Source organism: Anguilla anguilla, chromosome 4 (assembly GCF_013347855.1).
Source record: "Anguilla anguilla isolate fAngAng1 chromosome 4, fAngAng1.pri, whole genome shotgun sequence".
In the NCBI taxonomy this organism is placed as follows: Eukaryota; Metazoa; Chordata; class Actinopteri; order Anguilliformes; family Anguillidae; genus Anguilla; species Anguilla anguilla.
Window position 1 is genome coordinate 4,085,885 of NC_049204.1, and position 142,348 is coordinate 4,228,232.

Genomic DNA, 142,348 nt, shown 5'->3' on the forward strand with positions numbered 1-142,348 from the left:
ACCTTCCAGATAACGCGATCTATAGGCGTCCTCCGGGAATATGCCTCGGAGGTAGGTGATGCAGGACACCGCCAGAACCATCATCCGCTTGACGAACACCACCGACTGCTGTTCCGTCTCCAGTTCGTTCTGAAACAAGCTCACCCACTGAAATTAACAGAGGAACAATGAGTAGTAAAGTCAAGGGCACCTTTAATTCTACCTCCCGCTATTATCACCATTTATTTTATATCAGTTAACTTAGCTACCTCGGCTGTGTCCTGCGCCGACTTGTGTCGTAACTGTCCTGCTCTTGCCATTTTCGGTAGACCTAGTCTAAAGCGTCAGCTGATGATTTTATTGAAGGGAAAATCGTATGTTATCTCAACCAGAGATCGGGTGGTTACGTTTGTCACCGACTTGTATTTATGGGCGATACTCAACGATCCCGCTCATTAAGTCGAGACTGTGAAGTTTTGTGGAGGCTATTCTGAGGTAAAGCCACCAACATCATCCGCTGCACGCGCACGGTTACCGATCAGGCAGTGAGAGCTCGACCTGATGTAACGGTCATTTTTAACGTTAGACTAGATGTGTCTTACACGAAAGACTTGTTATTTTGCTGATCTAAATGCAGTCTCCCCAAATTTCTTCTGTTCCCGACTTTTCTGACTAGAAAAACTGTTTCAAATGTCAGTTTTTAAAAGTGGAGTTGGGAATGGCAATGTAATTTTTTAAATTTACATTTTACAACGTGTTAGCTACATTTTATTCTGCCCAGTTATAGTAACTATGACTTCCCCAAGGAGTCCTGACTCGGTAGCTTTAGCTCAGATTTACTCAAGGGACTACTGAAATTGTGAAATAATGAGATCACCTACAGATTACTACTAGGATCAGGGCAACATTCTCTCCACAAAGGAGACAACCAGGCTGCTGTGTCTTATGGTAATAAAATAATACAAATATAGGCAGATCTCCATTGATGGACCTCCTTGAAAGCATCCTCCTCTGCCTTGAACGTACTGTACTCACTTGGAAAAGCAATACTGTAGCCTTAAAGCCTACATTTTACTGTGCAGATGACCAGAAGAGGAGCAGTCTGTCCACCTCCGATGTGCCAGGGCACACCCTTGTTCAATTTTGCTTTAGATTTGCTCAATTTTGATTTTAATATTTTCTCATTTCAATGAAAAGTCAGCAGACGGCGCTGTTTCCACATTTTGACCACCACCGCCTAGGACATAACTTAGTATTTCATTGGTCTAGGACACAGTTCACGAAGCACTTTCTAAGCTAATGATTAGCAATTTAATAAAAATGTAATGTTGCATAGATATTTGTTGCACATAAATGACTGTTTCTAAAGTAAAAATTTAGAAATATTTTCCCAATATTTGGCGTTTCAGTGGTGTATTATAGGGGGGTATACCACTGTTCATAAAAAGGCAAATTATGCAAAATGGTATACTGATGGCATGTTCAGTGAAGACATGGTCGTCTTACATATAGCACATGGTGTAAAAATAGGAGAGGTACAGAGAGGTATAGTGTTATGTGATTGGTGCAATGTTGTAAGTTAATAGGGTAAACATGGAGTTGAACTTTGTTACTGGCCAACATATACAAGACTTTGGTTTTTGAGCTAGCAATGCCTTACCCTGGGAAACACAGAAATATTTGATGTTGAGAATATAAGAACTGAACTGGACATTATCAGGATGTTTACCACATTGAGGCCTTTAGCAGACACTATGAATCCAGAGTGACAAACATACCCTTAACATAGCGTTCATATAGTACATTAGTAAAGCCATTTATACCTTGCTCAAAGGGTACAACAGCATAGTCCAACCTCGAAGACAAACCTTCTACCTACAAGCCCAGTCCCCTAACTTATATACATCACTGTTGTCCATTGTTGCCTCACATTAGCTACCTAGGTTGATATAATTTTACAGCATGTTGATATAAGCATGCTAAACGTGGGTAAATGCTGTAAATAGCTGTAGTCAAGGTAAACGTCTAGCCATCAAGCCACCCATTTAATCCACGAATGCGCACTCCATGAGTTTTTGTTTCAGCGTTTTATTGAAGCAAATTTCTTGTTATAAATATGTCAGATTATCAATGCAGTGAGTTTTGATTCCAGAACTTACAAACACTTACTTGGTTTCTCTTGGCGCTTCAATATTGAAGGACGCTCACATGTGTCCTTTACTACGTTTGGCCCTAATGGCTTGCCATACTCGTGTTTTAGTCACACCATACACTTGTGCCGCTCTATAGCTCCTCCCCTTCTCGGGTGTTAGTAATGTGAAAGCGGATGAGAAGGACAAAATATTAAATAGAAACAAACTGTTACTGATCGAGCTAGCCTATACAGTCGCCAGATATTCTAGTTTTGATATGAAAATACCAATATAGACACAAGCTAAGCCTCGACATCAAGGTAAGGCGAATTGATTTTGTGAAATAACTTTATTATGGCCGCACGTTGGCTAGCTTGTTTGCGGTAGCCATGTCCTTCTAGGCATCATAGCTATTCGGTGACATACAAACTTATAAGACAAGGGTCACCAATGTGTCATAAAAGTCGTGGAAATTGTTGGAGAATAAATATGTTTTTGCAAAATAAAGGCGTAGAAATAGCAGCAGACACAAACTGCAGAAGTGTTGACTAATTTAATAAATTCTCGGTAACTTGAGTCACAAATTACACATTGTTAGCTGTTTGAAAAGCTTTGGACACATGACAGGGAAAGTAGCTATTGTCGAACTGTAATTATATTATTGCTGATATAGCTCCTACGTCAGAATAGCCGAAGAGTTTGATGTGCTGTGGGAAACGGATTACCTGGCTGTTGTATGGCTAATTTAACGGTCAAACAGCGCATCAAGTGCACGTAGATTACCTGTCCATTATAAGATATTTATAATTCATAAAGGACGAAATTATTTGCAATCTGAGAAATGTACCAATGGCCATGCATATTAAACAGGAAACTCTCCTGAAGTAGAGCAAGGATATCATTTAACGCTAGCCTTATTTAGACAACATAACGTTACAAGAACTAAAAACAAACAACAGTAACCACAGTCGGGTGGTCAACCACTTGCAAGTGGAGGGTTGCTCTCGAGCGCTGAAAATGCCATTCATGTTTTGGAACCCACGTGGTCTGGCGTGGCCTTGGTGTGGAAGTGGAGACCGGTAACATTCACCGGCTGCTTTTGCTGTATAGTGATGGAATGTTAGATCTCTAATTTTACATTAAATGCACATTCCCAGCCACTGCCCTCACTGTTGTGTTCTGTCGTCAGCTTCAGCAAGTATAACCGGTCTTATGTAAATCTTTTACTTGAACCTCATTCAGTGAGTTTGCAGCAAGGAGAAACTTATGCACGTAAGGTGGAACACTGAAATAAGATCAAAGTAACACCATGTGGAACATTTTACCTGAACTACAACCTCATGATTTAAAATATAACGTTTTGAATTGTATTATACAAGATGGGCACCGGAAGCAATGGAGAAATGTTCATTTTTCAGGAAGGCACCATGGAGAACGGGGACATCTCACCGCTGAAGCGCTTTGTCTTTGCGAAAAAGAAGATCAGCGCAGTGTTTGAGCAGCTACTGGACTACGTTAAAGAGGGGTCCGAGTTTGTGGAAGGTGAGTGGAGGTTGCACAGGTCAGGCTAAAAAGCCACAGGTACTCGTGTTACATGAGAACGTGACATCGACTTGTGTTTGCATTCCTGGTCCAACTGTATCCAAATGTGGGTTTGTTTTTTTTTTTTTTTTTTTTGCTAAGCAAATACCCTTATCCAGAACACCTTACACAGCTTACTTTTTTTTGTTTGTAAGCTTTTCATTTATACATCTATGTGTAGTTTTTGATGTTTAAGTACTGTAAAATAATGTCAGCCATCTCCTGAGAGTGACTTTGTGCTGCCATTTGCCCGTTTACGAACTACTAAAAACAATCTGTGTCCGTCTGTTTTGGTACCTGTGGTATATTTTGTTAAGCCCAGGTTGAGCAACCTACGTGGCCTAAGGGTGCAATGGCAGTGGCCCACTTTGGGATTTGAACCTGCAGCCTCCAGGTTACAGGCCCGGTTCGCTCAGAAGTGCAGTACACTGATTAGGAGGGAAAACCTGGCACAGATTTACCACTGAGGATCAGCTGGTGCAGATAACTGCTGTGTGTTTTAAATCTCAGATACGTGCAGGAGTGAAGACCTGGCACAGATCGCCACGGAGGATCAGCTGCTGCAGATACAGTCCTACACGGGGAAGCTGGCCGTGATTAAGGAAGTGCTGGCCCGGAGGCACATGAAGGTGGCTTTCTTCGGCAGGTGAGGCGGCAAGGGGTCGAGCTCTCTCCTGCTTCCCTTTTCCTCTTCCCCCCAGTCTGAGACTGTATAAATGCCCGGGTTGTTAAATGTAGATGGTATAAATGCCCGAGTGGTTAAACGGAAATGGTATAAATACCCGGGTTGTTAAATGGAGACGGTATAAGTGCCCGGGTTGTTAAATGGAGATGGTATAAAAACCCGGGTTGTTAAATGGAGATGGTATAAATACCCGGGTTGTTAAATGGAGACGGTATAAGTGCCCGGGTTGTATAACGGACAGTCCGCAGTGCTGATCCGGTGGGATAAAGGCTCGACCCGTTCTATTTCCCGCTCTCCAGGACGAGCAACGGGAAGAGCACGGTGATCAACGCCATGCTGCGGGACCGGGTTCTACCCAGCGGCATCGGGCACACCACCAACTGCTTCCTGAGCGTGGAGGGCACCGACGAGGACAAGGCCTTCCTCACCACCGACGGCTCCGCGGAGGAGAAGAGCATCAAGGTACGACCGCAGACCGCGTAACAGTATGGGCAAAGCCACTGTGACATCACACCGTATGGACAAAGCCACTGTGACATCACACAATATGGCCACTGTGACATCACACAGTATGGGCAAAGCCACTGTGACATCACACAGTATGGGCAAAGCCACTGTGACATCACACAGTATGGGCAAAGCCACTGTGACATCACACAGTATGGACAAAGCCACTGTGACATCACACAGTATGGGCAAAGCCACTGTGACATCACACAGTATGGACAAAGCCACTGTGACATCACACAGTATGGACAAGGCCACTGTGACATCACACAGTATGGCCACCGTGACATCACACAGTATGGGCAAAGCCACTGTGACATCACACAGTATGGACAAAGCCACTGTGACATCACACAGTATGGACAAAGCCACTGTGATGTCACACCTTGACTCTCTGTGGGCTGGGTGAAAAGCGTTTTTTGAAGCCTGGGGAGTTTAGTGTGTGGGCACCGCCATTTTGTACAAATTGGAGCGAGAGGCTGCGCAGTAGGGAAATGAAGTCCGGTCGTCCACTAAGCGCATGAGATACAGTGATGCAAAGTGTCCCTGATTCATCCACAAAACATTGCAGTCTTGTCCAAATAACAAAGTAACTTAACAAATCGGCATATGGGGAGACATTAGACAAAGAAAAAACACCTATTGCGATTACATTTTCTTTTGGGAAAAAATCATTGACTTTGTATTTTGATTGTATTTTTACCATTGATTTGTATGTCTCTCAACAAGACCAGGAAATGAGCTTCAAAAACACAGCCCGGTTTTGGCTGGCTTGGGTAGAACACGCCCGTCACGTCAGATCACATCGAGCGTGTTTATACACCGCCTTAGCACTCTTTCACTTTCACTTATCCTTCAGTGACGGCACAAACATGTATGAACAAATGTACATTAACCCAAGCAAAAAACAAAAAAACCAACATATATATTATTAATACATATAGGGCCTGATTTTAATAAGACCTTTAGCATGTGCAACACATTTTAGCACATGTAAAACCAATAACATGACTAATGACTGGTCACGGTATTTGTTTTTCACCAATCAATGGTTGTGTTATTAGTTTTGTGTGTGCTAAAAGGTCTTGCTAAAAGCCCATGCTAAAGCTCTTAGTAAATCAGGCCCGTTGTTTTGTTTTAAACCCTACACGTGTTCGCAGGCATAAAATTCAAGTAGAGTGCAGTTTACACTGTGCTTGTCACTGTCTTCTTAACAGTTTGAAACCCCCTGCAAAAGAAAGCCAAGCAAACCTAAACCGTGTGCACTGTGATTTGCAGAGTCATGCACAGACAAATTTTGAACTTGTGAAAGCACCATAGGAGTATAAAAGTAAAGTATCCTGATGATATCCACAGGGGAAGTGCGGATAGGGGGTGCTTGGGAAGAATACATGCAGCCCACATATTCTGCTCACTACATAAACCGTGCAGTTTACAGAACAGACAGTAGCCATTACATTTAAACGGGTAGCAGGGGTCCTCCGCTCCTTTCATAGTAGGCCACAGGGAATGCCTGTTTTGTTTTTCCACCTTAAACTCAGCAACCAGTTCAGTTTTTAATCTTATAAGTGAGGTGCAGATCAAAAAGTGAGCATGCCCTGTGACTCTCCTGGGCTTGCTTAGCATTTCAAAAAATGTATTATCGGTGCAGAAGCTGGACTAAAAAAAGAGGTTAATCGTTTTTGAATCTGTACTAACCTGTATAAAATGAGTTTAAGACCCGATAGAACATGGCTTACAGAGAAAAGTGCTGATAATGCAGAAATGCCATGTCAGACGGTATTAAGAGGATCAGTTCAGGGTTGATCAAATAAAATGACATTTATTTGTGTAGCGCATTCTGCAAACATTTGTCACAATACGCTTTACGATGGACCCTGGTAAAGCTCCACGAGAGCAAGCCTAGGGTGACTGTGGCAAGGAATAACCCCCAGGGGTGGGACAGAGAGGAAGAAACTTTGGGAGGAACCAGATTCAAGGGGGGGGGGGGGGGAGCCCATCCTCCTCTGGTCAGCTCGGGTTGTGGATTTTAACAACCAGCACTGTCAGTCAGTCAGGGTCCACGGTGATAAATTAACAGCAGCCAGGTGGAGGATAACCCGATCGGAGGGTTTGAGTAAAAGTCCATTCAGCCCACACGTACTACAGATTTATTAGAGCTAACGGCATATAATAAACATAAAGTTTTAACACACGGGCTGTAGGTAGAGCTAGCAGTGGCCTGCTGTGCTTTCTTGCTCGCATTACATTATGGAGTCAATCATTAAGCCTCATATAAATTCTTCTGTCAACCGAGTGGTGTAAACAGGTTTATCTGAGTACAGACCTGTGTGCAGTCTGTGGACCCTTGTGCGTGAGTCTGTTGAGTTTATTTGTCTGATTTTGCACTGTGGCGCACTTGTGACTGAGACTGCTTTAAAAGAGAGGGGAAAATATTCTCGGGAGCTAGGAAAAAAAAAAAAAAAAAAAAAAAAACTCTTCACTAGTGGGGCAAATGTTGAACTGAGGTAGAATTCATGGGGCGACATAGCTCAGGAGGTTAGAGCGGTTGTCTGGCAGTCGTGGGGTGTGTCGAAGTATCCCTGAGCAAGACACCTAACCCTTAAATGCTCTGGTGAATGAGAGGCATCAGTTGTAAAGCGCTTTGGATAAAAGCGCTATATAAATGCAGTCCATTTACCATTCATAGTACAAGGGCTTAATATTTCTGTTAAAAAACTTTTGAATGAAAACATTACAGGATTTTTTTTTTTCAAAGTGGTGAAAAATGGGCAACTGCCAATCACCAGTTTCTCCCCTGGCAGCTCTCTTGGCCTTAGGAGGCGCCAGGGAGGCTGATGTGGGAAGGTTGATTTCTGTAATGCAGCACCCTGTCTCTCTCCCCCCGCCCCCCCAGACGGTGAACCAGCTCGCACACGCTCTGCACATGGACCAGAGTCTGGACGCCGGCTGCCTGGTGAAGGTTTTCTGGCCGAAGACCAAATGTGCGCTGCTGAGAGACGACCTGGTTCTCGTGGACAGGTAACCGTGCCTGGAACATAAACGCAAAATAGACTCAACCTAAACGCAACCTAAACACAACCTAAATTTAACCATACAGAAAGACATCCGGGCCTCCTGCTTGCATTGTGACATAATCTGTTTATTGCTTTAACCTGCTTGCCATCGATTACTCTGCACAAAACTGTATATTTCTGCATTACATGAAAATTGTTAACCTTAGAACTAGTATTACCCCATAAGATAGAAGCAGACCTGAGTCAATTAATTATCTGCAATAGTTTAAAGGATTGCTCTGTGTAAATAACAAAAAAGATGTCTTCTGGTTGGATACATGGGTCTGTGAAATAATTATGCTAAAATGCTGCCGGTTTATTTATTGCCAAGCACCTTAAACATGATGGTTCTAGTTGTATAATAATAAGCTATTTTAGGTAGGTCAGCAGTGTGTGGGTGTTTCTGAAGAGCCTGCAGTGGAATGTCTGGTCTCTGAGGTGTGATTGGCTGGTCAGTAGTAGACCCGGAGCTGATTGGATGACACTGATCTTGTGACTGCAGCCCGGGGACTGATGTCACCACACAGCTGGACAGCTGGATCGACAAATTCTGCCTGGACGCGGACGTCTTTGTGCTGGTGGCCAACTCGGAGTCGACGCTGATGAACACGGTGAGGAGCTCGGCGCTCAACGCTGTGGGACTGCGTGGACGATTAACACTGTCTGTCGTGAACTGTCTGTGACTTGATCACATATCGGGGTGTAAAACCTTAGGCTCCCCCATGATGGGATATGATTTAGATTCTTGAGGCAACGGACTTCTCTGGGTGTCACCGTCTTGTCGATTTTACAAATTTTTTGAAAGTGAAACTAAAGGTAAATCGAAACTATTGCGTGACAACGCATTGTGAACTAGAGAACGTTTTAGAAAAAGCCTTCTTGGAAGTTGATGGTCTATGTGGCGACGTAGCTCAGGAGGTAAGACCGATTGTCTGGCAGTCGGAGGGTTGCCGGTTCAAACCTCGCCCTGGGCGTGTCGAAGTGTCCTTGAGCAAGACACCTAACCCCTAACCCCTAACTGCTCTGGCGAATGAGAGGCATCAATTGTAAAGCGCTTTGGATAAAAGCGCTATATAAATGCAGTCCATTTACCATTTACCATTTACCATGTGAGGGTTTGGCTGTATAACTTTCACCTGTTTTTTGTGGATGGAGCTCTAGTTTTTTTTTGGATGAAGTGTGTGTATGACCTGCCAGGGCAGCCAGTCGATCACAGAGCCTCAGATCCAGCTCGGCTGACTAGGCCTAGCGATTGAAGTGACACATCAGTGACGGACGGGGCCTGCTTTGCGCATTAAAAGCGGCCCTCCCTGCCCCTCCCCCCTCCCCCCCCCCCCCAGCAGCCCGCCGTTCCGGCGTGTTCTTTCCGCGCGCTGGGACGGTACGGGCCCGGCCAGTTACCGCTAATCCGAGTCCCTCCCGCCGCGGCTGACCTTCAGGCGCAGCGGTGCGATCGCGTTTGAGGTCACCCTGCCGGCTGTCTGCGTACACACACTGGGGCGGGCGATCAAACGATCAAAACCCCACTCTCGTGCGAGCGTCATTGATAGGGGGGGCGGGTGGTGATGTGCACTGCCCCCTCCCTCCCCCCCCCCCCCCCATTTAATCCGTCTCCATCTGTCTGGTTTCTCCATGCAGGAGAAACACTTTTTCCACAAGGTGAACGAGCGACTCTCCAAGCCCAACATCTTCATCTTGAACAACCGCTGGGACGCCTCCGCTTCCGAGCCCGAGTACATGGAGGACGTGAGTGACCTCCGCCTGCTCCTCGCTCTCCAGACCCCCACACTACACCAGTCACCTGCCGACAGGTCGACACGTCAGAGGGTTCCATTACTCTGATGTGCTCACCTGCTAACAGATGCAAGCTGCCCTTACAGAAATAGAGTTACCTATACACAGTGCAAACAGGTGCTTGATGACTCTGTTCACCTGTACACAGGTGCGAACAGGTGCTTGATGACTCTGTTCACCTGTACACAGGTGCGAACAGGTGCTTGATGACTCTGTTCACTTGTACACAGTGCTAACAGGTGCTTAATCACTCTGTTCACCTGTACACAGTGCGAACAGGTGCATGATGACTCTGTTCACCTGTACATAGTGCGAAAAGGTGCTTGATGAATCTGTTCACCTGTCGCAGGTGCGGAAGCAGCACACGGACCGCTGCGTCAGCTTCCTGGTGGAGGAGCTGAAGGTAGTGGACCGGCAGCAGGCGCCCGATCATATTTTCTTCGTGTCGGCCAAAGAGGTGCTGAACTCCAGGATGCAGCGCGCCCAGGGGATGCCAGAGGCTGGTAGGGGCTCGGTCTGACAGGGGTCACCCGGGGGTCGGCCAGGGGTCACCTGGGAGTCACTTAGGGGTGACCCGGAGGTCAACCAAGGGTTCACCTAGAGGTCAGCCAGGGGTCGGCCAGGGGTCAGTTAGAAGTCACTTAGGGGTGACCCAGCGGTTAGCCAGGGGTCACCTAGAGGTCGGCCAGGGGTCCGCCTGGGGTCACTTAGGGGTCAGCCAGAGATCACCCAGAGGTCACCCAAGGGTTGGCCAGGGTTCACCCAAGGGTCAGCCAGAATGACTGGTCCACTGTGCGCAGAGATTCCCTCTGTGAGAGCTCAGCATTCCATCTGAGTTTAAATTAGATGGCAGCGTGACGCGTGTCTGAAATTAGAAGCCTGTCCGCTCCCCCACCTCCTGCACGGGCTTTGTCTTCTGCCAGGCTGTAAACGCACACAAGTCCTGCATGAATGTCCTGAATGTCCACAAATGCGTCAGAGTCCCTGCGTTTACCCATAACCACTGTCAGCCTGAGATGCCGTCTCTCCCTACGGTGTCTTCAAAGGACAATTAACTTGTGAAGCTGGTGTCCTGCAGTGTGATTGGATCTAGCAAATTTTGGCCCCCATCTACAAGAAATTTGTCGGAAGTAATAACTGGTTTATTGGCCCAGTATCAGATCCCAGGAGGTTGGCCAGAATTCTCTTGCATCATCAGGGTGTCAAAGTGGACAGACCCACAGTACTATAAGAGTGTGTGCCTGATAAATGAGGCTAGCTAGCCTATAGCTGACACCTGGCTTATACAGTATGTCATACTGTGTATTTTGTTGCGGTCAAAGTTTACCTTTACCTTTAAAGATGAGATGGGTTCAAGTGTGCTTCCCTAAGGTGACTGTCCTTGTTGCAGCTCTAAGGGTGTGAGGTATCATTCTGGTGCTCTGTACCTTTAAAGATTTAAAGATGGGTTCAGGTGTGCTGTCTCCTTGTTGCAGGTGGTGCTTTAGCTGAAGGATTCCAGGAGAGACTGAAGGAGTTCCAGAGTTTTGAGAGAACGTTCGAGGCAAGTGGAGGGATTTTTGATCACTCTTGCTGCTGGTTTTCCTAATCTCTCCTGCTTATATTCTCTCTGATCTTTCAAAAGGCTGAAACTAATCTAGTCACATGTTTCTATGGTAGGATATATGGTATGATATATTGTGATGATCCTATGGTATGGTGTGTTGTGGTGAGTCTGTGGTATGTGTGTATTGTGGTTCTGTGGTATGGGTGTGTTGTGACGTGTCTATGGTACGCTGTGCGGTGTTGATTCTATGGTATGTGTGTATTGTGGCTTTGTGGTATGGGTGTTGTGATGCGTCTATGATATGCTGTGCGGTGTTGATTCTGTGGTATGGTGTGCTGTGTTGATTCTATGGTATGGTGTGTTGTGGAGTTGATTCTATGGTATGCGTGTATTGTGGAGTTGATTCTATGGTATGTGTGTATTGTGGTTCTGTGGTATGGGTGTGTTGTGATGCGTCTATGATATTCTGTGCGGTGTTGATTCTGTGGTATGGGGTGCTGTGTTGATTCTATCGTATAGTGTGTTGTGGAGTTGATTCTATGTTATGCGTGTATTGTGGAGTTGATTCTATGGTATGCATGTATTGTGGTGTTGATTCTATGGTGTGTGTGCATTGTGGCTCTGTGGTATGGCATGCTGTGCGAGTTAGACCCTGCCAGTCTCTCAGACTCTCTCTGCCAGGCTAGTCCTCCCACGCTGTCCAGCTCAACGTGCACTTTTCAGCCAACCTTCGTCTTCATTGCTGAAGTCTAGATTCGCTCGGGCGAGGACATCCGGCTTTCCGTCTCCACCGTCCTTCTGTCACTCATTTCTTTTTCCTCCTGATTTGTGTTTTTCATGGTCTGTTTGGTTTTTCATTAACATCATAACAGATTAAATACAGCATGTGTGTACAGTATTTTATTTCACAGTATGTTATTATGCTATATCTTATATTTTTTTGAAAGCGTGGTTTTTGTCACAGTTGCATAATTATATGGTAAAATATGAATGATGGTACCCAAGTCTGTATTACTAAGCAAGATGCTGATAAGCATTTAAACATCCAGCATCAAGCAAGCCAGAAACATACAGTAACTCTTTTGAAGTGTAGCTTATATTATTTATCAGATTTTATTTCGCTCATCGTATGATTTTGCCGAATGAGCGCGTTACCGTGAGACGGGGGAGAGGCGGGTGGGTGTGAGACACAGACCCTCTCCGCTGCCGCAGAGCGAGCTCGGGTCCCGCCGGGCGGTTTTTTTCGGTCGTGTCGTCGTTTGACCACGCCGCACGGTCTCAGAAACACGTACCCCCCCCCCCCTCGCCGGTTTGACCGCCCCGCTCGCTCTCAGTAACGCCCGCCCGACCTCGCAGGAGTGCATCTCGCAGTCGGCAGTGAAGACGAAGTTTGAGCAGCACACCATCAGAGCGCAGCAGATCGCCGAGACCGTCAAAGGCATCATGGACGCCATCAACATCACCTCCGCTGAGAAGAGGTTGGTTTTACCGAACCTCCATTTTTCAACCGGTTCACCTTTTTAAAAGAATGTATGTATGTTTTTACCCAGTCATTTTAGTCTGTTGCAGCCAGATCTCATCCAGTTATTTGAAATAATTGACCAGACACCAGTAAAATTTCTGCACATTAAAAAGTTCTCTTCACCAATATTCAGAACAATATTCTTTTTTTCCCATTTGTTTGTGCATTTTTGATTAGCAACATGTTTCCTTAAATTCTTTTCAAATTGTTATCTGTATCTAGATTGAAGTATGTCAAAGACATATTAGACCCAGCTTTATATATTTACGTGTGAGTGTGTTTGTGTATGTGTGTGTGTGTGTGTGTGTGTGTTTAAGTAGACATAAAAGGATTTACAGGATAAAACATAATAAAACCATACGCATATTAAAGCAGTAGGTGATGCGGTGGACGGGGCCTCTAAAGGCAGCTGTTTCTCAGCGTCTCCGGGCTCGTGCTCTGTCCTGCAGGGTGCATTCCCTGGAGGAGAGGGAGTACCAGATGGACCGTTTGGAGTTTGTACGTAATCAGCTTAACCTGCTGACTGAGGACATCAAGAAGAGGATCACGTCTGTCACCAAGGAGGTGGAGGAAAAGGTAACAGCGGGGTGGGGGACAGCAGCGCTGGTTCTCACTGCAGGAGCGGGGGGGGGGGGAGGTGGGTAAGAGGTAACAGCGCTGGTTATATCTGCAGAAGCGAGGGGGGGGGGGTTTTGGGGGACGGTGGGGGGCTAAAGGTAACAGCAGAAGCGGGGAGGATGTAGCTTTCTCTTTTGATGGTGACTCTGATAAGTGCTCCTCTGTACTTCCTGTGCTCTGTATTTCCTGTCCTCTCCAGGTGTCGAACGCCATGGCGGACGAGATCTGTCGCCTGTCGGTGCTGGTCGACGAGTTCCACTCGGACTTCCACCCCTCTCCCCAAGTGCTCAATCTCTACAAATCTGTGAGTCTCCCGCCCGCCCCCCCCCCACCCCCCCCACCCCGCACATGGTTCAAAACAGCCCAAAGCCAGCGCTCGCGACTGAACTAAAGTGTGGTGGTCGTGGGCTTTGCTACTCAATTTCAGGGACATTATGCCCAACAGTCTTTTTTTTCAAATCCCACCCCATTTCCAGGAGTTCATTTTCATCAACTTCTATGGGCAGGGGGGGGGGGGGGGGGGGGGGGGGGTTTTTTAGTTTTCTGCAAAATGTCTTTCCACGGGTGCTGTTTGTGTATGTGTTTGTAAAAATGTCCACCGTGAGGCGCTGTGGGGCCGTGTGTGAATGGCGGGCACTGATTGCCGGTCGTCCACAGGAGCTGCTGAGGCACATAGAGGAGGGGATGGGGAAGAACCTGGCCTTCCGCTGCTCCAGCGCCATCAACGCGTCCGTGCAGGCCTCCCAAAAAGACATGATAGGTACGCCGAGCGGCTGAGGCTGACCCTGGAACACGGGGCGGGGCTCCCAATGAACCCCTGAACCAGCAAACACACTTCCTCTCAGCCACACTCTGTTTAGAAACGTGTGGCCGAACATATCTTACAGTTTCACGTTGTGTCTGAGAAACCGTATGCAGTAACGTGTGTATGCAGCAGTGTGTGGTGTAGCCAGTGTGTGTATGAATGAATGTTGAGGGTGAATAAATATATAGTGAGTTTTAGTTTTGTTTTCTTTCTATATTTAAAACCCACCTCAACACCTCTAATGACCCAATGGGGGTGGGGGGAGGGGGGGTGGTGGTGGATCACAACCCCCCAACCCCCAATTATGAAACAGACATAACAATCTGGGTCAGACTGTTTCATGGAGAATTTTTAAAAATTATTATTTTAAAAGCTATCAACAAAAACATTGACTATAGATATTAACTTTAATAATAATAATAGTAACTGATAATAACTTTTTGAAGTTATTCCAGTCGAGTGTGTTTGTGCTGTGTTATCAGTGTGTGTAATATTACTGTCCAGTTGTGTGCAGAACTGTCTCCTGTGTTCTCTTTGCCAGACTGCGTGCAGTCTCTGCTGCCCCCTGCTGTTCAGAGCCAGCTGCACATGCTCATTCCCTCCCGGAGGTTTGACCTCAGCTACGACCTCAACTGCGGCTCCCTGTGCTCGGACTTCCAGGAGAACATAGAATTCCAGTTCTCCCTGGGCTGGACCGCCCTGGTCAACCGCTTCCTGGGGCCGGCGAACGCAAAGCAAGCTCTGATGCTCGTCAACCACAACCTGCAGGTGAACAACCGGGTTGAGCTGCTATAGCTGCTGAATGAGCTGTGCTTTAATCAGTCAATCAATCAATCAATCAATCAATCAATCAACCTACAGGTACACAACCGGGCTGAGCAGCCCTGCTATAGCTGCTGAATGAGGTGTGCTTTAATCAGTCAATCAATCAACCTACAGGTACACAACCGGGCTGAGCTGCCCTGCTCTAGCTGCTGAGCAGCTGAGCAGCCCAGCTATAGCTGCTGAACGAGGTGTGCTGTGTTAGGACTGGAGTGAAAACCTACAGGACGGTAGATATCCAGGAACAGGGCTGGGCAGCTCTGCTCTAGATTACCCGCTAAATGCCAAAACAGAAATTTATTACCCTTTTCAAATGGGTTCCTGATCCCCTCCAAAGTCTGTCTTTTGCATGCAGTTTATTGTGTTATTGTAATACAGTGTTTTCCTAGGAAAGCAAATTAAATTTCAGCCTGGCTTGTTATTCAGAGGTTGCAGGTTCGATTCCCTGGCGAGTCACAGCCGTTTATATTGATTCCTGCTGAATACCTTAATGTAATGTAATCTCTGACAGGTTCCTCGTCCCGTGACCACCCCCCACACCCCCTCGACCCCGGCAGGGCCACGCCCCCAAGGGAGCGTGGTCTCCCAGGAGGAGCTCATGCTGACCATGGCCTCTGGGCTGGCCTCTCTCACCTCCCGGACCTCCATGAGCATGGTCATCGTCGGAGGAGTGGTGGGTGTCTTCCTAAACTAACCCGGGTAGAATCAGGTCAACGTGGGTATCTCCGAACTAGCCCGGGTCAAAACAGGTCAACGTGGGTATGTCTGAACAAACCTGGGTCAAAACAGGTCAACGTGGGTATTCCTAAACTAACCCGGGTCAAAGCAGGTGAACATGAGAGTGAATAGCTTGAGGGTTGCCAGTCCTGTTATCAGTGCTTGAGGTGGATTCCGTTTGACTTCAGTCAGTTAAGCAGAACTGAGTGAAATTCGGTCCCTGAATGCCTGAGATGTTGTTTGGGGATTCAGTGGGTGTGGGTTTACACGAGGGGGACTCAGTGAGTGAATTAAATTTAATTTCTTGAGTTGAAATGGAGGTTTGACCCTAAACCTGGCAGCCGTAGACCCTGACACAGGGAGTAAGGGAATCGGATCACGAGGGGAACACCCCCAAGCTGAGTGTCTCCCCCCCCCCCCCCGGCCGTCCCGGGACAGGTATGGCGTGGTGTCGGGTGGAGGCTCATCGCCCTGTCCATGAGCCTCTACGGCCTGGTCTACTTCTACGAGAAGCTGACCTGGACCACCAAGGCCAAGGAGCGGGCCTTCAAGCGGCAGTTCGTGGACTACGCCACCGAGAAGCTGCAGCTGATCGTCAGCTTCACCAGCGCAAACTGCAGCCACCAGGTCCAGCAGTGAGTGAAATCGAACCCGGGCCCGCCAGAACCGCCGACCCGTGCACACTGAAACCAGGACAGCCCATGTAGCGTCAGGGTTAGGGAACTGTGCCCGTAACTAGGGTTTGCTGGTTCCACTCTCAGGCGGCTCACATTTAGATGATTCCAGTTAATATCCTGCTGAATTGACAACTTGGGAAAGCGTATTTGCACAATGCGACCATTTGCTTTGTGCAAATGTGCATTCTTGGTAACAAGCCTGCTGATGTTTTAGGCAGAATATCTCCAGAGTAGTCAGATTACCGTGTACTATTTCTTCATAAATAAACCTACCCCCTTTGCTCTTACACTTTTGTGACCCTCATTCTCAGCGTAGACTGCAAGTGTATCCTTAAGATTTTACCGCGCTCAAATACAGGAGTGAACCAGCGTGGTTTATAGAGCAGTTAAGAAAAAATAAAACTAAGGTAATCGGGTTCGAACAAAAACCAGCACGCGGACCGGCTCCTCCGGGACCGGAGTTGTGCAGCCGTGCTCCGGATGGCGGTTGACGGCTGATCTTTGGGTTCGCAGGGAAATGGCCGCCAACTTCGCCCGGCTGAGCCAGCAGGTGGACCAGACCCAGCGGGAACTGGAGGGCGAGATCAGCCGCCTCACTGCCAAAATCCAGCGGCTGGAGACGGTTCATGGCCGGTCCAAAAGCCTCAGGTCAGAACCGCTCCTTTTTTTTGGGCGACTGCACACTTTTCATGGCACACCCCTATCCCATTAACTACCAAAATTGTTACTATTTTTATGACATGTTGCTGTCTATTTTCTTTCAATCTATAAATACATTACATTACTGCAGTTGAGCAGGACTGGAGTTAAACCTGCAGACACTGCGGCCCTCCAGGACTGGAGTTAAACCTGCAGACACTGCGGCCCTCCAGGACTGGAGTTAAACCTGCAGACACTGCGGCCCTCCAGGACTGGAGTTAAACCTGCAGACACTGCGGCCCTCCAGGACTGGAGTTAAACCTGCAGACACTGCGGCCCTCCAGGACTAGAGTTAAACCTGCAGCCACTGTGGCCCTCCAGGACTGGAGTTAAACCTGCAGACACTGCGGCCCTCCAGGACTGGAGTTAAACCTGCAGGCACTGCGGCCCTCCAGGACTGGAGTTAAACCTGCAGACACTGCGGCCCTCCAGGACTGGAGGAGTTAAACCTGCAGCCACTGGGGCCCTCCAGGACTGGAGTTAAACCTGCAGGCACTGCGGCCCTCCAGGACTGGAGTTAAACCTGCAGACACTGCTGCCTTCCAGGACTGGAGTTAAACCTGCAGACACTGCGGCCCTCCAGGACTGGAGTTAAACCTGCAGACACTGTGGCCCTCCAGGACTGGAGTTAAACCTGCAGGACTTGCGTTTGTAAAGGTGCATTAATAACACAGGACCTTTTTTGTTCCCCCACAGACACAAGGCTACGGGGCTGCAGACGGAGTTGGATGGTTTCACCGCTGAGTATTTGCACCCTCCGCAGTGAGACTTCAGGTGTGGGGCTTCAGGTGTGGGGCTAGGAGATCCACTGGTCTCAGCCTTAGTCCTCTGTCTCTTTCTCTTTGTGTGCCCGGAAGGGCAGGAAATGAAAGTTATCTGCTCTTTACCATATTTTTACCCTGGGATTTCTCTCGTACAGGGATCTCAAACTCCAGTCCTGGAGAGCTACAGTGTCTTTTCACCTGACGACAAGTTTTTAGGCCTTGAAAACCAGGTGCGTGGAATCTAGCCAATCAGCGACTGTAATCAGTTGAGCACTTGAACCACACTGAAAACCAGCAAGGCCCTCCAGAGTTTGCTGTTCTAAACTGTCGTGTGTAAAAACATCAGCACTTTCTCTGTAGCTTATGGGTGGAAGAAACTTAGATTTTTTTTTTTTTTTGGTAAGATTTTTTTGGATCTTCCTTGCGTGTAAAATGTCAGCTGCCCCTGTCCGTGTGGCTGGACGTTGAATGTGCTGCAAGTACAACTGTGAATACGCCATGAAACCACTTCACTAACTGAAAATATTTTTTTACAAGAGCGCATCTATATGTAATAAATGAGAATATAGAAATGCAGTTGAATTCGTTACAGCACAGTTACCTCTACTACGGAGCTGCCCAACCCTGCTCCTGTAGATTTACCGCTCTGTAGGTTTTCACTCCAACCCTAACAAAGCCTCACCTCATTCAACAGCAAGAGAGCTCATTGAGCTGCTAATTAGTGGAATTAGGTGTGCCAAATTATGGTTGAAATGAAAACCTGCAGGATGGTAGATATCCAGAAACAGGGTCAGGCAGCAGTTATGTGAACAGTTATGACCAAAACCATTTTGAATTAAAGCATCCATTTACCCGGACAAACTAGCAATTTCCTGCTCTGGATTAAGGGACAAAAAGCATTTATATTCACTCTACTGGAGTATTTTTCACAAATGGAATATGAAGTCTAAGTGGAGGACACCCCCCCCCACACCCAAACTTTGTAAAAATTGTGTCACTTGGATGGAATTTCTGATTCTGCAAGATTGTCAATATAGTTCACTTTATGATTTTCGAGAATTTAATAAAACAATTTGTCAAGTTGTCTCAGTTGTCTCTTGCTTTCCATCACCCAAGACCAGAGGTGGTGTTACACAAACTTAACACAAGGGATTTAGTGTTGATTTAATGTATGTAAATCACTCCCCCCCCCCCCCAGTCAGCTGCTGCTGCTGTTGGGTAAGGGTAAAGCTCTGTAAAATGAAACAGTAATGAGCAATAATGAGTGTTATGTCTGCACACTGGGTTACAGTGCTGCATCACAGTTACTTTAGCACGTCAGGTTTGATAGTGCGGTTATGTTATGTCTGACAGTGGCGATAGGTACTTGATTGCCTTAGTGGAATTGAGCATTAAAACGACACGAGTGAATTCTATGCTTTCCTGTAATCGAGTGATCACACAAACACAACAGTAACACCATCGTGTGATTGACACTTCAGTTAACCTTAACATTGAGGCTTCTGCTACAGTTCTGTACTGAACACATTTGAATCGGTCCTATCATGGAGCCGTGTGGCACCATTAACAAGTTGAACACCACATTCTTGGTTAAAAGCTTTTTTTTTATTGGTTACAATATCAACTCATGGCAACATATCAGTATCACTGAGCCACTGTACAAATACAAAAAAAAAAATATCTGGTGTGAAAAAAAGACTATAAAAAAGTTATTTCAATAGCAAGTGATTATGACTTCACACAACAGCACTATAAGAACTCATGGCACTAAGTCCCTGGTTTTGACTGGCTCAAAAAATAAATTAAAAAAACAAAAGAAAAAAAAAACAAAATTAAAAAATATATATAGCCGCAAGCAGCAATGAACGGGGTCCAAGCAATACACCCATCCTCAATATTATCAGTTGAATGGTAGGTGTGGGTCAGGTGACACCACTGGCCATCTATCAGGTAGTTGTCAATGAAAATGCTGCTTTGATTCCCAGGAGGGCTATGCAGTGTCTGCTGTTAAGTCATGAAGCTGAAGGCCCACGGTGCCATCCAGCGTGTTTTGGGGTCTCCTATGGTCTTACGGGACAGTGCAGCATCACCTCAAACGGGCTAGATTGAGAACGTGAGGATTAAGGACTTGCAAATAGTCGATGGGATGGCTGGCGGACCAGGAGACAACCATTGTGTCTTCTGCAGGAAAGCCCTGGTCATCAGAAACCTCTCCCACCCCATTCATTCCAGGCACCGTCGAGACCGTCGGTGCCTTACAACGACATGCAAACCTCATCACAGATTTGCATCCTAAGAATCATGAGGAAATTAATGTCTGTTAGAATATAGACTTGCTGTTGCAAATAGACAATGAAGCCAAAAGCTTTATTTTTTAAAAATTAATTCGTACCAGGTTTAAATTTTAAGCTTAAAGGGACCACAAGCAATTTTTCCATGAGGGACTGTATTATAAGGCCAGATGACAATTTATTTTTTAAGCTGCAGTATTTCTGATGTTAGAATTCTCACGTTCACCACGTTCTGTATTTTAAAAAAAAAAAAAAAGTTTCCCTATTTTTTTGTAGCAGAATTTTTTTATTTTTTCCAACTGAGAAAATGCTACATTTACATTTTTAGCAGACACTTTTAGTTCCTTGGACAGATTACAATTTACATACAATCCATTTATACAGCTGGATATTAACTGAAGCAATTCAGGTTAAGCACCTTCCTCACAAGTACAATAGGTTGTGCCCCAGCTGGGAATCAAACTCGCAATCCCGAGTTATAAGCCCAGTTCTCTAAGCATTTTACTACTCTGCCGCACAGTATCCATAAATTCAAAAAATACTTGAATCTGGAATCACCCGACTCATTGGTTCCTGATACTGTCGTTAGAGTTTAATAACGTATGCATCAAAGCAGAAGTCCAATACGGTGGCAGTTTTCAGTTGACATGACAAAAATGTTTTTGTTTTATTTTTTTATTGTGCCGAGCGGAGTTCAATCAAGGAAAACGAGGAAGATCAGAGCAGAACCATGCGACTTACTGACATGAATTTTACAGACACTTCTCTAATCTCTCCAAAATACTTGTCAAGCTTTATGTAATTTTAACAAAAGATTTTTATGGCCTTTCCACCGTCTCAAACTCAATGTCTGCTACAATTTTTTTTTTTTACATTACAAATGTCTGATGATAAGAGAACATTTGCGTTCAGCAGGGAGACATCAATGCAAACGTTTAGCGTATTCTGTCCCTTACGGCGGCCATGTTTTTTTTTTTTTCTCTCAGCGGACCGTTGCCGCGAAACAAGACGTATTCATTCTTGTATTACACGCAAATTCTTCAGAGACCGCGGCAGAACGACGGCAGTTTTAGCACAAGTCGACAGACCGCAATGCGCGTCTTCTTGCCGGGACGGTTTACACGTCACAGCCAGAGATTCTATGGCCCGCTGTGCGCGTGGCGCGCGTCTCGGAGCCCCTCAAAATTCGGACACATTTTCTCAAATTAACACAAACAGCATAGGAGTTTTAAAACGAAAACGAAAAAAAAAAAAAAATTCTACGGAAGAATAACAATCAGAACAATCACAACAGGTTACCTGGGCACCTCGTGCTTGGCCTCTCCTAATAAGACTTTGCTGTAATACGCAGTGGAGCCTATCGGCAGTGCTTTATTACTAAAATCAGTGTGGATGTTGTGGTCACTAAATGTAACACTAATTAAAGGAAGCAGAGCTGGAGCTTACTCAGAAGTTCAGTTCCCCCCCCCCCCCCCCCCCCCCCCAACCAACCAACCAACCAACCAACCACCATTCTTTACAAAATACTTTTCCTTAGTTCACTTTTAAGAAAAAAAATGTTTCAAAATAGTGTTAAAAGCAAGCGTCTGACATTCTGCTTTGAGACAGAGCCTGTCACCAAGTCATGGGTTATTAAAATATGTGCTTGACTTAAATTTTTACCAAAGTGGTTAGTTTCAAAAGGAGACAAAGCAATGGAGGGGATGCTGACAACTTGAAGACACCGATCATTTTTATGAAACCTCTTGAGACACTGTCTTGGCTCTTAATGCATGCACACTGTACTGGCATACTCAATGTGATTACATTTTTTTGTGTGTGTGTGTGTTAAAACTGAATACTGTTGCGTTTTACACTGAACACTGCAGTAATTACCTGTCCATTTGTTTTCTACAAGACTTCTTTTTGTTTATTAGAGACCGGTGGCATTCTCAATAACGGCTCACTGTCCAGAGAGCACTCAAAGTTCTGAACAAAGGTGCTCATCCGAAACGTGCTCGTTTAGCAGACGTTCTAATCGGGTGTGCCAGAAGTTACTGATCACCATACTGATCACAAATACCTCCTCCTCCAAACTGCGTTGCCAGATCAATTTTCTGATCTGTACCACATGCAAATGATCATAATGACTATTAATGAACCACCCAGTATTTACGCAGAACCAGATCATACCGCACGTCTCACTGATACAGGGCACGCAGTAGAAGGCAAAATAAGTCTCAACTCATACCTAAGGATAATAACACAGTTAAGTACCAAGCAGCATTTGACCTTTGACGGACAGTCTGCTTGGCACTGTTTGTCAAAGTCGGGAACTCGAGGACTTTCAGGTGCTGTTTGAATAAAGCTTCAGATTCTATTTCAGAATTTTTCCAGGCACTTTTTTTTTTTTTTTTTTTGAAGGTCCCGTTTTTTTTTCTTCAAATAATTCCACTCACAGTTCAGCGTCTGTGGCCAGTTTCGGCACATGTATGCTTCCCCGCAAATTACTGTAAGAATTCTTTTCAACACTGGAACTGCAATTACATCTTACATCACACCTAAAGAATATTTCTGGAAAAAAAACAAAAAAAAAAAAAAAACAAAAAAATTTTTTTTTTGTCAATATGTGTAGATTCATTTCTTCAGAGAACAAAAGAAAGAAAAAGGTAGAAGATACAGTAATGAAAAAACTCAAAACTGCTACAGATATCACTACATGATTGTAAAAGGATTTTCTTGTAATCAAATACAATTAAAAAAACAAACAACTGTACTAACTGTAGAATAGAAAGTAACCAAACTATTGAACTGGATACAATAATATACAGGAACTAAAAGACCTGCACATGCTGAAATTCAGATTCCATTACATAGCTGTTTCATATCCCACAAATCCCAGTAATGTTTCCTTACATAATGGAAGTCTCTGCACCTCTCGAAATGTTCCACTTTCCCCTTTTGGCGTTTGAATTGGCACTATGAGTAAGGCAACCTAATTTTCAGGCCATTAAAACTCTGTATGGTTGGGGAGGATGGGCTGTATTCAGTCCCAAACGGGCAGTAGGCCCCTGTCAGCGAGGGGAGGGGGGGTGGGGGGGGGGGGGGGGTGGGTGGCGACTCATCCCTTTTTAATTTTCTTTTTTCTTTTTTTAAAGCACTTCCGAGCCTACTGACAAACTCTGAAAGAGTTTCAAATAAAGTGGGAGGGTGTTCCACAGGGACCTTTCTAGGCCCAATCAATGTTACACCGGGCAGTCGGCTTGCTCGCTTGGAAGGGGAGTTAAGCTCTAGCAATGAATGGTGCATGTGAGGGTGCTGTGTACACTACAGTAAGGCAAAGTGGAGTTCAGAGAGATCTGGCCACAGTCCAGTCAAATACAAACCACTTTTTTTAAATAAAAAAAAAAGGCAAGTGCATTTACAAGTGAGCCTGCACAGGGATTCCATTTACTTTTTACATAACACATACGTGTGCATGTGCATACAACAAACACAGTACGTGTGTGTGTATTTACGCACGCACACTCACACACATTACACATACATGTATGTGCATACATAAGATGTGTAATGTGTTCTATTTTAGATGTAAGGCTAAAAATTCTGTGTGCTCGGGACTGTTCACACCATTTGTGCAGTTCTACCTAGTATCTGACTACGGTGCCACCATTTAAAAAAAAATTAAAATAAAAAAAAAAAGGCCAGTGCAGCACTCTCGTCTTGAGAAACAGAAAAAAAAAAAAAACAACCTTGTACGGTATCATTCTGATGGAGAGCTGGCACTAAGATTTTTTTTTCTGACATACAACAAACTAACTAGCAAGATTTGATGGTGCATTATCCGTTATGGAATGGCAAAAAAAAAAACGCTATCGTATGTTACCTGGTTCCATTAGGACTCCAGGTGCACTGTCTTAAGTTACATTAATTAAGGGGTTTCTCTTCCGCCGGGTGATATTTGCGTCTAAAAGTCAACTCGCGGGCGCCACGGAAACGTGGAACCGAACCCCGGACGCATTGCAGGTCCTGGACTCCGTCCGGCGCGTCGTGGTGAAAGGCAGAAAACACGAAAAAACCCATGCAGCGAATAACACGAGTATCGATCGTCACGACGACGCTGCCGCCCCCGTCGTGCAAACGAACACGAGTATCGATCGTCACGACGACGCTGCCGCCCGTCGTGCAAACGAACACGAGTATCGATCGTCACGACGACGCTGCCGCCCCCGTCGTGCAAACGAACACGAGTATCAATCGTCACGACGACGCTGCCGCCCCCGTCGTGCAAACGAACACGAGTATCGATCGTCACGACGACGCTGCCGCCCGTCGTGCAAGCGAACAGGAGTATCGAACACGACGACGCTGCCGCCCGTCGTGCAAACGAACACGAGTATCGATCACGACAACGTTGCCAGCCGCCGCCGTGGGCGGCTTCCTAAGTCGACTCGACTCTTCATTCTACTTCGCCACAAGTTGCTGTACGAGCAGTTTCCTACTCTTCCCAAAGACTGAGCTTCCCACCCATGACGCATCTCCTCGTCTCCGTCTTAATGTGGAAGTGGTAACACCACAAACTCGACTGCATGCCCCGCAGCCTCCATCACACCGCAGCACAGCATTGTGGGACAGCTTGCACGCGAACAAACCAGCTGAGGGAAGTTAATTCATTAACGGCGTTAACACTAACGGTGATCTGTGGGAGGGGCACCAGGTGGAGAGGTCTTTAATTGCAGCGATGTTGGGGTTTTTTTTTTTTTTTTGGGCCCAGAAATCACGGACAACAAACAGATCACCCAGCCTTGTTTCCTAGCAACTTGTACAAAAACACAGATTGTAACATAAATGGTGTCAAGGTCTGAACAACCTTTTTTTTTTTCTGCAGTTCCTCCCGACGAATGAATTTCTGAAGCACAGTGCGACGTTCCAAGTGAACTCAAAGTTTTTTTTTTTTTTTTTTTTTTTTTAAGTGGAGACATGCCAACGAAAACGTAATTAGTTCTTGCAGATAATTAATATCGTACGGACCGAGGGGAGAACACTCTGCGTGCGTTTATGCCTGTGTACAGGAAGAACCCTGTACATGCATAGTCACACAAACACATATTCATATTCATACTCATATGAAAAGATGCACGTATTCGGACTGGCACTGACGCAACGTTGTATATGCGGTCTACATAAAAAAATGCAAATGATGAAAAAAAATCAAAAAACGGAAAATAAAAATTGGAGGGTGGCCAATAAAACAACTACAAAATGAAATACATACAAATACAATATATATGCATATATATGATACATATATATATTCATATATACACACATATTATACAATGACTGGCTCTTAGCTTTTCCATAACCATGGTAACACACTGATCCCTGTCTGTCAAAGGTCGAGTGGGGGGGGGGGGGGGGTGGGGGGGGTTGCGGGGTGTCTGTCACCAAGGTTAGTCTCAAATCTCTTCATTTTTGATTGGACGATGTACTGAAAGCTTTTTGGAGTAAGTCGATAGAAAGAAAAACAAAACCAAAAAAAAAAAAAAAGAAAAAGGGGGAAAACAATAACACTTGGAAAAGTATAAAGAACGTTACTCTCCCACAGCTGTGAACTGGCAGCAGTGATTTCCCCGCCCCTCCCAGCCCACCCCCCCCCTCACCCCCTCCTCCCTGGGCGGGGCGGGGCGTCACGCGGTGTTGCCGCCCCCTTGGCTCCGCCCCCTCCGTCGCATTAATTCCAGATTCTGAGGAAACTGTCCCAGGAGCCCGTGGCCACCGCCATGCCGTCATCCGTCACTCCTAAACAGCTCACCCGGTTATCGTGGCCCGCCAGCACACCTGTGGGAGAAGACACAGGCGTCACTCTCACCCTTTCACATCCGCACAGACGTCACCCTCACCCTGTCACACCCGCACAGGCGTCACCCTCACCCTGTCACACCCGCACAGGCATCACCCTCACCCTCTCACCCGCACAGGCATCACCCTCACCCTGTCACACCCGCACAGGCGTCACCCTCACCCTGTCACACCCGCACAGGCGTCACCCTCACCCTGTCACACCCGCACAGGCGTCACCCTCACCCTGTCACACCCACACAGGCGTCACCCTCACCCTGTCACACCCGCACAGGCGTCACCCTCACCCTGTCACAGCCGCACCGGCGTCACCCTCACCCTGTCACACCCGCACAGGCATCACCCTCACCCTGTCACACCCGCATAGGCGTCACCCTCACCCTGTCACACCCACACAGGCGTCACCCTCACCCTGTCACACCCACACAGGCGCCACCCTCACCCTGTCACACCCGCACAGGCGTCACCCTTTCACCCGAGTGACATCACACAGCCATAAGCCAAAGCTGCATTGTGTTAAAATAAGTTCAGCCACTCAGTTACAGTAGTAACTAACACATTTTCAACAACATTAATAGATCAGAGAGACCAGAGAGCCCCCAGGACCAGGGGTCGAGAAACACAGGTCTGAAGCATTTCTGCCCCCCCCCCCCTCCCCATTTCCAAAAAAAGGGGCACTACTCCCGCCACCCACCTGCCCGCTCCCCCTTGAGCGTGTCCCAGACGTTGCAGTTGAAGTCGTCGTAGCCGGCGAGCAGGAGGCGGCCGCTCTTGGAGAAGGCCACCGAGGTGATGCCGCAGATGATGTTGTCGTGGGAGTACATCATCAGCTCCTGGTCCGCCCGCAGGTCGAACAGCCTGCAGGTGGCGTCGTCCGAGCCCGTGGTGAAGGCGTTCCCGTTGGGGAAGAACTGGGGGGGGAGGAAGAGCACGGGGGGGGGGGGATTATGTGCGAAGGCTACCAACATCAGCGAGCAAAGGGCTTAAGTTAAGGCACGCAACTTCTGCAACATCTCCTTCTCACGCTCTCATGAACACTCGCAAGACGAGGACAGAAGAACGATGACTAATTAAAAACTATGGAAGATCTCAACCTGAACGCACAACACCACGATAACTGATCTGAGTATAACACATCTCAATATAATAAGCACAACTACACTTTGGAGACCTGGAATCTCCTCCATTTCAATACTGTAAATTGAGGAAATTAACTGAAATTCAAGCAACTCAAAAATCCCCACATCAAGCATTTAATCCCTTGCAGAGCATGTTTTTTTTTTTTTTGGGAATGTTTTCTCAACATTCTAAGTCAGAGTTCTAGAACTCCACTCCACTCCCAGTTAACAGTAGCCATTGTGACATCAGCATTAGAATGTTCGGTTAAGAACATTCTAATCACACATTTGCGATCGCAAATTTGCGATCGGGATTTTTGGGGCCGAGGGCACTTACGCAAACGGCGTTGATGTCGGACACGTGGCCGGTGAAGGACTGCCGGCACATTCCGTCTCGGATGTCCCAGAGCTTGGAGGAGGCGTCGCAGGCGCCCGACACGAAGGTCTTGAAGTCGGGGCTCAGCGAGAGGCTCATGACATCACCGGTGTGGCCCGTGAAGGTGGTGGCCTGCTGCCCTGTCTCGATGTCCCACAATGCACTGCAGCGGAGCAGGAGAAAAAAAACATCTCAGGGACAGAGCAAGGAAATCCGACGCAACCACCCACCACCCCCCCACAAAATATAAACAAGGAAGCCCCCCCCCCAGCCCCCAAACACACTGTCTGAGTGGGACCTTCTCTGCTAGCTCACAGGAAACCCATTTTAAAAAAGAGGAAAAGCTCCAGACCATCACTGTCACTGAACCAGACCTGGGTCAAAAAATGATCCCTAAAAATACTATAACCCTTCAGGGACTTGAGCAGATAAATGGCATCTTTTAAATGAAACCATTTTCTTTCTTTTTTTTTAACAATCAGTTTGGTTAAACATTCTTTTTTCTTGAAAGCTCTTTCCAGGCATCTGAAGTTAAGAAATTCAAATATGCACCTCAACCATGTTTGCACCAAGCCATAAAGAGTGATGACAGGGACTTTCCCATTTAACTGCACTTCTAATACGCTTGGAAAAAAATTAAAAAAAAAAAAAAAGGAATTGAGCAGAAACATTCTCATTGGGCGAGCCAGCCAAGTTGCCATGACAGCCCCGAGAGACTGACATCGTGATTGGCCTCTCTCGGCTCGGAACCCTCGCAGTCTGCCACTCACCAGGTGGTGTCCCCGGAACTGGTGACGATCTGGATGTCGTCTAGGAAACGACAGCATGACAAATACCCTGCGAGAGCACGGAAAAGAGAGCGACGCGTTAAAGGATGACCGACGCGCGGGGGCATCCTCGGCCTTCGAAAACGAGGAGCCCGGCGTCCGAAGCTGTGATTAATATCAAACGGCCTCAAACGGTGATTCATTGACCTGATGTTGTTTTATGACAGCCTTGGGCCGCACGTGTTTTACAGTGCAGGGTGGGAGACGCAGGATGTGCAGGCTTTTGCTTTCGCAATCGACAACCAATTCAGCCCCAAGAAACCACGTGAGGTGAACTGTGTAATAAAGCACTTTAATAGTGAAACCTGAACGTCAGCAGGACCTGGGCTGAAGATCCTCAATGCAAGAGGCACGGATCTCAAACTCCAGTCCTGGACGGCTGCAGTGTCTGCTGATTGTTGGGGCCTTTTTAAGCACTTAAATGTTTAATCCAAGTCACTGATTAGCAAAAAGTGTCCACACATATTTCCGAATCTTAAATTGGCCTTGGATTGAAAGGTAAGGACAAGCTCCAGCAGACACTGTGCCCCACCAGGACTGGAGTTAAACCTGCAGCCACTGCGGCCCTCCAGGACTGGAGTTAAACCTGCAGACACTGCGGCCCTCCAGGACTGGAGTTAAACCTGCAGACACTGCGGCCCTCCAGGACTGGAGTTAAACCAGCAGACACTGCGGCCCTCCAGGACTGGAGTTAAACCTGCAGACACTGTGCCCCACCAGGACTGGAGTTAAACCTGCAGCCACTGCGGCCCTCCAGGACTGGAGTTAAACCTGCAGACGCTGCGGCCCTCCAGGACTGGAGTTAAACCTGCAGACACTGCGGCTCTCCAGGACTGGAGTTAAACCTGCAGACACTACGGCCCTCCAGGACTGGAGTTAAACCTGCAGACACTACGGCCCTCCAGGACTGGAATTAAACCAGCAGGTGAAGTAGACCAACTACAGGTGAATTCTCTCTTTACCTATGTGGTTAGGTAACTCTGGTCACTCAGACATTGCCTGGCCAGGTCTTTATGGTTACAGGTGTACGGTACAGGTGAGTCAGCTCTTTTAGGTCACAGGTGTATGGTACAGGAGAGTCAGCTCTTTAAGGTTACAGGTGTATGGTACAGGTGAGTCGGTACTTTTAGGTTACAGGTGTATGGTACAGGTGAGTCAGTTCTTTTAGGTTACAGGTGTATGGTACAGGTGAGTCGGTACTTTTAGGTTACAGGTGTATGGTACAGGTGAGTCAGCCCCTCACCTGTGTGGCCAGGTAACTCTCGGGTCACCCTGACGTTCCCCTCCCGGGTCTTCAGGCTGTATATGGAGCAGATGTTGTCCAGGCCGCCGCAGGCCACGTAGTTTCCGGAGGGGGCGTAGGCGCAGGTCATCACCCAGGACGACCGCAGCGGGATGGCGTGCATCTGAGGGCGAGCACAGCACAGCCTTCTTAAAAGAACTACAAATGGCACAGTCCTCTCAATACAAATACAAACAGCACAGCCTTATCAATAAAACTACAAACACCACAGCCTTCTTAAAAGAACTACAAACGGCACAGTCCTCTCAATACAAATACAAACAGCACAGCCTTATCAATAGAACTACAAACAGCATAGCCTTCTTAAAAGAACTACAAACAACGCAGCCTTATCAATAAAACTACAAACAGCACAGCCTTATTAATAAAACTACAAACAGCACAGCCTTCTTAAAAGAACTATAAACAGTACAGCCTTCATAAAAGAACTACAAAAAGCGCAGCCTTATCAATAAAACTACAAACACACATCCTTCTCAATAGAACTACAAACAGCACAGCCTTCTCAATACAACTACAAACTGGCACAGCCTTCTCAATAAAACTACACACTGCACAGCCTTCTCAATAAAACTACAAAGAGCACAGCCTTCTCAGTACAACTACAAACTGCACAACGTTTTCAATACAACTTACAAACAGCACCGCCTTCCCAATAAAACTACAAATTGGCTATTCAATGGAACTACAAACGTGATATATGCTCTGACTCACAGAAAGGCAGCCAACTCGCTAGAAGTTCTGACTGAAAAATTAAAAGCCAAGTTTACCCACAAATCCTACTCTAAAATTTAATATTTTTATCTATCAACCACCCACACAATGTGCTTGCTTGCAAAGAAAATACTTCTTACAACATTTCAGATATTTCTGATGGTAAGACCGCAAGGTACATATTTGCATTCTGGCAAGGAGGAGAGAAGGAAATGCATTATGGGAGTTGTAGTTTTTGCATTACATTTATATTTTATTGTCTCAGTACAGTGAGCAGCAAATAGCTGACAAAATGTCTTTTGTATCTGCAAAAAAATAAATGTCCATTCATGTTCATACAACAATTAGGACGAAGGACACTACACTATAAAGTTCAATATAGATTAAAAAAAACAATTTTACAAAACAATTTTACATGCATATACAGGAGGTTCACAAGTTTCAGAACTCAGGGGTCAGTTGTCCATTGAGCACTGCCACACCACATCACTACACCATATTCTGAGTTGGCACAGGTAAACCGGTAGATCAGCCTACATTTCCAAGAGACCTACTCCATACAACACACGCGGCTTCTCACCTTGTTTGTTGTGTAGCTGTCCCATATGATTAACTTGCCATCTTGAGAGGCACTGACCAGTAACCTGTAAGTTTCACGGGGACAAAAAAAAAAAAGTCAAACTGTGTCTGGATGTAACGCAACGCAGAGTCAAGCATAAGCAAATGTACCAGTGCGATAGAGCAAACACACTGTAACAGTTTTACATTTATATTTTATAATTTGGGCATGTTGAAAGTGCTCTCATCCGGGGCGACTTGCACAGCTTACTTTATTCACGCATACAATTTGTTTATCCCACCGGTCGTCTACTGAAACAATGCAAGCGCCGTACAGGAACATTGAATTTACACATTTAACGGACTCCCCTCTGCAGAGCAAACTAAGGCTCACGGAGCAGCTGAGAGGCACAGCTGCAGTGCCCCGCCCGAGATTCGAACCCGCAACCTCCCCGAGTTACGAGCCCGGTCCCCAGACTGTGACGCTGCGGCGCCTCGTCGGGCGGAGTGTCTCCCCATCCCCCCCCCCCCCCCCCCGCCCCCCCCCCCCCCCGGCGTGGGGGAGAGCAGCTAGGGGCCGCGCCCACCTGCGCCAGAGCCTTGTCATATAATATTCATAAAGCACAAAGCGCAGGCCGCCCGAAAAAAAAAGCCCCGTCCGCACCCATACCCCCTCCCCCCCAAAACGGTCCAAGTCACGCGCAGCTTCCCCGTAGCAGACAGGAAGAAGGAAGGAAGGAAGTGTAAGCTAGCCAGCTAGCGCAGGGTAAAGGAAGGAAGTGAAGGCTAGCCAGCTAGCGCAGGGTGAAGGAAGGAAGCGTAGGCTAGCCAGATAGCGATGGGTGAAGGAAGGAAGCGTAGGCTAGCCAGCTAGCGCAGGGTAAAGGAAGGAAGTGTAAGCTAGCCAGCTAGCGCAGGGTAAAGGAAGGAAGTGAAGGCTAGCCAGCTAGTGCAGGGTGAAGGAAGGAAGCGTAGGCTAGCCAGCTAGTGCAGGGTGAAGGAAGGAAGTGTAGGCTAGCCAGATAGCGATGGGTGAAGGAAGGAAGTGTAGGCTAGCCAGATAGCGATGGGTGAAGGAAGGAAGTGAAGGCTAGCCAGCTAGTGCAGGGTGAAGGAAGGAAGTGAAGGCTAGCCAGCTAATGCAGGGTGAAGGAAGTGTAGGCTAGCCAGCTAGCGCAGGGTAAAGGAAGGAAGTGAAGGCTTGCCAGCTAGCGCAGGGTAAAGGAAAGAAGTGTAGGTTAGCCAGCTAGCGCAGGGTGAAGCCAGGACCCTGCGCCTCCCAAATGTCAACCTCTGTATATAAAACAAACACAGTCTGTTTGTCCTCCTCCTTGGGAGAGTATGCTGCAGCAATATCAGGAAACCGTTTAGAAACTCCATTCATTTTAACCACACCCCTGCACAGGCAACCATTCCAAATGCTACTCTAAAACTTCCAACGGAACTTGCTCTATGTCGGGATTCCTGGCAAATAAATCATTTATGAAACCGATGAAAGAAAAACACTTTAATCTTGAACTGTGGCCAGTTCAAATAGAAACTTGCAGTCAAAAAGGGACACAGCTGATTGATGACACGGGCTGATAACTGACACGGCAATCACTGACACGGCCGATCACGGGCACCCACCTGGAGTCGGTGCCCCAGTGCATGGCGTAGATTTTGGCTAGATGGCCTCTGAGGGTGCGTCTCGTCCTCATCTGGATCCTTCCCACCGAATCCAGACCCGCCGTCATCTGCGCAGAAAGCAGAGATGACATCATTGCAGCCGCAGCCCTGCAGCAGCAGTCCTCAATCCTGCATTACTAATGCACACTTAAACGGCCAGTTAAAGCAGCTGATCACAGTTACTGCCCCCTCACCCGGTTTCCTGGGTATGAACACGCTGCACAAACACAGAAACCCAAAAACCTAGCGACCCCTTCAGGGCCTCTGATGAGAATCAGTGGCTACAGCAAACATGCAACACACAAGAGATTTTAAACTGAATCGCACGCACACACACGCGCACACACACGCACACACACACGCGCGCACACACAGAGGAAAAACTGGGCTGCTTTTTGTAATGCAGTCGGGAGACAGTGTTAAATATTTCAGAGCTTTTAAGTGCACTCTCCAGAAAGTGGGTCTCAGCTGTAATGAGCTTCACATCCGGACACTTAACAGCCACACCCTAAACCCCAACCGCACTGCTGCCCACCCCCCCCCCCACCCCCCCCCCCCCCACCCCCCCCCAAACCAGGTCCTTACCTGAGACAGAGTGGAATCGCTACATGCTTTCCTGGCATCCTGTAAGGAGAGAAACTCCCATCACCGCACAGGCAGAGCCAGAGAAACACACATACAGTACAAGGAAGAGAGGGAGGAGCAGGCTAGGCTAGCGACAGTGGCTAGTCTCCCCCATCTTGGGAGCAGGACCACCAGACCATTTACATCTGAGTGAAGGTGGGATCACCTGACATCCTCCAATACAGAACAAAAACATTTCCGAAGACGGTTCATTTTTGGTTTGCAACTTTTTTTTTTTTCATTGAAAATTTTCAGGTGTCTGTGGAAAAGTCTTAAGACTTACAGTATTTTCCAGAATGTTATTTTCTCCAGGTCTGGTGTTGAAGAAAACTGTTTGTGTGTGTATGTGTGTGTGTGTGTGTGTGTGTGTGTGTGTGTGTATCCTCTTGTGCGAGTGCGTGTGTATGCGTGCATGCGTGTGCGCTTGTGAGTGTGGCCATAACGGTGTGTATGTGTGCGTGTGCGTGTGCATGTGGGCGTGACCGTGCGTGTGTGTGTGTGTAAGCTCCGCTCTCTTACTCGGATCTGATTCCGCAGCTGTTCTGCTTCCTGTCGTAACTGCTCCAGTTCGCTCATTGTCCCCGTCTGATGATGCGTTCAGTCCACTATCCGCTCCACACAACCAGCTGACACCTGCGGGGAAAACGCACGAGGATGACCTCACGTCAGGGGAGAGGAGTGTGGGGGGGAGGAGGGCAACGGGGCGGGGCAGAGGGCAACGGGGCGGGGGAGAGGGGGGCGGGGGAGAGTGGAGGGGTGCAGGGGGGAGGGGATGGGTGCGGGGGGGAGGAGACGAGCACAGGTGCGTTTCACAGACAAACAACCTTTTCCTGCACGCGTTCTATCTTTAGCTCCGTGTGCAATAATAGCTTCTCGATTCGTCTGACCTGTGCTATTAATACAACAGGCACCAGACTCCACTGGAGAATCACGCATCCCAGCTCCCCAAGGGGGAGGGGTTGTCCTGGTAACAACAGCATGCAGAGCTTCAGAGGGCCCGGACACACACACACATGCGCACACACACATACACATACAGACACACACACACACACAGGCACGTACACATACAGACACACACACACACGCACACAGGCACGTACACATACAGACACACACACGCACGTACACACACACATGCACACACACATACACATACAGACACACACACACACACACACACAGGCACGTACACATACAGACACACACACACACAGGCACGTACGTACACACACACACACACACACAGGCACGTACACACACACACACACACACAGGCACGTACGTACACACACACACACACACACAGGCACGCACACACACACACACACAGGCGTGTACACACAGACACACGCACACGCACACACACACCAACACATGCGTGCACAATCTTCAGGACGTCCTGCGTTGCTCAACACGGGCCATACCCAGTAAAATGGGTTTAATATCCACCTGTCAGTCAAGTTCTCCGTTTTATGTCACTAGCAACAAGTCTATTAGTTCACTTCTTTTGCAGTGAAAATGCTGGAATTGTGACCATGTTAGGTGAACATGTTAACATATTAATACCCTTTCATCCACCCATGCATGGCTGTAAATATAGATAACCTCTATAATCCCTCGCCACCCCAACCCCCCCCCCACCCCCCCCCCCCCCCCCCCCCCCCCCCCCCTTATGTGCCGCTTAGTCAAAAGCTCAGGTCAAAATGGCAAAGTAAAATGGCATACGAACAAATAGAGCATCTTAAAATTAGGTTTGTCACGTGGTCCACCAGAGTGGGTATCTGTACTGTGGTATCAGAGTTGTGGTCCAGCCACCCTGAATCAACAGGGCCACAGGTCATCAACAACAAGCCCCGCCCACCAACCCAGAACATAAGCAGAGCACATGTGCAAATATCATCATCAAGCTGTATCCCCACTTCGGCTAATTATTTTAGACACAACTGCTCTGACCCTACAGGGCTCTGCGCTAACGTTTTTCTTTCCCCCCCAAGGAGCACACGTGCTCCAAAGTTGAAATGCACCCCAATTAGTTGATGCGCTCCTAAATTATCTTTCCACTTAGCACACCATCAATTTTCAGGTCAAATGCTTCAAAACTGGGGCACTGTAGAGCCCTGGGCAACTGTGACTTCCTGCTCTTCTTGCGTCGTTGCAAAGAGCAAAGAATCCCCAGGGGCCGGAAAAGCACTACTGCCACCAGGCAGCCGCATTGAAGAGGGCTTTGGAAAGGAGAAGAACACACATGTCGGACGTGACTTTTCCTGATTCGTCAGCTGACTTCCAGACACCAAAATAGGGGGGGGGGGGCGTGTCCTAAGGGTACACGCATCAAAGGGCTGTTTCACTCTGACAGACGACTGGCGGAGAGAATTCCAGCAACACAGCCCAATACTAGTGGGCTGCAGGGACCTTCAGGGGCTCAATCAAACCCTATAAGCTGTGACATCACAAATAAGGGATTAGAATGTTCTTATCTGAACATTCTAATGCTGATGTCACAATCACTGCTGGTAACTGAAAGCAGTGCAGTGAGTTCTAGAACACTGATGATTTGAAAACACATACCAAAAAACCTACTCTTCATAGGAACAATATTAACTGATTAATGAGGGAAGATAAGAAGATAAAAAAAGGCCGTCTCCACAGCGCCACCTAGCTGCCAGCATGTTCACACAGCAGCAGAGTAAAACACGAGCCCTGCTCGTCCCGAGCAGCTCAAAGGAAGCGTCGTTTCGTCGGGGGCCAGCTGCCCCGAGAGATATGGGCCTGTACCAGCCCCCGTCCCACAGGGAGACAGGGGCAGCCTTAATTCCGGGGGGGGGGGGGGGGGGGGGGGGGGGGACAGGGAGAGAGAATAGAGAGAAAGAGAAAAGGAGAGAAGAGAGAAAGGGAGAATAGAGAGAACGAGACAGAGGAAGACCGAGTCAGAGACAGAGAGAGAGAGACGCACAGAGAGTGAGAGAATCCCAGAGAGAGCGAGGGGAGCGAGGGAGAAAGACGGAGGGAGGGAGGGGTGGGGGAGAGACACAGCTGGGGTGTTTGGCAGGGCCTGCCACCAATGATGTGGCCCCTCCTACTGACGCAAGCCTCTCCCACAGAGCCGCCAATGATGTCATCGCACCGCTGCAGTCAGACGACGCTCTGAAACTTCACCGCATGCTTTCAATGCAGTAATAAATCATCACTATTATTCATATTGATATTAAATATCCCATTAATGTGCTCCTATACACTCTATAATGCAGCTTCCATACAGCTCAAAACGGCTAAGTGCTTCACAGAGGCAGAGAGCAAACAGCCCGAACGCATTAAGGGTAAACCTCATATCTGCCCAATAGGAAGCTTTGCTCAGGTTTGCGAATGACACAGGAAGGTGCTCTGTGCGTTCCTGGGAGGGACAGCTCCCCTGGATTTAGGGACACAGTGACGGCGCCTCTGTACCCCTCTCTCTCTAAGCCCAGAGGGAGCGTTGCTCCCCCACAGGCCACAGAAGGAGAATCTCTCCATTTTATTTCCCCACATAAACGTGCGTCTGCTGCCAACGTTTCCTGCTGGGGCAAAAACACAAGGCTTCAACTTCCACACCTGGATAAAAAATAAAAACGGTCAGCCTTAATGTTTTCACCACTTGTCACCAATAATTTTCTTTTTATTTGAATTAAAGGTCCCAAGTTGACCTCAGAGAACCCCCCCACCCCCCGTTTTATGGCAAATTAACGTCCATGAAACCTCCTTCTCTTTGCTTTCCCAGCAATCCCTGAATCAGGCCGTTTAAAATAAGTGAACACTTAAATCAGCTGCAGCCCTGGCCCAGTTCATGAGGTTTTTTTATTGATCGTATGGATTGTTTGAGACCAGCTGAAGAAAGAAACGTTTGACGGAGAGAGAGAGAGAGAGAGAGAGCCTCTCCCGGCACAGACAGTGAGGAGGAGGAGGAGGAGGAGGGCCAGTGGAGGTGCCAGGAGGTCAGTGACAAAGAGTTGGTTTGTGCTCACTGTCTTTTGTTCAGAGAGAGAGTGTGTGTGTGTTTGTGTGTGAGAATGCGTCTGAGTGTCCGTGTAACGTGTGTGTGTGTGCTTGCTTAGGTATGTGTGTGTGTGTGTGCGTGCGTGCGTAGATGTGTGTGTGTGTGTGTGCGTGCTTGGGTATATGTGTGTGTGTGTGTGTGTGTGTGTGTGTGTGTGCGTGCTTGGGTATATGTGTGTGTGTGTGTATGTGTGTATGTGTATGTGTGTGTGTGTGTGTGTGTGTATGTGTGTGTGTGTGTGTGTGTGTGTGTGTGTGTGTGTGTGTATGTGTGTACTTGGCAGTGCCAGGTCTGCCTGCCTGCTACTTTCCAATGCTGGAGACCATGGCAACGACAAGCCCCGCTACGCCCCTAATGCAGTCGCAGTCACGGGCCCAGAGTCACAGTCACCGCTTCCTGCCGGGGTGAGATGAGGACAAGGCAGTCGCAGGAAATGCACTTCCACAAGGCAGTCGCAAGAAAATGCACTTCCACAAGGCAGTTGCAAGAAAATGCGCTTCCACAAGGCAGTTGCAAGAAAATGCGCTTCCACAAGGCAGTTGCAAGAAAATGCGCTTCCACAAGGCAGTCAGCATATGGCATGTACCTGGGAAGGTGTTTTGCAACAGTAGGCCTCAGTGACACGTCGCTTTGGATAAAAGTGTCTGCCAAATGAATGTAATGTAATGTAATGTAATGACACCTACCGACACATCATCCCAATGAGGTCATACCGTGGGAAATTTCCCCCCAGAAAAAAAAACACAGGAATGTCTGACAGCCATCTGACACAAATCACCCCTCATACAGAAAGACGACGCCTTTTCGAAGCATTTTGCGTCACTGCTTCTCACTGCGCTCTGTGGACAACCCAGACTCGGCTGAACTTCACGATCATGTAACGGTCCCACACTGTCCCTACTGCGCAGTCTCTGGCTCCCAATTTATACAACATGGCGGCATGAAAACTGCTTTTCACAAGCCCATGGAAAGTCAATGGGAGACGTCACAGTCACTTGGGTTCATATTCTTCCACAGTCTGTGTTTGACACCCCACAGGATGACCAGGTTCACTGTGATACTCAAGCTCTTCACCGATCAATTAAAGCAGCTGATAACACAGTTAACTCGCTTCGCTTCCTTTCTTGGGTCTGAACCGACTTCAGATTTTAAAGAATAGCGTACAAAGACCAGTGGACCCCATGGTCACCTGAGGGACATGTAGAGCGGTCGAGCGATACTGGGACCAATCCAAGAACCTCGATAGTTAGCTAGATCTTTCAAGATCTCAAAACACTGTCGCCTCACCACCTGGGTCTGATTCTCAGCACAAATATAAGAATGAACAGGTCTAAAAAAAAAAAACAGCTTTTACAAATTCCCGTAGTGGGAAAATTCCAATATTAGAAAACTAGATCAGCCACAGCGGATAATGAGTGTGTGTGAATGTATGTGTGCGCGTACGCGTGCGTGCGCGCACGTGTGTGTATAAAGTGCCCGGGTTTGAACCAAATAATGCGGTTTAATGAAATTACATAACAAGAGCGGCATTTATTTTTAAACACGTCTGCTTTAAGTATCCACAACAGGCTGACACAAAGACACTTTTATTGGATTTCGAGCTGCTGATTGGTCATGAGGGACAGAGGAGATATCTGAGGAGACGTTCTGGTCACATGCACTACACACCTCAACTGCCATTTCTGGCTTTACTGGATGCATTCAGAAATAATATGCAGGTCACAGTATGTGCTAATGCCCTTCAGAATATGGCTAATCTGACCTATGGGCAGGCCATATTATGCTTAAAACAACATTGCTATTAACAACTCCGCTTACATACAATTTTAAGTTGATTTCTGGTAGACAAGAGGGTAAATGTGACCTTTTTAGAAGATAAGAGGATGCTCTTAATATTTCATTAAAGGCCATACAGTGGTCCATGGGTCCATTTCATCAACATTTGCAAGATTAGAAAAGAAAGATTTGGATTTAATCACAAACAGAGAGGTACTGAAATCACGACTACGATGTTCAAAACCTTCATTCAGTCAATCAACCCAAATTAATTGACAGCACATTTTACAAGGAATTGTACCAAAGGAATTTGTTGCAGTGTGCCCTGACTTAAGCCCTACAAAGCAAGCCGGAGTCGACCGTTACTGGGAAGGAAACGCTCCCGGAAAAGGGTGCAGGTAGAACCCTGGGGAGGAACCAGACTCAAAAGGGGGCACCCCTCCCCCTCCAGCCAGCTCAGGGTGAAGGTTCACAGGGACAAACACGGTCAAGTCAATTATCGGTCCGTCTATTCCAGGGGTTTTCAACCTTTTCTGATCCAGGGACCCCCTACCCAGACTCAAAGGCATCCAGGCGACCGCCCAGGACAAGTTAAAAAGGGTTGAGTTTTCAAAAAAAAAAAAAAAGGCTTTCTATTTTGAAATATTTTTCAAATATAGTCATTGCACATCAAGACTAGCCAGGGAACCCCCCACAGAACCTTCAAGGACCCCCCAGCTGAAAACACAGGGGGCTCATCCCTATCGCTTATTTTTACCTCCTTGCATCCTTCCCTCACTCTCCAGCTCCACCCATTAGAGAACGCAAGGAAAGGACACAAGGCCGAGGGAATTGAGGAGGCATTTGTTAGGCAAAGGGACCGTTCCTTGTTTTCAGACAAGCTTCAGTCTGTGAAGCCACATCAGTTACTGGACGGAGTGTAGCACAGTGGGTAAGGAACTGGGCTTGTAACCGAAAGGTCGCAGGTTCGATTCCCGGGTAAGGACACTGCCGTTGTACCCTTGAGCAAGGTACTTAACCGAAATTGCTTCAGTATATATCCAGCTGTATAAATGGATACAATGTAAAAAAATGCTATGTAAAAAAGTTGTGTAAGTCGCTCTGGATAAGAGCGTCTGCTAAATGCCTGTAATGTAATGTAATGTTACTGATGTAGCAGACCGTTAGAAGTGGATCCATTGTTTATACCTACGTCACGCATTCCCGAAAAAAATACTTCTGCAAAGGATGAACTCATGTCTCCTTGCTTAAGCATCCTTGGCGTGCCTCCTAGCCCCTTGCTCCTTCATGGACCATTTAACGGGTTGGAATGTCCTTAATGATGGCGGACGTCAATGGATTTTCGGGGTCAGGCGATGACCGATGGGGACAAGGACGGGTAAAATGAACGCTCGGATTGAGTCCAGGGGTCTAATCCAGGTTTTCCCAACCCTGTTCCCAGGACATCTAGTGTCCTGCAGGTTTTCACTCCAACCCTAACAAAGCCACACCTCATTCAACAGCCAGAGATCTCACTGAGCTGCTAATTAGAAGAATCGGGTGTGTCAAATTAGGGTTGAAATGAAAACCTGCAGGACGACAGATCTCCTGGAACAGAGTAGGGCAGCCCCGCTCTAGTCAAGGTGTATGTAAACGTCTGGAAGTGACAAGTCAGCATTGGCTCTATCCATCAAAGACACAGAATCACGGTAATATATAGGCCTATATTGCATAACCAATGTGTGTGAGTGTCGGCTGTTGGATAGCAGCAGTTCTGCCCCACCCCCTCTGCTCCCCCCCTTTTTTTTTTGTTCTGCCCTCCCCAGAAAAGGAAGCAGGAAGTGACCCTTCTCCAGCAAGATCACGGCACTTTTGTTCTAGAGCTCTTCACTTCTCTCAGCGGCTGCAGAAGCCTGAGGTGTTTCGTTTTAATGTTTTTGGTTTTAAAGTCTTGCTCTAAACACTGGATAGAAGCTTCGGTAGTTTAGCCAGAGGAGCCAAAAAAAAACCCAGTACTGAAGGCTCCAGACCCAACAGGCCTCTCGCACGCAAACCTTCCGGCAAAAACACGGATGCTTCCAGAAACAAAATGGCCATTTACTCAGGCCCTTGGAAGGAGAGGGAAGTCAGATTTTTGAAACCCAGCCATTTCTGACCCAATACCCAGGCCCAGTTGAGGCAAATGTAACCACCTAACGTAAGTGATCAAAGTCAGGGGTCTAATCCTATCCGAAGAGAGCCAGTGTGGGTACTGGATTCTGTTTTAGCCCCACCTCACCACACTGCAGTTCACAGGTCACGCTTGCACAGACACCAGCCAGAGGAAGACGCTTCAGGTTCTGCTCAACAGGTGCAACTGCAGTATTCTGTTCAACCAGCAAGGGTCACTGGTTCATGATGGGATGCTGTCATCCTGGTTGACTGAAACCCTCCTATCTGAGCAACGCTAGCTTGCTGGGTGCCGTTAGCCACAGTCGCATAAATGCACATGTATGGATGCACTGCATAAATGGAGTTATTTTTTAAATTTATTTAAATGAAATATAATCATAAAACAAGGACAACATCACAAATGCAAAGCAACATGAGTGCTAATAGCCCCCCCTTGTGGAGAATCCTCAGGTTAATAAACGTGAGTGAGTGACTGCGTGAGCGAGTTACAAGTAAAGTCCACGAGGTGCTTCGCATCTAGAAATTAGGGCTAGGACGATAACTAAATTTGACGAATGGACAAATCAGGGAGAAATTTGCGATATCTAGGCTATATTATATAATTATTTTAACTGAAAACAGTATAGCCTATGTATTCAACTGTTCAACCGAGATAAGCCGAGGTTAGCAGAGATGGAAGCCATGTTGTGTGAGCATTTTTAATTATATCGCCAAGTAAAACTGTGCTTGAACAAATGAATGGATATAACTTGTCACTGACTGGAGGAGAAGCCAAACAGCTTCGTATTTGCTGGAGGAGTTTCATGCCTATCAGAAAAACAAATTAAACTTCTAAATTATGTTTACAGCCAAACATAAACTCAGTGGACACGACAACAGCTGTCTGACGTAATCACTTTTCTAAAAATGAACAAACAAACAAACAAACAGAAAAAAACGTCACTTTCATATCCATGTCTAGCATCTTTTGGTTTTTGTTCAGAAGGAGAACAGCGTCCCACATTCTTCGGTTTCAGACAGGATCTGGATTTGTTTACAATCTGGCCTGCCGGACAGCCCCACCCTTCCAGAAGGGACAGACAGCCTGTGCTTCTTCACACGGCCACATCCACGCATCTGTGGTGACCGTTACAGAACCAAATTGTGTCAGAAAGTGTTTGGATAAGTGACAGGCGGGTAGAATGTTTATTTACGCATTATTTGTCGATTTCACGGCGTTATCGATAATTACCAGTAAACTGATAGGTGGTCCCAGTCCCACTAACAATTAATTGGTCTTAAATCAGTCTGGATAGGTGTGTATGTTCAATGGCTACATGTAGGCCTAATGTAAGTAAAAAGGCTGTTACTACGTTAAGAAAATGCCAAAAAGATAAGCATCTAGAGAACTTTTTTCTGGCCATATTCTATAATGATTTTATAAAAAGGGGATGTGCAGAGAAATTTTAGTTCTGCTCAAAACAAAGTCTTTGCTGAAATGTACGGTACTGCAAGTTTTCAACTAAATCAGACATTTCCTCAGTTAAAGTAATCTAAATAGGAAAAAAAATCTTACATCGAAAATCAATGAAATCTGAGCATGGTAACTCTTCACGGACAGAATTGTTCCAGCCTTTGGTTACAAACCCTCCAAAAATGTAGGATGTTTGTTGAATCAAATTAGAGACATTCCTACCCAATCAAGGATAAAAATCTTCACTCTTGAAGCGAGTATGGGACCCATTAAGCATGATACTGAAGCAAGGTGTTGTGCCTTTTTTCCCTTAACATTCAAACGAACAAAGAGGCCAAATGTACAATTTCTTCAGAATACATCATCTTATTGCTCTTCAAGCACATATCTGGCAAGCTTTCAAGGAATCCATTTTATGACATCATCAATGAACAATGCTTTCTATATTGATGACATCAGGAAGGGAGAGTCTGTTGGGGGGGGGGGGGGGGAGCCCAACACCCACCACAGTTCTTATTGAAGCAGTCAAATCATGCACCTGAAGGACTGAGAATATGATTTGATAAAACAAATGCAATTAAAATGGGTGAACATTAGGCAAAGCTAGTCTGACCTGCTGCAAACCTAGTCTGAATATTTCAAATATCTGGAAGTCAATGCAAAAACGTGTGACTGAAAAATAAACCAACCAGATTTTAACCAATCTGCTGGGTAACAGCACACTACCAAAACACTCCAGGCCAGTTTTGTCCGGTTAACTGGATGCTAGCTGTCAGCTGGATGTTTGCAGTGTTTAATATCAGTTGGATGTTTGCCATTAGGCTACGTAATAACGATATTGAAATAGGAATTCAGGACGGCACGCGCTGTAGCCCTTATTGGAAGTTCATTTTCTTTCCAGTTGCAATGGCTGCCAAATTTTGAATTCCTGAAATAGGCCATGCCACAGGTGATTTTCCAGAATAAATAGTAGATTGCGAGATAAAAACCATGGCATGTACGTTGCTCTTTATTTATTTATTTATTTTTATTTTTTTTGTGGTGTGTCAGCATTAAATAATTACCATAGGCCACCCTGAACTCCAAAAAGCATTAACATTCAGGTAACAGAGAAGCAAACTACTATACCCAGTGCCCCAAGGCTTTAACACAGAGCTTTGTCTGGCTAACTTCCTGGTGCTGTACAGCCTAAGGCCTACGAGTTGCTCTCTCCCAACAGATTATTCCCAGAACTTACATCACTGTTTTCCACCTAAAACTTCAAATTCAAAACTAGACTGCTACGTTTAAAATGACTAGCATGACATTATTGTATATTTTTTTAAAATGATGACCTTGACCGTTTAACGCAGTTTACCACCAATTCAAAGATACTGTACAAAGCACTAGGCTATGTCAACAGATCACCTAAAACATTGTTTGTACATATATTGAACAAACAGGTTTACCATTCATAGCCTGTGCAATTGACATAGGCGTAACTGTACATAGCTTAAGGTCACAGTTTCCAACAGTATGATATTCCAACATGACAAACACCACCATAGTCATTGTAACTAGCAGTCAGTAACGACAATACCTAAAATCTTAAGGCTGAACGTCTGATTAAAATCTCAGCAGTTTGCTTTTGCTTCCATTTTAATTGCACGACTAATACTTTCTATCCGAGCTAAATTTATAGCTCGCAAATATGTCCAATTTACACGAAAAGTCAACGACAACTGTGACCAAAACATATTTGCTTATTTACTTAAGCTGACCGTACAGGTGACGGCTATACATGCAAAATGCAGCCCCCGCTAGCTAAGTGAGGTTAACCAACGTTACCACTGAATTATTGATGAAAAAGCACAGCAATGAAATAGCCGGCTAAGCTCGATGTTAATGTAGCTTACACGCATGGACAATGCACACACATACAGCAACAAATAAACATTAAATTTCTAGCAACCGCGCACAAACGTCATAAGAAGCTGTTATCAATCCATTATAACTGGGCTAGATGGCAAGCTACCATACAAATGACACCGAGTTTCGTGTCGCTAAATCCGCAGCTGACCGAACAGCAAGGCCGCGCTTTCGTTAAATAGCTACCGTTAGCCGATAGCTAACTAGCCTTGTTATACCGACAGATTTTTGGGCTAATAAAACAGTACGAATTGTCAAATCTATGTAATGTTATATTAACCGGCTGAATTAACCAAATAACATTAGAGTCGCGCCTTGGAAAATCAACTAAATGCTAGCGCTGCTTGCTAATTAGCCAATGCTAAGTTATTTATACGCAATGGTGGAAAAACACTTGCCGAAGTGCACACACGTTTCCTGTACAACGCAGCTAATCCTGCATATGCAGCATATGATCACTACACAGAGAAAATGACCATCATATAGCAAACTTAATCTGCCTCACGGAACGAAGCAGGAAATAAAAAAGCACAAGAAAATGCAAACAGAATCTGTGTTAGCCAGAAAGCTCCATTTAACACACATGTCATTACCTGAACTCGGCTTCTGAGCAAGTCCACGGCCTTCCCAATCGCTTCTTTAAATCCTCCACCTTCAGATCACACACATGGCCCCTGTAGTGACTGAAACGTTAAAATCTGTCAGTTAATCTGGTCAGTTTTCGAATACCTCGCAAGGCCAGGCAACATTAACTCAAACAAGGTTTGACTCAATCTTTGCCCAGCAAACTGGTCACCACACCCATACAGAAACTGGGGACCTGGCAACAGCATAGGAGGAGGGGTGCGCTGAACGAATGGGCATTTTACATTATATTTATTTTACACCCGGGATACCACACATTTATTTTTCAATTTTTATGTAATAAAAATAAAGCGCACGGCATTCCTCGCACCTGTTTCACGTCTGAATGTACTGCACTGTGCCGAAGAGGCATTTTGCCTAACCTACTGAGAAATGGTATTGCCTGTCAGCTGCCTCAACAAAATGAAAGCAGGACGGGAAACAGGAAATGTGTTTTATTGTTGATGAAAATAAACACATTCTCATCAAAGAGTGGCGCGTTGGACGTTTTGTTTTGCGTATAGAGAATACTGTGGTTTAACCACTCCGTGAAAATACGGCGTGAAATACGGCGATTTAATGCGGTCATCTTCCACTGCGTTGTGATAATCCAACACCCCAAGTGTGGCTCTACTGCTAGTACAGAACAATGGCCAGCGCTTCCACGGTTCAATTTCTCTCTCTCTGTCGAGCAACAGATAAGGGTTTTCCCCCATATTTTTGTTGATTGATCTTGTCACAAGTTCAAATTCCAATAGATGTAACATTTCTCTACATGTAGCCAACATACAAACAATGCTGCATCTTGAAATTAAGTTTCAGCATTTAGTTATTTAAAACGGTCAAACCATCAACCGCTTTGGTATTTTGTCTTTAGTTGAGAATATTTAACTGAAAACACATAATTGATATCCTTCTTTTATCGTACATGTCTTCCAGAGAAAATTTGTCACTTAAAGTAGTTATTTCGAAATGAATGAGCTGTATTCTTGGACCATTATATCAAGAGTTGCCTCTGAAATAAGATGACGGTTTAATAAAAATTGTGATCAACACATTAAAACGCATCGAACTTAAGTCTCCAAAATGTCAATGGTTTTACAAACAACTAGTGTACATTGAACTACCTCTACTTATAATAATGACTATATTTCATGCCTTATATTTAAATCTATCTTTTTAAACTGGTGTAAATTTGTATGCATCTATGAAAAAATCTTATGATTGTATTCAGTTGTAGTCTATATATTTTCCTGAGATGAATTTCGATTTTATTATGCTTTTACAATATGGAGGGCACAGTTTGGTCGATTAACGGGTTCCTTTTTATAATGTGAAAAAAAAACTGTACAGTTTTGAATCTGGGTTGCTTAGAGTTTTGCATACAGAAGCAGATGGGCCTGGCCCCTGTCTGTTTTAAACGGATAAGTAAGGACTTAAAAAGAGGGTTTTTTTTCCCATTAGGAACTCCTGAATTGTTAATGTGACCAATGAAAGGACACAGTGGGAGAGGTTTAGCCATAATCAATGAGGGAGACATCAAAGACACTGAGCTCCTGGTTTCCTTCTGGATTGACATGAGGGGGGCAAGATTAACTCTAATTTATTTATTTTATTTTTTAAATAAATGAATTCAGCCATTTACAAAGCAAAACATTAACCAGCTCAAGACACGTGTAATATATTCACCAAGCGGATTATTTTGTGGGGAGAAAAAGCAACCATATTTTCTCAGATTCGTTTTTTCTTCAAAGCATAACAAGGAAAGGTTTAATAGAAATTTTAAAAAATCAAATTTGCTCCAAAAGTATTATTTCAATCACACACAGTATTGTTTAAATCATATCTTGTACTGTATTGATAAACTTTTGTTTTCAAACACTAAAATGCATTCAGTTAAAATTAATCCAATAAAACAACTATTGCTTATTGTTATGTGTATTTTGAACCTCCTAAAGCTTTATACATTACTCTAGATAAGACTGTTAAATAAATTTATAGAATAACAACAAATAATACAAGATTACTGCGCACATAACTGCACAGTGTGTTGAATGCTCCAACAAAGACAAAACCAAGTTAGTAAACTAAAAGTGTAATGCTTGTAAGACAAAACTTGCACGTCTAAGTTGAAGCTGTGACAGATGTTGATTAAATATGGGCCTATGTGTGTCCTGGTATAACAAAGGGTTATCTATAGGCTTATAATATTAATTTGGAACTAATGTTAATCGCATAAATGTTTTTAATATCAATAAGGAAAAGCAATTGAACACGTTATGTCCATATGTGTGGACTCCATACATTCAGGTATTCATGTTGTTAAACTAAAATGAGGGGAAAAGAAAAATGATGAACAAACGCTAAGAAAACTGCACGATATGTCCTTCACTAGATGATTTGTCCTTTAAAGCCACTCAAAGCTTCATAGGTGAACCCAACGGACACAAATATGACCGCTGTTGCACACGGACACAACAGATGCAATGCGTCACAGAGCTGCTATTTAAGCTAAAGAGGTTTGGTCATAATGCGCCTGTGCACGGATTCCCCCCTTTTTCATATTTTCACAGAAACTGCGATCTTGCCCAGGCACATTGTCATATGGGTGACACGGGGCAAGTGAGTCAGTGTATTTAGATTCCCCACAGAGGTGTGTTGCTCAATGGGGCCATGGCATTAGTCATCCCAGGCATCCCACTTAGCTCTGCTATTTCAAGCTTCAACATGCAAGTTATCACAAATGGGGCAGGTTCAATTACTTTGGGTTGCATCCTGGACTTGTCACCTCTCACACCGTCAGGGATAACTTTTTCTGTTGATGTTCATTATCTTCTTAATAACCAGATTAAATGTCAGTTTTTTTTTTTTTTTTTTTTTTTTTTTAAATGCGAGAGCTTCATATTACTTTGGGTAGCTTTGCTTATAGACTCTCTTCCATTTGGTCTGGTTGTAGCTGGCAGATTTATAATGCTGGAAGTGTTTCAGGGGAGGAAGTGCACAAGCAAAGTTGATCATTTATTTCTGGAGAATTATTATTTTTTTTTAATCACCACAGACATCTATTGTACTGGAATATAATAAAGCGTGATGCCAATTCACAGCGAAAGAGATTAAAGTGGATGCTTAAATGGCACGTCTAAACAGTATGACCAAATAAACAGGTCAGTCATGGAGGTACAGCAGGGGAGACTTATCAGCTGCGTTATAAAAACCCGGCTGACTTACAGATCTGCAGTGCATACTCATTGTGCATTACACAGGACTATATGCAGAACGGTGGCAGTGTAGCACAGTGGGGTAAGGAACTGGGCTTGTAACCGAAAGGTCATGGGTTCAGTTCCTGGGTAGGACACTGCCGTTGTACCCTTGAGCAAGGTACTTAACCTGCATCCATTTAGGTGTATAAATGGATACAGTGTAAAATGCTGTGTAAAAGTTGTGTAAGTCCGTCTGGATAAGACCGTCTGCTAAATGCCTGTAATGTAATGTAAGAACTAGCATTTGCAGAAAGGCATCCATACCACAAAGGGTTAATGCCCACAGGTTATGGCAACATTAGCTTTGAGTTTTAAGCCCCAGGATGTGGACTAGAATACATGATATACACAAATGGATAGGTTCACAGAGGGTAGTTACTGTTACTGTTTATTAGCAAGTCACATCCCCAGAAAGTGGGGAGGGGATGACTTGTCTCACATCGGAAGTGTGTCAAATTGGTCAGGCTCCTAGAATCGTGAATTTACATAGTTCCAGTGAGGGTAAGTTGGTGGTATTTCAATAGATGCACATGCTATTTCCAAGTAACGGTCACTGGGGACTGGGCACAAAATTTACATCAACATTCATGCCTGGAGTCATAGAAGCAAGGAGTGAAACTTCTGAAAGAATCCAAATGGAAACTTGAATTTTTAAAATTAAAAATTACCAATGCAACCTATAATTAAAAGGTAGATAGATTTGCACAGACGTATCAACGTTCAATCGAATATTGCGGGGCAGTTCGCAGAAGTCTGCTTTTTTTTATCAGATCCTCAAAGTAAAACAGACTGTTTACTGTGCTGACAGGGAGCCAGCAATTGTGATGAAGCAACAGTGCTCAGTAGCAAAACATCTGATTGGATCAGCATTTATGTGAACTTTATGTTCTCCATAATACAATGTAATCACGTTTTGTATTGTTGGAAAACCAATGTCATGGGGAACAAGTGGTGTTTTGGTGGTGGGGTGCTGACTAAAGACCATGACACGTATGGGTCAGCACCCAGTCAAATACAAAGGTTAACCCAGTGCGATATGCTTACAGAGGTAGTGCAAGCGGGATAATTCATCTATACTGTTTTGTCACGATTGTGTCTTTATCTGATGACTTGGGTGTTTTGCTATCGTTTTGTACATAAGGGGAAATGTGCAGTGGTGCGGGGAGACTCGTCAACCCGGTCTCCTGCGTGTGTAAGCCATTTACGCGTGCGGCCATTTCACCACTCACATTTTGCACCATTTGCATTTTGTCATTATTACTAGACACAGTGAACAATAAACTGCATTCGTTTTAACCTGCCATTCCTCTTTGACTCTTACCACTGCACACCTAGCAGTTTTAAGGTCTTAGCATACGCATAGAACTTAGGATATCTGCACCCCATAGTCACTCACCTATATACTAGTGTCGTAGCCGCATACACAATTGTATTTATGCAGGCTACACAAGCCAAAGACATGTCTGCATCTACCAAGCTAGATAGCAATTCATATAAAACCACACTACTTGCAGACAGCAAGTGTGTCCATCTATGCACAACTGTTTGCACAGAGGAAAGATTAAAACATTATATTTGAAGTCAGATAACTGAGATAACAATAAATTAATCCTGTTCCAGTAGCACCGGGTAAGACTACATGCGTTCCTTTGCCACTCAGATACTTCCGCTGATTGGTTTGCGGAGAGGTTTCTTGCAGTCGGTGACCTCAACGTAATAAGTTTTGGTTTCTTGCTGTAGGTGACCTCAATGCACAGTTTTGTGTATCTGAGGGGTTTCCTACAATATAAAGATGGATTTCTCATAATTCTACAGTAAATATTTGAACAATAGCAATGCCTTGTCAATACTGATTGGATTTTGCTGGTCATTAACCCCCCCCCCCCCCCAACCCCCACCACAACAAATAAAGCCTGCCAAAAAAGGTGAAATATACTATACTTTTAACAATACCCAACACCACCCCAATGGGAGGCATTTTTCCACACAAACATGAATTGTGCACAATTAAAGGAAACGGTCACTAAAAAAAATCTTCAGAATTGACCATACATTATTTATCTGTGCCAATACATTCAATTTTACAAAACTGTGTGGGCATGGCTGCATGACACTGCTTGTGGACACTGGTTGAGAGCAGCTGCCCTACAGATTGACGAGTCGTTATGTCCTACAGATGGATTAATCCAACCGTCTGTGCCTTTCGTCAGGAAACATACGCCAGGGATCGCCATCGCGGCTCAAAGATAAAGAGATTTGTGGCCAGATTAGCAGATGATGCCGTAACTGAGGCAATGTTGGCTCCAGAGTGGTTCATTCTGCGTAATCCTGCTAGGAAATAACGTGCCACGTGTCCACTGCCCCACAGTCGGGTCAAACCCGGGTGTATAAAAATGCTTTGATGGGAATGTCAGAATCAGGTCTAGTATAAATGGACCTCTTGTTAGCTAACTTCTTGTAGCTTTCATTCTTCCAGGTATACATTCCAAGCCAGCAGGCAGACTGCCCTGGCTCTTCCTGTATACAAAACAACTTGTTTGTGTTTCTTGTTATTGTTTTTTTTTCGGCTATAAATGTATTTAATCCATTTAGAAAGTCACAATCTCAGATATTTATGGAAAAATGTATAGAACTAAATAGCCTTCTATCTACTAAACTGTTTCTTACAAACTGTAGTTGGCTTCATCTCATTCTCTTCCTCTATGTGTACTCTCACTCGCTCACTCACTCACACACACTCACTAACTCACTCACACTCGCTCACTCACTCACTCACACACAGACTCACTCACTCACTCTCTCACACACACACACAGTCACTCACTCTCTCACTCACTCACACAATCATACATACACTCACACACACACACACTCACGTTTTGTGATCAGCTAAGGATTTCTGGCAAACACTACTGTGCTGGTACAGCATACCACAAATTCACTTCAGAAAATGTGATACTCAAAGAATTTGACCCCTTATGACAGATTGCTTTCATGCTATAATGCTATTCTGATAAGCAGAATACATACATAGAAATATAAGGCCAATACTTAAATTATACATACAGTGCTGTGAAAAAGTATTCCCGATTTCCTCCATTATTGCATATTTGTCACACTGAATGACACATGTAATGTAATATAATGAGTAAACACAGGACACATTTTATTAATTATTTTATTTATTCAATGAAAAAAGTTATATGAACACACATATCACCCATGTGAAAAAGTAATTTCCCCCTTAAAACGTTAACAACTGGTTGCACCACCTTTAGCAGCAATGACTGTAATCAAACGCTTCCCATAATCTGACATTAGTCTTTCACATTGCTGAGAAGGAAAGTGAAAGGGGGGAATTTCACAGACAAACTGGTTTTTAAAATGAACTGCTCGTTTCGTGTCTTGCCACTGCACCTCAACTGGGTTCATGTCAGGACATTGGTACTCACCCATGAATCTTATTTTTGCCCAATCTCTTCCCTGTTGTGGACTCATGAACACTGAGCTTACCTGAGGCTGGCGAGGCCTGCTGTTCTATGGATGTTCTTCTAGGACGATTTGTGACTTCCTGGACAAACTGTCACAGTGCCCTTAGAGAAATTTTGAGATGGGTGGCCACTGTTCACCACTGTTCCTAGTGTTCTCCATTTGGGGATAATGGTTCTCAGTGTGGTTAGGTGGAGCCCCAGAGCCTTCAAAATGGCTTTGTAACCATTTCCAGAGTGATAAGGTTGTTTCAACAACCTTTTTTCTTATTTCTTCCAGAGATTCCTTTGATCGTGCCATAGTGTGCTTATAAAATCTTTGTGGTAACTCTGATGGTGAGGTTCAATATGAGTGAATTTTAGAGTTGACAGCAATCAAGCTAATTCAATTTGGTTAATTGGTTGACTGAGTAACTAAAGAGGCAATTATTTTCACATGGATGATATGGGTGTTTCACAACTTTTAAAAAAATTTGTTTTCTGTATACTCAGGTCTCCTTTGTCTAATATTACATTTTGTCTAAAGATCTGAAAAATTTCAGTGTGACATGCAATAATAAAGCAAATCAGGGAAGGGGGAAATACTTTTTCTATGGCACTACTGTACCCACGCACACACACACACATACATACACACACATATATATAAGAGAGAGACAGAGAGAGAAATATGACACCATGACACAATCTCTAGTTTTTATCCACTTGTAAAAACATGCATTTCACCATCCCATCTCCTCTGCTCGAATCCCTCAAAGAAAGAAAACACTCAAAAAGGAACTAGAGTGTTGCCTTGGCAACAACAAATCGCTGTGCTGGTTTAAGCAATGGCGGCCAGTTGAGCAGTTGAAGTGGGGGGGAAAAAAGCCTATTTCGGCACTGGATTACAAAATAAGGAAGTTCCCTGCGAATTGTTTAATGACACGCTTGAAGCGTCCAGAGAGAAATGTCATGGCTGTTCCAGCTAGGCACTGCCATGGCGTTAAATGGCCAACATCTCTCCCATAGCCTTAGTGCAGACCAGTGTTACTCCATGTATTCACAAAGGTGAACCACATTTTATAAATATATATATATATATATATATATATATATATATATATATATATATACGAGGTGTGGCTATTAAATAATGAGACTAATGCCGACTTTTCCCCTGACTTTAGGGAAAAGTACTTGACCACCCTCCCTATTCACCTGATCTAGCATCATGCAACTTTTTTCTTTTCCCGAAAATCAAGTCTGCACTCAAGGGAACCCGTTTTGAGTCTATTCCAGAAGTGAAGAAGAAAACGACGGAACTTTTGAGACACCTGACGGAAGAAGACCTGCTGCACTGCTTTGATCAGTGGAAGACCAGAATGCAGCGGTGTGTAGTTGCAGAAGGGGAATATATTTAAGGGGAAAGGAATTGAAATGTAAGTTTTTTTCATTCAATTGAATTACAACATTAGTCTCATTATTTAATAGCCACACCTTGTGTATATATATATATATATATATATATATATACATACCTGAATGAATCAGGCAAAAAGCAGCCACACCTCACACTGTCTATAATCAAGTCTTACAATTTATCTCAATTTGTGAGAGAAAAGTACATTGCTGCCTGTGAATGTTGCTGCCTGTGAATGCAAATGGGCTGCATCTCTTTTCAAATTGTGCCACAAGTTGAGAAAAAAAACTTGTGAGCTTCCTTCAGAGAGCAGAATCGGAAGCTCCGAATGTCAGAGAACATCGACACGGCTCTAGCTACTCGGCGTATCAGACAACGAATGTGCTGGAGTCCAGCGATCAATCCTGCGATAGAAAACGATGTTATACATCATCAGTCGTGTCCATCTTGGGTTGGGCGATTCAGACAGATTGCACCAGATATATCTGACCTGCGTGGGTTCTTTGCAATGACTGTGAGGGAGAGCTCCGTTGTGACAATGCCCTTTGTAAAAAAAAAAAAAGGGGCTGTACAAATTAAATTGAATTGAAATTAATTTAATTGATTATGCTGATGTGGAACCCCACCAAAATGGCCATGGTTCCTTCCTTAAATTAATCAGGCAGACCAACATTTTAGTCAATAAGAGTCCAGCAGCACATCCTTCTCCAATCACCTGCTGTGATTGATTGTTCAGAAAACAAAAAAAAATTTTTTTTTTTTAATGAAAAAAAAAACCAGGCCAGAAAGAAGATCCCTCCAGTCAAACAAAGAAGAAGAAAAAAAAGAAAGAAGAACACCACAGCGGTGGCTCTTTCTAAAATTAGAAGCAGGGAGAGCCATAAATAGCTCTCTTGTTAGGAGCAGGTATCACGACTGCAGCTTTCCTTTGTCCTTTGTCCCTGATGGCTCACCTTCTGCATGCGTTCTACAGCGGGATCATTTTCACCAGCGCTAAATCAAACTTTTTTTTTTTTCCCCGAACGACCAAATCACGTTTGGGTTAAACCCTGGTTGTCACAGTTCCACAGGACTCAGCTTGCACAAGGCTGCTAAACTTCTCTCCCGTTGCATCTGCGATGGTGTCATGACTGCTCTTCTTAATCTTTGCCAGGTTATTTAATGCAACAACGCATGGCCCTTTGCTGAAACCTCCTACACCATGTGCACTGCGAATACTGATCAATGAACATGAGCATTTGAACTGGATTTACGATCCAGAATAAGCAGCAAAGCAGGAGGAAAAAAAATTTGTGAATAAATTCTATAAAATGAATGACTTCATATGTATCATGTGTGATGTATTTTCCAGAATTATGTGGAATAAGTATGTGAGTGAGGGGAGATGTTATTTACAAATTGTAAAATGTATGTTTTGTGGGCACAAAGTACTGGTGTTGGGGCTGATTCCCTTTAAATTGAAGTCAATTCAATAAATTAGCTAAAATGAACTCAATGAACCTCTGTAGAACATTCCAGGCTTTTTTTAACACGTGAATTGAACTTTGATCCATGTCCCGAATTTAACTGAAATGAAAAGGAATTGACCCCATTCTCTGATAGTCCTGTTTTTTTACACATCTAGCAACCGATCAGCAAGTGTGCAAAATCTGGGGACAATTACACGATGTGTGAGGGGATCTAAAGTTTTCTGACATGTAAAAAAATCAAAGGTCAGGTTTTGCATACATAGCCAGCAAGTTTGGGGTGCTGACCATGCCTGGTAGTAGCGATGACAAACTTGAATGAATGAATGAATGAATGAATGAATGAATGAATGAATGAATGGAAAACAAGATGAATGAGTGAATGCGAATGGCCTGGGTTTTTAAACAACTTCGGTTGTCATATTTGTTGGCATGGCTCATGACCTAAGGAACCAGAAAACAAATGCGGAACAAATCTGGAAAATTGGTTTTCCATATTTTACCACAATCGAGCGAACGTGGTGCAAAGGCTCATGGGAAAAATCACAGCCTGCAACCGTGCAGTGTGTGAGTGGGCGTGGCGACCGACCGATCGCCATGACGAGCAGCCTGTTTACGACGTCTTCAGCCCGTGCCTGATAAATGTGAGAACGATGAACAGAGGGCTTTAAATAGACACTGGCATACGTGTAAAACCCACTGGGCAGCCATATTGGGTGTAGCCTCAGACCAGGGACTAGCCTACTGCAGAGGATGTAATATGCAAGCCACGGATCATGACCAATAATTGAGTCAAATTTCATGACACAAATGACACACATTACGCAAGCATTCGAAATCAAGGGGCATGAAAAAGAAGAATTTAAAGGAAAGGTACCTTTAGAATGATACTGCACAAAAGGAGAATGTATATCCACGGAATGTCATACAAATGCACAAATATACAGTATTAAAAGGCCACATTATATCATCTCACATTGATCGTCTTACATTACATCCCTAGTCACTGGTAATAACTGCAAGGGATAAGAAACACTAGGAATGTATCATACAGCAGTATATCTGTTAACACTGAAAAATATGCAAAAAAAGAAAAGAGGGAGAATGTATCATATTGTTGTTGGTGTTTTTTTTTTTTTGGTTTGTAACTGCCTTTAAATTAAATGGAATTAAACACATGTACACACGTATAAACCTAAAAAAGAAAGAAAAAAACGACTCAGTCATATCCACCAAACATATCTCCAGGGGAGGCTGGCCGTTGCCCGGGCAACCCTCGCAAATGGCAACTGACGTCAAGTAGATAGGAGAAATACCACAGAGAGCAAGAGCGGCTATGCATAATGGATCATTCAATAAAGGTTTACTTGGAGAGGACTAATGTGGCTTAAAAGACGGAAGACTCTTGTGTCGCATCTCCCTCTTACCCACAGATTACGAGTTGACAGATTAGAGATGAAATGCACTCACACTGGTGCACTGTCCTTTCCATATCTGCTTCCAAGTATTGCTGGACAACTAGAGTCTTGTCAGTCACATGTACATGACTGAAGACGCCTCAGAGTTTGTGTCTGGGCCACACACAGCATTACAGCAACACCAAACCAGGCAAAATCAGTGGCTGTAGGCCGTACCATTCTTTGGCCCTTGTTTATTCTGTGTCTGAAACGAGGTCCAGTTTCACAGTTTCAGCCATTTAGCGACTTAATGTTCGAATGTTTAATAATACCCTAGCCTATATATCGTTCTGGCAACGAACAGTTATAATTAAAGCAAAACGAATGAGACGTGTGAATGGGAATGTGAGTGTTTTGTTTTACAAAACCCGATTTCTTGTCGGCTCATTCGGAATGAACGGAATCTAGACTTTTAAATAGTTCAAAGACAACCCATAATCAAGGATTTACCCAAATCACCACCTGATGACTTATTGCAAAGGCCCATTCATATGTAGAAATGTGTCAGGAAAATGTTCACACCCATTTAAAAAAATGTTTCTGTGCGTGATCATCTTTGCGCTCCGTTCCCAGCGGCCGTTCAGCCCCGCCCGGTCTTCTGGTCCCTCTCTTGACTTGGTGCTATTGTTGGCGCGTGAAAGAGCCACTGTCACAGCGAGGTCCCTCTGTAGTGTCATCATCCGCGCCGCGATAAAGCCGCTCACGCCGCGTTCGAGGCACGCACAAGAGGAGCAGTGACGCCGATAACGCACCACTGCCTTCTGGGGGAAGCGCCACTCCAAGCGGGCGCAGCCAAGTGGAGCATATATGCTGTGTGGGTGTGTATGGAAACACTACGCCTCACGTTTTAGCTACACTGTGACACACGTGTAATCAATATAGGCTAGATGAACAACACTCTTATGGACAATTAAATGTTCTAGATATTGATAATAAGTTCCACAGTGATAATAGGTTCCAATGAAACTGCCAATGTGTGTATGATGTACACGAACATTTATGATAAGCTACTTGCATCTTTAATGATGTTCCAAAATCCTGGCTTGCCGCGAGCCTTTTCCGTTACTGTAAATATCACTGCGATTTCCTTTATCGCGAGGGCGCAGGCCGGGTAGCCTACATTGTCGCATGCTTGAGAGCAACTTGTTTAATTGTATGCAAATTTAATTAACGATGTTGGGCAAAGGGAAACTGACTCAAGGAGAAGAAGCCTTTGACGGAGACCTTGGGGTAGCGGCTGTAGTGGAAAGTAACGGCAAGGAGAAGTGAGAGCAGGGCACAAAATGGAGATCCAGGGGATTCCCACTAGTCCTGCTCATATTATGGGAGGTGACAGTTCAGCGCGCATCAACAACACAGGGCGTGCAGTACATTTCACCGTGAATTAGAGCCAATTCTGTGTGATTGAAAATCCAACTGGCTTCATATCCTTCTTCATCTTCTTTAAAAAAAATCTTACCCCACTTTATCCCTCAACTCGGAAAAAGCATCCTGTACTTCAGAACATACTAGTGCTGTCCAGGTAGTGACCAGATGCTAATTTGTGGCTGCAATAACAATTGACCAACTCCTGCAATAAGTGCAAAACACAACATTGAAATTAACTAATACTATCAAATGTTTTTGTGCTAATGATATGAAAGTCAATGCATTATATCTTTTTTTTGCCAAATGATTACAGTCCCCGTTACTCTAAAGATGAATTTTCTCACCATTATTTGACACTTTTAAGTTTTTTGTCAGGGGCATTGAAATAGCCTCTGGAATCTGCACTTGCTCTGACACAGTGGTCTCCAACCCTGGTTCTAGAGAGCTACAGGGTCTGCTGGTTTTTGTTTTCACCTTAAAATCAGCACCCAATTGAGACCCAAGACACCAGGTGAGTGGAGTTAACTGTGTAATCAACCGCTCTAATTGATTCATGAAGTGCAGAGTCACTATGAAAATCAGCAGACCCTGTAGCTCTCCAGGACCAAGGTTGGAGACCACTGCTCTAACATGTTGACCTTCACAAGCTACAAGTGACTCCATGTGTTGTGCTTTAGCACTGTGTTCTTTTTAACTGTTCAGCAAGGTTACATGTTGAATGTCCCACCACACATACTGAGTTACACTTGCCTGCCGACGTACAATATGGGTCATAAGTACTGTAACTGCAATACTGTGCCTGGGTGAAGAATCCAACATTCTGGTAATCAAATATGATAAAATCAAATGGGCTATCTTTTCTGTCATCTCCATGACCGTTAAATGAAATAGTCTGGCAGACAGTGCTGCAGGATGAGCCGGCCATTGCATTGTTCGCCGCCGTATTGGAAATATAAACACGATTATAAAGAAACTGAACAAAACGGGATCAAACATTCCGTTCCACAGACCAGATAAACGACCAGAGAGCCTTCTGGTTTTCAAGCGTTGCGAGTCTGAGACAAAACAGGTCCCTTTGCGACGAACTCCGTCCTCGCGTGCCAATCACAGCCCTGTTCGCTCCCCACCCGATAGAGCAGGAGGCAACAATACCATAAAACAATAACTGACTGTCAAACACCACACCTTACAGAGTACATCAAACCGTGCTCGGAGCTATGCTATGGAGTCATTTGCCATGTCCGAGTCGGTCAGTATCTCCTTGAAGCCTGGCAGAGGTACAAGTTCGGGCCACCATGGACTCGTCCTGTGAATTCACGTATTACTAGGTTTCGTACGGTTAGCGGTTAGAAATAGCCATACACGCAAATAAACGCAATCGACCGAAAAGAGAGAGAAAACCTATATACAACCTATATATATATATATATATATATATATACAAATGGAAATGACGATTGTGCACTAACCTTATCCAGTTGCCAAAGGTTCCAGAGCAAAAGAGGCGTCTGGGTAAGTCCTTTTTGTGGATGGATTTCAAGCGGACAAGAGCGCAGTTTCAGTTCTTCCTATGTGTTCAGTGTGGGTGGAGATGTAGCAAGGAAGAGCCGTAATAAACCAACAGACAGCTGATCCACAACAAAGCAGAGGGGTGGAAGTGGAGAATGGGAAGGGGGGGCGGGGGGGGGGGGGGAGTAGTAAATCTCTTAAAGGAACAGCACTTTTTGATATTTCCCCACGTTAAGTGCTATCTAGCTGAAGTCTTTCACGTCTTTTTATAAAACTAATGGTCGATGCTACTACAGCAGGGCGTCTGACGTAATTGGAATCCGTTAAAAGCAGGCGGTGTTTTATCAAAATGTGCCTTAAAATGCAAGATTTTTCATGGTGGGTGAATTATTAGAACGGACTTTCCCCCCACAAATAGGCGTTCATCACCTGACTACAGCTACCTGTACCTTTCTGTTCACCAAACCCCAACACTGCACTGTTGAGCCAATTTTATCACATTTTATTTATAATAAAATGTTTAATATCCTATCATTTTGAATAAAGCAATAGTTTGTGAAATAGCCTACATTATGGACAAGCATAAAACGATTCTTGGAAAATAACACGGAAAACGCCCATCTAAATTAATTTATTTGAATTATTTTGATTAAATTAGGGCAAGCAAGCAGGAACAATTGAAGAGGCACATGGTACGGGTATGGAAGCATATTTTCTTGAGCAAGCGGCAAAGTTAAAAAAACTAATGTGATCATTCGACATTAATTGAACCAAGGTTTTTGTATAATAATAATGAGTCCTGTCAATTATTCAAAAATTCGGCGAACATAACTATTAAGTTCGCATATCAATCACAAGCTAAGTACAGTTACTCTTTTCTTTCTGTACTTTAAAAACAGAGCCAATTTAGCAATAGATTGCAACAAACTCGGCAGTCTTTTCAAGTCCATTGTTACAATGTGTACTGACAGGTTGGTTTCCTGTCTTGCCCGTCTGTAAACATCAATGTTAACTACTACAAGCTCAAAAAAAATTCTCCGTCCTAAATTTGAAGCGCAAACCTACATAACGCTGACCTCTTTCTCAACCGAACATGATTCCGACACGCCGACTATACACCAATAATATTGTGGAACAGAGGCGGAACAAAGATGTTCCTTATTCTGATTGGCTGAAATGTATTTTTGCCGCTTCATGTTAGGTGGCTTGAGTGAAGGAAATCAAAGGGGGTTATTTTCTTTTGTTGGAATTAAAAGGGTTTGGGGGGGTTGTGTGATTTCAAAGTATTGATATCGTTAGCAAATTATTACTCTACATTTAGCCAACGGAAAGTATGAGTGGAGGCGTTTATGGAGGAGGTAAGTTTAATTCGGAGGCAAAATGAATGAGACCGCCACGTTGTTCCCAATTTGATAATGCAAGCTGGCTTACCTAGTTATCGTCGTCGTATCCAAACGTTGCGTTATACCGGAGCGGGCCTTCGTGTCACTTGATAAGTTAACCTGCTATTCTTATTTTAAGTAAAACTGTGATTTCGTCAGTTCTTACGAGCGGTAACTGTACCACTGAGGGGTAAGGGGAAAGAAGGCGTGCTGCCGAGGGATTGTGGGAACTCCGTTTGGACCAGGAAGGATGCTGTACGATTTCGCGTTGGAATCGAAAGTTTGCACAGTTGCACTACTGTGATTTATGAGCTGCAGCGCTAACGTTATGTTACCGAAATTAAATGTATGACTTGGATGGAGCTGGTTGTATGACCGCGCTGGCCAGGCACCAAAGACGAATCGCACAAAACAGCTAACGTTAGCTGCATAGCTACCCTGGGTTTCAACATCTATTTAGCTTTGTCATGTATAAGTACATAATAGCTTAGTCTACTTTACTGACTAACTGCTAGCTACCTCGATTCATCATTCTTGTTCTTGTAATATTTTACTGCCACGCCAAATGTTGTTTTCGTGGAAAACAAAGCAAGCATAACATTTAGCCTGGTGGTTAAAGAGCTGTAGACTAGGCAATCACTTTTGTTTCTTTTGGGGATTATCAATTTTCATTGCTTGTAATATTTCATTGACTGGTATACATGTTTATAAATCTCATGTTAATCTTTGTGGTGGAAAAAACATTCGTCTGTAAGATTGATGATGTAAGACGTGTGAATAATTTTTTGTTACAGATGAGGTTGGAGCCCTGGTGTTTGATATTGGATCATACACAGTGAGGGCGGGCTATGCCGGAGAAGACTGTCCTAAGGTGGGGGTTAAAAAGTATTTCGCATTGTCCGTTTTTTAATGTGTCCCTTTGCCCCTCTGTGAAATGGATGATACTCGTTAGCCAGTAGTTGTGGAGATTAAAGGTGCTGTAAGTAATCTGTTTCCAGGTTGCCTGTGTTGAAGTTACATCAAAGTGTATGTTTGTGTTTGTGTGTAAAGATTGAAATGTCGCGTTACGTTGCTTTGCGTGATTCCGCAGGCCGACTTCCCCACGGTGATCGGAGTTACCCTGGACCGGGAAGATGGCAGCGTTCCTATGGAGACGGACGGAGAAAAGAGCAAACAAAGTGGAACCACCTACTACATCGACACCAACCAGCTTAGGGTGGCGCGGGAAAACATGGAGGTCATGTCCCCCTTGAAGAATGGAATGAGTAAATTACCTTTCTCTTCAATCTGGTTCGTGTGCGTGACTCATCACAATTGAACGGCTACGTCATTGGTTTAGACCCCAGTGGGAATAATGACGCATCCATCCACTGTTAAAATGTGGGCAGAACAACGTTTGGCATAGGTTCAAAGCGATATTAGTTTCTTTACTGATTTATTTTTAATATTGAGCTGTCCAGGGTGCTGATATAAAAACACTGTAGTATTAGCTCACTGAAACCCCAGGAGAATGGAACAAGGACAGAAAAGCTTCTTTTATAAAGTGTGTGTGTATGTATGTATGTATGTATTTATTTATGTATGCGTGTATATACAGAGAGAGAGAGAGAGAGAGAGAGATAATGAATTGTGATGTGGTCCAGATTAACTATGGGTCCATGAAAGAAAAGCAGAGTTGATTTGTTTAATGCTAAAGTGCGCAAACATGCATAGGAAGGCATAATTGCATCACGTGAGAACTGTAGGCTTTTAAAACGGGTGTGCTGTCAGTTATTCTTGTGGAGACTGTAGTCTGGAACGCATGGTTCCTTCATGCCCTTTTAAAGACACAGGAGAGGCCTTATTTTACTCACAGAAGGGAGGATTCAGGTCAGAGCAGTGTGCTTTGTCCCTTAATGCTTTCATTGAAGCTCCCTGAAGCACTTTTCACCAGGCCAGGTGAGTGTTCCTGGTGCTGTTCTCCTGGGGGTTAGTTCCCAAGGTTTAGTCAATGCCCAGATCTGACGGAATTACTCTGTGTGATGGGCTCAACTGTAACCCCTGTTCCCTCTCTCCCTCTCTCTCTCCTCTCTCACCTTTAATGTCTCTCTATCGCTCTCTGTCTCTCTCGCTCTCTCTCTCTCTTTTTCTCTCCTCCATTCTCACTACTGTACACTCTTATTCTCTCCCTTCCCTTCCTCTCCCTCTCCTCCCTTTCTCTTTCTCTCTCCTCCCTCCCTCTCTCTCCCTCCAATTTCTCTTCTTCCTCCTTACATCTCTCCCTTCACTCTCCTCTCCCTCCATCATTCTCTTTCTTCATCTCTGCATGTGCACTCTCAATATTCTTTGTCCGCTCTCCCTCCGTCCCACTTTTCTGCTCTGTCTCTCTTCTGTGTTCTCTCTCTTCGTACAACTCTCCCCCCCCCCCCCCCTCCAGTTGAGGATTGGGACAGCTTCCAGGCCATCTTGGATCACACCTACAAGATGCACTTCAAGTCTGAGCCCAGCCTGCACCCTGTGCTCATGTCAGAGGCGTCTGTAAGTGCTTTTAAAAACCAGTGCACTTTACATTCCCCTCATCCGGGTCGCTGTGCTTATGCGGACGTCCCTAGGCGCAGCATCAGAAGTCTGTGATTAGCACTGTAGCGCTGGCGCTACTATTCCAGCTACTACTAGTGTTAATACCGGGGCAGTGACGTACTGGCAATGATATAATAATGACTTAAGAAGCACTTCTCACGCAGGCACTCAACACGCTTTCCAGATATTAGAAAATGAAAAGGTGGAAATTACATATGCGTGTAAAATGAACTTTAAATGTGAGTAAGAGTCGCGAGAAGTGTAAGTTATGAGTGTAAAACATGTCTTAGAGTAGAAATTAGAGCTGTTATAACATGGGTCAGTGTGTCACTGTGCATTGGATGGCGCAGTGCTTGAATGTGAGATTTTGCATGCTGTGTTGGCATTGTTTTGTACTTACTGGAGATGTTTTTTTTAAAAATTGTTTTTCGCTCGATGCACATAGTGGAATACGAGAGCCAAGAGGGAGAAGTTGACGGAACTGATGTTCGAGCATTACAACATCCCGGCGTTCTTCCTGTGCAAGACCGCCGTCCTCTCATCGTATCCTTCCTGCATCGCCTGGGGAAATGGCGGATTTTGGCGGGTGGCCTTGAGAGAAGGCACAGGTGGGGGGCAGGTGGGGGGGGGGGGAGGGGGGGTGGCGGGGTCGTAGGTCAGCAGCAGTTGGGTGCGATGATCCAAAAAAAAAAAAACAACATTTTAACTTCTTTGAAAAGTGGGTTTTAAAAAGATGTTTTTTTTCTTCCAAAATCGAGGTCAGTGTTCTAGAACTCCATTGCCTTCAATTACCAGCAGTGATTGTGACATCAGCGTTAGAATGCTCAGTTAAGAACATTCTGATTGCACGTTTCTGACCTCACACCTTTAAAGGGTTAACTGGACAGCAGCCCAGCCTGGGGGCTGTGTGGGCTGAAATGAATCAAATTTCTTGAATTTGTAGCTTTAACGACAGGAAATGTAGAACCGGGAGATGCGCGTAAATGTGCATTTCCTGTGATGAAATCAGTGTGATCCACTGCTGCTGATGGGAATTGGAAGCCCACATCCTGTTATTTCCACCTGCGGACATTAGTTTCAGGAAACAGCGTTTCTTCCCCCCCCCCCCTTGACTCCCGATTGCTTCAGCTTTGCCAACGGGCGATCAACCGGCCTGGTGTTAGACAGCGGAGCCACACATACAACGGCCATCCCAGTGCATGATGGGTATGTTCTGCAGCAAGGTAAGTCACTCCTTCAGCCCTCTGCCTTTTCACAGCAAATCTTTCACACGCACACACGCAGACACACACATGCACACACACACATGCACACACACACACGCACACACACACACACACCACGCAGACACGCACACGCACGCACGCACGCACGCAGACACACACACACGCACGCACGCACGCACACACGCAGACACACGCAGACACACACACGCGCACGCACGCAGACACACACACGCACACGCACGCACGCACGCAGACACACACACACGCACACACGCAGACACACACACGCACACGCACGCACGCACGCACACACACACATACACATGCACACACACGCACGCAGACACACACACACGCACGCACACACGCACGCAGACACGTACGCACACACACGCAGACACACACGCACGCACGCACGCACGCACGCAGACACACACACGCACGCACACACACACGCAGACACACGCACACACGCAGACACACACACGCACACACACGCACGCACACGCACAGACAGAGAAGCATTGTATTGCCATTACATGTAAAATTGTGTTGCCAGATATAGCAAGCAAGTTCACTGCAAATCTTTCACTGAGAGAGAGAGAGCTCTGTGTGCTCTGCAGGCAGTCTACTCTGAGCAGACAGGATTTTTTGCCTGGCACTTTCAGCATCCCATGACTCGTCATTTAAGCAAGGTTCAGAGAATTATTTTCGGTTTGCGGTTCGTTTTCCGAACCGATCGGGAAGCTCTCCGATCGCACCGTGCCTCCTAAAATTTCACCGCTGCGAGCCCTTTGAAATCGGGCGGTGGGAGGATGTGGTTGGGAACGGGACACGGGACGGGGACCGTACCCACGTCCTCTCTGTTCGCCCGCCACGAAACGGAAATCTGTGGTGCCGACGGCAGGCTGCGGGGTCGGGTTTCTGCAGCGCGGCTTCCGAGTCGGAACTGCGGTGAAATTTAAACAAGACGAAACGCAGGACTGCTGCGGACCGGCGGGGCGGACAAAAAAACTGACGTTACTGAGGCACGACCTGAGATGCACCTGTTCGTTTGAACGCCTTTGTGTCTTTTAAAATACGCCGTGGACAGACGGTGAAAACGGTTTTTGAAATGTGTCCAGTGTTCCTTTTTCAGATATGCTCACCTGTACGTTATGAGGTTGTATTTTCCGTCTGATGCTCAAGCTGAGGGGACTGTGCCTTTATTAGGATTGGAGTGAAAACCTACTGGACGGTAGATCTCCAGGAGCAGGGTTGGGCAGCCCTGCTCTAGCTGTTGAAAGAGGTGTGGCTTTGTTAGGTTTAGAGTGAAACCCTACAGGACGGTAGATCTCCAGGAACAGGGTTGGGCAGCCCTGCTCTAGCTGTTGAATGAGGTGTGGCTTTGGTAGGGTTGGAGTGAAAACCTACAGGACGGTAGATCTCCAGGACCAGGGTTGGGCAGCCCTGCTCTAGCTGTTGAATGAGGTGTGGCTTTGTTAGGCTTGGAGTGAAAACCTATGGGATGGTAGATCTCCAGGAGCAGGGTTGGGTAGCCCTGCTCTAGCTGTTGAATGAGGTGTGGCTTTGTTAGGCTTGGAGTGAAAACCTATGGGATGGTAGATCTCCAAGAGCAGGGTTGGGCAGCTCTGGTTTAAACCAATTCAAACCGAAGTCGTCCCTCCCTTGCGACAGTGCCACCAGGTGTCACACCGTGGTTCCTGTCACCTGAGAACTTCACAGACCGCCGGTGTTATTTATTAAATCCCCCCCCCCTTCTCGCAGGCATTGTGAAGTCCCCTCTGGCGGGCGACTTCATGAGCATGCAGTGCCGAGAGCTGTTCCAGGAGCTGAGCGTGGAGATCGTGCCGCCCTACATGATCGCCTCAAAGGTGAGACCTGCCAAAGTAAGTTTCAGCCCGCTGACCGCCGCGCCAGACTCCCGCTCCCCGCTCTCTTTCCCGCTCTTTCCTCCCGGCGGTGGTGGGGCGTGAGTATCCGGGAGACTTCGGCCATCTTTGTTTTTTTTTTAACGCTCACTGCATGAGTTGCCGCACTGCGTCCTTGGCCTGCTTTCGGTCATATGACCTCACCTTTAACGCAACCCTCGCACCTTTTCTGCACTAACTCCCTTTGCCAAGATCGCTTATCGGTGATCGATGAACTCACCGAAACTGTATTTTGTGGAAAAAATGCTTTATTTCTTTTGAGTAATGAACAAACATCGACTGAATCCCAGACCCTGTCACATGGTGTTTGACTGTTTTAATTGTGTTGCATGCGCATTTTTTTCCATCAGGTCCAATAATCCATTGTTATGATTTGTATTGACACGCTTCATTCAATTGAGTATGTAATTATATGTGACATTTGTTTATATTAACTCTGAATAGCATGTTTCAGATTTGATAGTAGCTCACTTCATGTGCATTACTGTTCCATCATTTAAAAAGGAATTTTTTTGGTGTGAAAAAGCTGTGGAATGATCAATCAGTTATATTTTATAAAGCACTGCTGACCAGCTAATAAACTGCGAGCTGGATTGTGTATTTTTGCCTGCAGCTCTGCGGTCTCTTATGTATGAACTGTGATCGTCCTCATCCTTCACTTTCTGCTGCTGCTGCTGTACTGCGATGCACTGCATGTAATCTGATCTGAACGACTTTGTGAATGAAGGCAGGAAGTCTGTCTGCATTTGCCCCATTAAAGATCCCGCCTCCCTAAATATCCGGAGACGGATCGTTTTGGGGCATCGCGCCGCCCGGAACGGAAGTGTAGCATTACCCGTCTCCGCCTCCCCGAGCGCAAACGCACAGTCACAGTCCTCACAGTCCCCGCGAACCAACCTCTGCGTGTCATTGTGTCGCGTGCCGCTGTCTCTGACGACGGTCGCGGCGTCGCGGCCGTCTTGGCGCCTCTGGTTCGACCGCGGACCGCCAACCCGGAGTGTTTGTGTTCGCAGGAAGCGGTGCGCGAAGGCGCCACGCCCAACTGGAAGAAGAAGGAGAAGCTACCTCAGGTCACCCGCTCGTGGCATAACTACATGTGCAACGTAAGGGCGGGTTTTCGCACGGCTACACTCCACGGGCTGGAAAGCCATTGCTCTACCCTAAACCAGCAGTGCTTGATTATGTGTCCTGGAGGACTGAGAGCACGCCTAAACCAGCGGTGCTTGATTATTGTGTCCTGGAGGACTGAGAGCATGCCTAAACTAGCGGTGCTCGATTATGTGTCCTGGAGGACTGAGAGCACACCTAAACTAGCGGTGCTCGATTATGTGTCCTGGAGGACCGAGAGCACGCCTAAACCAGCGGTGCTCAATTATGTGTCCTGGGGGGCCGAGAGCACGCCTAAACCAGCGGTGCTCGATTATTGTGTCCTGGAGGACCGAGAGCATGCCTAAACCAGCGGTGCTCAATTATGTGTCCTGGAGGACCAAGATAATGCAGGGTTTCATTCGAACCAATCACTGCAGCTGCTGATTTCACTCATTAACACGCCTTCAACCAGAGAGGAGGGAAGTGGAAATTAGTGGAATCAGCAGGTGACGTTATTGGTTGGAATGAGTACCTGCGTACTCTCCACCCTTCATGGCACATGTTTGGACACCACTGCTCTGAACATTAGCTGATTTTAGTTTATTGCAGGGCTGCCCAACCCTGTTCCTGGAGATCTACCATCCTGTAGGTTTTCATTAAAACCCTAATTTGGCACACCTGATTTTATTCATTAACAGCTCAGCGAGATCGCTGTTGAATGAGGTGTGCTTTGTTCGGGCTGGAGTGAAAACCTGCAGGATGGTAGATCCCCAGGAACAGGGTTGGGCAGTCCTGGTTTATAGCTCGATTCATGACTTCAGAATGCTGCACATTTATATACCATTAAAAATGCATTCACAACAGGAGTAAAGGTCAGTCAGTGCTTTTTTATTTTTTATTCATGAGACTTTCTAATGCCAATCTTAACCTGCGCATTGCCAAACACGTTTGTGGTCTTTCTTTCCGCCTCCCAGACTGTGATCCAGGACTTCCAGGCGTCGGTTCTCCAGGTCTCGGATTCGCCATATGATGAACAGTGAGTCTATGAGCAATATCGTATGAAATTTTAAAGAACTTGTGCAACTACTTTCATGTTTTTTTACTCTTAAGCTCAATGAGCCATGAGGTAAAGATCTTTTTTCAAATGTGTTACTTTATAACTAGAAAATACTTTATAACTATTTCCGTTTCATGTAAACTATGACAGTTCTACACACAAGGGCAGGCTGTCTGAAATGAGCCCATGTGCCCATTTCGTAACTGACATCCACTTCAAGCTCACTTCTGATTGGCTGTCCACGGAAGGAGCACGCTGTTGATTGGTTTAAATGTAAGCTAACATAACATAATGACGAGAACAGGCCATTCAGCCCAAAATTTCCCTGACTAGTTACTAGATACTGTGTTGGCAACATGGTCTCCAAAAGACCAACACCAAATCCCAGTGTGTGTGTGTGGGGAGGAGACCTGAGCTCATGACTGAACTCTCACAAGCAGTGTTTGAAAATGAAAAAGAGCGGCAAGCGTTTGGTAATGTCTGATCCGCGTGACGTGCCGTGCGCAGGGTGGCTGCGCAGATGCCCACGGTTCACTACGAGCTGCCCAACGGCTACAACTGCGACTTCGGGGCCGAGAGGCTGAAGATCCCCGAGGGGCTGTTCGACCCGTCCAACGCCAAGGTGAGAAGCGCCTGTCCTTTTCACGTGGTCCGCTGCGCCCTACGGCGAATATGTGGACTTAAACAAGACAAATGTGCTTCACTATAGCGCTGGAGTATTTGACACTGTATTGCAGCATCTGAAAGAAGAAATATGTTGACCACATGAGTAAAATAATAAAAATATTCACTCTTGCGTAACTTGGTCCCTAATCTTAGCACCGGTGACCTCCTTTTTAAGGACTGTTACGCTGATTATGGGTATGATTCCTGGTACCATTTAAAATCTTGGACATGGAAAAAAACAGAAAACACTCTTGAATAATCGTAAGTTATTACAGAAACATTGAGCCAGTTAAACAGGGGGAAGATTAGAAGGCCGGTTTAGGATTTTTCCCAGGACCCCAGGGAGTACCCTACAAGCGGTCACTGGATCTTTAATGATGGCAGCGGCGTTAGGACTTCAGGATCGTCAGAAACGGAGACCGTTTTTCCTCAGTCGGCCATTTTGTCCCGCTGCAGGGTCTGTCGGGGAACACCATGCTGGGGGTGGGTCATGTGGTCACCACCAGCGTGGGGATGTGCGACATCGATATCCGCCCGGTGAGTACTTCCTGTACATCAATATCCGCCCCGGCGAGCACTTCCTGTACATCGATATCCGCCCCAGCGAGTACTTCCTGTGAGATCAAAGCGTGCCGCAACTTATGATGAGATTGAGCATCGTTGCTCATTACAAGCTGTCACTCACACTGAGGGGCTGGGGTTATATGCAGGTTACCCCACGGGCTTAAAAAATAAAAAATTCTTAAAAATCCCTGGAAATATGTCCCTCATTGAAAAGCATGGAAATTTCTCATGTTCAACTATGGACATTTTCACTAGAGTCACTGACACTTACTGTCAAGTCTTGCAATATCAGTGCAATCAATAGCGATGTTATTCAAAACATCCAAAAATTTGACTTCCTAAATGTACACTTACACAATATTCGCACTGTTTAGAATAGTAGTGTTCCTAAACCCTTCAGAAATTGGGTGGGGGGTGGGGGGGTCATGTGAAACTCTCATATGCTCATGACTTTAAAAAATGAAGTCCGAATTAAAGGCCCTCCCGTCTCCCAGGGTCTGTACGGCAGTGTGGTCGTCACCGGAGGGAACACGCTGATCCAGGGATTCACGGACCGGCTCAACAGAGAGCTGTCCCAGAAGACCCCGCCCGTGAGTTCGCTCCGCCGCGCGTTTTACCCACATCATCACGGAGAAGTGCCTTTACATTCAGGCCCTCCACAGATCACTTATCCAGTGACTTAGCATAGATGTGCTCGTACACACACACATACACGCATATACACACACTCACACGCGCATGCGCACACACACACACACACACACACGCATATACACACACACACACGCACGCGCACACACACGGACACGCACAGACACTCACAATAACACTCTCTCACATTTTAATTCTTTATTTAGGTCCACATTTATAAAATACATCGTAAGGGCCCAAATATACAGACAGACAAACTCACACACTCACGCACACACACACACACTCACACGACACGCACAGGCACTCGCACTTACACTCTCCCTCACACACACACACACACTCACACAAACACACTCACACGGACATGCACAGACACTCGCACTTACACTCTCTCTCTCACACACACACACACACACACAAACACTCATACACACACACACACATACACAATGCTGATTGTGAGTCATCAGGCTCACGCCTGGTAGTAGTAGTCTACATAGTTTTACATTATGAACTTAGACGCCGCAGTACAGTGGAGGGTAATAGAGATGGTGGCGCTATTAGCACGTACCTCGCTGCAGAACACCCAGGCAGCGTCCCGCCAGGAGTTAAGCTGAGGTTCCCACAGACCCCCGAGCTGCCGGCCCCGCCCGTTTCCCAGCGCGGCGCGCGGCTTCCGAACAGCAGGGTAATCGGGACATTAAAATTCCGTCTGAAGAGGGGGGGGGTGGGGCGGGGGGCTCGGCCGGGACGCGCGTTTGATCTTCGCCGCCGCCTCTCCCTAGCGGGTTTTTAAAACGGCCCATGTGCCCTCTCCCCTCCGCCCCCAGAGCATGCGTCTGAAGCTGATCGCCAACAACACCACGGTGGAGCGTCGGTTCAGCGCCTGGATCGGGGGCTCCATCCTGGCATCGCTGGTGAGTCCACAGCTGGCCCCTCTCTGAAGCTCTCCCGCGCCCCTCCCGCCCCACCCCCCACCCCCACGCACCCCCCGCGTGCCGCACAGCATTATGGGTGACATTTATCACTCGCTGCCGAACGGCACCGCGGGGGGACAGCTGTGTCTGCACACAGTGTTCCGTGGCGTACACGCGCGGCCCGCGGGCGCCTGGGACGGCTCGCAGACCCCGAACCCGGCAGAGAGCTCGGCTCACCCGCGCTGTCTGTTACCACATCGCCGAGCGCATGTGGAACTTGTTTGGGTGCGTTCTCTTATGTCCCGATGATATGTTGTACTGGAAGTCTTGTATGTAGTCTGAATAATAAAGGGGAAAGCTCCTCCACAGTGAGGTGTGGTATTGCAGGTTTGCCAAAAAGGGGATCCATGGAATTTACAAAAAAATATCGGTTTCAGTAAACCACTGTGAACCCGAGGGAGTACTGCCCCCTTTCCAAGGTTCTCTATGTACTGATTGCATATTGACAAAACTCCCAAAGTACTGGCGATATTCTCAGTGTAATAAGACTGGCTAGTTTCCTTGCCCGAGGACAGATGCTGATGGGACGTGTGAACATTCTTTTCCCAGGGAACCTTCCAGCAGATGTGGATTTCCAAGCAGGAGTACGAGGAGGGCGGAAAACAGTGCGTAGACAGGAAGTGTCCTTAACCGAGCACGACACCTCACTTCCTTTAGCACCCGAAATATCTCGCTTCAGTCTAGCCTTTCCAGTGGACTCAGGAACACCCGAGGATATTACTTTCTGTAGGGTTTCTTTCTTTTTTGTTTGTTTGTTGTTCGTTTTTAAACCAGTTTAAACGGCAAATGAAAGCTTGCTTCCTTTGTACCTCTGTAAGTAGAAAACATTTGTGGTGAACCACAGTCGGCCAACTCCTAGTTTTCTGGTGATTTTTTCCTATGAAGTCGCGTGAATGTGGTTAATGTTCTATTGAACCTTCAGCTTTGTTATTTTTGATAGAACATTTTCTAATTCTATTTTGATATCAAAATTGTTAGCAGGAAATTATTATTTTTCAAGCAAGTTTTGTTTTAACTAATGGATCTTGCCCCAAGGTCCATCGGGGGTATTCACTTAATAGTTGTCTGTTATGTCTGGCAATTTCCTCCACTGCTGTTTGCAACAGTTGATTGGAATCACTGCAATGGTTTCTCCTGATGCCTTCCAGTGTGACGAAAAACACTGAAAGTCGCTCGCTGAAAATGTTAATTCCGTATTTTATTAGCTGTAAAACAAGTTGAGAGGCCATGGGCTGTCTTCAGACAAAGCCGTTTTAAGTGATTCTTTTTGTTATTAAAAATGCCTATCTTGGTGCAAATGTGTATGACTGACTGTACTTTGGTATTCAGAAATTAGTAGCCACGGGAAATTTTAAGTCACTATTTTCAACAATACAGCAATAAAATTACATTTACCAATTCATGTCTTGTGTTGTAATTTCATGGCACTGCTGGAAGAATTACGTTCAAGGCTGACAATGCTGTGTTCAACTCATCTTGGTCTACCCCCTAGTGGTTATAAGACGTACCTTCTTGTGAGTTCCAGTGACATTCTCTTACCCTCCACCGCAGTCAGATTTTTGTTTTGATCGTAAAAATTCGTAATGACTTTGGCCATGTTAAAACCATCAACCATGTAATCAACTGCTGTAATAGGTCAATTAAGTGCCGAGTAACAGCGAAAACCCTCACAACCTCCTGCCTCACCAAGGTCAATAGTGAATGTCACTGCCCTGCTATCTCCTCCATGCAATCTGGGGAATTTCATTTTAATTACAAAAAATGGTTTGGCTTTTTTTATTATGAATATTAAGAAAAAACACTCAGCTTAATATCGGATGGCTCTTGGATACTTTATTTAGCCCATGGTAACACACTGCATGGTCACATGACGTGATTTAAAAAAACCATTTACATAAAGGTTACACAACATATGATGATGCATGAGCAGGTGCGCGTTTAACAGTTTCGGCAACACAATCTTTATCCAGTGTAAACTGGGCTGCAGCAAAAAAAAAAAAAGATAGTTCATATCCCCAAAAGCCTCCAATCGTTGCCGTCAGACTCCAGTGGCGCAAGTTTGTCTTCATGCCTTCGCGGACTGCTGCTGTGAGATCTTCACCTTCAGTTTCCTCTGTCTTCCTCTCTCCGCTCTGTCCTTCCTCGTCTTGTGACGCAGGTACTGCTCCAGCCGAAGCCTAAAACAAAACAACGGGGGGGCGTAAACCGCCAGATTCCACACGCGTGCAGTCAGAAGACATGACGACGGTTTAGAGGGACATTTTCTCCGGCTTTTTGCATATTAACAGTGAACGATACACTTTTACATTCGCAGTCATCTTGGGAAAATAGATACTTCTAACAAATACAGAATGTCTACAGAAAGAAGGCATATAAAAGCGTATGGTAACTTACGACACGCCTCAGTGCCCGTAAATACTCGGTGAAATACTATTAATTGCCGTTAATTACCTTATGAACGGGTTGACGAACAAAGGCGTGTAGAATCGTTTTCTTTTGTATCTCTGGTTCAGGTACCAGGGAATTTGGTGTTCCGTAAACTTATACCTGGAAGGAAAAACATCAAAAAAATAAAATGAGTCATTCTTTATTTAGTTCTATTTTTTCTGCACTTCATTAACTTGTTTATAGAGAGTAAATTACATTTGACATAGTTCCCCCTCTTGTGATACTGTCCAACGTATTGAGACTGGAGATATATTATGATTGAAGCAATTGAAGATATTCATTGCTAAATGACTCCAACAGAGGCCTAAAGTGCTCAAGTTTGTGATCTCAAGTATCTAGTCCTCTAGCCACTACATTTTTCTCACCACACCCAGTAATCAATAACAGTTCATTTCACACAGGCCTCTAGTTCAGTTAATTTAGGACATTTAAGATGACAAAGAGGTCTGGTGGAAAATTCCAGAGAAAAAATGCTCTCTGAATCCTTTTCCAATACACAACTTCCCCCAAAAGCCAAAGGGTAGAATGGATCATCTCTCACCAGTATGTCTTTCCGAAGATGTTTCTTCTCCACGCTCCTGGCCGCGCATGCTCCTGGCCGGTCTGCAGTAACCGGATCGCATCCTCTCTCTCCTTCACCACCGAGTCCAGCCTCAACATTGATCGCTCAACCTGGGACCAATGCGAGCAGGTTAAAGAAAGGAACTGGTGGGTGTTTCACGAAGCAGGCTTACTGAGTTTGCAGGATAACTGCAATAAGTACAACCTGAAACCCTCCCAAATCTTAAACATGGACTGAAGTAAAAATGAGCTGTTCCAGGTTTTTACTGAGTGCAGTTATAAAGCCAACTCAGTAATCCTGCTTCATGATACAGGTACCTGGACTGATACCCACAAATTGGTAAAAACTTGAAATCAGAGGCCACTGCTGTTGTACTGTATGACTTCATCCACAATTGATTCAGTAAATATGCTGCCGTACCTGTGGATAATTGAGCAAATTTAGAAGTTGTCTTACAGCCTTAACAAAGATAGTGTTGGGATAACAGGTGGAGACCACTACAGGTGTCCCAACAGTGTGACAGCATCTGTGGACTTCACCAAACTCACCTTTCTTAAACGCTCCGGACTGGGCATTGAGCGCCTCTGTCTCTTTGACTCCTGTTCAACAGTCAGCAGCATGTTCCTTTCTTTTAGGAGTACATACCTGCACATATGCACGTTACGTTAGTTACTAAACGCTCTCGTCATTTGTTTGTTGAAATTACTGCAATTCACAAAACAAGCTACACGTTTTTAACGTCGCAATTACCATAGTTTGTGTAAGTCTTCGTTACTTTTTGTTCTTAGCTGCTTTGCAGTCCAAGGTGCACCTAAGAAAGACAACGTTAACTCAGTCTACAGAAGCTTATCCAACTCACTGTAATGCCAAGTTGTGAAGCTAATGAACGAAAATACCGTCAATTGAACGTTTACATTGAATGTTTACATTGGGAGTCCGCATACAGTCATTGGCTAGCCAACTTAATATTTACAATGTGTCCCACTACGACAAGTTACCTCACCTGACTTGATAGTTGTTTCCCCCCAATTTTCAGGAATATCGAAAAACTCATCCAGGCCCATTTTGCATTGGGACGTGTGCAGATACCGACACTGGGCAGCAATGCCCACATGCTTCTGGGCAAACAAGCTGGACGTTTGCCTTGAAGAGGGAAACAAGAGAAAACATTCATTCGACTACCTGGAGATTACAGATGAATGCTGCTGGCTAGTTCACATTATCTTGTTAGAGAACTTTGATAGTTACATGACCTGTAACGCAAGGGAGTCATAGTTTAAATACCTGAGAGAACAGATCATAGATCCGCTAAAAGACAGTCCTGGCCGCTTAATTGGTAACGCTGAAGAAATCCTTAAGCCCACTTGAAATTGTCTGCAAAGTGTCAGAACACGTCCCGCAGCGGTCGCCGCCATCTTGGAAGAATGGGGAAATTACCCAGCATGCGACACGGTATTAAAATGTAAATAAATATCTAAATATTTACTTTACATTATTACTACTTTCTAAGGTATGTGTTTTTACAGATATATAGTGACAGTAACAAAAAAAACTGAAAGATGCGTAATATAGTATACACTTTTGAACTTGCCCCAAATAAAAATGGCGATTTTATCTACATTGTTAGTTGTGAACCAATCGCTGACTTCGCTGCCATTTTCTGCTTCCTCGCTCGCTCGCTGATGCCCTCAGTAGCAATGGTGGGCTTCAGCGTCCTTCGGTCTACTGCCGCCTTTGCGGCCAGACTGAACCCGTTTAAACAGGCTATTTCTAAAGGAAACTTGCTCACCAGGACTGCATCGCAAACCGAAAAAGGTAAAACACAAACTGGCTAAAGTCACGTGTGTCTAAATTGATTAGGAAAGCACTATGCTGCCATGACCTTGCCGTAAGTCCTCGGTTATCGTTCAGACAGGCTCACTTGTTTTGCTGGCTAACGTTAGCAAGCAAACCCTGAACGGTCCAAACACATTCGTGTTGCACTTGGTTATAAGTGCATTGTAATCCTTAGCATTTTTATACATTTAGGTTTCTCAGAGCTTGTTTTGTGTTTAGATGAACGTCACTGTCTGCTTTGTTATGGACTTTGACAGTTAGCAGGGACAAAGCAGCCCTCTTCATGGCTTGTAGTCAACTACCTTCTAGTTTCTAGTATTAGTAGTAGCTAGTCCTGCATAGCTAGTGGATGCTCTTTGATATTTGCTTTACTTCAGCTATTGTCGGTGTTTGGCCTGGCTAAATAGTAAATTACTTTCATTAACATTGGGTGGCTTATCATCTTTCAATTGCAGCGGTGGTCCGTTATGGGAGTCATGGAAAACAGATGTTCATTATCAAGCCCAGTGATTTCTACGACAGGAGGTTCCTTCATTTACTGGTAACGTCATATCGCATCCTGCTGACATAAAATGTCCTGTACACATCCACGTGTCATGATGATAAAATTCACTGAAAAAATGATTGCCTGGGTGACAAGATAATGTGAATGCCTACATTTATTATGAGGAACCATAATATTTGTCACAAATTACTCGATATCCCTCCTGAACTCAATCCGGCTACATCAATACAGTTTCTTTACTAGCAGCTTGCACTTTGAAAGGATATAAAGCGTTTAGAATAGCAGAACTCGCTTTTCTGTGTAATTATAACAGAATGTCTTCTTTTCTTTTTCACAGAAATACTACGTTTTGCTCACCGGTATCCCTATTGCAGTTTTGGTAACATCTGTGAATTTGTTCGTTGGTAGGTATAGATCAAGTCTTCTTTGATTGTTTTGTTTTTGTTTTTGCTTTGGGGACAAAGCTGAGGCTATATTCAGCTGTTGCATGGAATTTAATAATGGAAATCACAGTAGCCTACTAAATACAAAATATACAACTGATTGTCCAAGAATGTATCTGGAACCATATATGATTCATTTGTTATGTATATATGCTATTATCTAATTATATACCGGTATAATGTATCTAAATGCAGTAAAATAACATGGACACAGCTAACGGTACGTGCATTCTCTATGTTAAGTTGGCGGAAGCTAAGTGGCTTCATCTTATGGTATTGTGGAGGAATGCCCTATCATTGTTTAAAATGCACTAGAAATCAGTTGAATGTCAATGGATGGTACAGATTAGTCTTGCTGTCATTAGGGTCTCCATTTAAAATGTTTGAGAAGCACTGCAGTGTAAGCACCTTTAGCATGATGTGCACTGCTGACATGTCTGCCCTGTAGCATTAGATGGCAGACTGGTATGAACTTACTGGCAAATGGGTGGCATTTATTAAAACTGCACTGTAAATGCACTATGCTTACTTCCCATAACAGGGCTCTATGTTAACATGTTTTCCAAAGACCACATGCACTCCTAAGTTGAAAAATGTGGGTGCATGCTAATGAATCCCAATTAGTAGATGTGCTCCTAAATTATTTTTCCAGTTAGCACACATCAGTTTTCATGCACAAATACTCCTAAAATGTCTGAACACTGTCGAGCCCTGCCCCTGCCTAAACACTGAGTATTAATTTTAATGTATGCAGTGTGTTTTCACTTAGAAGAAACCACTTTGCAAGGTCAGAAATGGGTGTAGAGGTTTAATATGAGAATAAAATGGCTGCTCATCATTCAAAAGTAACGTTACCTGTTTAACCTCACCTGTGTGTTTAAAATGAGTGAAGCGCTGTGCGACATGGCCTCACCTCTTTGAATTTTGTACCCAAGGTGAAGCTGAGCTGACTGAAATTCCGGAAGATTATGTCCCAGAACACTGGGAGTATTACAAGGTGTGTTTTGATGTTTTAACTTTTAAAAAATATACAATTTCCCTCATTTTCTCCCCAGTTTGGAATTCCTGCACACGGTTGTAGGTCTGTTCCACTGCTGTAGCCTCCTGTGTTGTTTTGGGAAGGCGCAGAGTAGCGTGCGTGGAGTCAGACCCCATGTTTCTCTTTTCATTCTGCTGTCTACCGGCTGAGTTATGTAGCCTGCACTTCACAACCTTGTGTATTTTTCTTTTGGGGAAAATATCAGAGCCGAAATATCAGCCAATTAAGTTTTTAAAAAAAATAAATCACCCAAGTGAAGAGAGAAATTCATGGGAAGAAATCTCTGGAAGAAAATGGGTGTAGAGGGTGAGTGCATCCTCCACTGGTCGCCTGGTTCAGTAGTTAAAGTTTGGGTAAATGGTTACTAAAATAAGACTGATTTGTTGTGGATGGTACTTCAGGTGTATGTATAGGTTTACTGCATTCTGCTGGTCTCAACATCAGATGCCCTATCTCTTAGGTCATGTGGAAGTGAGTTTTGGCAGGGTCTGTTCGTGCACTAGAATAGTGCATCAACAGACCCCGGTTATAGTAGGTTTACTCAGTATTGGGTTACAGTGGTTGAGTTGGCTGGAATCACCAGCTCCATATGGAGCTTCACCTTCACAAAAAAGATCTGATGAATAAAATTACCGTTGGTTCAAGGTCGTGGTGCCCTAAGGTCATGAGTCTGGAAAGTAAGGCTGTCTGTCAATCAGCAGGCTATCAGGCTTGACCATTTCCTTTCTTCTTCTTCATCCTCCTCCTCCTAGCACCCCATTACCAGGTGGATTGTGCGGAATATCTACGACCCCCCGGAGAAGGACTATGAGAAGATGATGGCACTGATTCAGATTGAGGCTGAGAAGGCCAACATGAGGTGAGCATTCAGTCGAAGTGGAAGATTGCACAGGCCCTACAAGATCTCTATGTATATCCTGGCCTGGAGGTCGTTTAATGATGTAATTTATTTTTGGTTTTGATTATAGCTGGTGCTGGTCCAATCTTTTGCATGCCCGTACTTTTCATACTTTACATGTGAACATTTTTACCTCTGCCAAGGACGTTATGTAATGACGTCAATCCGTCCGACCGTTCGCGTGAGACATATCGGGAAAAGTAATGGCCAGATTGGCATGAAATTTTCTGTGCAAGTTCATGTTCCCAAGAGGAAGAAACTTATTGATTTTGGTGACATCATGAACTTTCCACTAGTGCCACCATCGGGCCAAATTTTCAATTTTGATCAACGTATCTCGAAAAGTAAGGATTGCCATGAAATCTTCTGTGCACGTTCATATTCCCTGGAGGAAGAATCCGATTGATTTTAGTGACCCCATGACCTTTCCTCTAGCGCCACCCTCAGGCCAAACCTATCTCGAAAAGTAATGACTGGATTGACAAGACATTTGCTGTGCAGATCCAAGCGTTGGGAGATTGTTGTGCCTTGGTGGAGGTCTGCACTCTACTGAGTGCATTCTTTCTAGTTAGCTGTTTTCCTCCTCATCTTCTGTCTCGTTAAACCTTGGTAAATTGGATACAGTAGCGTAAACTAACAGACCATTTATACGGCTTAACATTTCACTGGAGCAATTCAGGTCTAGTACCCTCCTCAAAGGTACGAACGACTGTGCCCCCACCAGGGAATCAAACCCGCAACCTAGGCCAACCCAAACCACTTTACCACACCGCTGCCATTGGATGAAGCGCAGTTCCCGCCCGTATTCCAGGTGATCTGCTTTAACCCTGCACCTTTCCCTTCGCATGCAGGCTGTCCCAGCAGGAGGCTCGCAGGCACATGCGGGCGCACGGTGACGGTCCCTGGTTCCAGTACGGCACCACGGACAAGGACCTCATCGACAACAGCTACAAGTCGACTCCGGACACCTGATCCAAAAACCACGTCGTGAAATCCTCCAGCTACGGTGTGGTGCGGTGTGGTGTGGTGTGGTGTGGTGTGGCTTGTCTACACTATCAGCGGTCTTAATGCTGATGATAGTATGTATATGTTTGTATAATTTCTCTAACTGGCTGAAATAAAGCCCATTTCAGTTTATCTAAAATGCGTTGTGGCGCTTGCTTGTGTCTGTGCTCTTTCATTTCCCTCCACTAGATGGCAGTGCTGGAACGAGATGGCAATGTGAAAAAAAAAAACAGTTTAAGGCAGGGGACACCCCTTTCCTAGGCGATTGCAACTATCAGGATAGGCCTTAAACCAGTCCTGGAAGGCCACAGTGTCTGCTGGTTTTTGGTGGATTTCAGCACTAGGGATTCATTTCTGTCATTGATTGGCTAAAAGAGTCCACACACCTTGTTCTCAAGGCCTTAATTGCCTGCTGATAGAAAGGAAACCACAAATACCAGCAGGCACTGCGGCTCTCCCTGGGCCAGTTTGACAACCCTGGTTTAAGGCCTAGCCTGATAGTTGCAGTGGTCTAGGACAGTGGTAACCCACCCTGTTCCTGCCATCCTGATGGTTTTCATTTCAACCCTAATTTGGCAACACCTGACTCTACTAATTAGCTGCTCAACAAAGAGATAGCTGTTGAGTGAGGTGTGATTTGTTAGGGTTGGAGTGAAAACCTACAGGACGGTAGACCCCCAGGAAGAGAGTTGGTTATTACCACTGATCTATGATCAGCTTTCCTCTGTCCAGTCATATCCATTCTGAGCTGATGAGCAGAACTGTTCCTCTGTCAAGCCTCCTGCTTTGAGAAGGTTTATGAATCCAGGCCTGTGCTGTCACGAGTCTTCCTTTGTATGCTGTATAATCCTGCCCAGCCTAAAGTTACCAAGGTGTGTGTGTTTATTTTGAGATATATGAGGTTCTTTTCGGGTCCGTCACTTCTGACTGCGGTGGTGCAATGGGTCTTAAGGTACGCCATGCCAAGGAAGGGCAGTTATTTCAGACCTGTTACCTAGGCTACACACAGAACAAGGGAACCTGAAATATCAAGCTGATCTGAAATTCTTACACCCAACAGGACATGGTTTGAATCTGTGACATATTTCCTTGGTATTGCTTTACCTGAGCGTGCGATGCAATTCACACTGATGTCATTTTTTAAAAAACATGTATAGACTGAAAAAAAGGCTTGTATCCAAGGTCAATCAATTCCGTTATATATTTTTTTAATAGTGTGGGAGAACAATGTTTGCTGGATAATTAGTAGGCCAAACTGTAGTACAGGAGTATAACTTACTAACAAATATGACAACTAGATTTCGAGGTAAACTTTTCATTGATTTGAACATGAGAAATATATGATAAAAGCATTCAACACTGTTTTCAGGCAGGCATCTGCTGTCCTCGTTCTGAAGCAGGCACGTATCGTCATGGTATGTGACTCATGATGTGTTCAAGAGATGTTGTCGATGTTTAAAATCGTGGGCCTACTTGAGAAGCACGACACATTTGGAAGGGGTGCTATGACACTGATCTCTATATATCCTTACAATATGCAGGTCACCAAGGGGACAAGCAAGCCAACAGTAGACTAAATTGAAAAGTGCCACGCATTTTCAAGCCTTTCAAAAACGGCTGGCTATATTAACATAAACGCATTGGAGGTCACTATATAACGGACGTGTCACTGTTTTAAAATGTAGATTTTTTCCTGGTAATTCAATGACGTATCTAGTTATTTAGATTGACATCCAACAAGGTAGGCATTAGTTCAGCAAACAGACTATATCGTAAGCGACTGGCTACAATAAATAGCCAATAATAAAAGCTTTTATCTAATGCCAGACATAGTCTAGGCAATTATAGCGACTCCAATGGCAAAACGTCAATCTACGCGACCTTTCTAAAGTGCTGAGGGAACTCTCGGCAACAGCACTTACATTACAGTCGACAACAGCGTGCGGATTTCCCACGTCATCGCGCCAAATTAAAAACGCTTTGCTGTTCCTTCCACAAAGACGCGACTCCGTTAATATACGCATAGCTAGCTTCCTACTGAGCTCATATCAGTTTTGTTTTAAAATATTTTCCTCCCCCACGTTGTCCGGCGTCACGTCCCCGGATTCACCAGGAATGTCGGGCCAGTATGATTTAAAAATAGCATCATCTGCTTCCCTCTCTGACAGTCAGTTCTAGGGACTCTCTCGCAAGCGGCAGTATTGCGGGCTAGAAGCAGGAATGCGAAGATGGCTGCAGACCTAGGAGAGCTGCTGGTCCCCTACATGCCCACCATCCGAGTTCCCAGAACGGGAGACAGGGTTTTCAAGAGTGAATGTGCCTTTTCCTACGATTCCCCAGTAAGTCCTTCCTGATTTTAACTGGGTTTTTGGTGTTGCATGAACTGTCCGTGGAAGCAGTCCTCGCGCACACGTGAAATAGCTGCGCAGTAACGTTACATTTTGTGGAATAGGGGAGTTCCCGCTTGCCACCATTCCTTTGAACTTGAGAGGCCAGGGAAATAAATAAATAATTGCAATGTTTACATCGCGCCGTGGGCCGTGGGAACAATTCCCTTTGTCAGGTCTATTGTTTGGCCGAGCAACGGCTCGTATTCTCATCCATATGGATAAGTTGATCTAGGCTAGCCTAACTCAATGCACTTTTTACTTGGATATAGAATTTTCAGCTAGCGTGCACTGCTACGTGTATAGAGTAAACTGTGCAATTTTACAGATCGTATTGACAGTTATTGCTATGACTCAGCTGTTTGAAATGGTTTAATACCGTGGGTAAATCGCGTCCAATGTAGGCTATGTGCGTAATTTTGCTATTAAACTTGGTCAACTTAATCTATCCCGTCTTTGGCTGTCTAAGTAACGTGCATATCACGTTTCGTTTTCAGAATGTTTTTATGATTAATAAACAAACCAAAATTCAACCAGGCAGTCTTCATGTCTGATTCGCGGTAGTAGCCTGAATTTCTAGTAATCACAGAAATTCAACGATTCGAAATTTGGGTCACGGTAAAATCCAGCGTTCCATGCCCCTGGCATTTTAAAACGTTTATACGTTTGGAATATTTTTAGTTTTGCATTTATGCATAATTATTTCTGAGCTGAAACGGTTTTAAATGTGACTCAGCTGTATGGAGTTCATGATGTCAGACTATTTTTACCCTCTTGTCGTTTGAGCTCCTGTGTCACCCCCAACTTTATGTTAGTTTTCTCTGGCTATTTCCAATTATTCACACTAGAACTAATGCAATTGCAGGACTATTTACGTGGGCTTGTTTTATTATAAATGGAAGTGCCAAACGCAATAGCACGAGAAGTTTCCTAGAAGCACTCTGTGAGATACACAAACCAGCGTGGGCTGGCCATTTTCGTTTTATTAATGTTTTTTTTTCTTTCTGTTTTTTCTAAGGGACTCTTGTACCCTTTGCATACTCGCATTGGGGCCGACCAGCTGTGGGTTGTAGACATGTTTGGTCGTTTGTTTTAATTTGTAAAGCCGTGCGTCTGTAACTGTAGTAGCCTAATAGTGTATATACAAACCAAGCATAGTGTTTATAAGCTCATAATGTTTGGTGTTTCATGTTATCGATGATGGTTTAATTAATTGATTAATCTTAGTCGGCCTCCTTTTTTTTTTTTTTTTTTTTTTTACTAGCGTACTCTAGCTAGCTCTATCATGGATCAAATGGTGAATAATGAAGTCTGTATTTTTACTGAGCGTGCACAGGCGTAGGTGTGAATCGATAGCATATAGCGCCGTTTGTCTCTTGAGCAGCAAAAAACGTAGAACGCCCTTCGCTTGGAAGTATTACGTTATGACAGGCGTGCGCGTTTACCATTGTTAATGAATAGCCTCGTGAGGGCTGCTTGTGCCCCCTCGAATTCTTGCCAGTTTGCCAGGGGTTACAAAACGTGTCAAACCCATGGCCTACTTAATAGACCGATACATTTTTTTCTGACACACCCCTTATTAAAATACAGCCCGGATGTTAGTTGAAACGTGGAATTAAAATCCTTTTTACACATTATGTAAAACCCAAGCTGCATGTCGAGTGTAGCTAGTAGTGCAGCGCGCGCACGCCAAGTGTAGTTAGCGACCCGACCTGAGATTAATGATAATTAAAATACGTTAAGTAGCTACAGTCAGTACTCTTTCATCATATGAACGCAGTGACCCAACTCAACCCCGACCCCCTTTCCCCAAACCCCACGGTTTGGGAACCACTGCTTCGGGTAGCACTTCCTACTCTGAGCCTGTGCGGGACTGACACCGTCTGTGACACCGTCGCAGAAGGGGGTCGCTCGGAGAACTTGGGAGTCGCTGGTCTGGCACCTAGCGCTTCCTTTACAGTAGGCCTGTGGTGCGATCTATGACATTTAAAAGACCTGACCACTGATAGCTACAGCTGAGGAATCTTGGCGAGGTACCTTTTCTTCTAGGGCTTTTGGTCGGTTCCCAAAAGCTCCACTCTGGGCAGTGTGGATGCATTTCCTGATCAGAATGTGTCACATTAGCTGCAGTGAAGAAGGAAAACTTTCGGGTACATAAATATTTACCATATTCAATCAATGAAGGCTGTGTGTGACTCCTCAAATTCTTGCCTGTTTGCCAGGGGTTACAAGACGTACCAAACCCATGGCCTACTTAATAACCCGACACATTTTCTCTGCCCCACCCCTTATTAAATACTGCCCTGACGTAATTTGAAACGTGGAATTAAAATATATACACAAATGTGTTTTAAATGAGACATATTTAATGAATAGATTCAATATCATAGTACCAATATTGTGTGGTGCTCTAAATTTAAACCGTAGACGTAGCAATTGTCTTTGTGCATATTAGCCTATATGCACTCGTGTGTATGAATTTCTTTGAATTGATTTAATTGTCCACACAGAGTGATTTGAATGACTCCAGTGTGTAGATTTGGCTGTGGTACCTGAGCAAAGCTTCTTAAAAGGCGTAAATGCCGAAGGTTAGAGAGCCACTTCCTTTAGAAGGTGGTTTAGATGCTCTAGGATTAGATGCGATGCGGGCAGTGTGTGACACGCGGTTTTGTTCAGGATGAAACTACACTAAGCCTCTGAAGGCCCGGTTTTAGTCTGCCAGACGTTGAGCCCATTAAATTGAAATTAGGTGGGGGTTGGGATGAGGGTGGGGGGGGGGGGAGCGCAATCAAGTCCAACCACGTACAGTCATTGATTTTGCTTCTTTTTTTTTTTACTGTCAAACATAAATATGCACCAGGGTTTCCTTCCACCATAATTTGCACGACAAGTAGCCGCTAGTTGTTTTGAATAATTTCCAGCCATCTCACCTTTGACCCTCCCATGTCCTTTCAAAAGCCTCCTAATGGGGATGTTTAAACAGTTGCTTTCTAGAAATCCAAGAGCTGCTCTCAGCTCAAGTAATTTGATGCCATTCTCAACTTCCTGTCTATACGGCCATTTGCCATTTCGCGTCTGATTGTCTTTTGCTGATATTTTTTTTTGGGGGGGGGGGGGGGGGGGGGGGGGGGGCTTACGACTCCAGGGTTTGTGGGTTTGATTTCCCAGCTTGGGTGCTCCCATTATACCTTTCAGCAGAGTACTTAACCTGAATCGCTCCAGTAAAATATCCAGCTTTATAAATGGGATTGTACAGTACGTAAAAATGCAATATGTGCATGTCGCTCTGGATAAGAGTTTGCACAATGCTACCATCTAACACAGCCTAACATAAATGCCTTGATTGTAATATCAGTGTAACATGTTGTGTAAGTCCCTCTGGATAAGACCGTCTGCTAAACTCCTGTAATATAATGTGATTGTAATAACTCTGACTTGCAGGGTAGTAACTCTTCTGGGTTTCTTTGTTCGCAGGAGTCCGATGGCGGGCTGTACGTCTGCATGAACACGTTCCTGGGCTTCGGACGAGAGCATGTCGAGAGGCATTACCGCAAGACTGGGCAGAGTGTTTTCATGCATCTTAAACGCACAGTTAAAGAGGTAAGGACGTCCGAACAAGGCCTCTCTCTGACTCTTATTTGTGCCCCATAAATTTAGGATGGGGTCACTGTGCTGTAGAAGGTGCCTTTATTTGGGCTAAATAAAAAGTATACCCCCTCACTGTGGACATTAAAAAGCCCATACAACCTTTTTTTGAATACAGCTGTTAACCCTGGTGTCCTGAACAAATTCTCACTGAACATTCTATTGATGATGTAACAATCACTGCTGGTAACTGAAAGCAGTGAAGTTCTGGAACACTGACTTAGAATTTTGACGAAAAGAAAATCCCCAAAACCTACTCTACAAAGGGTTAGATAATTGAAATAAACTCTTACGATTTCATATTTGCACGAGAAATTCATATATCTTTTCATATATTTAATTATAAATAAACTGCGAGACCCAGAATCTGCTTGGATGCAGTTTTCTCAGGTCACTGGTAGTGTTATTTTGGACAGGTTCAGAGGAGGCAGTCTCTAGATGTTTATTTTTAATGTTAAGACTCTTAAATATAGATTCATCAGCGCTATGAGCTCCAAGCACTGAGATGGAGGAAGTACAGTACAGACAGGGTCAATTTATTATGGTATTATTGTGCCTATCCTCTTTTGATTGAAATTTACGAGGAAGTGAGTGAACTATGGTTTTCTCAGATTGTTGAATGATCACTTGTCTTATACTGGGGGTTTCAGGCTTGTTTGAGACACCCCCAGTGAAGAAGAAGAAGAAGAAATGTTGAACAACAGTGGAAAAATGATGGTTAATATAAGCCAGTTGTATAAATCCCGAAACACTGATATAATTTTACAAAATTGAGTGGAAGGGGAGAGAGGGAGAGAGAACCTGGCAGGTGACTCAAATCTTAATTCAGTTCAAAGCGATTCGGAATGCTGTCAACAAAACAAAAGGGCTTGTTAATGTGGATCAAATCTGTTTTCAGCTCAATTTACTTCCGTAACTGAATTACTTAATTTAATTTTCATGGTCAGGTCGTTGCTGAATCTGAGGAAAGCCAAAAAACGTTTGATCGGTTCCTGTCTTTATTTAACGTCGGTGTTGACACACAACATTGTACCTGGCTGTTTGCGAGCCGGAAATTTGAGCTGAGAGAAGGAGGGATTAAAGAAAGGAGGGATGGTGCCACTCAATCTGCTGAACGAGCACTTCTTTAATTAACAATATGAGCAAGAGAAAGACGAACAGACTGCAGAATTCACGTGAAATGGGAGAGAGGAGTGTAAATATAATATCCTAATAGGCCAAATAGGTCATATGTAAATGGGGCGTTTAAAATTTGCGCCCAGATACTGTATGTGCGATGGGCGTCACTGGTGTTTTGCAAGGGCGTCAGTGACCGACTGTATCATATTCAGTTTGATGTCTTACTGCTTTGCGTCTTTACAGTATCCGATGCTTTTCTTTGCTTTTGTCACAACCTTTCCCTGATGTGACCCCCTGCCATTTCTGTATCAAGCGATTGCACCGCAGAAGCCGTACGTGAAACGATGTAGTCAACATTTATGACACGGTTTGAGCCTAGTTTAGTATAATTGGATATTCTGCTAAGACCTGGCAGTTGATTCTTGTTCCCTGCAGGGGAGTCTTAATCCCAAGAACCGAATATTATTCTATTCTAAAACCTACACCACAAGGAGCATTCAATACAAATAAAATAAAATAATATTTTTGGAAAATATTTTCGCTGCATTGTGTTTTTGTCACTTAAGACACTTATATTATGTAAAATATTTAAACTTTTATTTTTTCCCTCTGCTGGGTCTCTGGAGGTCATGTGACTGAATATGTGCTTTAACAGTGTAAAATGAGGGCACTGCCTTTTTTTTTTTTCATGGTACCTGTTACTGCCAAAACATCATTTTCATTCAAAATTTTAATTTTGTTTGACATTTTCTACAGAAAGCCACAGGCGCTGCCGGTGGCGCCGTACCAAGAAGAAAAAATGGGAAAATTTTTCTAGGTGAGTGTTTTAAAAAAATTTTTTTTTTAAATTTCTTTTTACATTTATATTGATGTTTTCCCAAGTCCCTAACTGTTTTGGAAAAGGCATTAATAATGCAGACTTACGAAGTTCTTGAAATTGATGTGAAAGTGTTTAACGTTTTTTCTATGAAGTTGTCAAGCTCTCTGTAATGAAGAGATTTTTTTCTGCAGCGGGTAGAATGTCAGCAGTGTCATTAGCGAGCGCACCTCTCAGATTGATCTTTCGGCTGGAGGGCTGTCACTCGGCCTCCTGCCCCAGACCTGATCCTGCCTCGACTCGTCAGAGGAGCAGGTGGCCCAGGGGGGCTTCGGGGACGGGACAGTGACGACCACAGCTAAGGCTGAGCACAAACCCCCCCCCCCCCCCCACCCCCTTCCCCCTCCACCTCACCACTGCTGCTGTATCCGAAAAGCGGCGGGCTCCCGTGCGGTAGCGATCGCGGTGCCGCCGCGGGACGGGCTAAGTTTAGTTCCCATTATTTGTGCCCTCAGTTAGTAACCGTTCTAAATCCAGTCTGCCAAATGTCCAGGATGGCCTACTCCCCCTCTGGGCCTGGAGGGGGTGAGGGGGCGGAGGCAGGAGGGTTTGGTTTACAGCAGGTTCACCCCCCCCCCCCTCGCTTCACTTCTGTCAGCTGCTGGGCTCTGTCAACCTTCCACCCCTCACCCACCACCCACCTCCCCCAACCCTCAACCCTCGAGCTGACGGACTACTCCCATTGGTTGGTTTCTGTTTTCGGGGTGGGCCACTGCACCTCACCCTTGCTGACTGACCCTCACTTTATCAGCACGTCTACCGCCCCCCACTCCCCACTCTCTTCCTGTCCCCCCACCCCCCCCCTCCTGAAACTTGCCTGAGGAGATTTTCGGGGGGTGAGGGGGTTTCTGCGGCGTTCCCCTCCCACCCCCTCAGCCAGATGACTTCAGCCGCTCAATCGCGAGGGTGACGCAGGACTGCAGATGGGGGGGGGGGGGGGGGGGGGCGGTGGGGGCACCTGTCCCTGTTTTGGGGCCCCAATGCCCTTTTGGATAGGGCGGGGGTTTCTGTGGATTTTGTGTCCATAGTGGGGGTCCACCAGAAAGGGAGTGGGGGTGGCAGAGAGAGAGAGAGAGAGAGAGAGAGAACCTAGACTCCGCTTCCACCTGTTTGCGGTACAGCCCTGGGTCCCATCGGCATTTTCCAAGCGGGGCTGATGACCTCACAGGGCCCTGTCAGTCCCTGCCAACGTCATGGAAGCGCGGCGGTGGGCCTGCTGTTGTTTTGCTGCCCCCCGAACAAAAGCGGCCCCGGGTTGGACAGGGCTGACGGGGCCCTGAAAGAATGTGCCCTTGGTATTTCGTCGTTAGCGGGCGGGCCTCCTCGTTCTGATAATGGTTATTCACAGTTTACATTACAGGCATTTAGCAGACGCTCTTATCCAGAGCGACTTACACAACTTTAACACAGCATTTACAATGCATCCATTTATACAGCTGGATATATACTGAAGCAATGCAGGTTAAGTACCTTGCTCAAGGGTACAACGGCAGTGTCCTTACCCGGGATTCGAACCTGCGACCTTTCGGTTACAAGCCCAGTTCCTTACCCAGTTTAGCCGCTAACCGCTCCGTAAGCCGGCCCGCTAACGCCTCCGGTTGGAGGTTTCCCGCCGTTTCACCGTAAACGGGCGGAGCGTTGAAAAAGCCTGTGTCGTTCAAGCTCTTAACTGAATCCCCCGCTTAACAAAAAACGAAGCTCAAGCACATTCACACACACTGCTGGATGATTGCTAGAGCAGTGTTTCTTAAACTTTGGGCCGGGACCCAAAGTGGGTCGTGGGGGTGTACGAGGTGGATCCCACATGGGTTTGTAGTACAGTAGGCTATGCTGGTATGTGTATTTTTGGGGCTCCTGAGAGGTATTAATTGGGTCCCGGTATTATAAATTATTTTAAATTAGGTTCTCGATATTACAAAAGTATTTATAATTAGGATCCCGCTATTAAAATGTCAGAGAACCAGTGTGATAGGGCAGTGTTGCTGTTGCTGTTACTGTCACTGGTTTGGCAGGCAGCTGTGACCTCTGACCTGTAACCTGCGACCCTCTGCGGTCTAGAGTCCCAAAAACGCAGACCCGCCGGGCCTCAGATCCGATCCCGCCGCACCGAACGCCGAATACCGCCGTGGACGTGACTGAATGTCTGCCTCCTCTCTTCCCTTAAGATCTCGAGCTTAACCGCGATTTTAACGGCGACGATTACGAGTACGAGGACGAGGTCAAGCTCGTCATTTTCCCAGACCACTTCGAGATCCCTTTGCCAAATATTGAGGAGTTGCCTGCACTGGTCAGTGGTTGTGCGGTGTGCCAATGCTCTCTGCTTTCCCTGCATGCTGAAGGGCTTTTATTTTTATTTATTTCTTTTTATTTTTAATCGTTTGTGTGTTGCCTTGATTTTAGAAGTGCTTGCATCTCAAATATTCCACTTCTTTTTTTTATTTTTTATGTTCTTGTGTTATATTATTGCATGCTGTCCTTCAAATTTTTTGTGAATCTTTGTGGGATATGCATGTCCATCTCAGTCCATGCATATTGCAAAAAACATGTTGGCAGTTTTTAATACGATTTTTACTTATCGTGTCTATGGAAAGACATCTCTGTAATCTAACTTCTTCTTTTGGTTAAGTCTGAGAGTTCATTGCAGAAAAACCGACTTGATTCTCTGCAGTTTGCATCACCTTTGTTTGCATGCGTTCTAATTGGAAAGTCGGATCATGACCATTAACTGAAATACGTGGCCATTTTGGCTCAAAGGCACGCGATGTAGTGTTATTGCATCCTTCCTCATTGAGTATGAGATTGTGTGCTTGTAATGTGGGGCCACTCAACCCTGGTCCACGTGCTGGAGAGCCACACGGTTTGCTGGTGTTCGTTTTCACCTTAAAAGAAGCTCCCAGTTTAGACAAAGAAAAAAAACAGTCCAGGAGTGCTACCTGCATAACGAGCTTCTTTAATTGGTAAATTAATTGGTTAATGAATTTAGTATGTGGTGAGTTACAGTTGAAAGCCAACACACCCCACGGCTCTCCAAAACCAGGGTTGGTTGCCCCCTACCATAGAGTTTCCCATGATTCAGGTGTGATTCAGCGACTTCCTGCATGTTTCAGCAACTTCCTGTCAATCACAGTGATCTAGAACAGTGGTTTTCAAATGGTGGGAATTGCCAGCTGTGAAACAAAAGGGTCGTCAAACTCCCATTAGATAAACGGTAGCTCATAGACCAGAGAAACTGCACACCCCTTGCCTATATACCATCCACGAAAGCCGCATGTGATGTTGAAATTGATATGAAATAAGATTTTAAAATTATTTTATGGTTATTTGATTGCGCTTATATTTGTAATTAGCCTGATGTTGTTATTGTTTTATTGTGCAGACAAACTGCGGTATGTGGGTGGAGTGTATTGCAGTTAAAGAACAATCTTTGAAAACCACTGATCTGGAAAAGTGTGGTTGGAGGCGGGGCCAACGGTCCTGGTAACCTTGGTTACCCTGGTAACCCTGGTAACCCCGGCGCTCCCTGTCCCTCGCAGGTGACGATAGCGTGCGACGCGGTGCTCAACGCCACCTGCGCCTACAGGAAGACCGAGTCCGACTCCTGGGAGGAGGAGGTCCAGGTGTCCCGGCACGCCCGGAGCCTCCGACAGACGGACAACGGCGTGCGAATCCCCCCCAGGTATGGAACCACCCTCATACCCGTAGGTGTGTGAATCCCCCCCAGGTATGGAACCACTCTCATACCCGTAGGTGTGCGAATCCCCCCCAGGTATGGAACCACTCTCATACCCGTAGGTGTGCGAATCCCCCCCAGGTATGGAACCACTCTCATACCCGTAGGTGTGTGAATCCCCCCCAAGGTACAGTGCCACCCTCATACACACAGGTGTGTGAATCCCCCCCTAGGTACAGCTCTGCTTTCATACACACAGGTGTGTGAATCCCCCCCTAGGTACAGTGCCACCCTCATACACACAGGTGTGTGAATCCCCCCCAGGTACAGCTCCGCTTTCATACGCACAGGTGTGTGAATCCCCCCCAGGTACAGCTCTGCTTTCATACACACAGGTGTGAACCCCCCCCCCCCCCCCCCCCCCCCCAGGTACAGCGCCAGTCTCATACGCGTAGGTGTGCAAATCTCCCCCAGGTACAGCACCACTCTTGTACACACAGGTGTGTGAATTCCTCCCAGGTACAACGCCAGTCTCGCACTTATATGTTCTCGATGTTCTTTTTGACCCCAGGTGTGTCAAATCAGTATTAAGGTTAAGCCATACTTTGTACGGAATGTAATAGAAGCTATAAATCAGTTTGTGTACCCTGTTTAACCAACTGTAAAATAACACTGTCACCTTTCTGTAAAATGGCGGCAGCGTTGTAAAGTTGCCTTCAGGTTACAGGATTGTGATAGATAATTAATATGTGTGTTGGTTGTTTGCTGATGCAGGCATGTTGTCAAGCAGTAAAAAAAAAGCCCAGACAATCTGTTGCCTCCTCTTATGATTCGAAAACCGTAATACATATTAGCTTCCAGCTCGTATTCTGAAATTGGGTTTGCAGTAATTATGCCAGTTTTTACATTTTAAAAAATCATGCGATTTAGCTTGAAGGCTGAATTATGAATTTCTGAAAAACGGAGGGAATTAATGTACAGAAAAGGTGTATTGTGTGAACACAGCAGTGGATTTCAGGAGAGGATATTCTCGTAATTCTAAATATAGCCTGCATGAAAAACAATCGCAGACAGACACACATGTTCAGCTGTGTTTTCTTTGCTGAACTTTGAGCTGGTCAGAGTAGGAAGACTCACAGCGTGTGTGTACGTTTAATAATAAAAACAGTCCAACTGTCTCTTGTATGAATTTATTTGTTTAATACAGTCTATTGATCTAAGGGTCAGATTCTCATAATATCACTGAAGAAACGGTCTACGATCGATGCGGTTTGTCTGTGACTTTGGGCTGTTCAACGAAAACAAGCAAAGGCCTAAAACAGCCCACAGGAAGTGCATTCTTTGGCCATTTTTTAATATAGGAATTATGACTGGTGTTTGGGAGAAGCAGTGCAGTAATAACTTATAACAATGTAACTGGGCTTATGCCTAGCTGTGAGGTTGCAGGTTTGAATCCTGGCTGGGGCACAGCTGCTGTAACCTTGAATGCAGGATGCTTAACCCAGCGGAGGAGAGAATTCGGACATCTCCGCCCCTCGTTAATTTTTCTGCCATCGCTCCTCAGCGGGTGGAAGTGCTCCAAGTGCGAGATGCGGGAGAACCTGTGGCTCAACCTGTCGGACGGAGCGGTGCTTTGTGGGAAGTGGTTTTTCGACGGCAGCGGCGGCAACGGACACGCCCTTCAGCATTACCGGGAGACCAACTTCCCCCTGGCGGTCAGACTGGGCACCATCACACCGGATGGAGCCGGTCAGTACTGCCCGTGGACGGTGTACCTGCCCCCCCCCCCAACCCCCTCCCCCCCAACCCCCTCGGGGCTTGTTATAAGAGAGCTCGTTCTTGGCTGCCATGACACCCTCAAAGCTTTTTGCTTTAGCATGTAGCCTTTTAGCTTTTCTCCCAACAGGAAGTACATTCTTGGATCATTTAAAAAAAATAGTAGCTATGACTGGTGTTTGGGGGAAGCAGTGCAGTAGCAGCATCATGGTTAGGGGCTTATAACTAAGTAACTGGGCTTATTCCTTAACTCTGAGGTTGCAGGTTTGAATCCCAGCTAGGGCACAGCTTCTGTAATCTTGAATGCTTCATTAATATATTCTGCTGCACACACGAACAGTAAGTAAAGAAATATAAGCTGAGAGCCTGAATGATCACAGTGACCTCCTTGTTTTTTTGCAGACGTTTATTCGTTTGAAGAAGAGCAGGCTGTACTGGACCCACATTTAGCGGATCACCTGGCTCACTTTGGGATAAATATGCTGCAGATGCAGAAGGTATGCCTACCTGTGTAGTCTACCAGGTTCAAGCTTATTTAATATTGAATTTTTAAAGCCCCTGGACAAGTTTGGTTCTGCTTGGATGTTATTTTATGTTTGGACTTTGTGTTTTCCTTCAACCCTCACTGTGACCCCACACCCTTTGTCTTTCTACGCCCCCCCCCCCCCCCACCCACCATGGGAACCACTGCCTTAACGTCAGATACCAAAACCTCACTGCTGTTCAGTGTTCTGTGTTTTTGCTTTTTAAAGATTTTGTGTCACTCCTCTTTTCTCCCAATCTGGAATTCCCAGTGTGTGTGTCTGTGTTCATCGCTCCAGCTTCTGGCAGCGAGTCCGTAGCAAAGACACACACACACACAGACACAGACACAAACACACACACACAGACACGCGCACACACACACTCACACACACAGTCCTCTGAAATGCATGAGGCTCAGCTCATGCAGACGCTGAGTCGGCAGAGGTCACCTCAGGCAGACCGTAGTTACCCTGTCGGCCAGGCGGGGGCGCTGCCGTTTTGCTGACTGCAACTCCTTCCGTCTCAGGCGACGCTGCAGTGAATTACGAGCCTGCTGGTCTGGCAGCTGCCACAGTTGGCACTGCTGTGGCCCAGATTAGCTGAGCAGTACGCGGGGGGGCCAAATCCACACGCATGAACAGGCAGAGGAGCCACCGAGCAGCCCCCAGTATCACCTGTGATTAATCACATTCGTTTTGCTGATCTATTGAGACTTGGGAGACTGCCACCCACTTCACTGCAAAAAACAAAACATATGACAATCTCAACGTGTGTTTTATTCTTATGTTTTTACTTAAAATCTTATGTCTATTACCTTTTCATTAAATAAGTAAAATAAATATTACAGATGAGGTGATGAACTCTTTTCAAGATTTGCCAGTAGGGTAAGACAGTATAACGTGTCAAGCAAATAGTAACTTAAAACAAGGCAATACTTTGTACTCGAGAGAAAAAAAAAGATTATAAGTCTCATTGCAAGACTAAAACGCTTGTTGAGACGTCCTTTTTTTTTTGCGAGTGTTTAAAACGTCTTTTCTCTCCGAAGCCGATCGAGAACGGACACACGGACAACGAGGTCCGGCCGCGGGTCAGCGAGTGGGAGGTGATCCAGGAGTCGGGCCTCAAGCTGAAGACCGTGTTCGGGTCGGGCTACACCGGCATCCGGAGCCTGGGCAACAGCTGCTACCTGAGCACCACCATGCAGGTCCTCTTCAGCATCCCAGAGTTCCAGAGGGCGTGAGTAGCGAGGATGGGCATGGTGCTGTAAAAAATTAAAAAATAAAAAATAAAAAAAAACTACATTTCCCATGAGGCATCGGGGCAACAGTGGCAGTAACATGAAAATGTTCTCTACTGTTCTCTACTCTTCATCCATCCATCCATCCATCCATCCATTCTCTAACCGCTTAGTCCAGGTCAGGGTCACGGTGGCCATCACCCTACCCTTCACCATATTCAATTAAATAGTGCATTATTATTCATGTGGCATCGGGACAGCAGTGGCAGTAACATCAAAATGGTAAATGGACTGCATTTATATAGCGCTTTTATCCAAAGCGCTTTACAATTGATGCCTCTCATTCACCCATTTACACACACACTCACGCACCAATGGTGAAAGGCTGCCATGCGAGGTACCGATCAACTCATTGGGAGCAATTAGGGGATAGGTGTTTTGCTCAGGAACACTTCGACACCCCCAGGTCGGGGAATCGAACCGGCAACCCTCCGACAACCGGCAACCGCTCTTACCTCCTGAGCTGTCGCCCCCCAAAATGTTCTCTTATTACCCTTCACCATTGAAATTGTGCATTATTGTTTTCATATTTTTCTTTCCTGTATTTTATTAATGTATTCTTGAGCTTTGTGTTTCGCTTCCTGTTGTCTGAATGTCGGACTGTTATTGTGGTTCCGTAGGTATGTGGGGAATCTTCAGAGGATATTTGACTACTCGCCTCTCGACCCAACGCAGGACTTCGCCACGCAGATGTGAGTGTTAAGGCAGACCTCTCTCTTAGCGTTAGCTCCCAAGAGCTACAGCTCGGAAAGCCAGCCGTGACCTCCAGCTTTTAAATGTCGCAGGACGTTATGTGGCTGGATTTTTGTGCGCTTAGTTTAATCCTAGTCGTTGGTTGGCAGGAGGAGTTGACGCACCTTGTTTCTAAGGCCTAAATTAGCTGCTGATTGAAGGGAAACTAAAAACCTGCAGACGCTGTGGCCCTCGGGGGGGATTCCCGGTGTTTGAAGTTTGGGGGGGCGGACAGGGGTTGGGGTGGGGGGGTGGGTGTGTGGTAAGGTGGCAGGGGGAGGGCTGGAGTTGTAAACCTAGTCCTCTCGCTGGGATCAAATGTGCAATGTTGGACCAGCTTGCTTTCATACAGTAGGCCAGGAGAGCGCAGTTATTATTGTGCGTAATGTAAATCTTTCACAAGCCCGCGTTTTATGATGTTTATGTCTCTATCCCCCCCCCCCCCCCCGCCCCCCCCACCAGGGCGAAACTGGGTCAGGGGCTCCTGTCGGGCCAGCACTCCAAACCCCCGGGCAAATCCGAACTCATCGAACAGGTGATGACGGAAGAGCGGAAGGTGGCCTGGGTACGTCCGGCTCCATAACCATGGAAACAGACCTCAAACTGCCACTAACCGGAGTTTTACCATGGAAACAGACCTCAAACTGCCACTAACCGGGTTTTAGCATGGAAACAGACCTCAAACTGCCACTAACCAGGTTTTACCATGGAAACAGACCTCAAACTGCCACTAACCGGGTTTTACCATGGAAACAGACCTCAAATTGCCACTAACCGGGTTTTACCATGGAAACAGACCTCAAACTGCCACTTGCCACAATTTATATTTGGTGCTGCTGGGTGGCTCATCCTGTTAAGGTGCTGTTCTAATGTACAGATGGGCCCCCGCGGGTTTGGTACCGGATCTGGTCCACGCCAGGGCCGACTGCTTTCGGCAGCCATTGCGGGGAGACCCACAATTACATTGCTCAGGGATGACAGGGTCTCATGGAACACCAGCGCCCCCTACTGGTTGATTGGGTGTTCGCGGGTCACACTTTGAGATAAATAGTGGCGGCAGACAGAACTTGCTGGTCTGCTCTCTCCCAGTTTGACAATGGAGGTTGTGATGAGTGCTGCAGTGTGACCAGGACTGGACATTGTGGAGAAAAATATATTTTAGAAAACATTTTTTTTTGTTTAAAAATTAAAAGATTTGTACATCCTCTAGGTTATGAGTTTATTTTTGGCAAACTGAAGGCTTAGCAGTTGCATTATTTAACGGAAGACAGATGTGTAGTTTAAGATGGATCGTGCTTGATTTATCTTCCTTTGGGGGGGGAACTACCAGCGTTCAGTGGATGACAGGTTTCTGGGATTGTTGACACATTTACCCTTTGACCTCTTTGAGCTCTCCATAGACTTCAGGATTGGTTGGTCTAGGGCCCTGCTCCTTAGTCAGGCCCACATGAGGTGTGAACACACAGGGACAGCTGACCGTCTGTGTGCGTCAGAGGACAAATGGCCAGTAATGTTCAAAACAACTGTGGTGCATCGGGAACGGGCTATTCTTACCCACCCCTCCCCCCCCCCCACTCCCCTCAAACAATTGACCAAACGGCACGGAAATGCTCTTCCGAAATATGTAGAGAACGGTTCTTTCCACGCAATGCACATTAGTCTTAGTCTAGGCCATGTAATCTGGCTTTATCCACGTTTCATTAAGCTGTATTAGTTTAAAAAAATACTTAAAAAATTTTTTTTTATATGAGCATAACTAATATTCAGGAATAGCACCACACACTTTAACAGTTTCTCGTGCTTTAGATCTAAGCTGTTGGGTGTGTTTGTGAAAGTGGTGCTCCACTTGCAGGTCCACTTGGGTTGTAATCATATGTATTCTTTACCGGTTATGTCCCGTCAGAGGCTGAAGTCAAATTGCAAACTTTTGTCTTAAATTGCACAAATATGGCTGAAATTAATTTTTTTTTATCTCAGAAATTTTTTTTTTTTCACAGAAATTGTTTGATATAAAGCATTTCACAGAAAATATATCAGTATTTCACGTGACCCATGCCTGTGTACAGGATTCTCTGTGCTGACGTTCCTGATGTTCCTGCCGTTCCTGACGTTCCGCTTTCCCTCTGCAGCACCAGCCGAAGGGAATCTCTCCGCGGATGTTCAAGGCCCTGGTCAGCAGGGGGCACCCCGAGTTCTCCTCCAGCCGGCAGCAGGACGCGCACGAGTTCTTCCTGCACATGCTGAACCTGGTGGAGGTGTGTGTGCTGTCTGGTGCTAATGAGACAGGGGTGGGAGGGGTGGGGGGGTGTGGGGGGGTGACTGCGGCCGTGGAGGGCTGCAGCTTCTGCCAGGTCTCTATAGTAACCTTAGTCTGTTCACACACACACACACACACACACACATACATTGTTCACGCACATGCTGTTCACACACACACTGTTCGCAAGAACACTGTTCACACACACTGTACACACACACACGCTGTTCACAAGAACACTGTTCACACACACACTGTGCACACACTGTACACACACACACTGTACACACACGCTATTCACACACACACTGTTTACACACACACTGTACACACACGCTATTCACACACAGACAGTACACACACGCTGTTCACGCACGCTTTCAATCACATGATAACCGTAATTACTCCTGTTTGTGTGTTTTGAAAACACATGCTTTTCACTGTGGGAGCAGAGACACTTTCCTCCAAACTGTGTGTGCGTATGCATGTCTCTGAGTGCCTGTGTGTGTGTGTGTGTGTGTGTGTATCCATGTTTTGACAAATCGGTATATAACAAGTATCACAGTTTCAAAGATTGGATTCAGCCATTTTGTGATTCTGTGTGTATGACACCAAACCCTCTCTGAAATGACAGGGTGTCAGACGATTGAGGCGGTGTTGCACGGCAAGGAAACCGAGATTCAGGTGCTCTGTTACAAAAAATCACACACATGAGGTTAAAGGTGGTGGTAGAAGATTATAATGATAGGATTTTTTTTTAAAAGGCGGTTGGAGACGGGTTGTTTGTGTGGTCGTGCTGTGAACTCTGGGTCCGCGTTCCTGAGGTTTTTCGGGAGGAAAGTTTTTCCATGAAGCGCTCCGAGCTGCCAGGCGCACGCACTCGACTGTGTAACGGGGTTAAATTTAGAGCGGCCCGATCAAGTACCCCTCGGCAGATAAAGCCTCCCGTTCGTCCCGCCCATATTGAAGGTGTGCCCGCCAGTCTCTGCTGGCATGTCCGGAAAAAAATCACACAAGCGAAGAACAAACACGGTACATCCTTAGGATTAGTCCAGCTGATATTTTCACTCTGTTTACGGACCCTTCTGCGTTTTATAAGTAATCCACGGCTGACTCCACCGCAATGTTGATAGATAGTAATACTGTTTATTTGTTCTAATTCCAGTCAGCCTAGATAGTAGAACCCTTAACTACTTACAGTGTTAGAACAGAACAAAACAACGAAACAGAACAGAACAGGCTTTATTTTTCCTAGGGGGGGGCTTCAGGTGAACTAGCATATAAAATAAAAATTTAAATAAACAATTTATATCAATTACATTAAGAAGTAAAATTGGGAAAATGCTGATTCTCGGACCATCCAGTATATGTGACGATCAGAAGCAGACAGTTTGGGGAGTGTCATACACACCACTCATCAAAGGTCTCTCTGCCAGCTGAGAAATGTCACCAGTAAAGCCAAATACTAGCGGCCTCCAGAGACATTTCAGGGTGAGGAAAAAATCAGTATTTAATGATCAATGAGTAAAAAAATCGCCGTCTTTGTCTATTTGCAGACCGGCTCCACTCCTCTGTGGGAGGGGCTGGGAGTCGGAGTCCATGAAAGATTCCTGTGTACAGTTACCGATTTCGTCCATCCGGTTTATTCAGGGGCCAGTGTCGCGGAAGGGAATGTGTGGCTGGTGCCATGGGGGGGGCGGGGGGGGGGCGATGTTTATGTAGCGTCTCAGAATAGAGGAACGGCTGAGGGGGATGTTCTTAACGAGCAGGATATTTTAATTATAGCGGCGCCCCCCCCCCCCCCTTACTACGTCCTGAAATAAACTCGTTAAGTTTTATACGCAGCGACCCCCGATCACCCGCTAACTGCCAATAATCCGCGCTCGTATTCTCACGTAATTTACGCGCTTTGGCCCCAGGTATTTTAAACGGTTGTGTTTAACAGGCTTTTGGGTGGGACTTCTGAATGGAGCACGCTGCGGCTAAGGTGTGTGTGTGTTTAGGGCTGTAGCCGTTTCAGTGCCAGGTTCTGTAAGGCTTGCGTGTAGTCTGTGTGTTACGAGCTTATCCTTGCCACTGCTCGAGTCTAGGTGCATTTCCATGAGTCTGATGATTTAATGACCTGTTTTAGCATAAATAGACTGATCATTTGATCTGAGTTTTGTGTGTGTGTGTGTATGTGTGAGAGAGAGACTGTGTGTGTGTGTGTGTGTGTGTGTTTGTGCATGTGTGAGAAACTATGTGTGTATGTGTGAGAGACTGTGTGTGTGTGTGTGTGTGTGTGTGAAAGAGAGAGTGAGAGACTGTGTGTGTGTGTGTGTGTGTGTGTGTGTATGTGTGCGTGTGTGTGTGTGTGTCTGACTGTGTTGTGTCTGTGCGTGTGTGTGTGTATGACTGTGTGTGTGCATGCGTGTGTCTATAATCCTGGCTTAAAGCTATGTGTGTGTGTGTGTGTGTGTGTCTGTGAGTGTGCATGTGTGTGTGTATGACTGTGTGTGTGCGTGCGCGCGTGTATAATCCTGGCTTAACGCTACGCTGTGTGTGTGTGTGTGTGTGTTTCCAGAGGAACAGCGTGGGGTCGGAGAACCCCAGCGACGTGTTCCGCTTCCTGGTGGAGGAGCGGGTGCAGTGCTGTCAGTCGCGCAAGGTGCGCTACACGCAGCGGGTGGACTACCTCATGCAGCTGCCCGTGCCCGTCGAGGCCGCCACCAACCGAGGTAAGCACTGCCCGCGGTGACAGTGTGGTGGTTAGCGAACTGGGCTAATCACTCAGAGGCTGTGGGTACGATCCCTTGAGCTTGGTACTTAACCTAATCGCTTCAGTATATATCCAGCTGTACGCATCGATAAGATGTAAAAAGTTCTAGAAGTTGCTAAGTGTGGAGCTCTCCTGTTGAGGAGCTGTTAGCATATGATTCTAAGTGTGAAGCCCTCCACAGCTGTTAGCGTATGATGCTAAGTGTGGAGCTCTCCACAGCTGTTAGCGTATGATGCTAAGTGTGGAGCTCTCCACAGCCGTTAGCGTATGATGCTATGTGTGGAGCCCTCCACAGCTGTTAGCGTATGATGCTAAGTGTGGAGCCCTCCACAGCTGTTAGCGTATGATGCTAAGTGTGGAGCCCTCCACAGCTGTTAGTGTATGGTGCTAAGTGTGGAGCTCTCCACAGCCATTAGCGTATGATGCTAAGCGTGTAGCTCTCCACAGCCGTTAGCGTATGATGCTAAGTGTGGCGCTCTCCACAGCCGTTAGCGTATGATGCTAAGTGTGGCACTCTCCACAGCCGTTAGCGTATGATGCTAAGTGTGGCGCTCTCCACAGCCGTTAGCGTATGATGCTAAGTGTGGAGCCCTCCACAGCTGTTAGCGTATGATGCTAAGTGTGGCGCTCTCCACAGCCGTTAGCGTATGATGCTAAGTGTGGAGCTCTCCACAGCTGTTAGCGTATGATGCTAAGTGTGGAGCCCTCCACAGCTGTTAGCGTATGATGCTAAGTGTGGAGCCCTCCACAGCTGTTAGCGTATGATGCTAAGTGTGGAGCCCTCCACAGCTGTTAGCGTATGATGCTAAGTGTGGAGCTCTCCACAGCTGTTAGCGTATGATGCTAAGCGTGCCGCTCTCCTGTTGTCCCGCAGAGGAGCTGATAGCGTACGAGGCGAAGCGGCTGGAGGCTGAGGAGGGCGGCCAGACCCCCCCGGAGCCCGTGAGGGCCCGCATCCCCTTCACCGCCTGCCTGCAGGCCTTCACTGAGCCGGATAACGTGGCGGACTTCTGGAGCTCCGCGCTGCAGGCCAAATCCGCCGGAGTGAAGTAAGCAGGGGCTGTGCTGAAGTGTACAACCAGGCTATGAATTAATGTATAATGCACACAGTGAATGTTTCGCTATAATGTCTTATTTCTTATAGGGTCTCTTGGGCTGGGGCTCGTAAGGTGTATGACACTTAATCAAAATCATTAGTGTCAGTAATGAAGGGGTTGGGCTGTCCATATTGAGTGAATAATACCTGAGTGTCATTCACCTGTTTCACCCAGTTTTCTTTGAAACTCCATCCCTAATCTTTTGACTGTCTTTTTTTTCCCCTTCTAGGACGTCCCGGTTTGCCTCGTTCCCCGAGTACTTGGTTCTACAGATCAAGAAGTTCACATTTGGGGTGGACTGGGTCCCCAAGAAATTAGGTGAGTGAGTGATGTGGAGGGTTTGAGAGAATGATGTGGCTTCAGTTGAAGATGTGAACTGTAAAATTCCTCATTCACAATCATTCACAATTTTCATGACAGTGTTTGTATGTTCAGATATTGTGTTCAATGCCAGCTCAAATGCTGCTTTAAAAGTGGTGTTATTTCAACTGGGGTGAAAGCAGTTCAGTTTGAGGGAAATTATATCTGCTTGACAAGCCAATTTGAATTGGCACACACCTGGTAAAATGGCCATTATTTCACTACATAACACTTGCACTGAAACTGACCTCAAACATTGGCCAGATTCCGCTGCAGTGGCACAGCTGTCCAGCAGAGGGCATTGTTGTTTGCTGAGATTAGCAAGGAGAGGAGTCCAGGAGGGACGTGTTTGAAGAAAGCAACTTTCAAATGAAACACACAAATATAAAAGGTTAAAGTATTCTACACCATGTGCTGGCAGAGGTTTTTTTCATCCTTTTGAGAGTATGGGTATAGATCAAAGGTGACCAGTTATTTTAAAATCCAAAGCACACCAGAAAACTCTTCTTTGATGCTGTTTCTCTTCAGAAACGTGTTCCTAGTTATTGCGGCTTTTGTGTACGATCTCTTAGTTTCGTGAATGCAACGTCTGCTGAAATTAGAACCGTGTACAGTAGTACCCCCTTGATATTGTCAGGTGAAATTTTGTTAGAGGCAGAATCTTCTAACAGGAGGCCTGCAGTCAAATCACCGTTCTGCAAAGGTGTGGCCTTTCATGTGTTTGTTCAGATGAAATTGTACAGACTGGATTGTATGTTTTATATTACATTACATTACATTACAGGCATTTGGCAGACGCTCTTATCCAGAGCGACGTACAACAAAGTGTATAACCATAACCAGGAACAAGTATGACGAAACCCCTAGAGAGAAGTACCGGTCCAAGTACAGGGAACAACCGCATAGTTCAACTTGGACCCTGATGGTTAAACTGATTAACACTAACAACGAGAACGGCAACAACGCAATCTATGGAAAAATAAAAATAAAAATAAATAAATAAAAATACAAGTAGTCGTTAAGACAGCATTATATAAATGATGTAACCAGAATCCCATAACAGCTTTTCTGAGATCAGACTATTTTAGAAGCGTACTTGTGCTGTGCTCACTTAACCAGGAATTTAACCATGAGAGCGTGTCCTTGATTAGGGGAAACTGACTTGGAAATATAACAAATTACATAGACAAACCCTGGGTGCCATTTCACATTGATGGACAGAATGTGACCAGAACCTTTATGAGTGGCTTAAAATGAATTCAGTTTTTTTTTTTTGCATAGTCTTTAATATATTTCAGAAAATAAAGAACGTCTGCATTGGAACAGAACGTCTAGTGCATTTCTCAACTATTGACTAAATCTGTTTGGACTTATTCACTTGGCGTATTTATTTAACATGTACTTGCTTAAGCTGCAACCTTTATTTATTTATTTATTGATTTATTTATTTATTGATTTATTGATGTATTTCTTTTTGTTCTGGTGAAACTAGAGCTACTGGCTGTGTGGAGGAGGACATGTCCCTTTGTGTGCTGGCACGTTTAGTGCTTTCACAGGAGGCTTTGTTGGGTTCTTATCTCCTGTTTCGGTGGAAATGTCCCCTCAGACGTGTCCATCGACGTGCCGGACTTCCTGGACCTGTCCCGGCTCCGGGCCTCGGGCCTGCAGGCCGGGGAGGAGGAGCTTCCTGACCTCACGCCCCCCATCGTCATTCCCGAGGACACCAGAGGTGTGAGCGCCGACGCCTTCCCTGTACTACTGACACAAACACTGACCCTGTACTACAGACACTGTATTACTGACTCTACTACAGACACTGTAGTACAGACACTGTGCTACTGACCCTGTACTATAGACACTGCTACAGACACTGTACTATTGACTCTGTACTACAGACACTGTACTAATGACTCTGTGCTACAGACACTGTACTACTGACCCTGTACAACTCAGCCTGTACTACAGACACTGTACTAGACCCTGCACTACAGACACTGCTACAGACACTGTGCTACTGACCCTGCGCTACAGACACTGTACTACTGGCTCTTTACTACTGACCCTGTACTACAGGCACTGTACTACTGATCCTGCAGTACAGACACTGCTACAGACACTGTACTACTGACTCTTTACTACTGACCCTGTAATACAGACACTGTACTACTGACTCTGTGCTACAGACACTGCTACAGACACTGTACTACTGACCCTGTACCACTGACAAATGTACTACAGACCCTGTACCACTGACCCTGTACTACAAACCCCATAATACAGACGCTGTATTACTGACTGTACTACTGACACTGTACTACTGACTCTACTACAGACACTGTACTGCTGACCCTGTACTACAGACATTAAACAGCAACCCTGTACTACAAACACTAACACTGATTCTGTACCACTGACCCTGTACCACAAACACTGACCTTGTACTACAGACACTAACACTGACCCTGTACCACAGACACTGTACTACTGACACAAACACAGACCCTAACACTGACCCTGTACCACTGACCCTGTACTACAAACACATACATAGACACCACAGACACTCTCAGAATGTGGCACTATCACAGTGTGACAGACCCACAGCTAATATTGTAACCTCTGACATCCCAAAACATCAGATATTCAGGGTAGTCCATCATGTTTTAATGTGTGTGGTAGATGCCATTTGGCTGTGAGTGTATTGTATTGGTGATGAGTAGCCTTTCAATGGTCACTGTGCTTTCTTATGAATAAATGTCACATCCTTTATTTCTGTCTTTGATAGAGTGTTCTTAGCATAGGTGGTAATATCTTCTCTAAAAATAGCCCAGATAATTTATCTGGGAAACAGTATCATAAATTTATTCTTCTTTTTTCAGGGGGAATTAAACTAGGGGTGGAGGGGGGAGGGGGTTGTTTATGATGTTTGCGAACTATAATATGTCCACGAGGGAGAGTTCACGTGTGCCGTTCCTTAACCCCGTTTATAAATTATGGTGGTCAGAAGTGGGCGGGGCTGAAAAAAAAGCAGTGCGGTTCACACCGCATTTACAACCCGTGACCTACATAAATCCAAGAGCCCGGCGCGGTTTGTCCTTTCGGCCTGTACCGCCGCCGATAAATCACAACTTACCAACGCGGGCCCGTTCTCCTTCTCTCCCACCGAGAGCGAAGCACCGCCACGGAATCGTCTTCCCCCGTTCGAGGGCTAATCCGTTCGCGGTCCTCCAAATTGCCCTGTTCCGTCGCCCCTTGTTGAGCTCCCCGTTGTATTCCGCCGCCCGCGTATTTCGATCAAAGTGTACGCTCGCAATGAGGCGCTCTGCATATTTTATAAAGGAGCGCTTCTGTTTGCTTTTTGCTCTGGCTTCCAGTGAACTGTGTCTGTTTTTGTTATTTTATTGAAGTCGGCATCGCATTAAATTTGCATTAATGCCGTACCGCTGGGGGGAGGGGGGTACATCGAAATTTGAAAGCGTAACACTCATTTGTCTTTTTAAATGAAATGCATTTGATCATGTCGCATAAGCGATTATTGGTGGAGTGAAATACATCCACAAAACAATATTTAGCATTTATTTTGACCCTCACCATTTGAATGAGGGTATTTTCACTGGCTTTCCCCAACAGAACAGAAACCGTTTGCGTTTGTGCTTTTAAAAACATTTGAACCGAATCCAAATGAAACAATTCTTACACAGCCTGTCACCGAATTTGAATATACAGTCAATTTTACTTTGAATTGCAGACCATTGCTGCAACCAGTCCGTAATAAATTTGAATGTCAGAAGATACGTGCTGACAAGAATGGAACGGCACAGACATATTCATCAATGTTTTGTTGAAATAAATTTCTCATTTATGCTGCGCTGGTTGCATATTACATTGATGCCTCCGTTCTTAAATGACAGTTTGCAAATGACTTTCTTTTTTTAACACGTTTGGTTTCAGTAATGAAGATCACTTGGGTGCCATTTTGCCTAATTTTGTTCAATGTTTTTTTTTCTTTTATTCCCCCAGATAGCTCAATGAACAGTTCTATGGACTGTAAGTATACATTTCACTTCCGTTTTAAATGCACCTGGTAATTATTTAGCGTAAGTGTTGTAGTTTGGTCATTTCAGTTTGAAACATTTTATTATTACACCGTTTGTATTTTTAAGCTTGCTGTTTTTTTTGAAAATACAAAGTGTGAGTAGTCGCAGGTGACTTTTCAGTCAGTTATTCCTTTTGTGAAAAATTAATCAGCAGGATCAAAGTGGAACAAAGGGAGCGGTGTGCCTGGACCAGTGGTCTCCAACCCTGGTCCTGGAGAGCTACAGGGTCTGCTGGTTTTCATAGTGACTCTGCACTTCATGAATCAATTAGAGCAGTTGATTACACAGTTAACTCAACTCGCCCGGTGTCTTGGGTCTCAGTTGGGTGCTGATTTTGAGGTGAAAACAAAAACCAGCAGACCCTGTAGCTCTACAGGACCAGGGTTGGAGACCACTGGTCTGGACTCTCTTTAATGAGGCCCAGAGAGGACGGATCGCCGCGGGGTACGATGTGCTTCAGGAGCTGATGATGTTTGTTTTTTTTTCTTATTCTTCTGCTTCTTCTTCTTCTTCTGATTCCTCAGCTCCAGAAATAGACGAGGCGTCCGTGATGCAGCTGGCCGAGATGGGGTTCCCGCTGGAGGCCTGCAGGAAGGCGGTGTACTACACCGGGAACATGGGCCCCGAGATGGCCTTCAACTGGATCATCGCCCACATGGAGGAGCCAGGTGAGCTCCCAGCGTCCGGGCTCAGGTGTGGCAGAACCTAGGGTAGGGGGAGGTGAATTGCCCCCCCATTTATCATGGTCTTAGCTGCCCTGCCTACGCTGCACCTTCAGGTACTGCCACTTAAAGAACTGCATCCTCAGCCCTTTTGGAGAGTAGGTTTGTTGGAATGTTTTTTTCGTTGGTGTTCTAGAACTCTGTTGCCTTAATACTCGCCGGCGGTGATTGTGACATCAGCGTTAGAATGTTCAGTTCAGTACGTTTTGATCACATGTTTGTGATGTCATACCTTAAAGGGTTAATCTCCATCGAACACCTACAGTCACACTCAAGTTTATGTTGTAGGTTCACGTATTTACTGCGTTTGCTCCGATGACCCTCCGTCAGCTCTGGTCATTGGCTGGAGCTTTATGTACGCACTTGTGCGAGTCGCTCTGGATAAGAATGTCTGCTATATTTTTGAATGCAACTGTACCAGTGGTGCGCTATTTTTTTTCCTTATCGTCCCCTGGAGCAGAGTTGAAAGTCCAGGGGTCAGAAGGTAAAAGTCCTGTCATGTCTTTCTTCCACCCATGAACTCAGCCGGCTGATTTCGCGAATTACTTCCACCTCCTGAAGACTGAAGAATTGGGCTAATTAGCAAGTTCAGTTGATTGGAACAAAATACTGGGGAGGACTTTTACTTTCTGGACCTGGATTCTTCCACCTCTGCTCTGGAGCTGGCAATATTATGAGCACGCCTCACCGATCTCCTAAAAAACCTGTAAAAACTCTGCACTTTGTGCTTTAGCAGAGGTGATTTAGACCGAAAATCCTACCTTTTTATTATATTGATCTTGATCTCCGATTTCATTCATTTTTCACGATGAGCAGGCGGGTCGGGTATCCGAGCAGTTTATCGGCAGGTGACCCCTGCTGGGCGTTCTCTGAACTGCGTCGCGTTTACCGTCGGCCGTGCTGAGCTCGGCGGTAAATTTATCCGTTAGGTGTGCGTTGCATCGCGCTCACGGCTTCCAACCAGACTCCACGAAGTCGGTGCTTTTCTCATGCAGAGAGGAATCCGTCTCTTCCTCCTTCCCCGAAGGGGCGTATCTGGGGTTAAAATGTGGTGCTGCTGCAGGAGGGGAGGTTATTCCCGAAAGGCAAGGTTGTTTATCATATTTTGGGGGTGGGGGTGTGTGTGTGGGGGGTTGGGGATGTAGCTAGACTGCCGCACACTTTTCCCTGTGCTGTGTTTTCTACACAGTGTTGGTCTCTGTTGCTCTCCTTTTTAAGGTTACCTGGTAACTATGAACGGGCCTGTATGCCAGTTCGCTAATTTCTGAACTAGACGTTCCTCACCCTTCAGGAACATTACACACCGTTTTTAAAGCTTCACTTTTTTGTGTGTCTGTCTTGGTTGCCTCCTCTCGTTGAAGAAATGGAGAAAACGGAGGACGAGGCGAAGGAGAACGGTGGCCCGGACGGGCGGAAGCCTCATTTAGCGTCTTTATTGTGGATATATCTATTGTGTGTAAAAATGGCTGACGAGTTGATGCTAACGTGCTAACGTGCTAATGCACGTTAGCTCGTTAGCCTTCCACAGGGATGCCTCTCCTCCCTTCACACTTGAAGCTCCTTTGTGCGGCGCCCAATCTGTTTTTTGAGTGGATTTTATAATTATTATCGGCTTTGCTGGCAGCATAAAGCCCCTAAGAGCTAACGAGGCGATAAGAAAGGGGAAGGTGACCCCAAAACGTACCGTAGCGGCATGCTTAGAGAAGGTGACCCCCCAAACGTACCGTAGCGTCGTCCCTGGGGTGAAACCAAGGGGGAGAGGACACCGGGGTGTCGCTTCTCCCTCCTCGGGTAAAGGAAAAGCAGCAGAGGTGGTCAAAGGCAGGGGGGGGGGGGGGAAAGGTAGATTAACCCTCATCAGGGGTTTCCCAGCAGCCAGCAGGGGCTGCATTTCCACAGCAACGATTTAGAACAGGGGTGCACTAGTGTGTTTGGCTTAATGTGACTGTTTCGAATGTCACTGGAGAGTGTGCAGTTAAAATAACACATAGCCAAAAAAAAAAAGACTTGCCCTGTGCCCACCGTGACTTTTCGGGGGGGGGGGGGGGGTCCCTAACCCACAGTTTGGGACCCGCTGTGCCACTGCTGATTGTTCCTCGTTCAGGTGAGGCGAGTTTTCGAAAACTTTCCCCCTTTTGTTCTCCCGGTGGGGGGGTTTTTTTTGGGAACACAAGCTTCCGATCCTTCCGTCTCCACAGTGACGGAGCGGGTCTCCAGAGATACCCCCCCCCCCAAGGCCCTCCTCAGCTGCGGAGCGGAGATGGCGACTCGTGGCTCGTTGGCTGTCGCTTCTGAGCATGTGCGACCCCCGCCAACAGGAACGGCAGAAAAAAAATATTATTTAATGAGTTCGTCCTCAAACTTGGAAATCATGTGTTTATCGTGTGTTTATCACATTCCTGATGTGTCGCATATAATGATACAGTCATAGTCTATCAGCCCACAGCCGTGCTAGTGCACAGAACCCCACCCCGAAATAATGAAGCCACCTGAGTATAACCCCTTCCCTCCCCCGCCACCCCATCCCCCCCTCCCCCCTCTCCTAGGTGTAGAGAATGGATACAGGAAATTTAGAGGAGGCTGCAGCTGGGATTAAACTAAAAGAATACTCAAAAAGAAGACCCTCAGAATTTGTGCTTATCGTTGTGTGACTTGTGGTTTGAAATGGCGAAAACGGCATGTTTTTTTTTCGTTTTTTTTTTTCATCGTTACTCAGTTGTTGTCCGATTCAGAAGAGAACCGCGCATGAATAATAGCAGGTGGACCAGCGATAGCCTCTGGACATCATCATCGCTTCAAATGGCCTCTCGCAGATGCAGGCGAAAGATTCTGTTCTGACACATCAAAGGAAGGTCATGCCAATTATCGTGAGGCTAAGACGGAATGTACCAAGTTGTGATCTTTGATGGGGGTGGAGCTCCTCCCCCCCCCCCCCACTTAAGTAGCGCCCGCCAGCCTGTCCTTGTCCATAAACCACCACTCGCTCACACCGACCCCTGTCATTACAGCTGACGCCTGACCGTTTGAAAAGGGTATTATGTAGCGTAACCGGGGGAAACGCTTGACTCGTTTCTGCTTTTTCCTAGAGCGGGTTTTTTTTTTTTCTCCCTCCAAGCCGCGCCTCGTAAATCGTGCTCCTCAACAATAGGTTCTGGCCGGTGATTGGCTGAGTCGATTTGATGTCGAACGCAATCAGCGTTCGGCAGCCTCTCTGGGTAATGCGAGCCGTGCCGCGGATCGCGGGTTCGGACGCGAGAGTTCCGTCCTGGAGAGCGATTCTCTTCAAAAATAAGAGGAGCTTCATCTCCTGCCCATCCGAAAGCAACCATTCATTTTATTATTATTATTATTATTTTTTTTTCTTTTCCTCTAGTGAAGGACCCATTACAACCGCGGTTGAAACGTCGGCAGTGAAACGATCCGGCGTCTGTGTGTAGAGGCCATTATATAAACGAGAGGCCGTTTGTATAAAAACAAGGCCATGTTGTGTGAGTGGAGAAGCACCATATCCTCCATGCGGCGTTTATGATTTCTGTGTGCTACATGTTTCCCCGATATTTAGCCAGCAGTTTCTCGCTGCGAATGTAAATTTGTTGACATTCATAAACTCAGAGATATGAAAGAGATTTTTTTTTTTCCCCCATTATAGTGACTTATCGGTCGCTTTTAATATCGCCCAAGGCAGGGTGCCTAAGCATCGCTAACGCCATTTGATTTGTGCAAATATATTTTTATATACATATACAACTTCATGTAAAATTACGATTGCCGCTACATACCACATAAATGACATTGGTACGTTGAAAAGCATGATATATCGGACTGCCTTAGTGTCTTGCACCCTGTGACGAGGACACCATATAGTCCCGCCCCCTCCACCCCCGTCTGAGGTACGTGTAAAACACTCTCTGCCGCCTGTTCTTTCTCTCTGGAGTAAACCCTCCTCGCTGACAGAATATGACGGGCTGCAGAACAGCACGGGAAAGACTAGAGGTAGAGGAGGTGAAGGAGAGCGATGGCAGCCGAAAAGCTCTCGATGTATTTTTGTCTGGAACGAGCCCAACGGAACGAGGAAGTGGCTGCACTGAAATGAGTATCGCACCTGGTAAATGGACTGCATTTATATAGCGCTTTTATCCAAAGCGCTTTACAATTGATGCCTCTCATTCGCCAGAGCAGTTAGGGCTTAGGTGTCTTGCCCAGGGACACTTCGACATGCCCAGGGCGGGGTTTGAACCGGCAACCCTCCGACTGCTAGGCAATCGCTCTTACCTCCTGAGCTGTGTCACCCCCTCATCGAACCCGTGTCCTGTAGTCGTTCCAGCGACCTTGATATGCACCTTTTGTACGTCGCTTTGGATGAAAGCGTCTGCTAAATAAATGTAATGCAATGTAATGCGCTAGAGTGTGGCTAGAGTACAGACTTCCGTTTTCATTCTGGAAGAGCGAACTGTCGGCACAGGGAAATGGAAGTGTTTAGGGACGGCCAGCTCTGAAGCCAGAGACAAGTCTCCCCCTCTGCTTTGTGTGGGGTTCAGTCCCCTCGCCAGGGCACCCATCCTGCTTGGACCCCTGGTTTTGAATGGAAGCAGAGCAGCCTTTTTTTTTTTTTTTTTTCTTTAAAGTGTGTTGAGCATGACGCGCTTTAAAGGCGTTTTACATAAACTGTTCACGTCTTTGGTTGGTTAGAGTCTTATTGGCTGCAATAAGGAGTAATAATAGCTGTTTCTGTTACATGCAGCAGTGAATGAGAAAAGTGGGAGCTTTTAGCTCATAGATATTGCTCAAATTATATTGAAATAAGTAACTGCATCATTCCGCAGTTCAGAGGGCTAGTACACAGGTTTTATTTTTTTCTTCCGAATGTGTGAAATGTGAGCAATTGAATCACGGAGGGTAAAACGATGAATAATCATTTCAAGGACGCATTGTGAAGCAATTTAAGCCTAAGTGATCACATTAACCTACGTCAGACTCAGATCCTGTTTCCTGTTTGGAGGCGTTTTCTGGGAAAGGCGTGAAATTGCGCACTTTAAACTGCGTTAAATGGATGGAAGCCATTTTCAGGAACAGAATTAAGTGGTGCTCTTTTGAATGGATGAATTGACAAGATTTCAGGAGCAACTCCTGCTCTGCAATAGAGCGTTCAGAGCCTCAGAAGGGCTGTAGTGTCTGCAAGAATTCATCCCAGCCTGGTTTCAAACCCCAAAATTTCAGCTGATCTTTGTCTTGATTGAACCAATTACACTTCCATCTTTGGCGCAGAGCCTGTTTGTTCTTTAGCCCTTTGGAGAGTATGTTGGAATGTTTTTTTTGTTTGTTTTTTTCAAGATTCTAAGTCAGTGTTCTAGAACTCCACTGCTTTTCAGTCGCCAGTAATGATTGTTCTAGACTGAACATTCTAATGCTGATGTAACATTCTAATCATATTTGTGATGTCACACCTTAATGGGTTTAAAGAGAGCTGGAAAACCAGCTGTTGACTGAAGCTTTCTTGGGACAGGAGTGGGCAGGATCTTCAGAGCTACTCTATGCTAGAGGGTCTGCGTGACCCTTCGTTTAAGCTCTCTAAGTTCTGTGCTTTCATTTTGTCTGTCTGTTTTAATACAGTGCATCTTTACAGCAGATCTTACAGTTGATCAGATTTTACACTGCAAGCATCGTTCAAGAGAAGATTGTAAGCAATGAAAAATATCTCATTGGTAAGCAATGGGGTGTTAAAACTAGGAGATAATCATTTTATCTCATGAGTTAGTCAGTTGGCTGAGCGGATAGAGTGAGTTTTGGGATTAACACAGGACAGTGTGTATAGTTTGAAGTTTGTCTAGTGCATATGTGACCTGGATCGGTGGTGTAGGCCAACATCCTCAGTCTGGGTTTCCGTTGGAAACCAGCGACTTCCTGCCGCCACGGATTTTCCCGGGCTGTCTGACAGGAAGTGTCTCCCCTTTGTGCCCCCCCCCCCCCCCCTCCCCCAGACTTCGCGGAGCCCATGGCCACGCCCGCCGCCTCGGAGGCCACTCCCTCCAGCCCCGGCGGAGCTCCGCCCCCAGCCCTGGACAACCAGCCGCCCGAGGAGAGCGTCTCCATCCTCATATCCATGGGGTTCCCACGGCAACAGAGCATCCAGGCCCTCAAATGCACCGTGAGTGTCCTCGCCCCCGCCTCCTTATTCATTTATTTAAATTTTTATTTAACCTTTACTTACGCGGGGCAGGTTGACCGAGCACACACACACACACACACATGCCCATTTACAGAAACGGCCTGTTTCACGCCCATGCAGATCACCCAAATAAGATTACATAAAATCAATAATACAACATGGATAAAAGCCTGAGTTTTTTAAAAAAAACGGTTAAAGTGACCAATAGCATCTGGTTCTCTTCACTTTATAATGGATTTAAATTCTCCAGGAGTAACCAGGTCTGTGCGCCAAGGCTGCCTCAGAGGGAACCTAAAAGTCTTTTTACCCATTTCAGTGCGGGCGGGCGGTAGCAACCTCCATTATCACAGTATCATGTGATCATAACTGGTGTGCGCCTTAATTCTGGGTCAAGTGAAAAGTGAGATAGCTGGGGAGAATTTTTACCTCCCCTAACACCTCCCCCCCATGCAATTCAACTTTTTTTTTTAAACCATTTTAAAAAAATCATTATTCATAAAGCATCTCTGAGTGGGCCTGCTGTTCCTGGGTCAGTTTAGACTTCTTGGGCTCATGTTAGCTCATGGGGGCTTCCAGTCCGTGCTTTACCGATGTACACCCCCCCCCCCCTCGCTGGGTTGGCATTGTACTCAGCCAGGTCTGGCTCTGACCCCCCCCCCCCCCATCGCTGGGTTGGGAGTGTACTCAGCTAGGTATGGCTCTGACCCCCCACCCCCCCCTCGCTGGGTTGGCAGTGTACTCAGCCAGGTCTGGCTCTGACCCCCCCCCCCCTTCGCTGGGTTGGGAGTGTACTCAGCCCGGTCTGGCTGGGTTGCTCACGCGGCGACTCTGGTGGATGCACTAACGCTCTCTCTCACCGTTGGTCCCACTGGATTAGAGAGAGAGCGCTAAATCAAAGCGGCGTGATGTAATATTTAAGAAGGTTAGGGTATCGACAGGGGATGCCTGTGCCTGGAGGCGCTCAGGAAAAAGGGTCCTGGGATCGGTTGATTGAATTGATAAAATCATGACGTCAGAAAGGGAAAACTAAACCAAAAACCGATTAACCTACTCTGACCTTGGGCTCAGATCCAGGATAACTTCGGGTTTTTAACTCGTTAATAGATAAGGTTTGGGTACAAAGGGGTCCTGGATCAGCACTCCCTGCTCCGAGATGCTTTGTGAATACAGGCCCTGATCCTTGGTCAGCACTCCCTGCTCTAAAATGCTTTACGAATACAGCCAGGCCCTGATCCTTGGTCAGAAATCATATTTTGAGTTTTGAATTTGCTTTTTGAATACAGGCCCTAATCGTAGACCAGCACAACTAGGCTGAGATGCTTTATGAATACAGTCTGTAATCCTAGATCCGCACACCTAGACTCAGATGCTTTATGAATAAAATGATCTGATCTTAGTTCAGCAGTTCTAGACTGAGATGCTTTATGAAAACAGTCTCTGATCCTAGATCAGAAGTCCTAGATTGAGATGCTTTGTGAATACAGGCCCTGTATTCATAAAGCACCAAAATATGATGTGTTGCCAAATTAATCGGAAATGAAGGCTACACCCATGCAGTTTCAAGACAGCCGCCTAATCTACTTGTATAATCAAATAATACATTTTAACTGAAAATACTGACATACCAGTTGCTCTCAGTTGAACTCAAGAATTTTTTCACATGGAAAATGTGTTTTTTTTTTCCCAAAAGAAAACAAAAAGGGGGAGGGGGGTTATTTAAGAACTCATTAGAAAATCCAGAGTAAATGTAACGGTCTACAAGAGATCTAAAATTGAAAGGCTGAATATTGACTGAGCGCTTGATATTCGTTCTGTGAAGGCTATAATTAACTTGGCTGACCCACTTGCGTGCTCAGTGCATTTGGGTTTTAATGGCTCTTCCTGGTCTTTGTGGTTTAGAAAATTTTGCGTTATATTAACGAGTATTTTTACTGCGTGACGCTGTTACGAAGGTTGACTGATCATGTCTGTCAAAGCTCCGATTCAGATGCATTTAAATAACATATTATTGACTGATAGTGTTATTATCTGAGCAGAGCTATGCGTCAGGTAGCAATTATAGCACATTCATTTAGTGCATTGTTTTATGATGCTTTTAAAATGGCATATGAAAATGTTTGTCGACCGTATGGTTAGGAAAATGAACATCATCATCATCATATTGTTAGCAAGATGCTTTGTGTTCATAGCGCAAGCTAAAATACTTGAAACGGCACTCTTTTGTTTTTAATAACACGTTATAAGGTGCTGTCCTTCCAAAGCCCTTCAAAATATGAAGAAAGTTTTCTTTGTGATACAGTTAATCTCTCGAACCTGTACTTCTGGACTGATTTCACCATGTCCAGCTCTCTCTTCTCTTGTTCTGGGTGGAAGAGAAAGAGAGAAGCCTTGCTTGTTTTGACCTTTTTTTAAAGCTGAAAAACAAAATACAAAACGCATCTCCTCAGTCTGCTCAGCACACTATGAAACACAGACGTGTAACTTTTCTCTAAATAAGCTCCCCAAAAATAACTGTAACTGGACCCAAGGTAAAGTTACAGTATAGCCGGTTCACTGTACTATTGAATTTGCTGTGTCCCGCCTCAGATCGTTACTGCCATACAGTAAAACCAAAGATCGCTTTGCTATCTCTTGAATAAAGTTGTACTTGTTGCTGGTAGATTGTCTCACTTTACAGAAACCCTTCGCCACCGAGTTACGTCTTGTGAAATTCCCAGTGCGTGACGGTTGCATTTAACATATGACGTCTTGATGCGTCTAGTTTGTTTCCGTGCCCACTTCAAAACAAATCAGTGACTAGTGCGTTTAAAAAAAAATAAAATAAAATTTAAAAAAATTTAAAGAAAAGTGCCGTGTGTGACGCACTGGACGTCTGACAGCCGTTCCAATAATAGCCCAGGCGGGCGAGGGTGTTCACCTCAGTCCAAAAAAAGAACACGACATCAGTGTGCGTTCGCTCTCTGCTCCAGAATCCATCCGGGATGAATCAGAGTTCCTAAATCAGTTCATGTTTCAGTACAGGTCACAACCAGGGGTTTGACCACACAAGGCTGTTTACCAGGGGTTTGACCACACAAGGGTGTTGACCAGGGTTTTGACCGCGCAAGGCTGTTTACCAGGGTTTTGACCACACAAGGCTGTTAACTAGGGTTTTGACCACACAAGGGTGTTTACCAGGGTTTGACCACACAAGGCTGTTTACCAGGGTTTTGACCACACAAGGCTGTTGACCAGGGGTTTGACCACACAAGGCTGTTTACCAGGGTTTTGACCACACAAGAATGGCCTGAATTCTCTGGCCTTTTTAACTTTAACATAACAAACACGAGGGCTCTATTCATGAGTTAATGAGTTAATGTGGATACAGCAGGTGTGTTTAGTGTTGAATTAATGTTAGCTCATACCGCTGGTGTGTTTAGTGTTGAGTTAGTGTTAGCTCATACAGCAGGTGTGTTTAGTGTTGAGTTAATGTTAGCTCATACCGCTGGTGTGTTGTGTGTTGAGTTAGTGTTAGCTCATAGCGCAGGTGTGTTCAGTTCTGCTGGCTCTCTCTGACAGCAGCGTGTGTGTCTGTGTGCCCAGAACAATAACCTGGAGCGGGCCCTGGAGTGGATCTTCACCCACCCGGACAGCGGGGAGGGGAGCGAGGCCGCGTCCGACATGGCCGACACAGAGCCCAACGACAACGCCGTCTCCACCGGCAACGCCCACAGCGACTCCACGCTGTCCCCCGACCTGGACCCCCTCGGACCCCGGATCAGAGACGGGCCCGGCCGTGAGTGTCCCGGGCCAGGGCGTGTAGCGGGGCCTTAGCAACCAGGTCCCAACAGCTGTGCATGTGACTGGGCCTTAGCAACCAGGTCCTAACAGCTGTGCATGTGACGGGGCCATAGCAACCAGGTCCTAACAGCTGTGCTGGTAGCAGGGCCATAACAACCAGGTCCTAACAACTGTGCTGGTAGCGGGGCCTTAGCAACCAGGTCCTAACAGCTGCCTTGGCAGTAGAGTCACAGATATAACAGACTAACCGGTGGTCAGCTCCATATACCTAACATGGAATTATCTACCTCCCTTTCACTGACATTGAGTCATTCTAATGACTCATCTTCTGAAACCTTATTAAGGGGCGTGATCAAGTTTGTTTTACCCTTCAGTGCTTGATTGGGACATTTTCGATTTTCTGTCTGTCACTGCCAGGCTCCTCCCCCAACAGAGCTGTCACTTTAGCCCAGCTCTTTCATTGGATGTTCCCTACTGTAATGTTGCCCTGGAAGCAACCGGAACTTCCTGTAGTTTAGAAGCAGGAGCTGGCCACCGCAAGGCCCTGACTTCTATATTGGTGGGAGATCTTGGCTAAAAATTCAAATTACTATTACCGTTTAGATACTTTGACATTACTCTAGATTACTGACGGTTTTAAAAGGAAAAGCCTCTTTTCAAAGATATTGCTAACACAGTACTTTCGTACATTTTTGTACAACTTGCAGGTTTTAGTTAGTAACAGGCTCCACAGGACATTCTCAGGGACAGGCTGTTCAGAAGTCTGTTCAGACTTTACCGGCGTCTGAAGAGTTAAGCGTTAGAATGGACCCAGACCCGCTTGGTCGTGCTGCCGCCGCGGTCCTGTCGCGGCGTCGGCTGTGCCTGCAGAGTGCAGTGTGGATAAACGTGAAGTGTCTTCATCACCCTCAGAGCAAAAATAGAAAGCGGCCCCCTTCCTCTGAGCACTCACCGGCCTTTTGCCGTTATCGCAGACGACAAATTCGATACCCATCTAGAGCCGCCGGGGGAACGCTCGAGCCTGGCCCTGGAGGACGGTGGCAGTGCCGGGCAGTTCCTTTTTTTTCCCCCCACCGAGTGCTTACCTGAGTGATTAATGCCAGACCGACCACAGATTCCCGCTCACCTGGGGTCCCAGGGTTAAATCAGTCCCTGATTAGAGGGGAAGAGAGGGAACCAGCAGCACAGCGCTACTCTGGCCTCGAGGGCCGGATTGGAGTGTCCCCTGATCTAGAGACTCGCGTTTGGTTTCCTCCAACTGCTGTACTCGGTTTCATCATAACAGAACTGTGCTTTGCTCCTCCAGATCTGTTCAGTATATGTGAAACCACAAATGTAACTGATATTCTTGCTAGGATTTATTTTTTCATTCTTAAATTGGGGTTTGAGATTATACTTGTTAAAGGGGAATTGCGTACAAACGTAATTTTTTGTCATTTTTGTCTTTTGCAAGTCGTTGTGGATAAGACACAGTCCTGGGTTTTCAACATCTTCAGGGTGTTTAGTGTGACCTGTAATTACAGGTTTCAAAAGCAAACAAATTGTGTTTTGTTATCTGCAAAAACTCCATTTGAGGCGATGATATCGTTGGGATATATAACTCCTCCTCCTCTTCTTCTTATCTTTTAAATGGTGGTTTGCTGCAGCAATTCAGGTTTAGAAAAATCGGTTTAGAGATCAGGGATGATCAGATTTCCGTCTTCCGTTTGTTAAAACGAGTCTGTTGTTGTTTTTGTTGTTTGACTTTTTTTCCCCCGCAGGTTACGAGCTCTTCGCCTTCATCAGCCACATGGGGGAATCAACCATGTCCGGTCATTACGTCTGCCACATTAAGAAAGAGGGGAGGTAAGTGAGCCCGCCCAGTCACCATCCGCTCTGAGCCCATCCAATCACCATCCACTCTGAGCCCGTCCAATCACCATCCGCTCTGAGCCCGTCCAATCATCATCCACTCTGAGCCCACCCAATCACCATCCACTCTGAGCCCGTCCAATCACCATCCACTCTGAGCCCGTCCAATCACCATCCACTCTGAGCCCGTCCAATCACCATCCACTCTGAGCCCGTCCAATCACCATCCACTCTGAGCCCGCCCAATCACCATCCACTCTGAGCCCGTCCAATCACCATCCACTCTGAGCCCATTCAATCACCATCCACTCTGAGCCCGTCCAATCACCATCCACTCTGAGCCCATCCAATCACCATCCACTCTCAGTGCACTCGGTCACGCCCCTTAAAAGCCCCCTCCACTCAATATCATGTTTTTTTTTAATGGTTGACTCATCTTGGAATCATGACTTTCACTATAGAGATTGATTTTTTTTGACAGAACTTTGTCACCAGAGTACCTTCTTCCACATTCTTCCACTGTAGACGGAGAAGTTTCTCCGTACCTCCCTGAAATCCGAGCAAAATTTGTGATGTCACAGATGTGTTGAACCTATCACGGTCCACTATGCAGAGATATGCAAATTACAGGAGAGCAGTGTGGTAAACTGAAGCCTTAGCACACAGAAAGCTGACTAGTTAGTGTGTTGTCTCAGTTAGTGTGTTCAACATGGCAGACTGCACAGACTGCTGTTTTAGGATGCAATCCCGACGTAGGAACTTTGTTCCACTTGTTATCAAAAAAGACCGTTCTAAAACAAAAATGGGTGGAATTAGTGCAGTTCATTATGTCATTGAGGTATAGCTTCATTGCCACATTTAGGTAAAGCTTCACGCTAGTGTAGTTCATTGTCTCATTGAGGTTTATCTTTATTGGCACATTTAGGTATAGCTTCACGCTAGTGTAGAGTCCCTGCCAAGAGTTACTCCACTGAGGCCATTTTTATTGATAGTGATTTGTGATGTGATTTATGTCAATGTCTTATTTATTTTTTATTTTTTCGTGATAGATGGGTGATCTTCAATGACCATAAAGTCTGTCTGTCGGAAAGACCTCCAAAAGACTTGGGCTACATCTACTTTTATCACCGACTGTCACGCAGTTAGGCTCCAACTGCCAGCCAACCTCCAGGAATCTGCAGTCTTCGAGCAACGAGGAGGAACCGATGAAAATATCCAACACCAGCCCAGCAAAGAGGAGAAGAGCCTGTGAGGTCATGCAGGATGCCGCTTGATTGGCTAGAATATGAAGCTTGGTCAAAGAGGGGTAAAAAAGTTGTGTAATTAGTTTTTTGTATTATTTGTCAAAGGTAGAGGTACTGGGGAGATGTGTGCAATTTTAGTTGCTGAAATACAGAGCTTAATATATATGGTAGTGCATATCAGATTTATTATTATTATATATATTTTTTTTAACCCCATTTTATTTTCTATGCATTCAGCTTTTCTTTCAAAGATGTCATAGTTGAGCCTTAATTTTCTACATTATGGGATGTGCTGGTGAGAATGGGATGCACCGTGACCAGTTTTGCAGTTCTGTGTCACGCCCTAAACTGGAAGCGTTGAACAGCAGATTATTTTCTAGAGGTATTTTACAAACACTCTTATCCAGTGTGAATTTTCCGGCTGGCATTTTTGTGACTTTTTATTTATTTTTATTTTTTTTTACATACAAACTATTCACACCGCTGGATATTTGGATATTTACCAAAGCTATTCAGGGTTAAGTAACCTCGCTCAAGGATATACAGTGACAATGGCACTGCCCCAGCTGGGGTTCAAACCTGCAACCTCAGAGCTGCAGGCCCGCTTCCCTAACGGCTCTGTAACACTGCCATCCCTACCTGTGATACTGCCACGCCCCCCTCCCCCCTGCCACCACCCCCCCCCCCTTCCCCCACAAACAGGGTTCAGTGCCAAGGCAACACTTTGACTGACAGATGGCACTAAACGGCAGCAGTGCCTTTGAATACGCTGCGTTGACCTTCTGTTTCGGTGCACGGGGTAGGCGATAAATCAAACACAGCAAATCTGTGGGGTTTGCAGAGGATTCTGGGTAATCTTGGGTTAACAAGTGTCACGGCATTGCTTTTGATTCTTGATTTCTGAAATGACCCACGCCGCTCAAGTTAAATATGATTGAGCGCGTTCACGAAGACGCCCAACAGACGGATCACTGAGGATAAAGTCCGTTGCATAAACAGCCATATTGGGAAAAAGTAAAATGTCCTGCTGGCGTGGAGGAATGGGGGTTGGACAGACCAAATGTCTCTCTGAGTGGTCAAGTGTCTTGCTCTTGTTGATGGCGTGCTAGTTTTGAGGGAAAACAGAAAAGCAGGATAGATAGAAAAGTAGAGAACCTCCATCTCAGCCTGAGAAGATGCCTCCATAGCAAACGTTTTTGACAGGAATCCAATTTTTGTTTTACGTGAAACGCTTTTATTATTATTTTTTTTATTTTTTTTTTGCTTTTATTTATTTTATGCTATGAGCAGGAATTGCACACATTGCCTTGACCCTTGTTATGTTTTACTTTTTTGTTTTCTTGTTCCTGATGAATGTGGCAAAAGTCTGTTGAAAGAATGCAGAGGTACAAACCAAAAATGTATCAACTGTCCAGTTTCCTTTTCAAAATGCTTACTTTATGTATTCCAAAACAGCATTCAGAAGAAAAGCTGAGTTAGCTTTTGTGCGTTTTGACACAACAGTATGATATACACAGTATATAAAATTATGCACAGACATACTGACGTATTGTAGTGTAAGCCCTCTGGAGTGGGGAAACACAAAAATATATTTTATTTTGTGGGAATTTCAGGCTGGGGCTTTCTGTTTGGTCTACACATTTGTATTGGGGGAGGGGGGGGGGGGACCTGGTAGCATTTCATACTCATTTCGGTAATTTGATTTATAATTCACTTTGCCACGAAGTGCGGTCAAATATCACTGTCTGAAGAATACAGTGAGTGAGACGGATTTGGATCCTGTCACTCACAGTATAGTTATGGACTCAATTAGGCACGATATTTACAAGTGGCCGTTTTGCCCCTTTCCTCGCTGTAATGTCGCGGGTGGAGCGTGAAGGCACAACAGGTCCACTCTAAACAGGGTCACTCACGCCACAAATTAATTAAAGCAGAAATTACAGGTCCTTTTTAGAAAGGTGGAAAAAAGGAAATAAATTCCCTGTCTGAGGTACGCGCAGTGTTAGTTTTCGGCAAAGCCAGGGTTTCAGCGAGTGTTTTAAGTTTTCCGACGCAGCGAGTTTGATCATCTCCACAAGCCTAACGGAACGGAATATATTTTACCCGCATTCGTTTACTGCACAGCGATTCCAGAATTCCTACAGCAATACGTCATAGACTCAAGCAAAACAGATTGTTCTCTTGTGCTGGAAATAATATGCATTTTCATTGTTGAAAACTGGTTGTTTGCGGTTCAACGATAACCTGTGATAAAACGCATTGTTGAATGTACTCCATACGGTGTTCGCTGTTACCAAGCCTTATCTGCAGATTTAACACTCAGTGAATCATTTAGTGTTGAAGAAAATAACTTTCTTCTCTGATTAAAAACTTTTCATGCAAAATAAATGTTTTGGGCACAACTCAAAAAAGGCATTTTGCTCAAAAAAGAAAAAGGAAAAAAATGGTGTAATGTCACGAGCACAACTGGCGTGTTGCTTAACGGAAGACAGAACTCCATTTACCATTTGCTATTTTCTTCCCGGTTATGCGTTATAATGGAGCCACCGTGTCTAAAAACTGCATTTTGAAATCCCCAGGTGTAGTAGGAAGCATTGATAAAGCGCGCGGTGTACATTAAATTCTCTTGCACTCTGAAGGGTTCAACAATTTCAAGAATGTCTCGGTACTGAAAACTTGAAATTACCTTGCCGTGCTTGTTCAAAACAAATCCGATTACTTATATAGTACAACGATGCAATTCACATATCAAAAATGAAACTTTTTTTATTTCTTTTTTTCTTTCTTTATTTTGTACGAATCTTGAAATGTTTGTAACACATCTGATGTGTTGAACAAAGCATAGTCCCTTTATTTTCATTTTAAACCAAATCAGTGTTGGTCACGTTAACTTGATGACACTTGCTGCGGTAATATTGTCTATGCAGTTCAGTGACAGTTACGCTGCTTCCTATGCAACTCACCCTTTTTCTTTCCCTCTTCCTCCTTGACTGAGGTTTCTTGTCGACCTTTAACCTTTATACCCTCTGTTTTCATTTCTTGCTCTTCTGACTTTCTGGGTTTCTTCCTGCTTTCTTGCAGTGGCTGTAACATTGTTGATCTTGGGGAGGGTGGTTCTGTTATATCCCAGCCCCCCACCCCCGTAATATACTATAAAGGTATTACAGTTAAACTTCCGGTTACATCTTATGCCATCAGCATGTGCACTAAAGGTTGACATCCGTCGTTTTGTAATTGTACAATGGAATGTTTGCGGGTGTGCGCGTGCGTGTGTTTGTGTGTGCGTGGTTTTTTTTTTTTCATTGAATTGAACAACAAAAATGATACGTCACCTTGTTTTTATTTAATTAAATTTTTTTTTTTTTTTGCAAAAAATATTGTGCCAATCCTGTAGTTTTATTTTCATACAGTTTCTCTTCATCGGTTATTTATAGTTTTAGTTTTTTCAAAAATCTACTTCAGTCTGCCTTTCTCAGAACTACTGAAATGTACGTGCTGTCTTTCAGTCCTGGTATTGATCAAAATATAATATCCTGCAATCATCCGCAATATGTAGTGGGTTTTCCGTCTTTTGTCATGGTTACTCTTTCAGTGAAGAAGAATGTTTATGTGGAAACCTTCAAGGTACAAACAAATCCACCGGTGCTGCTTACTTGTAATGTTGGGATGGTTCAATAAACAACACATTTGTTGACGTTCTTTATCCTTCCTGTTGATTTCATTCATTTCTCTACCTCTTACAGGTAGGTTTGGGAAAACGCTGGCCTTAGCAGTAGAGAGACTGGCGGCCATATTGTTCAGACTGGATCCTGTCCAGCAGAAGGGTCCAGGATGATGTGGTGACATCACCCCCTCAGAGGCGTGGCCTTGGGTGAACATGTGACCCTTGCGTGAGATTTGATTGGCTGTAGTCGTATACTTACTGTGGTCTGGATTCAGCCAACATTTCTTCTTAACTTTGGAAAAAAAACAGTAAAGTGTTGATCTTGTGGCCAGAGTAGAGAAGACTTCCCCCTGCTATGGATCTGGCCTTTCCCAGGGCTTACATTGCATTATTTTTAGGAAATTCTCAGACACTCACATCCTATAGATTACATCTTTACATACAATCCATTTCATACTGCTGCATATTTACTAAGGCAATTCAGATTCAGTACTTTGCTCAATAGTACAACTCCAACTGGAGGTCAAACTCACACCGCGTGAGCCGCACACCCAGTTCCTTAGCCGTCAAACTATCCTGCTATCGTAAGCTCCTTAGGTGTCTTCCTTTGTGTGAACGAGCAAATTTCCCTTCATGCAATTGGCCCAGGACCAGGGAAGCATATTGTGAAAATGCTTTTTGTAAAATGCGCTATATAAATACATTTGATTTGATCCTAAACTGCTGATGTACTGTAAGCACTGTGTTTGCACAAGGAAAACCATGAGACACACAGAAAAGATCGACACTACCTCAATTTATTAAAAGATTTTATTTGAAAAGATAACGTTTGTATAATATGCCCAAAACCTGTCATGTAGTTGTTTTTTTTTTTTTGTTTTTTTTTACTATTTAATAAGATTGATAGAGTTGACAGTATGCATTTTCAGTAAGCTATAAATTATTATGCTCTATCTAGGTCATTCTGTGCATTAAAACGGTAGTTCCTTGTCTACATTTTGTGTATTTAATATATATATTTATATATAAAGAAAGGTCAAAAGTGCATTGCAATGAGAAATATTATTTAAATTCACTACATATTTTATGTATACAGTATAAATAAGGAAAAAGAAACAAAATATTTAATGAATACCATGCATAAAAATAATTGAAATAGCATTCAAAAATAAATATATATGTATATATATATATTGAGCATGCGAGCTGAATGGATGATGTTCTTTTTTGAGGGGGGGGGGGGGGGGGTGAGGAATGCAGGGGGGCATGCTTTCACTAATTCATCACACCTGAGAAGGTAGATAGTTCTAAAAAAATAAAAAAATTTCCCCTCCATTTGACATCCTAAATAAACACATCACTATTTAATATACAGTAGAATTGAATATAATATTTAAGGTGAGCAGCTGGAAAATACAACATTTAAAAAAATAATTTAGCTCTAAATCAGCCATTATGTTATTCATCTTTGTTAAAATGCAAGAAAAAAACTACAGGCCCGCTCCATTACAAAGCTGACAGTGATTCGCTGAATAAAACACAAGGGGGGGGGCCAGGATTCGTCGGGTAAAGGCAGTTCTGACAACGCATTCTACAAAGGCAGACAGACAGTTGTGACAAAAACGAGGTTTGACCAGTACCGAGGGCCACACACAGAAAGGGAGAAACCTGTTAAAACTCTCGAGCTTCCTTTCGAAAGAAAAAAATAAAATGACGCACACACCTTTTATAATGAAAACAGCCGCCCCACCCGTGAGCCTCATAACCTTCGGGTGAAGCCACGCGTCCTCTCGACAGGAAGCAACTTCCTAATCGCCTCGTCATTCATTTCAATGGGCGTTGAGTTTTTTTTGCGTCTGCAAGGCATGCTGGGATAGCTGGCGATGCAAGGCAAGTGGGCGGGGCGACCGGAAAGACAGGGAACATGGTGCAATAACCGATCAGATTAAAGATCCAACGTGTAAACTGTCTCCAATTAAAAAATTTTCCCGATTCCACACAGATCTGTTAAGGAGGACTCGTTAATTATTGCTGTGTGTGGATTTCCACAACGTACGACCAATATACATTTTAGGAACACTGTTTTAAAAATAGAAAACCCACCCATAAGTGGGAGGTGAGAGCAATGCCAAGCGGAGGATCTCATTGGAGGATGTGTGGCTTAACCCTTGTGTGGGCGGGGCTTATTCTGGGGCATTGATTCAAGCCAGCTTAAACGCTAACCTATGACCCTACGGTGTCGGCTAAAACCTGCTAGAACCAATCAGATTCCAGGACCACCAGTCTTGATGCATTGAGATTGGTTGGGACCTTTATGGCATTTTGATCCTGCAGTGTGTGTTACACCAGTGCATGTCATTATTTGTGTGTGTGTGTGTGTGTGTGATGTACTGGCGTTGTTCTGTTTTTCAGTGCATGGGCAGTTGCTTGTGTTGGTGGCGTTCCAGCTGCAGTTTATTACCATGGGGGGTGTGAGACCCAGTGTTTTCTACATTCACTCCTCATTTGGAAAGAGTTCCGGTTCTGTGTTCTTCTCACCCTGAACTAACTGAATATGTGGAGGGATATCCTCAGTGGTGCAAGTGGATTATAAATCTTACCAGTACCCCCTCCCCCCTCTATCCATATAAACAACATTTACACAAGCGAAATGGATATATTTTCTACGAGTACGTAGTTGGGTATATTTCTGAAAAACACCCATAGGATTGTCATTGCCATTGTCTCAAGACTCAACCCGTAATATTCAAAATGGCAGCCCTGTTGAAAATTCCGGTTTAAACCAGTCAAAACTGGTCAAGCTGGTTCAAGTTGTGTTTTTCGACGCTTGTAGCCGGTCAACCAATCGTTCACCAGCTGACCAGCCTATATAGTCAGCTGGTCCACCCGTTGACCACCAGCTTACTGTACCAGGTTAACCAGCTTTTTAACAGCCACAGACCAGCCATGACCAGCTGGAAGTGTCGAAAAGCACAGCTTATAAACCAGCTTAGAATCCCAGTTCCCAGGAATTTTCAGCAGGGAAATGAGTAAAGTATTCCTGCTTTTTGCTTCCTGGTTTTTTAGTCTTGCCCAAATATGTCCACCCAACCCCTCCCTCTATCCTCTCTACCAGCCATTTATGCCCTCTAGAGTTTCCTTCAGCTCATCTCTTGTCCCTATTTTAAAAAGATTTTTTACAAAAAAAAAGCAGTTTCTGCCTTACTGGGGAGGACTTTTATTTTCTAAACCTGGGTTTTCCACCCCTGGGTATTACTTGTGATATTTTCTAAATTAGTCAGACAGACAGAAACAGAAGGTGATACGGAATACCAATATGTTTTACTGGTAAGGACCACTGGTTTCGGACTAGCTTACTCGCACCACTGGGCGCCCTTTCTCCTGTCATATGGATTAATGTGAAATATAAATTATGGTAAGGGCACTTACGTTTGGGCCGACGCGGTTCTTTCATGTGTTGAATGCAGGGGACGTGCTTTTTTTCAATGTGTGTGCACAAGAATATTGCCGTTACAAAACTAAACTCTGAAACAGTAACCACCAGACACAAAGGTGCGCTTGTGTGCTCAATGACACGACCGCACACGAACCAAACCACGTTTCCATGGTCACGAAAGATAAGATGTCTTGTTGAAAGGACTCCGTTGCCTGCCCGGCCTTTTTCCGCTTTACAGCGTTCCTCTGGTCGCTCGTGTCCCTTTGAAGAGCCTGGTTTTGAGCTCCAGCGACTGGCCAAACCTTCACCTTGATTGCCACAAAGAGAACTACACGGAGAACGCAAAGTGTTCCTTCCACTGGAACACAAACGCATTCCTCAAAGCCGCCTCCTTATCACGCAGCCATGCAGCGTTGGAGATTAATCACCACGGCGATGGTTCTGTTGCCTTGACCCTGAAATCATCTGTTTGAAACGGAGACTTTTGAATTCTTTTTTTTTGTTTTTGGTCCATTGAGTCAAAATGGGGGGGAAAAAAAAACATACGACACCACTTAATAGTCCGTTTTGCATAGGATCTTTGAGTTGAGTTTATATATTGCCTTTTCGATTTGTGCGTGCGCTGGAACCGATGGGCCTGATGGGGCTGCCAGGGTGGGGGGGGAAGGGGGGTTAGTGGGGTGTTTTGTATAACTTTGGGTACAATATCTAATTATCAGGAGAAGAAACTGCGTCCCAACGTTCGGGGAAATGCTGTTGACGCCCAGCCACTCACCATCCGTGGTGGCTGTGGCAGGTACACACGCAATTTTCCCAGAGTGCTTTTCAAACAGACAGCACTGAGACCGCTGGACTGCTAGGATGTGTCTAGACTGACGTGGGGGGGGCGGGGGGCCCTCATGGACAGACGGAAATCATACACTCTCTCACCTCTTTCCCCATTCCTATCAAAGAGGCTGTCTGACTACATCAGCTCAGGTCTGCTGACACACCTCTCCTTTATTTTCTGAGCCTCTCCTGCCACTTTCAAAACATTGCAAGTGTCTTTCGGTTCTACCTGGGAAGGCATTGAGAGGGACAGTTTTATTTTCCGTATTTGTATTTTTTTTATTTTTATCATTCATTATATCTTGTTCTGCGTCTGAATTAAAGTGCTCGGTTTATTTCTCAAAGAAAATTGACAATTTGAAAAAGTGTCGTTTTTTTTTGGTTCAAGTAGTCTTTTCAATGCCTTCGCCTGGGATTGGTGCCCTGTTTTTCAAAGTCACTCTGGAAAAGGAAACGGGGGGGGGGGGGGGGGGGGAAGGAGGAGAGGAAGATGGGAGGATGTACCGTCGAATGGCTTCAAAGCTGACAGATCGGTTCAGTAGCATTTGCACACGGCTGTCGGGAGTAACAGAGCCCGCCGACATTTTCTGGAGCAGAATGGATCACCAGTCCAGTTCTGTGAGTCACTGAGGCCTCTTTGCTGAGAAAAAAACTACAAAAAAAAAAACGGTTTTCTAGCAGAGCGAAAGAGGAGGAGCTACAAACATCAAAGGATTCTGGGAGTGCCATCCATCATGCTCACTTCCTGCGGAGAGGGTTAATCGCACAGGCAGTTGAGTCTCCGTAGGATTCAAACGCACGGCACGCTAAAACAGTCAAAAACGATCAAACTTGAACTTGGAAAAAAAATGCCATGATGCAAAAACAAACAAAAAAAAAATAGTATGGAAATTAATCATACATCTGCATGCGTTTTGAGTAAGGCTTTGCAGTCTGGCTTACAGCTCCAAGTCCAGTTTTAACAAAATTGTCAACTGCTACAAAACGCAGAGTTCATTTCCTTTTCCTTTCTGCCGGGTGCAGAAAATAGAGAACAACAATTTGGTTGGTTGCTTGGTTGGTTGGTTGGTTGGTGGGTGAATTTGTTGGTTGTCATTCAGTTGTCCTCTAGACAGTCATACAGTCATAATGCCTCATGCGATGGACATACTGTGTAACTGAAATCGAAGTGAAGTAAAATGTCGAAATATTTCAAAGTAAAGAGCGAAGAGACAGCCCCAACCTTTGTCGAGTGCTCTCCGCTAAGTTAAACATGGTCTATTGATCGATTGATTCATTCATTGATTGATTCAGTGATGCCATTCCATTCAGGTCCATGCAGGCAAACTGTCTGCAAGAAAGTATGTGGTCCTTACAGATGGGACCATTGAGGAGCTCCAGCAGGCAGTGTTCGTTTAGTTTTTTTTTACACAAATGCTGATCTCTTCCTTCAGTCGGCCTGAACTCCGGGTCCTTCGGACGTCAGTGGGCTGCTCAGTTCGGAGAAATAACGCCCCCCCCCCCCCCCCCCCCGGAACCAAGACCGCCCCTACTGTACGTCCTGCCGCAGCTCAGCCAGATGAGTTTGTTTTTTTTTTAATTGAAGAAATTCTCTAAGGCATACTTGTACAATCTCCACCTGTCCTTTTTGTGCTCTTAGGGGAAATCAAACGAACTTGCAGAGTAATAAAAAAAATAAATAAATAAAAAATAAAAAAAACCCATTTACGCAATAGTCTCTTCAAAAGCACACACTCCACACTGTGCCAGGGGAAAAAAAAGTGCTCTTCAGGATGACTAAATCCATATCATGCAAGGAAAAAAAAAAAAAAAGAGATAAAAAACAAACCAAAAGAAAACGGCACATACCTCCATTCCATAATCTTATATACTCAGCTTTGGGTTCTTGGCTTCTTGTATTTTTGATTATTATTTTTATTTAGTTTTGTTTTTTTTTTGTTTTTTTCCCCAGAGGGTCTCCATGGGCCCCCTGTGCTCACATGTCCAGGTTGAAGGCCCTCATGAGTAAGTCCAGGTCCCCGATGTTGGCCGCTTGGAAGAGCTCGGGCTGGTCCATCATGGAGAGCGCAATCCTCAGCGCCGCCCAGATGTTCCCTGACATCACCTGGTGGGACAGCTGCCGGCTCTTCCTCTGGAGGTTCAGGGCCGTCAGGAAGTTGCTTGCCGCCTCCCTACAGGTTAGGAAGAGGCACGTTTTACCCCTTCGACGGGACACTCAGTTTTCTCTCATTCAGGAACATTTCCAAATTTTTACATTACATTCATTTAGCAGACGCTCTTATCCAGAGCGACTTACACTGTATCCAAATATACAGCTGGATATATACTGGGGCAATGCAGGTTAAGTACCTTGAGCACAAGGGTACAACGGCAGTGCCCTACCGGGGAGTCGAACCTGCGACCTTCAGGTTACAAGACCAACTCCTTAGCCATTACACTACACTGCTGCCCATTTTACTATTTTGGTATGTTTTGGAATTTGGTTGTGAGGTTAATGCCGTATCTTTTTTATTGTTGCACATTGCAGGTTACTATCTTCAGGATTAACTAAGCAGAATATGAGAGTCAGTGAAGGTGAAATGTAGATTGAACCCAGGCCTTACTTTGCTCTCTTTAGTCTGGGACTGAGACTCACTCACTGTGACTACCCTGACTGAGACTCACTCACTGTGACTACCCTGACTGAGACTCACTCACTGAGGCTACCCTGACGGAGACTCACTCACTGTGACTACCCTGACTGAGACTCACTCACTGAGGCTACCCTGACTGAGACTCACTCACTGTGACTACCCTGACTGTGACTCACTGACTGAGACTACCCTGAGACAATCCTGACCGACTACCCTCTCCGTCACTCACTGACTGTGACTCACTGACTGAGACTACCCTGACTGTGACTCACTGACTGAGACTACCCTGACTGTGACTGACTGACTGAGACCACCCTGACTGTGACTGACTGACTGAGACCACCCTGACTGTGACTCACTGACTGAGACCACCCTGACTGTGACTCACTGACTGAGACTACCCTGACTGTGACTCACTGACTGAGACTACCCTGACTGTGACTGACTGACTGACTGAGACCACCCTGACTGTGACTCACTGACCTGTGTGCACCCAGGTTGATGCAGCTGATGCCCAGGTTGTAGCGGGACCTGATGAAGCCGGGCTGCAGCTCCAGGGCCCGGGTGTAGGCCTCCACCGCCTCCTCACTGCGGTCCCCATTGGCCAGCGTGGCCCCCAGCCGGTTCCACAGCAGGTAGTCCTGGAGACAAATCCCCATGGCAACGCCATGAACTCACAGTCAGGCGTTTATGAGCAGATGCTCTGTCTGATCCAGAGAAACTTTCATAGCTTACTTCTTTTTAAAAATCCATTTACACTGCTGGATAATTTACTGAAGGAATTCAAGCTGCAGGATACAGAAACTGTGCCCCATCTGAGAAGTGAACTGGCAACCTCGAGTCAAAAGCCCAAATCCCCAACCATCAGCTCTGTAAGAATCTCCCTGAAACTCTGCTACAGCCTTGGGTTATATACTGTTTATGAAATACCTGAATCCAATTTATATGCTAGTAAATGTGCTTATTTATTTTTGTGCTTATTTATGTGTACGGCTGGGACAGATATGTATTGCCATTGATACATTGTGTAAAACAATAATCCAATGGAATGTATAATGCTCTAATTCCCAATGTTTAAAAGGGCTTTTGTAGCAGACTGTGTGTAAAATTCAACGTAACCCTAAGGTAGTGCTCATGTACAGAAATGTCACAACATTCCATTTCTGAAACGGAATAGCTCAGTTTGCGGGAAACTTGTTTCCTTGGACACAGCGGTGATGCCCCGTGCTTAGTGTTACAGACGTCAACATCAGCCCCTCCCAGCTGAGATTAGTTTCCTCTAGAAAGCGATTTACGCTTAACAGCACCACACCGCACCGGTTTCGCAACATTGACCAACTGACCGACTGACTTACAGAAAAAATTCAGGTTAAAAAAAACAAGTTAATTAAGAAAGGGGTAAAGAACTGAGGATTGAGGAAGCAAAATAAAAAACCTCCATGCATGTGCTCAATGTGCTCTGTAACACTGTAACTGCTGTGAACAGGCTGCTGTTCAATGCCGATGTGCTCTGTCCTGAGCCTGATCAGCTGGAGAGAGAATTCAGCAGTGAAATGCCACAGAGGATTTGCACCAGTGTTGGTCCCCCCCACCGTTTCCGGGACGAAGACAGAAACTGGTAGTACAAAGGAGGCCCAAGCAATCGGTTTGCTTAATCTACAAATAATTCCATTGCAGGGTTCACAAATGGGAATTTCACGGTTCAGATAACATGTTTTGAATGGAGCGTACTAGTGTTTTCACGATGGTGCCTGACTGTATAACTGAGTGTGTGTGTGCGTGTGTGCGCGTGTCTGTGTGTGTGTGTGTCTGTCCGCACGTTTGTGTCTGTGTGTGTGTGTGTGTGTGAGTGTGTGTGAGCGCGGGCGTGTGTGTCTATGTGTATGTGTGTGTGTGTGTGTGTGTGTGTGTTTGAGATTCAGAGCCAGTGCTTCCCTGACAGGCGTGTGTGTGGCTGCATTACCTCCGGCCGGACGGACACCCTGACAGGCGTGTGTGTGGCTGCGTTACCTCCGGCCGGACGGACACCCTGACAGGTGCGTGTGTGGCTGCATTACCTCCGGCCGGACGGACACCCTGACAGGTGCGTGTGTGGCTGCATTACCTCCGGCCGGACGGACACCCTGACAGGCGTGTGTGTGGCTGCGTTACCTCCGGCCGGACAGACAGGGCAGCGTTGAAGGCCTCCACGGCCTTGTTGAACTCGGAGCTGAGGTTGAACAGAACGCCCAGGCCCGTCTGCAGGTCCGAGTCGATGGACTCGCAGTTCTGCTGGGCCGCCTCCAGGAACAGCTCCTTCACCTCCGTCAACAGTGAGCTGCGGTCCGGGAGAGAGACGGGTGAGCTAGCGCCCATCCCAAAAAACGCTGCTGCAGCCAGCGGGAGCCAGCGGGAGCCAGCCCAACATCACGTACTGTTTTACAAGACGCTTTAAACGCTTTGAAGTTTTTTTTGGAAAGTTTTTTTTCAAAACGTCAGTGTTCTAGAACCCCACTGCTTTTAATGTGTTACGTCACATAAAATATTTTACTCATTAATTAGAAAATATTGTCAGAATTCAAAGCCAACGATGTCAAACTGCAGTCCTGAAAACACTGCTGATTTCTGGTGCGTGGCAGCTTTTAATTGACTCATTTCAGTCACTGATTGGATAACGAGTCCAACCGCCTCATTTCCTGGCTCTAAATTGGCTGCTGATTGAAACGAAACTACAGACCTTCAGACACCGCAGTTTGACACCCCCCCTCTGTTCTAAATGGGATAGGGGTGCAGAGACGGGGGTGTGTGTGTGTGTGTGGGGGGGGCGGGGGGCGTTCTGGGGTACCCGGTGCTGGAGGAGTGTCGGGGCAGCCTGCCGTGGGCCCCCGGGGAGCTCTTGAGGTGGGGCCTGGTCTTGAGGAGGTGCTTGTATTTGGGGTTGTGCCGGATCCAGGCCAGCAGGGCCTCGCAGGCCTCCTGGCCCATCCCGCTGTTGGTCAGGCTCACCGCCAAGGCCAGCAGGGCGGTCAGGTCGTTGGGGTGGAGCTCCAGGCACCTGGGGGGGGGGGCAAGGGGGGTGGGAGGTTTGGGATGGGGGGAGGCACACAGAACGCACATCAAAGGAGCTTCCAGAGATAACAGACTCTCATTAGAACCAGGCTACCAGAAATGAAATGAATGGAAATGAAATTTCACAAATCCGTTCACTCTCTTACCATCCCCCCCCTCCCAAAAGATTTACTTTGCGGGGGTCAGCAGGGGGCAAGGTTTGAGTTTTTTGTACGTTTTCCAACATGACACACACCCCCCATCACTCATTTAGATGCCAGTGCATTTGATTAGATGCATGTTATGAGCAGTGTATCTCCCAATTCCCTTTATTCAATTCCATATTTGCCATAGCTGTGTTTACTTCCCGATCCTGTGTTTGCCTTCAACACCCCCAGGCCTACTGCTGCTTCTTAAAAATTAGAAACTCAAATATTGCATAGAAAAGAAGTGTGTGGGAGTCCCTCCTACTCTTCCATCTCAATTTAAGTTTCTCCCACATACCTGTCAGTTACGTGCTATTTCAGGTGTGCAAAAGCAGTTTTCTATCTAGCGTTGGATGCAGCAAACACTCAAATGTAAAACAGCTTGAAGGGACGAATTTCAAAATCGTGTTTCATAGAAAAGCTGCTCAAATCAACGCACAACTGTGTGTGTATGTGTATGTACGTATGTGTGTGTGTGTGTGTGTGTGTGGGTGTGTGTATATAATACAATAAATTCACTTACTGTACATTCCTCGTAGTCAACAGGGCCTAAAAAATGTTTCTATTTCTGAGATTAAAAGCCTCGGAAAAAGTAATTCCCAGGCTTTGTGATTTCACTGTGAACCTGAAATATTTTTTATACACTTTCCATTTCATTTCTTTCTTTCCTTTTTTTTTAGGTAACTGTTTTCTCACAATATTTAAGGAAAAGAATGAGTCGCCTCTATCTGTGAGCACGAACACCTTGGTCCCACAGAAATAACCACCTGGATTACAACAGCTCACATGAACGGGACATTACCGAAATATTCCCTCCATCTTCCACTACTTTGCACACAGTAGTGAAGCTGGGAATACTTATTGCAATACATTAGGAAAAATTTCTGAAATTCCAAAATGTTTTTTTCACTGGACAACTGTAAACATATCAATGTCTGTAACTGGTTAAATTAGTATGCACAAATGAGTTTTACAAATGCATGCACTGCCTATCTATAATAAACTTTTTTGATCAATTTCAAGTAATGTCAATGCATTTTTAAATTCAATTCTTACTTCCAAACGAATTATAAATTATCAGACCCAACACTGCTATTTGGGCTATATTATGATATAAACTAAACGTTGCATACGATATGATGCATATATAAGAGATAATACATACAATTTAAGCCCACTATGTCAGTGCTTGGTGGAAAGGTCGTGAATCTGTGTTGATTTGTCTCCGTGTTGTCAACCTTCATGAGAAACTAATCAGTCATCTAAAAGGACAAGCCTAGCACTATCATAGATCTCAAGTCATCAATCCAAAAAATGGGAGATACCTGTGCTATGGGTGAGAATGAAGAATTACTGCTGATTGTGCATGGGGGGAGGGTGGGGGGTGGGGTGTGGGGGGGTGAAGTTGACATGACCGAGTGTTAAAATCTTCAAATCTATGCTAACAAAGGAGTAGCAACCCCTGATCCAAACAAGCAACTACATTTTTTAAATGAAGCCCCCCTCCCCCACCACCCCCAAGCAAATTACTTAAAGAAACAATCTCAAACTCACTAATTATAGGTGGATTTGGCAGCAATAATCTCTCTCTCTCTCTCAGCCAGGAGCATGGATGGTATGGAGTCTTTTTTTTACCCATAATACCCTGCAAAAGTGCTCCAGTTCTCGGGGGGTGTTAATGGACTGCAATATTCGCATATCGGCATAAATTTTCCTTTGGATTCAAGCCTGGACTTTGGGCCACTAATGGATATTCACCTTCTTTTTGAAACCATTCCAGAGTAGCCTCCGTGCAATGCACTGATTCATTCATTTCCTGCAGAAATGGTGAATTCTTGACCTAGATTGATATTCTTGGCTGACTGAAGCCCCCTTTTTTTCCCCAAGATTAGCCTTTCGAGAATTTCCTTGTCTCACTTATTTGCATAATATCCGCAATTTTCAACCCTATCAGTTTAGATAAGATTCTTTCTATTCTAAATACATAATAAGTAATATCTGAATGTTCTATGATGGCAATCTCAGGTGGCATTCAGAATGTGAATACTTCCTGAGGGGCTGAATGTTTTTGTGTGGCATTGCATTGTGGGTAGGCAGCCTCGGTCTCCCCCGTCCTTTGGCATTGTTCTGTGTGGCATTCTATCCAAACCGGACTAATCCGCACCAAACCTGATCCCACACTAAAAAATTTTATCCGTTCACTTTGATTGTTATATTTTAATTATCAGCCTGAATTAATGACCGACTCTCGGATAAAATTGCCTCGTGGAATTTCAGAGATATTCTGTGTATTCCAGTATTCAGAGGTACCGGCAAAAGCTTGAGGTTTTGCGACTGTCCAGAAACAGGCTTTCTACTAATGCTGTATTTATTAATAGTATACTGACAGAAAATGGAAAAGAACCCAAAACTACCCATCCAGTGTGTGCGTCCAAAACCGCGTTTCATAATCTTGATTGTGTGTGCTGTTTTCCTGCGTGATCCTTTGTTTCCTCAGCTGACTGTCATTAATTAGGTTTGATTGGGCTGAAGGGGATTATCTCATTTGCATATTACATGCAAATGTTACCAACTGATTGGCTCCTGGCGCGAGATTCTCTCATTTGCATATTCCACGCAAATGCTACCACCTGATTCGCCCATGGCACCCGTGCAGTTTTACCTAATGATCCTATTTGATTAAATCTGGTGTCTGGGTCCAAAGGTGATAGCATGCAGCGCTTCAGCAAACTGAATGGAAAATGTGTGAGAATTTGTTATTATGTTTAATTCACTAATTAAAAAAAAAAAAATCATGAGGAGTCCAAAATGGCAGACCAGGCCAATGTAAAATGTAAAACTGGGTGTTATGGCAACAAGCATTATGTGCTCACGGTTTCAGGCCTGTGCTGCTTTTTGTTCATTTATCGTATATGCATTTGTATACAGGGTTGCCAGATACCCGATGTTAAATACACTTCAGTAATCTGATTTTTTCTCTAATCTGAAGTGTCTGCCAAACAACTAAATTCTAAATTGTAAACCGTACGAGATGGGAGTCATGGCTGTAGTGATTCTATACCGCCTTGCTGAGTATATCATGCAGTAACACCTCCTTACCTCTGGAGGGAGACAATCGCTGCCTGCTCGTTTTCATTCTCGGCCTGAGTTGTGCCCAAAACTTGCCAAGCCTGTGGAGACAGTGGGGTTAAACCATAGACGTGCATGTATGACTAGATAGGAAAGCACGCCCTCAGCCAATCAAAGTGGCAAAGCCCTGGAAGTAAGCTTGTTCTGCGCATGTCTTCGTTGTTGAGGGCAAAACACTGGAGCTCCCCATTAAAGTGAATGTGGAATATCAGACTTTTGAAGGCCAAATAAAACTTCCCCGATGGTATTTTAAAACCGGATTAACGACTGTTATGTTTTATATGAAAAGCAGATTGAACATTATGCATTATGTAATAGAATATGCATATTTTAATAAATAGTTTCCCAAGACTTTTGGACCCCAAACAACCATTGTTTCAGAAACTGCTGCACATTATGAAATTTATGATCACAGATAATGGACCGATGAGGTTATCTTTGGTTGTTAAATCACCTTGGATTTCTACATTGAATTTCAATGGGCAGCAAGGTCTTTTGCCCTCAACAGTTGTGGACATGCTCAGTAGAGTCCGTCTCCCGATACTTCCTGGGCTTCACTGTCTGGCCACTCCTACGCTCTGTGGGCTAAATGCCAAACGGTCAGGCCATCACTGGACTTCAGAGCATCCCAGAAGAATGAGTGCAGGGGAAAGCACACTGCTATTCGCGCATTTTATAATGCATTAAGCTCACTCACAACCAAGCCACAGCTCAAGATGGCTAATGCAGCTAGCACAGCTCTTTACAAAACTTAGTTGCTCGTACTTCATAAAATTATGATTAATAAATAAATAGAACATTATATATTTGAGCTGTCTGCTGCATGAGATACAGGCAAATTCTAAAATGTTAGGCCCTACAGATATTCAACACGTATGATACTTTTTTAATGACTGTGAAAACAAGGCAAGGAATGGGTATGTGATTGTGACTGTAACATAAAGAGTAAAACTTGAAGCGGGCTTGTTTTGCTTGTCACTGAAGCAAAAAATGACCCACTTCCTTCGGAGGTCAAATGGCAATTAGAACTGTGACAAGAAGTTGGCATTTCCCCCATAATGCATCAGGGGCGTTCTGTAATTTGTCCAGTGCTGTTCCTCTGACTGATTGGTGCTGGGTGTAGTGCAGTGTAGTGGAGGCTGCTTTCTGCTTCCTGACCCAGAAACCCAGAGTGGCTGTACAAGCAGAGCCGTCCAGCACGCTAGTTTAAAAAAAAAACACTCTCCAAACTGAACTTCTCCTTTTCTGAGGTCTAGACCTGTTAGTTTAACGATTTGTTGGAGCTATTTAGGGTATTTTACGAACGCACTGTGAGCACTGAATGGCTGAAAGATTTGTGCATATTGTCCTTTATTTATTTATTTATTTATTTATTTATTTGCAACACCCACTGTGTCGTGAATCTGTTCTTTTAGTTAATCTCTACGGTAGATTAGTACTCCGCGCTGCGACACTGAAATTCAATTAGTGACACATTAAAAGGCCGTTAAGGTGGAGGCCTCTGAAACGAAGGGAAACAAGGAGGAGATTTTCGGGGTGGGGGGGGGTGGAGGGGGGGGGATCTCCCTGAGGTGTTCCACGGAGTCCCAGACCGTCCTCCACATCACGCCCAGGGTCTGTTAGGAATAATCAGGTTCGTACCAGTGTGTGTGTGGGGGGGGGGGCGAGAGGGGGGGGGGGCCCAATCTCTCAGGCTTCAGCGAAGGCCGTTTTTCCTCTACATCCTTTCTTTGATCTATTCTCCTAATGTTTTGTGTTCTATTTACTTAATTATTGACTTAATTTTTTTTTTTTTTTTTTTACAAGAGAGAGCGCGTTTGAATCTCTTTTTGTAGTTTATTTGTAGAAGATTCGTGAGTGAAAAATACCCTGCTTAACCGATCTTTTGATATTTTTCAGGCCAACTCAGCATTCCCTCCTAGCGCTACGTTGTACTTCAGGAAATTAATGTAAAATTCAATTAACTGGTACAAAAAAAAATCCTCATTAAAATAGAACATTTTTTCATTTGTTAATTCAAATTATAATTTATTTTCCTGAACTCTGTGAATTGAGGAGGGAATTGGTTCACAACCCTGCCAAGCTGTGAGAAGCTCAGTTCTCTTGTGATGGACAAGCATGTCCTGTACCTGGGTTGGGATGGAACCCCTGCCTTTCTCAGGAAGCAGGAGTTGGGGGAAAAGGTCTTGGCAATAAGCTCAGTTATAATACATACTTGATGTCCACAGCGCTAATAACCCAACCCAGTTCCCCTCATCCAAGGTGAATAAGAACTAGGAGTTTTCAACCTTTTATGATCCAGGGACTCCCACCCAGGCTCAAAGGCATCCAGGGGACCCCATCATAAGTTAAAAAGATTGTATTTTTTAAACCAAATATATATATAATTTTGTATTTTTAATATTTTGAAATGTTTTCCCAAATGTATAAATAGTCAGTGCACACCAAATCTGGCCCGGGACCCCCCTACAGTGCCTTCAAGGACCTCCAGAGGTCTGTTGAACCCTGTTTAAACCCTGTTAAAAAATCCAGGCCCTAGCCTGTAGGGTAAATGATGAGCTTAGCTGGGCTGAATGGGCTGTTCTCACCATCAGATATTCAGATGCTCTTATATAGTTTACAAATGACGGTAAATTACGAGCTTATACTGGACTGAATGGGCTGTTCTCACCATTATACAACACATTCAGAGGCTCTCACGCAGTTCCCTAAATCACTTACATAAGAGCGCTGGACAAGTGTGAGGCCCCCCCCCCCCCCCGAGAAGGTGATGTGAGGATCCGTTGCCATGGTTTCCCCATCCCCAGGAAACCCCCCCCCCCCCCCCCCCCCCCCCCGCGGCGTGCCTGACCTCGGAGTCATGCGGATCCTGCAGCACGGCGGCCTCCAGGAGCAGGACGGCGTTGGGCAGGTCCCCCTCCCGGGCCTTCCTCAGCCCGTCCTCGAACGCGTTGGGCCAGTCTTTGTACGGGTTGTCCGTGTGGAAATAGTACCCCTGCAACACATTACATTACTTTACATTACATTACATACCATTACTTTACATTACTTTACATTACATACCATTACTTTACATTACATTACAGTACTGTGCATTACATTACATTACTTTACATTACTTTACATTACATACCATTACTTTACATTACTTTACATTACATTACATTACTTTACATTACATACTATTGCTTTACATTACATTACTTTACATTACATTACTTTGCATTACATTACATTACATTACTTTACATTACTTAACATTACATTACTTTACATTGCTTTACATTACATTACTTTGCATTACATTACATTACTTTACATTACTTAACATTACTTTACTTTACATTACTTTACACTACTTAACATTACATTACTTTACATTACATTACTTTGCATTACATTACATTACATTACTTTACATTACTTTACATTACTTTACATTACATTACTTTACATTACTTTGCATTACATTACATTACTCTACATTACTTAACATTACTTTACTTTACATTACTTTACATTACATTACTTTACATTACATTACTTTGCATTACATTACATTACAGGCAGTCCCCGGGTTAAGAACGTCCGACTTACGGACAACTCGTGCTTACGAACAGACTGCCATAAAGCCTATTATATTAAAAATTTGAGTTAAATACAACGGTTCGTAATAACGAACGCACGCACTGCTTTGTGACACACATGAAAACATCGCACGGCTTATATATAGTATATATAGTAAAATATATACTATATACTAAGACAGACATTTGACTAACTGACGGTAAATAAGAATCGTATGTACCTGTTCTGACTTGCCTACAAATTTGACTTAAAGACAGACTTAGGAATGGATCCCGTTTGTAACCCGGGGACTGCCTGTACATGCCATTACTTTACATTACAGTACAGGCATTTAGCAGACGCTCGTATCCAGAGTTAATTTTAGGGTGAAATTCCCAAAATCTGAGTCTTCAGTCACAAAAAGAAATCCGCGAAAGTTCGGACGATGATGTTCTAACTTTCTCGCTTCGGAATCACAAAACAATCTGTTGCGAAGGCCCCTCAAGTCTGACGTTGCTTTTAAAATGTAAAACACGACGCCCCGTTTGCGATATTACCCCGGTGAGTCATTTCAACACTGATGTTTTGACGTGGTTTTCTTGTACTCGGTTCCAGAGGGACGCAGCTGTAATGGGAAAGCTGGAACATGCGGAGTGTTCGTAATTCGACTTGCAAAAAACACAGATGGGACCGCGTAGCCGAAAAAAAGACGTACCAAGGCAGCATATGGCAGAGCCCCTTCTCTGTGCACTGCAGTAATTGTGGGATTTTGACAGGAGTCAGGATCTTTCACCCCGCACAACCCCCCCCCCCCCCCCCCCGCTACGAAATGCACCCCCCAGCCCCACCTCACTGTTTCAGTTACGTGATTGTTAACTCAATTTTGATAGTGAAGTGAAATGTGAAGGTGTGAAATTTGTATGACAAACATCACACTCATTTGCCGGAGGACAGTTATCCTTCCAGCTGTCGCCTGAGTTTGTGAACGCAGCGTTTGTATGTGTGTGTGTGTGCGCGTACCTGCGTGTGTGTGTGTGTATACGCTTGCCTGTGTGTGTGTGTGTGTGTGTGTATGCCTACCTGCATGTGTGTATGTGTGTATAAGCCTGCCTGTGTGTGTGTATGTACATACGCCTCTGTGTGTTTGTGTGTGTGTGCCTGCCTGTGCTTGCCTATATGTGTCTGCTGTGTGCCTGTGTGGCTGTGTGTATGTGTGTGTGTGTGTGTGCCTGCTTGTGTCTGTGTGTATGTGTGTGTCTGTGTGTGCCTGTGTGGCTGTGTGTATGTGTGTGTGTGTGTGTGTGTGTGTGTGTGGCTGTGTGTATGTGTGTGTGTGTGTGTGTATGTTCACATAAACACATCACCAGTCCAGACAGGCGGGAGACACACCTTCTCGTGAGGAGAGACGGTCGCTGGTATCTGGGCCTGCTCGTTCTCCGTCAGCCAGTTTCTCCGAGCCAGTTCCTCCCACTCGGCCTGCATCTTATCCCAGAATTCAGTGTCAGACTGCCAGGGTGTCAGGAACAGAGAACAAGAGTCAG

At 45.3% G+C, this 142,348-nt stretch overlaps 8 protein-coding genes across 16 annotated transcripts in view; 4 read left to right on the forward strand and 4 right to left on the reverse strand.

Moving 5' to 3' along the window:
* The window catches only part of zte38 (zebrafish testis-expressed 38), a 4,650-nt gene extending 4,185 nt beyond the window's left edge, over positions 1-465 (reverse strand). For 2 of the 3 annotated variants that reach the window (XR_004765024.1, XM_035415878.1), the window contains exons 1-2: positions 249-465; positions 3-147 (exon numbers count right to left, since the gene is read on the reverse strand). Coding sequence is in view for 1 of the 3 variants with exons in the window: in XM_035415878.1 (XP_035271769.1) it covers positions 3-147; positions 249-299 (196 nt within the window). In the remaining 2 variants the exon portion in view is untranslated. Of the gene's footprint in view, positions 1-2; positions 148-248 lie in introns of those variants that run through there. The other variant, XR_004765025.1, reaches the window with a different exon arrangement.
* Positions 466-2,257: 1,792 nt separating this feature from the next.
* mfn1b (mitofusin 1b) lies at positions 2,258-18,988 on the forward strand. Of its 2 annotated transcripts, XM_035412082.1 has the most exons (19): positions 2,258-2,431; positions 3,530-3,653; positions 4,203-4,338; positions 4,677-4,839; positions 7,781-7,905; positions 8,443-8,551; positions 9,579-9,686; positions 10,084-10,237; positions 11,210-11,277; positions 12,637-12,758; positions 13,252-13,378; positions 13,620-13,724; positions 14,078-14,180; positions 14,767-14,993; positions 15,559-15,720; positions 16,203-16,399; positions 16,955-17,089; positions 17,837-17,914; positions 18,060-18,988. In XM_035412082.1, exons 2-18 carry the CDS (start codon positions 3,539-3,541, stop codon positions 17,904-17,906), a joined length of 2,226 nt encoding a protein of 741 aa, XP_035267973.1. In that variant the 5' UTR covers positions 2,258-2,431; positions 3,530-3,538; the 3' UTR covers positions 17,907-17,914; positions 18,060-18,988. The 2 variants fall into 2 exon arrangements, with proteins under 2 accessions (XP_035267973.1, XP_035267972.1); XM_035412081.1 differs by having other exon boundaries at positions 17,837-18,988.
* A 6,845-nt stretch (positions 18,989-25,833) lies between these two features.
* LOC118224565 (guanine nucleotide-binding protein subunit beta-4) lies at positions 25,834-59,233 on the reverse strand. Of its 2 annotated transcripts, XM_035412085.1 has the most exons (11): positions 59,077-59,233; positions 45,139-45,228; positions 33,744-33,857; positions 33,186-33,224; positions 32,562-32,668; positions 30,955-31,018; positions 29,601-29,763; positions 28,301-28,367; positions 27,492-27,693; positions 26,731-26,947; positions 25,834-26,015 (listed from the first exon to the last, which is right to left on the reverse strand). In XM_035412085.1, the coding sequence occupies exons 3-11, from the start codon at positions 33,798-33,800 to the stop codon at positions 25,909-25,911; spliced, it is 1,023 nt and encodes a 340-aa protein (XP_035267976.1). In that variant the 5' UTR covers positions 33,801-33,857; positions 45,139-45,228; positions 59,077-59,233; the 3' UTR covers positions 25,834-25,908. The 2 variants fall into 2 exon arrangements, with proteins under 2 accessions (XP_035267976.1, XP_035267974.1); XM_035412083.1 differs by lacking the exon at positions 59,077-59,233 and having other exon boundaries at positions 45,139-45,367.
* Positions 59,234-60,300: 1,067 nt separating this feature from the next.
* On the forward strand, positions 60,301-72,623 carry actl6a (actin-like 6A). 2 transcript variants are annotated; one of them, XM_035411977.1, is made up of 14 exons: positions 60,301-60,474; positions 61,293-61,369; positions 61,589-61,763; positions 62,915-63,015; positions 63,503-63,600; positions 64,186-64,280; positions 66,051-66,172; positions 67,228-67,317; positions 68,278-68,339; positions 68,868-68,982; positions 69,483-69,563; positions 70,085-70,180; positions 71,075-71,161; positions 71,771-72,623. In XM_035411977.1, exons 1-14 carry the CDS (start codon positions 60,450-60,452, stop codon positions 71,849-71,851), a joined length of 1,305 nt encoding a protein of 434 aa, XP_035267868.1. In that variant the 5' UTR covers positions 60,301-60,449; the 3' UTR covers positions 71,852-72,623. The 2 variants fall into 2 exon arrangements, with proteins under 2 accessions (XP_035267868.1, XP_035267869.1); XM_035411978.1 differs by having other exon boundaries at positions 66,051-66,157.
* Positions 72,624-73,034: 411 nt separating this feature from the next.
* mrpl47 (mitochondrial ribosomal protein L47) lies at positions 73,035-75,670 on the reverse strand. The gene is made up of 7 exons (XM_035412102.1): positions 75,516-75,670; positions 75,235-75,374; positions 74,982-75,042; positions 74,780-74,876; positions 74,211-74,341; positions 73,673-73,768; positions 73,035-73,398 (listed from the first exon to the last, which is right to left on the reverse strand). The coding sequence occupies exons 1-7, from the start codon at positions 75,644-75,646 to the stop codon at positions 73,287-73,289; spliced, it is 768 nt and encodes a 255-aa protein (XP_035267993.1). The 5' UTR covers positions 75,647-75,670; the 3' UTR covers positions 73,035-73,286.
* A 199-nt stretch (positions 75,671-75,869) lies between these two features.
* On the forward strand, positions 75,870-80,096 carry ndufb5 (NADH:ubiquinone oxidoreductase subunit B5). The gene is made up of 6 exons (XM_035412103.1): positions 75,870-76,046; positions 76,523-76,608; positions 76,910-76,976; positions 77,951-78,012; positions 78,807-78,913; positions 79,804-80,096. Exons 1-6 carry the CDS (start codon positions 75,914-75,916, stop codon positions 79,922-79,924), a joined length of 576 nt encoding a protein of 191 aa, XP_035267994.1. The 5' UTR covers positions 75,870-75,913; the 3' UTR covers positions 79,925-80,096.
* A 1,771-nt stretch (positions 80,097-81,867) lies between these two features.
* Positions 81,868-120,996, forward strand: usp13 (ubiquitin specific peptidase 13). Its single transcript, XM_035413646.1, has 21 exons — positions 81,868-82,296; positions 85,819-85,944; positions 87,865-87,925; positions 90,151-90,272; positions 91,519-91,661; positions 93,220-93,404; positions 93,834-93,928; positions 95,002-95,192; positions 95,874-95,945; positions 96,448-96,550; positions 98,115-98,240; positions 100,806-100,959; positions 101,875-102,049; positions 102,327-102,415; positions 104,064-104,186; positions 106,478-106,504; positions 107,079-107,222; positions 113,255-113,421; positions 117,025-117,217; positions 118,983-119,067; positions 120,123-120,996. Exons 1-21 carry the CDS (start codon positions 82,186-82,188, stop codon positions 120,217-120,219), a joined length of 2,589 nt encoding a protein of 862 aa, XP_035269537.1. The 5' UTR covers positions 81,868-82,185; the 3' UTR covers positions 120,220-120,996.
* An 8,746-nt stretch (positions 120,997-129,742) lies between these two features.
* pex5la (peroxisomal biogenesis factor 5-like a) overlaps positions 129,743-142,348 on the reverse strand; it is a 98,323-nt gene continuing 85,717 nt past the window's right edge. For 3 of the 4 annotated variants that reach the window (XM_035413649.1, XM_035413648.1, XM_035413647.1), the window contains 7 exons: positions 142,197-142,313; positions 140,092-140,235; positions 137,211-137,281; positions 133,703-133,912; positions 133,030-133,195; positions 131,362-131,519; positions 129,743-130,416 (listed from right to left, as the gene is read on the reverse strand). In XM_035413649.1, the coding sequence (XP_035269540.1) occupies positions 130,221-130,416; positions 131,362-131,519; positions 133,030-133,195; positions 133,703-133,912; positions 137,211-137,281; positions 140,092-140,235; positions 142,197-142,313 (1,062 nt within the window). In that variant the 3' untranslated portion in view covers positions 129,743-130,220. Of the gene's footprint in view, positions 130,417-131,361; positions 131,520-132,841; positions 133,196-133,702; positions 133,913-137,210; positions 137,282-140,091; positions 140,236-142,196; positions 142,314-142,348 lie in introns of those variants that run through there. The other variant, XR_004764818.1, reaches the window with a different exon arrangement.

Coding starts and splice junctions, on each gene's coding strand:
- mfn1b (XM_035412081.1), top strand. CDS start 3,539: ATGGAGAACGGGGACATCTCACCGCTGAAGCGCTTTGTCTTTGCGAAA. Junction 4,339..4,676: donor AAGGTGGCTTTCTTCGGCAG/GTGAGGCGGCAA, acceptor CCCGCTCTCCAG/GACGAGCAACGGGAAGAGCA. Junction 10,238..11,209: donor CCAGGGGATGCCAGAGGCTG/GTAGGGGCTCGG, acceptor TCCTTGTTGCAG/GTGGTGCTTTAGCTGAAGGA.
- LOC118224565 (XM_035412085.1), bottom strand. CDS start 33,800: ATGAGCGAACTGGAGCAGTTACGACAGGAAGCAGAACAGCTGCGGAAT. Junction 33,225..33,743: donor AGCTGCGGAATCAGATCCGA/GTAAGAGAGCGG, acceptor CTCTCCTTACAG/GATGCCAGGAAAGCATGTAG. Junction 26,948..27,491: donor CCGACATCAACGCCGTTTGC/GTAAGTGCCCTC, acceptor CTCCCCCCCCAG/TTCTTCCCCAACGGGAACGC.
- actl6a (XM_035411977.1), top strand. CDS start 60,450: ATGAGTGGAGGCGTTTATGGAGGAG. Junction 61,370..61,588: donor CCGGAGAAGACTGTCCTAAG/GTGGGGGTTAAA, acceptor GTGATTCCGCAG/GCCGACTTCCCCACGGTGAT. Junction 70,181..71,074: donor TGTCCCAGAAGACCCCGCCC/GTGAGTTCGCTC, acceptor CTCCGCCCCCAG/AGCATGCGTCTGAAGCTGAT.
- mrpl47 (XM_035412102.1), bottom strand. CDS start 75,646: ATGGCGGCGACCGCTGCGGGACGTGTTCTGACACTTTGCAGACAATTT. Junction 74,877..74,981: donor GAAGACTTACACAAACTATG/GTAATTGCGACG, acceptor GCATATGTGCAG/GTATGTACTCCTAAAAGAAA. Junction 73,769..74,210: donor ATCTTCGGAAAGACATACTG/GTGAGAGATGAT, acceptor TTTTCCTTCCAG/GTATAAGTTTACGGAACACC.
- ndufb5 (XM_035412103.1), top strand. CDS start 75,914: ATGCCCTCAGTAGCAATGGTGGGCTTCAGCGTCCTTCGGTCTACTGCC. Junction 76,047..76,522: donor TGCATCGCAAACCGAAAAAG/GTAAAACACAAA, acceptor TTTCAATTGCAG/CGGTGGTCCGTTATGGGAGT. Junction 76,977..77,950: donor ATCTGTGAATTTGTTCGTTG/GTAGGTATAGAT, acceptor TTTGTACCCAAG/GTGAAGCTGAGCTGACTGAA.
- usp13 (XM_035413646.1), top strand. CDS start 82,186: ATGGCTGCAGACCTAGGAGAGCTGCTGGTCCCCTACATGCCCACCATC. Junction 87,926..90,150: donor AAATGGGAAAATTTTTCTAG/GTGAGTGTTTTA, acceptor TCTTCCCTTAAG/ATCTCGAGCTTAACCGCGAT. Junction 96,551..98,114: donor AAGAGCGGAAGGTGGCCTGG/GTACGTCCGGCT, acceptor TTCCCTCTGCAG/CACCAGCCGAAGGGAATCTC.